Source organism: Nelumbo lutea, chromosome 6 (assembly GCF_056320005.1).
Source record: "Nelumbo lutea isolate HS-2025 chromosome 6, American lotus-T2T, whole genome shotgun sequence".
Classification (NCBI taxonomy): Eukaryota; Viridiplantae; Streptophyta; class Magnoliopsida; order Proteales; family Nelumbonaceae; genus Nelumbo; species Nelumbo lutea.
In genome coordinates this window covers 66,402,371-66,546,549 of record NC_142689.1, presented here as the reverse complement: position 1 = coordinate 66,546,549, position 144,179 = coordinate 66,402,371, and the positions used below count along the sequence as shown (strand labels likewise).

General features: G+C 39.3%; 4 protein-coding genes and 1 pseudogene across 4 annotated transcripts; 1 reads left to right on the top strand and 4 right to left on the bottom strand.

The window, feature by feature from the left end:
• LOC148849351 (pentatricopeptide repeat-containing protein At5g66520 pseudogene) overlaps nucleotides 1-1,324 on the bottom strand; it is a 1,392-nt pseudogene extending 68 nt beyond the window's left edge.
• A 23,334-nt stretch (nucleotides 1,325-24,658) lies between these two features.
• Nucleotides 24,659-26,789, top strand: LOC148849350 (NEP1-interacting protein 2-like). The gene is made up of 5 exons (XM_088951949.1): nucleotides 24,659-25,214; nucleotides 25,721-25,899; nucleotides 25,991-26,074; nucleotides 26,168-26,335; nucleotides 26,446-26,789. Exons 1-5 carry the CDS (start codon nucleotides 25,067-25,069, stop codon nucleotides 26,566-26,568), a joined length of 702 nt encoding a protein of 233 aa, XP_088808075.1. The 5' UTR covers nucleotides 24,659-25,066; the 3' UTR covers nucleotides 26,569-26,789.
• Nucleotides 26,790-28,841: 2,052 nt separating this feature from the next.
• On the bottom strand, nucleotides 28,842-53,635 carry LOC148849349 (V-type proton ATPase subunit B 1-like). The gene is made up of 15 exons (XM_088948060.1): nucleotides 53,244-53,635; nucleotides 52,439-52,503; nucleotides 51,560-51,615; nucleotides 51,327-51,425; nucleotides 49,018-49,077; nucleotides 33,479-33,590; nucleotides 33,168-33,376; nucleotides 32,315-32,440; nucleotides 32,042-32,179; nucleotides 31,120-31,270; nucleotides 30,927-31,009; nucleotides 29,975-30,022; nucleotides 29,770-29,823; nucleotides 29,488-29,571; nucleotides 28,842-29,384 (listed from the first exon to the last, which is right to left on the bottom strand). Exons 2-15 carry the CDS (start codon nucleotides 52,494-52,496, stop codon nucleotides 29,199-29,201), a joined length of 1,464 nt encoding a protein of 487 aa, XP_088804186.1. The 5' UTR covers nucleotides 52,497-52,503; nucleotides 53,244-53,635; the 3' UTR covers nucleotides 28,842-29,198.
• An 18,671-nt stretch (nucleotides 53,636-72,306) lies between these two features.
• Nucleotides 72,307-76,173, bottom strand: LOC148849348 (putative nucleoredoxin 2). Its single transcript, XM_088951692.1, has 2 exons — nucleotides 75,809-76,173; nucleotides 72,307-73,659 (listed from the first exon to the last, which is right to left on the bottom strand). The coding sequence occupies exons 1-2, from the start codon at nucleotides 75,944-75,946 to the stop codon at nucleotides 72,526-72,528; spliced, it is 1,272 nt and encodes a 423-aa protein (XP_088807818.1). The 5' UTR covers nucleotides 75,947-76,173; the 3' UTR covers nucleotides 72,307-72,525.
• Nucleotides 76,174-80,885: 4,712 nt separating this feature from the next.
• Nucleotides 80,886-132,649, bottom strand: LOC148849347 (beta-adaptin-like protein C). Its single transcript, XM_088948868.1, has 15 exons — nucleotides 132,365-132,649; nucleotides 101,183-101,380; nucleotides 87,834-87,947; nucleotides 87,407-87,657; nucleotides 85,074-85,209; nucleotides 84,718-84,897; nucleotides 84,495-84,587; nucleotides 84,107-84,318; nucleotides 83,943-84,006; nucleotides 83,676-83,855; nucleotides 82,694-82,786; nucleotides 82,185-82,585; nucleotides 81,884-82,073; nucleotides 81,609-81,812; nucleotides 80,886-81,423 (listed from the first exon to the last, which is right to left on the bottom strand). The coding sequence occupies exons 1-15, from the start codon at nucleotides 132,449-132,451 to the stop codon at nucleotides 81,124-81,126; spliced, it is 2,703 nt and encodes a 900-aa protein (XP_088804994.1). The 5' UTR covers nucleotides 132,452-132,649; the 3' UTR covers nucleotides 80,886-81,123.
• Nucleotides 132,650-144,179: the final 11,530 nt, after the last annotated feature.

The window sequence follows — 144,179 nt, the reverse complement described above, 5'->3', positions numbered from 1 at the left end:
GTGATCTGTCCCCAGCTAAAAACTCATGAACAATACCATCAACCTCAATTAAGCTACTCCCTGAGGACTTCTTGATCCCCATCTCCAACATCATCTTCCTCACATTGACTGCTTCTTCATGTTTTCCAGCCATGACATAAAGATTGGACAGTGCTATGTGGCGACTCTCTTCATAGGATTCCTGCTCCAGAAGGCGGGTGGCCGCAATTAAACCTAGTTCATAATTCTGATGAGTCAGGCAACCACCCAGTAGAGCCCCCCATACATTGCTATCAGGTTCAACAGGCATCTTCTCTATGATCATGTTTGCTTCTTTTAGAAGCCCTTTCCTGGAGAGAACATCCACCAGACAGCCATAGTGCTCGGTCCTGGGTTGAAGACCATACACTCGACTCATGCAAGCAAAACATCTATAAGCATGATCGACCAAACCACCATGACTGCATGCCATTAACACGGCCATAAAAGTAATCCTGTCAGGCATCAAACCCATCTTCATCATCTGGCAGAAGAGCGACAGAGCACTCATTCCACATCCATGGATGGCAAAACTAGTCAACATGGCATTCCACGATTCCAGGTTCCCAGAGCCTTTCTCAAGAAAAACTTCATAAGCAATATCCAATCTACCACATTTTCCATACATATGCACAAGGGAGTTAACTAATGTTGAAGTGAATCTAATATCATGGTACCTTTCGATGTAGGCATGAATCCATTCTCCAAGAGACAGACAACCCAACTGAGAACATGCCGAGAGGGCACTTACTAGTGTAACGTCAGTAGGTCTAAGCTTTGCAATTTGCATTTCTCGGAATAGTTGGATGGCATCCTTGGGCATTCCACTTTGAGAATAACCGCTTAACATAGCATTCCAAGCAACAACGTCTCTGTTAGGCATTTCATCGAACAAACGGCGGGCTGCGTCGATATCACCATTCTGGACATAACCCACCAACATGGCGGTCCACAGCGCTGTGTCTTTGTCATTGACCTTATCGAACACATGTTCTGCAGAGGTAACATGACCAAAGGCAGAATAGAAGCAAACGAGAGTACTGGCGAGGAAACGATCGGCATGGAAACCAGTTTTTATGATCTGGGCATGGATGGCTATGCCTTGTTGGAAGGCTGGGAGAAGAGTGCATGCTTTAATGGCGGAAATGAGGATGGATTTATTGGGGGAACGTCCTAGAGTTAAGGTTTGATGATAGAGAATAAGAGCATCGATTGAACTCGGAGGAGCCTTGGAGGGTGAGTCAGTAGGGACGCGTTGAGGTGGTTTTGTGCTTAGAATCGATGTGACACGGAGGCTAACTGTCATTTTGGTTTTTGCTGGAAACCAACTAACTTTGGAGTTAGAATTCTAGCCGTTGAGTATATCCACTCCAGGAAGTAGGAAGGATTTGCCCGTAATCATGGACTGGGCCCAGGCTGGGCTTAAGATAAGGGGCTTAACTTAGGACAACCATCGCCCTAAAACTTACATGGGCCCAACGGCCCAACCCTTCTAGGCGTATAATTTTGAGCAGGGTCAGGTAGGGGTGTCAATGGACCGGTTTGGGCTGGATTCCGTCCAAAATCAAAATCAATTTGGATGAATTGGACGGACCAATAAGACATAATGGTCCAAATTATTTATTGGATTGGACTGGATCTGGTTCATCCATAATGGATTGGGCCAGATTGAACCCAATATTCCATCCATTGGATAGAAGATAAGAATATAGGTGTTAATGGATCATGTTTGGATTGAAACAAATCTAAATTAAAACTAATTGAACAGATCGGATGGTCCAAACATTGAATTGGATCAATACAAAATGGTCCAAAGTATTCATCGAATTGGATTGGACCTGATTCATTTGTAATAGACTCATATTGGACCGGATGGATTAGACCAAATCCTGTCCAGTTGACACCAAAGGGCTAGGCTTAAGAGTACTGGGCCTATCTCCAACTCAAAAATTTTCAGGCCTGCTGTGGGCCCATCCCAGAATGGACTTGGACATAAAACCTAAGTCCAAACCTGAAAATTTTCAGGCCAGGCTAGAGGAATGGTCACATCTATTTAGCACTAGAATTTGGTAAACCCTAATTGGGTTGTTTTCGTGGGCATAATGGAAAGTTTAGGTGGGTTGGTGCCTGGTAGGTTGAGTTTCTATTTTTTGTACTTTGTAGTGCAAACCTGAAAATTTGCAGGCTAGACTAAGAATGATCACTTCTATTTAGCACTAGAATATGTTAAACCCTTGTTGGGTTGTTTTTTATGAGTATAATGGAAAGTTTAGGTGGGCTTGTAGGTTGAATTTCCATTTTTTGTACTTTGTAGTGCAAAGTGCACTTCTTACATATGTTTCTTTTATGGGGACTGCAAATTTGATTCCAAATCCGAACTTCTAATCAGGTTTGTTTGCAGTTTGGCCTTGAACAATCCAGACCCATCGGTAGAGGTAGGGGTGCTAGTTTGGTACCTGATTTGAAGTATTTACACTGCAATGGGTCTGGGCTTTTGGGCTGGGCCCATTTAAAATTTAACAAAATCCTAACCCGAATCCGCCCAATTTGCACCCCTACCCATAAAAGTAGGAAAGTTGTTTTGCCTTGATAAGAGAAGTGTAAGATTGTGATTCTGTTTCACTGGTTTTATAGATACAGAGCCAGGCACAACGGAACTTATTGGAACAAACTGAATGGTGGTACAGGGAAACCTAAACAAAGGAAGTAGTCACATGAATTCCTTGTAATCTTAGAGAATTTGGAGCCAGTAAGTTCTATTTTTTTTTCCTAAAATATAATTAGGCTTGTCCGTTTGTAACAATGCAGTTTATTTGGGTAACTGCACTAATCCGAATTGTAGCAAGAAGAAAGTGATCGATGCAAATTTTGCATCAGCATTTAAGATGCAAAATTTTCTCTACCAATGCAAATGAGGCAAGTAAAAAGTTTTTCATCAGATAAGAATGCAAATTATACTTGCAACAAACGGATGCAAAAACTGAACCAAGTGCAAAGTTTCTATCTGGTTTGGGTTTGCATTGCAAACAAATAGGGACATACAGACACATGAGAAAAGTTGATAACAGGACACAGCAAAGAAATTAGAAAATGCTTATTTAAGGGGGTGTTTGGCAACATGGTTTATTTTGTTTTTGAAAACAGAAAACCAATCATGTTGTATGTCAAACACCCCTTAAGTCTTTCAAGCAACGAAATTATGAAAAAATGTCAATTTAAAGGAATAAGAAAAAATAATAGAAAGAGAGACAAGAAATGGGGTTTTAATATTTTAATTCAAGACAAAATATGCATGGTTTCTAAGTAAGATATTATATAATTGTAAATAATGGGATGAAAGGAGACAGTTTAACTACTGAGAAAGAAAAGGAGTACCTAAATAGGAACCAATATTAGGCAATGCCTTTGTTAGCAATCTCTTGTTTCAATCTGGAAAATCAATATAACTAATAATCTCAAATATTCAGATACCCACTATAGATTGTCATCAAACAAAAAGAATGACGAAAATTATCATTAATTTTATGTTAAAATAAAACAAAGTCTAATAGAAAAAGAGAATGTCACATGATCGCATATATACATATTTTGGTAGTTTAATAGTTTGTTTTTTCATTAGTCAATGTTTGGCCATTCTCAAACTCAAACCAGCATTCCCATGCCTGTCAGCCCGATATTTTCCCTTATTTGTAGGTTAGATAAATGCATGGTTTTAAAAAATGATCTGGAAACGAAACTATTATAGCCACCGGTATTTGGGTTGATGGTTTGATCGTTCGGTTCAAATTGACAGTTCATTCTAACAAAAAAATTAAAAAAATAATTAAAAATAAAAACGGCAAAAAACTGTTGAATGAATCGACATGTCGATGGTTGTTCGATTGCCCAAGTCAACGGGTCGTTAATTAATTCAACGATTTTTGGTTAGAGACCAGATTTGGAGTAAAACAGAACCAGTTGCCTAAACAATTCCCAGGCTAAACGGTCCAATCATCTCAATCAACCGTGGTTCAAAAACCATGGATAAATGTATTACTAATTAAATTCAAATTCTTACTCGGAGTCTATGATTCGAATATATATGATGCTCTTAACCAGATCAAGATTTTGTTTAATTGATGATAATCTTGATAATTTTTTACTTATAATAGCCATCAGTCATCACTTGATGATACTCACCACCAAAGCCTTCATTTCACTAATTTTTAATATTTTTTTTAGTTCAGGCCTCTATTAATTATAGTAATGGTTATATGGCGAGCTATGTATAAAGCCTTAAATTCCATTTTAATTTCACACAAATTAAATTATTGTCGCTGGAAATTAATTAATCATGGGGCAATTGCATAGTAAAGTAATGTAACGAATCTACCCATGGAGGCATGCAACATGCATATCCCTGCAAATCATTCAGAACCAAAACAATTAAATAAATATTTTCTGGGATATACTAATAAAAAATTAGATTTAAGTAAAAAAATTAAAATAAAATAATATGACTTTGAAGCAAAGATAGGAAAGGGGTATATATCTATCTGCCTTAAACCTCGTCTAGTCATTTCTTCTGACCTATATCACAAAATTTTAAGGGTTCATTTGGTTTGTAAAAATAAGGGTCTGAAATCAGAATTGAAATGGTCTATTCAAGTTCCAACCATATGATTAAGTGGATTCAGAAATCCATTTCCGTTCAGGGTGGAATTGCATTCTCCCCATCGGAGGAAATGGTCATTTCCTCCCTCTCCATTGGGAATGAGAATTCATTCCAGTCAATCGATCAATTATAATTCCAATTCCTGTCTGAACTAAATCGAAGGAGGAATATTAGATTTTTTTCGATTCCAACTCGGATTCTGATGGGTTTCATTTCAATTCCGATTCCCACTGTGATTCTGTGAACCAAATGGATCTTTTCTTATTGTGCCAAAGATCTAAGACTTGATACAGAGTAGATACACAAGAGATAAGGGACAAGACATAAGGAATTTTGTAGACGTGGATTCAGTGAGGACCTTCATTAATCTATGATCAAAATGTTCCTGAAGGAACAAATAACCACCCTGTATTGGTATATAATAAATTAAGTTACGTTGTCGTTACTACTGGAGCAGGTAGGTCTCGTCTCGAGTGGTGAATTAGGTGGCTGAATGGGTAAACTGAAACGATGGACAAGATTAGGCTCAAAATATAATAAACCTACTCCATGAGACTATGACAAATTTGGGGTCAATTCACCACCGCCCCATCACTCATGCATGCTCTCTGCTCTCGCAAGAAAGAGAAAAGAAATGGAAATTAAGAAAAAAACGAAAATATAAGATGGTGCGTTGAAACTTGAAGTTAATTAACCTGATTTTTGTAAAATGGGGAAATTGAATAAATTAAATTTTTATGGGTTACTTGTCCAAACCCTATCAATATTAGAAGACTGGCTTAAATATTAATGGAAGTTGTCGAAATTAGATCAGGTTGAGTACAGGTTGGCTCGGTCTATTTTCATAGTCTGTTTGAATTAAACAGAAATGAGAATGAAAATTAGAATTATCAAAAAATGAGATTTCATTCCCAAGGGAGAGATAGGAAATGGTTGTTCCCTTAACTGAGAAAATATTATTCCAACAGGAATAGTTGAAATTGGAATAACTCATTTCATTCCAATTCCAGACCCCTATTCCCATGAACCAAACAGGACCTTAGCTTTTCTATGATCAATTTGGTCCTTGGTACCAGTTTGTTTGTTGTGCAATTTTATTTGTATTTGTATTCTTTCCAAACTAAGCTTAAATAAAATCCCAAACCAAGTTAAGTAAAACTTAAAGCAAAATAAAGCTAGAATTTGCAGTCCCATGCATTTATACTAAGCCAATGGCGCAAAACATGCATAAAGAAATGCAAATTTTATCATTATAATTTTTTTTTTCTTCTTCTTCTTGCACCTTTGCATCTCCTAGTTTCATTTTGCAGTTGTATCGAGTATAATGGGTGCAAAGTGCAATTATTAATCAAAACCAATGCCTTTTCCATTTGTCTTTTTAGTAAACAAAATATAATCATCTACTCATATGCTTTTTTATTATTATTATTAATGATGATATACTTAAATATTTGAGGGTACAGTGGTCATCACAAGTAGAGCTGTCAATTGAACAGATATTGGTCCAATATGATCCGGTCCAGTGTGAATCTATTACAGATGGATCAAGTCCAATCCAATCCGATGAATACTTTGGGTCATTATGGACTGGTCCAATTCAATGTTTGAACTGTTCAAACTGTTCAAATTGGTTTTAGTTTAGATTAGGCCCAATGCCCCAACTCAAATCTGGTCCACTGACACCCATACTTTTATCTTATTTCAATGAACTGGATATTGATTAAATCTGACCCAGTCCAATATAAATCCATTATAGATGAACCAGGTCCAATCCAACCCAATAAATACTTTGGACCATTAAATCTAGACTGGCCCAATTCAATATGTTTTATTGGTCCATCAATCCGTTCAAATTGATTTTGGTTCCAACTTAACTCTAGTCCTATGGACACCCCTAATTATCCCAAGATCCCATTAGTAAGGAGCTCATAGACTAGTTAGTGAGTATGCAATAAGAAATCACTCGTTCTGTTCAGCAGATTCAGCTGTTTTTGAATGGGGCCCGTGAATACACACGGGCTGAAAGTAAAAAAAGAAAAAGAAAAAAGAAATGTTCATTAAAAAAACATGTTTAATATATTGTAGAAATGCTCATTAAGAAATTAAACTTGAAAGGCTTGTCCAACCTCAACAAAAATTTTGATCAGAATCACATGATAAATTCACTTAATTAACGATTATTATATATAAGAAAAGCACACAAATTTTATATAAATTGAAGAATGGTCAATGGTCGTTTAAACTGTGCTATTTTGTTTTGATCAGAATGCTTTTTTCCTTTAAGTCCACAAGGATTAGTTCAGAGTTCAGACATATCTAGCTTGCATCAGGACCTAAAAAGTAACCAAGAACTCAACCAGAAAGAGATTTTGGTGGATGAATTAACCCAAGAAAAATCAGTACCTGTAAAAGCTAATAAGATTTTTCTTTTTTTCACTTCATTTGTTGGTAAAAGCTTTAAGTGGTTGGCTAGTATTTGGTTTTAGGAAGCTTCCTCTTCAGAACTTTCTCTCCACCTTCTGTTTCTCTCTTATTTTCTTCCATGGACCCAAATAACCGAAGAAGTCGTCACGCAATGCCTCAAATCAAATTCTAATGTATTATGAACGATTTAATTCTCGATGCATTAATGACTTAATTCGTAGAAAGTACACTTTATTCTTTTGGGGACCGTGTTGAAGCTTTAAAGCATCAGACCCAGAAGAACATGAGAATGGGCGACCAAAGCCTCACCACGCGTAGCCCAACTACGCAAATAATAATAATCTTATGACTCGATTTGTTGACTAATGAATCATTGATGTATCATCAAATCAAATGAAGATAAAACGGGGGTTGGGGAATTAATTTAGGTTTCGTTTGGACAAGTTTCTAGATTTATGCACAAAAATTCAGTTCGGTTTAGAGTTGAAATAAAAAATCGGAATGGCCCATTCCTATAACCTCTTTGATTCTGATAACAAAATTAGAATTGAAATCAGTTGGAATGGAATTTCATTATTCTCAAGGGAGGGGGAAGGGATGAGTATTCCCTTAATGTTCACTTTTTAGTAAGTAATTTATCCGAGTAAATGCATTTACTTAGGTAAGTGTTTTCCAAGAAAGTTTTACCCTGATAAGTGCATTTACCTATGTTCTTTTATTTCCCGTGTAAATAAGGCAATGACCATTTTAGCCATAAAATTTTCGTTATTAAAAGGGGCATTTTTGTCCCATCTAAGTATTGACAACTTTTCCTTATATGGAAATTTTAATTTATCTACCTAGTTCGGGTAAGTGATACCTAGAAAAATAAACTTTCATTGGCCCTCACATAAATCTGAAAAATGAACATGGGTTTCTCAGCCAATAGGATTTTACCAACTTTCCCCCCTCTCAAATCCAAAGAAAGAACGCCCCCTAAATGGGAGAATGAGAATGGGATGATGATTTCTCCCAAGTCCCAATTAAGTGGTTGGAATAAGAATAGACCATTTCGATTATGATTCTAGATCCCTATTCCCACAAACCAAATGGGCCCTTAGTCTTGGTAATTGAGGTTAAAAAGATACTTTAGCTTTAAATTATAAGGTTCCACAATGATACTAAAAAAAACGTGATATCTAAAAAACTTGTGACCAATCATTGTAAACATCTTAACCAATCAAGTAGTATTTATCAAAATTCACCGCATGGGTTTTGATTGGTCAAAGTTCTTATTTCTTATAGTACCATGTCTTGCCATTATCATAGATTTTCCCTAAATTATAATATTTTTACAAACAACTCCGAAAATGTTCAAAATATTTTTTGATGAACCTTATTTTCTATATCTGAAAACTTAAAAGCAAAATCTTATCCAAATATAACCTTTTAGACAAAATCTTATCCAAACTTAAAAGCAAAATATCTTACAGTACCTTATAAAAGTTTCCCTACCTTTCCCTTTCTTTTTCTATTTTTATCTTGAAACCAAACACAGCCTTAGAGTTTAGATGTACTACCACCAGATTCTCCCAACAGTCCACTATAACCGCACACTGGGAACATCAAGGGAAATGTAGCCGATGTACAGTTGCAATGGTTTGTTGGGACAATAGGGAGCATTTTGTTGTTAGCGGATCCCTACCCGAGCCTTTAATAAATTAGAGACCAGCTTTGTTGTTGGACTGAGAATTGTAGAGCTGGGCGTTTCTCAACCATAAGTTAATAAATGAAAGTATATTTTGCGGAGTTGTCGTGGATAAGAACAACCACGTCTCTCTGTGGCTGATTTCTAGAATCTCCATTCCATGTTCCAATAGGTTTCAAAGTCCTCGTCTAGTTCTGCAATTACAAAATCAATGATGTCGATGGGTATGATGCTGGAAGATTTGACCAATCAACTACCCCTCCGGTTGAACCACTTTTATGTTACTGATTGACTGCTTATCAGTAGAAAAGACATGACATCGGAAGAGTTTTTACCAATCAAAACCTCCAAAGTTTTTTCCGTATTATAGTTGAACCCTTTTAGATATCATTATCTAAAGATGTACTATTTCTAAATATATTGGCTTATATCTTTGACCTTTGAGGTTGAATATTTCTTTCTTTCTTTTTTTTCTTTTTTCTTAACCCCTTAAACCCTTAATCATAGTCGTAGCGAGATTTGATCCAATCACGTTTACAACAAATCAGAGATCCTACCAATTGAACCACCAATCAGTTGTTGGTGAAGCTGAATATTTCATTAATTTACTTAATAAATTTGGAATTATTTTTTATAAACACAACTTAATTTTTTAAGTATATTTCAGTGATTACAGGAAATAATAATTGAAAGAGATGGGCTGAATCTCACTGAATGATGTCATGGTGATGTTGGAAGAGGGGGATTGGGTAGAGAGAGAGAGAGAGCCAGGGGTGGGAGGGTGTAGGTACTGATCGGTATTGTTTTTGTTTGGTAAAGGAAAGATTAGTTATTTAGGGCATGATGTAAATATTTTGACGGTTGGGGCTCAAGAGCCTGAGCTGTTGATGAGGTTTTTCCACATCATACATCAATAATCCATTCAGACCTCTTTTTGTCTTTTTCATCAAAAGATTATTGAATACAAGTACTCTTTTGCCCTACACCCGTGGTACCAAAGTTTTGATGTGGAGAGACAAAATGGGCATTATCAATTCAGAGTTTCAGGCCATCCATCGCAATCACCCAGGGTTCATTTGCTCAGGATATCCTGTTGATGGGTTGTCTATTCGGGTCACATTTGGGGGTTTTAGGGTTGGTCTCTGATGGGCCTACTGTTTTCTTAATTTCCCAAAGTCATAGTTTTCCTTCTCAGCAGTTTTGTCTCTACAAACGGTGCCTACCAACCCTGGCTAGGCTAGTTTTATTAAGATTAATTATGGTGGTGGTTTAGCATCTTATTATAAGACAGGATCTGCTGCGAACATTAACATGTGAACCGGGCTACATAATCGATTACGAGAGAACGTGCCCGTATTTTATATGTATGTATCGAACATTGGCGTCACTATACATGTTTGTTAATGCAAAAGAAGTTACACCAACAAATTAAAATTTGCTTAAGGAGGTGGACGTAGGTTGTGTTTGGCCAGGGCAAGTCTGTGCTCACACCGTGTTAATGGTCTTTTGCAACCTTGTATTGGAAATATTTTTCTATAAAATAAAATATATAAGTACGAAAATATTACTTTGATATTATTATTGTCTCTCTCTCTCTCTCTAATATATTTTGGGTTGATCCATACACATTGTGGAGATATATGTGTCGATACATCACATGTGAGAATTATTTCACCTAAAATGATTTAACTTTACCCCCAAATCAAGAGATACCGATTTTGTTTATTTGAATCTATTCGAACCATAAATAGACTCAAATAACAATGGTATGTCAATTTTGAGTTTAACTTCGGTCAGGACAACACCTATTGGAACAGCCTTTACAGCTTTACACTAAAAATATCTTTATACTTATATGTTTTATTTCATAGAAAGATATTTTTGATGCAAGATTGCAAGAGACTGTTGGCACAGACTTGCCCTAACTGAAACCGATCTCTTAGAATTGGATTTCAGTTAGTTATTTTTACTTTTAACTAAAAATCGAATTTAGATCTGTTCCTTATAAAATGATCCCATCATCACATATTAGAAACATCTTCCATGAATAATAATAAATTAGTACAGAAAATGCTCCCAATGTATAACTAGTACTAGATTCGTAAAGCAGGATAAGCAAGCGAACTGTCAAAGAGAGGAAGCATGCATCATCGAACTCAGATGTATTCATTATCTGCACACACATTAAAAGAAGTACTACCTCAAAAATCAGAAATATAATGACGTGTGACATTCGTCACTCAAAACAAGACGTGAAGATAAAGAAGCAACAAAATAAATAAATATATATGGCCAATGCATGCATGGACAATGACATTCTATACCCTCTCCTTGTAATTTATTTATTTTGTCAGAAGGGAAGAGAGAGCAATTGACTTGCTAACTGCCGATGGTGATCCTATAAATTGTGTAAGGTTTCATCAGAAAGTTTGTGGGGCATTGGTCAATAGAACACGTGGCAAATTGAGGGTGGCACATCCAACACTCCCTTAATAGATTTTTTTTAGCACATCTAATAGTCCTTTTCTAAATATTTTCGGTATTTCAATAGTGAGGTAGTTGGCCAATTATATATAGTTAGTTAGCTAGTTTAAATGTTATATATTTGCTAAAACGGTCATAGGTTCTCTCAAGCGCGAAGCCATGGCATTTTCATGAGAAAGGCCAAAACTTGAATTGGATTAAAGGAGGAGGGATAAATATAAATGGGTGCATAGGGGGGCAACCATTGTATTGAGGAGTGGAAGAGGGGGGAAATTGTTCTCTTGGGAGTGCAGTAAGGAAATTTTATATGGCAAATTGTATTACTAGTGGGGGATTTCTGAACCATAGGGGGGCCATGGCACCTCCGAGTCCCTTTGGCTCCACCCCGAGACCAAAACAGCCTCCCATGAAACTGCCCCCCACAACGTCCCATAATACATCCGTGCCGTGTATTGAGAACATCTCCCAATGATAATACCTAAAATGATGATGTCAACATCAGGAGATGTTTTCAATACATGGCGAGAATGTGATGTCGGATGTTGTGGGGGGCTGATTTGAACTCCTCCGCCCCTAGGCTCTCTCTCTCCTTTAGTGTACTACATAAATACATAAGTAGATATTGCTTGCATGTGCTTGCATGTATGCGACTTTGAGCCCATGCTTCTTAATGGAGGAGGGGTGCATGTTTGTGCTATGCAACCATCTTGACTATTGATCCTCAACAATTCATTTTATTCATGTTATACAATATAAATGTCTTCTTTAATTTATTTTTATCAATAATAATATGTAATATTTGAATATTTTGTTTTGTTTTGGACCTAATATAAGTCCAATGAAAAAATTCAATTTTAATTTGAATATTATGAATCGTATTTGAAGCTAGCTAGTCATATCCAATTCAATGGAATCGGTTTGTAGTCCTATCCGCTATGGCCAAATGACTAAGGGTAAATTAAAGAGCATGTGAGGCCATTTAAGGCTGCAAATGCAACAAATTTCGTCCACCAATTCAAATTTGAATCTGATTCGTTTAAGTTGGATTTGGATATCCATTTAGCCATAATCAAATTTGAAAATATGATCAATTTATTAACCATACCAAATTCAAATATTGCTTGATAAAGTTTTTTAAAATCCCATTAGATTCATATGTAATATTAATTTAAGGGTTGAATGAAAAATTTATAATCAATCAACTGGCATCATAAAAGTGATAACTAATTAATTAAGTGGATTTTTGTCAAAGTCTTTCTGGCATCATAGATTTTTCTTTAATTTAAAGTTTTTTTTATTTTCATAATCAATTGAGCTTGTAACTTAGAAAAAAAAAAAGCCTATTTACAATGTTAATTTTACACTCAACTTTGTAGATTTATTACCAGAAAACGTTTCTGTAGATTTGCGCAGGTTTTATACACATCTGTTGAATCAATTTATTCGTAAGCCTAGTCCAAACTTAAGATTGAGATGATTAAATACCGAGTCTAGAAGTGATGCCAGATGACGATCTCAGCTATTTATTATTATTTTTTTCTTTTTAATTTTTAGGGTTTGGTATTCGGTAGTTGAAAAGTTAGTTATATTTTGATTTTCAAGTTGACTTTTTCTTGTCCCACTTCCAATGGGCCACACAACGGCCATAACCCACTCCAAACCCATGACCCTCTATGGGCTGTTCGGTACTGGGGCCCAAAAAAGCGTGGTGCCTTTCACTTCACTGGGCCCCATCATGGTCAATTTGAAATTGTGTATTTTAGGAACACACCACACCATACCATATTATTATCAAAATATTTCAAATCATTGTTTGATGAATATTTCAAGGTGTGGTGGGTTTCGAGATTTTGTTATAATAAAAATATCACGATATTTTTAATTTTAAAATATATTGTGACCCTAGAATGTATCACAGTGCAAAAGAATATTATTCTCCTAAATTAATATTTTACATTGTTTTGGGATCGGGATTCAGGTTAGGTCATTAAAATTTTGACAAATTTTAATCTTAATCTACAAAAGTTGCACACCTAACCATGCTTTTCAAAACTGGACTAGACTGGAAAATCGAGAACCGGTGAAGTCCATTTTACCTTAGAACAATTATTTCACTAAAAATTATTAATTTAGTCAACAAACTACTGATCTGAGCGAACCAATTATTCGAACCGTTTATAATTTTTTATATTTTTTCAAATTATTCAATTTAAATGATCAAATTATTCGACTCGAGAACTGAACCCCTAACCGATTCATTGTCCGATTCGATTTTAAAAACCTTACCCCTAACTACAACCAGTAAAACTGAGTCGGTGGTTGGTTTACTTTGCAAATATAACTAAGCCCAACGGTGAGGCTTCAATTTTGGTAGACAATTGTTTAAAAGTTTCTATTATTAAAAATGAAGACACCCGTGTCTTTCGTGGTTCATTTGTATCGCCAAGGCCGGAGGTAGCGAGAATTTGCAATAATAGATCAGGCAATTGAATCGTTGCTACCATTAACGTTGTACCTATTCACGTACTTTGTGGACCGTCCATTTAATAGCCCTACGTACAAGAGAAAACTTGTTGTATAAACCATTCAGCGCGAGGTGACGTGGTCCTTCATTGACCGTTCAGAATTAAATCAAGATGGATCAAACGGTGGAGGTCACCACCTCGTAACTAATGACATCTCGTAGATCGAACTCCTTGTAATTATTTGGTGTTACTTGAAATTGCGTGAAAATGTTCAACCAAACAAGAAAAAAAAATAAAAAAAGTAAGATGTCTGCATGGTGCCAATATGTCCAAAATGCCTTGAAAAAATGATCACTTCGTTACCAAACACCTTATAAAGGGATATTTGGGCCTCATTTGTTAAACATTAAGTCATATAGCTGGGTGAATATGCTTATTCATGCAAATGTTTCTTAGAAAACACTTGTTTGGATATGTGCACTAGCAACATTCTTTTGCTTTTCGTGTAAAATATGAAACAGAGTGTACTTTACATCCACCTTACGGTCCTACCCCAGTATGTATTAGGAACATCTCCCTATGAATAACAATACAAAATATCAAAGATGTTCCTGATCTGTGGTTTAGAAGTAGATCTGGACTTAATTATATAATGATCATTTTATCCATAAAAGTGTTATTATCGAAGAGACACTATCATCTTATCATGTGTTAGCAAATTTCTACACAAACATGAAAGTGATTTATCTAAGTCTTAAGAGTACTTACCTAGGTAAATGAATAGGGATGATAATTTGTCCCATAAAATTGGGGCCCCACCCCAAATGTGTGGATTTTCCTTGGTCTTAAATAGGGATGGGATAGGGATAGGGTATGCATATAATTTTCCGGATCTGTCTCCAAACTTGATGATAAATTATTAAAATATTTATAGGTTTAATATTAATTCTTAAAATATCTTTGAATTTCCTTCAAATTTCAAAAAAAAAACCCAAAATCTCATAATTCCATATCTAAAATACACTTGAAATTTAATGAATTTTACGTAATTTCTTTGATGTAGAGAAAATTTGAGGATTCCCCTACCCCCAATGGGGAAGGGTACCTTACCATGAACCCACTCAACAATCGGAGATGGGGTGGGGATGACACAAGGGATTTTGGCCACGGGGCATGAATGGGGAGGGCACCCTACCCCAGCCCAGGTGTATAAATGAACTGCTTGAGAATCATTATTTTTTGTAGGACCTGTTAATAACAAAACACAAATGAGAGTTTTTTTTTTTATCAAAAATACTGAAAAAAAGCCTCTTTAGGTTATGTTTGTTTGAAATGTAAATGTGAATTGATATAAAATTCAACTTTCCATCGGTATTTATCCCTGATGTGGCATAATTCGACTGCTCCCTATTGGATATGATCTAGCTACCAACAACGATGAGAACTGGGTTCCTAAAAGAAACGAGTCAGAGATCCCGGGGTGGCTCACCCGGCAAGGATACTCCGACGGCTAAGTTAGAGCACAGTGATGGTAGAGAGCTTGAAGATGATAATATTGAGAGAGCTAGAGAGTGAAGATTACACACACAACAATAATAATAGAACGCACCTCGCCCCTGGGGGGCAGAGTCTTTATATACTGGGGTCCATGCGGGTTGGCGGAATAGTTACCGGATCCCAGCTGTGATGGGACTTGCTTGCGTGTTAGGTGGGCGAAACGCCGTCCAACGGTAATACTATCATACGTTGTCAAACGGTAATACTGTCACACGTCGTCAAACAGTAATACTGTCCCTTCCCATCAGAACCGGGGAGTTGGTGAACTAATGTGATCGTTACGAGGTACGACCCTGTAGGATACAGAGTACTGTGGTGTGCTTCTCGAGGTTGCCATTCGGAGGTCTGAATGATAGGCGAGTCGCTTGTAGGATATCGAGATGTTCGATGGCGAGTTGACTAGTAGCGAGCTCCTCGAGCTCGTGCTCCTTAGGTCTGCCTTGATATGAATGCCAAAGTGCCCTTGGACCAAGGTGATCCGTCTATCCGAACACGATCTGTAACGAACTTGGTCCACGTGTCTCCCTGTCACGAGGGCCAAAATCTCCTTCATCAATCCCTATTTGTTTTTCTGTGTAAAATTAGACCAATGTAAAATTCTACACTCGATCCTAATTGTTTATTTTTCATATAAAAATTATATCAAAAATTAATATAATTTTTTTTGAATGATTTTTACACCTAAAAATATTACCAACTATCCAAACTGTTTTAATTTACATGGTGAATTTTTTCACCCCATTCAATGTAGATTTAATAAAACTATATTAGATTGAATTATCTGAAGTGACTCTCAATCAATGCAAAACCGTTGATCTAGGAACTGCCTACGGCCCACAAGCCACAGATGACACCACTGCTCAGCCGTTGAGGTCAGGGAGGTTAAACCTACTACTGCTACCCTAAGCTAAAACATGGGTGTATGCCGTACGGTACAAGCACAATCCAGTGGTTCTAAATCGATGGGAAGTTGGGTCCCTCCTTTGGCTCCTTGCACGTGACAAGGATCAGACAGCTTCATAAATGGTTCAATTACGATCAAAACTATAATAGACGTGGTGCACAGGTTACATAAATTATAGTGTTCTGCTCCCTGCACAGTACACATTACACAACCCTAGGCTCTCCTTGTCTCGCATTTCGACTTGCGAGACACGTAAAGCTGCCCTATTCCCATGTGCCAAAGATTTAGGATTCAATTTCGAATTAAATGACCCTAACCGTCATCTTTTATCCTTTTCCTCGACTCAATAAAAATCATACTAAACCGAAAAGGGATAATAGGATATAAACGCAACTTTTCGGGTTTAATATCAATAAAATAATATTAAAAATTTTAAAAACTAAGTTAACTTTTTAAAAGTAATATCAATAAGGGGCACTTCTTCCCATTTATTTACCGGTGCCACCGTTTGCTGCCATCCATTGTCGCCTCTGCCTCTAACAACGTTGTTGGAGATGGCCGAAGGCAGAAATGGCGGCGGTGGCGCTGGTGGTCATTTCTTTGCTCAGCGACACCGTCCGCTGTCGCCGTTGCCTCTGCCCATCTCTGCCTCTGCCTTCGGCAATGCTACCGGAGATGTTCGGAGGCAGAGGTGGCAGCGGCGCAGGTGGTCATTTCTCTGCCCAACGCGGCCACCTCCGCCCATCTCCGCCTCTGCCTCCAGCAACGTTGTCGGAGGTGGGTGGAGATAGAGGTGGCAGCGGCGGCGCTGGACAGAGGAATGACCACCAGTGGCGCCGCCGCCACCTCTACCTCCGGCCACCTCCAGCAACGTTGCCAGAGGCGGTGGGCGGAAGTGGATGGCGGCACTAGTGAACAATGGCAAGAAGATGATGAACAGTGCTTTTGCTTTTTATTGATATTATTTTTAAAAAGTTACTCTATTTTTTAATTTTTTTAAATATTACTTTTATTGATATTAAACCCCAAAAGTTGCCCTTATAAGCTATTACACAAAAAACAGAAATAAAAAGCATATTAAATGCATAAAATAAAAAAAGAACAGGCTAGTTTTATTGGGTCGGGTCAAAGATGCTCAATCCAAGCCTGACTATTATGTGATGAGATCGGCTCCACAAAGCGATACCGGATCTGCTCCCCACACAGGGTGCCTCACACCAACGTCACAGGTACATCTCACTAGGGGTTAAAATCGAATTATCTTTTGTTTCGGTTTTTTAGTTTGTTTTTTCGGTTTTTGGGTAATTATGTTTGGCTAATTCAGTTTCGGTTTTCAATTTCGATTTTCAGATTTAGAAATTTGATTAACTAAAAAAATTGAATTAACTAAAATTTATTATATAATATATAATATACAATATTTAATATTTAATATATAGTATGTTATATATTTATGTATTAATATTATATGTATATATATTAATAAATTTGGTTTTTAACCAAAAATTGAACCAAAATTTTTGGTTCGGTTATTTTGGTTTTATTGTAATTCGGTTTTTAATCGAATAAACAAAATGCTCACCCCTACATCCCACCGTGTATTGGGAACATCTCCCGTACTTATGTGTTGTTATTTACGAGAGATGTTCCTAATGCATGGTGGGATGTGCCTGTGAGGTGCCCTATGTGAGGAGCAGATCCTAATCCCCACAAAGCACGCCCCATAACCCATCCCATTCGTGCATTGGGTACATTTCTCGTGCTTGTCATTGGAATATACTCCCAATGCATAGATGGGATGAGATCGGCTTCAGCAGTGCAAGACCTGTTTAAACAACATTTATTATCTTACATCGAGAACATCTCCACACTTCTATACTTCATTTCATGGAAGATATTCCCAATACAAGGCTATAATGAGTGTTCAAACAGGCTTTGCACGGTTTCAGATGAGATGCACTATGTGAGCAGTTGATACCATCTTGATTAAAATGGGGTAGGCATTTGTTATTAATAAAACACTCCCAACACTAACCCAACAGTCAGCCGCCCGTGGATACATTTCTCTTATTATCCATATAGGAGTTAGGGTCACCTACCCAAGCTTCAAAATATTGTTACGTATTGGCCCATATCGATCGATACGTATTGTATCAAGGCCTCCCCGATATGCCCCTATAGGGGGTGTATCATGTCAAGCCATGGTTTAGAGGGTAGTCAGGACTTAAATCGATCTCTCTAAACTGGATTTGGAAAAAATAAATAAAACATAAAATGAAGCATTGATATAGGTCGATAGGGCATACAACCTATATCGATATTTAGAACCTTGCACCTACCAATAAATATGTTCCAACACTCTCCCAACATGATGAAACATCATATATCTCACCTAAGGTTGAGGTTGGGACCACCATAAAATGGAGCCCACTGTGTATAAGATGAGTAGTGTCAGATCATGTTGGGAGAGTATTGGAATGTATTTTGTTGGTAGGTGATCCAGACTCTGGATGGAGAGATTCTCCCAATAAATGGCTGGAATGGTTGGTTGGGAGATTGTTCTAACCATGTGTTGGTAATTGATTCAAAAGCAATGTCATACTCGGATCAGATGAAAAATTAAAAAATCTTTATAGATTAGTATACATGATATGACACTTCATATATCACCATGAAATTGAGACTCACCATCAAAGTGGAACCCACCATATATGAGATGGGTGGTGCCAGATGTTTTTGATAGGGTGTTGGAACAAATTTTGTTGGTATAAGATCTAACCCCTAGTTCAATCCATGTGAGAAAAAGAAGTGATGGGATATGCTCCTCAGAGTAACATCCACTGTGTGTATCAAGAATATATCCTATGTAAAACAATGTACAAGTATGGGACATGTTCCAAATTAGTAGCTAAAACATGATGTGAGATTAATGTGAAGAGCATATTTGAATTTGGAAAAAAAAAAACTTAAAAAGATTGTGACCTAGAATGCTTGTTTTTTTTTTTGAGTGAATTTTCTACTGTCAACTCTACCCACATAACATCGCAACCACACATAGAAACATACCTGATGTTATTTGATCCGAGGTAGTTCTTGAACCAAGGTCATAGTCAGATAATCCTGCCAACTGGGCAGAGCCAAAGTGGAAGGATGAAGTTGCACTTCAATATCTGAAACCAAGAAAGTGGTTAGAGGCTCGAGGAGTTATCTCCGGGTAGGTACTCCGATGCTCATGTTAGTCAAGGAAAGTGGGTGGTCGGGCTGAGCAGTTAAAGAACGGTGTTGGTTCGAGCAGAGTAATGGTATGGAAGTAGAAAGTTGGATTCCTTACTTTAAGCGGGAGGTACCTTTTTATAGCCAAAGATCAATGTCCTTCTTGGATGAGGCTTTTGGGATTGTCGGGATGAGGTTGCCCACCGAGGTCTTTGGAATATGATCCATTCCCTAGCGGAGTCTTCATTCATATGACGTTCTCCTGTTTTGGTCACGCTTATCCACATGACGTGATGCAGACGTGGCCAAGGCGATAAAGCGGGCCGCGGAGGTGATGTGATGCTAACGTAATTAAGTTGATAAGGCAGCCATTGTAGTAACACGTGACACTCAGGGCCAGCTGAACCATAACCCAAACAATACCCAATATCCCAATACACAAAGCCTTGAAAAAAACGTAATGCAGATTCACGAGTTGTCCCAATACACGAAAGTTGTGTTTTGTGAATAGGCTCGGGTAGTATTATTGTGGGCATGAGATTCGGAGTCTTTTTTATTAGATGATCTTGGAATGCTCGTTGCATCATTGATTTACCTGTCTAACCGTCGGATCCAATCGGAATGTGACAGACAACACAATGGTGAAGCATGTAAGTTTGTATGGTTAGGGACTCGTATGTATCTTTATATAAGCCAAGATTAGATCATGGCTGACAATTAAAGTACATAAGTATGTGTACCTTTGGTCAAAGATTATTGGTCGTCACTCACAAAACATGTCAGAGCTATATTGTCAGTGGACTCACAGTGCCTGCACTAATAATCAAGTCTTGGTTATTTTAAGGGTTTTTTTTTTTGAATTTAGGACCTGTTTAGTTCATCGGAGTAAGGGTCTAGAATCTGATTATTTTGATTTCAATTGTGTGGTTGGGCAGAATTTTAATTTCATTCTCATTCTTAATGGAATGGCATTCTTATATTTAAGGAAACTAGTAAGTATGCATGCGCTTTGCACGCAATAATTCTAGATGATGATAATAATATTAATAATGAATCTAAATTTTTTTATAAATACATATTTTTATTATTAATCGGATGCATATTAAAAAATTCAAATCTGATTACATAAACATCTCATTTAAATATGTGATAATCGGATCGACTTGTGAAGTTTCAAGTATTGTTGACAAATCTATTTGATTGGCTAGATTCTTCTTTTTATAATATTTTATCTTTTCGGTGTTTTTTGTTCATTTATCAAAAAATATAGGATTTAAATAGAGGGAATTGAATGGCGTGAAAACTAGTAGTTCAATTTACAATTTAAACCTCACAATTAAATAGAGACTACATTAAAAAATGAGTATTTTAGTCAAAAGAAAGTTTCACAATCTTATTTATATTTTTAATAGTAGTGTAAATATAGAATTATAGATGTGTTCAATTTTTTCTATATTTTCTTTTGTATTTTTGTGTAAAAATAATTCTGATATGTCACACTTACTTTTTGTTTAATATGATAATTAATTAATATTCTATACATGCGCCAAAATGTTTTTTGCAACATTTATATATTTTTATATTTTATTAAATTTTATTATTTATCAATGACATTAAATGTTAATACATTTGACCCAAAAGTTAAACTATTGATCTTTGCCAAATGGTAAAATAATTTCATTTTTGGTCAGTTCTAAAGTATGTATTTCATTTTCATTATCAATAAAATAATTCTTTTTATTACACTTACTTTTTTAATTTGATTAATAAAATTATCATAAACATGTCTAATTTTTTCTACATTTTTGTAATTTTCTATGTTTATTTCTGTTTTAAAAATTTTATTACCTAGCTATGACTTTATAGGTTTATCAATTTGATTCGAATGGTTGAATTGCTTAGCCATAACTTGGATAAAGATTTTTTTTGTTTTTTAGTCAATTTTAAAATATATGGATTTATATTGTTAAAATATTGATATAAATTTAATCAGTATCATTTATTGGTGAAAAATAACTTAAAATATATGATTTAATAAGAGAAAATGAGAGTTAATACCTTAAGTATAAAGCTTAAGGAAAGGGGATTAAATGAGGTGAAAAGTAATAACTGAAATTACATTTTCAACCCTTATAATTAGAGATGTAATAAATAGACAAATATAGGCATTTTAGGAGCTATCAAAAGTTGGCATTAAAGTTGTAAAAAGTGACTTTCATACCCTTTATCAAACAAATAAATAGAGGGTAATTTTAGTCCAAAAAAGCTTCCACTTTGCATCTACACTTTTATATATAGTATAGATCTTTGTTCTTTTGTTCATTTATCAGAAAAATGTAAGATTTAAATAAAGAGAATTGAATAAAGTGAAAAGTAGTAGTTCAATTTACATTTCAAACCTTATAATTAAATAGGGACTAAATTCAAAAATGAGTATTTTAGTCAATGTTTTAAAAATTGGACCAGACTGGACGGTCGAACCATTTTGGCCCGAGAACTAGTTGGCCTCTAGTCCCGTTTTGGCCTTGAATCGCTATTTTACAAAAAAAAAAAAAAAAAAAAAAAAAACTATTGAAATGGTGAGAGAACTACTGATCCACACAATTTAGCTGTTAAAGTGTTCGACCCAGTTAACTATTCTCGAGTTGCTTTCAAACTAATTCCAAATTTTTTATTTATTTTAAAAATAGAAATTAGAAAATAACACTGATCTTATATTAAAATATGAAATACAAAATGAATCAAATGATTTGGGATTTGAGAGAGATTTAGAGAGATGTAAGAAGAGGGCAAGCGGTGTTGTAGCGATGGTTGAAACATTGACTCGAAAACCAGAAGCTAAAGCGATTCCATTTTTGGGTTGGTTTTTAAAACATTGATTTTAGTCAAAAGAAAATTCTGCATTCTTATTTATATTTTTAATAGTAGTGTAAATATAGAATTATAAATGTGTTCATTTTTTTTTTATATTTGTTTTATATTTATGTGTAAAAATAATTTGGATATGTCACACTTACTTTTTGTTTAATATTATACATGTGCTTAAATGCCTTTTTGCAATATTAATGCATTTTTTTTCATTTTCGTATTTTTACTTTTTATCACTTTTTATTATTTATGCCATTAAATGTTAATACATTTAACCCAAAGGTTGAACTATTGATCTTTGCCAAATAGTAAAATAATTTCATTTTTTATCAGTTTTAAAGTATGTATTTTATTTTCATTATCAATAAAAATAGTTCTTTTTGTTACACTTATTTTTTTAATTTGATTAATAAAAGTATTATAAATGTGTCTAATTTTTTCTATGTTTTTGTAATTTTTTATATTTATTTCTATTTAAAAAATTTTATTACGTAACTATGACTTCATATGTTTATAAATTTGATCCAAATGGTTGAATTGCTTAACCATCACTTGGATAAAGAATGCTTTTGTTTTTTAGCTAGTTTTAAAATATATGATTTTATATGGTTAAAAATATTAAGATATATTTAATTAGTACCATTTATTAGTGAAAAATAACTTAAATATAGAATTTAATAAGAGAAAAATAGGAGTTAATACCAAGTATAAGACTTAATGAGAGTGAATTAAATAAGGTGGAAAGTAATAATTAAAATTACACTTTCAACCCTTACAATTAGAGATGGATTAAATACATAAATATGACTATTATAATCGCCATTAAAGCTTACATTAAAGATGTAATAAAATGACTTTTATACCCTTTTCTCAAACAAAGAAATAGAGAGTAATTTTTGTCAAAAAAAAAGTTTCACAGTACATTCATTCGTTTATATATAGTATATATAGATGATCATTCCTTTCCCTTCCATTGGGAATACAATTCCATTTCAACTTATTTCAATTTCCATTCTGATTCCTGTCTGAACTAAACAAATAATGGAGACTGATTCCTATTTTGATTCTAATTCCAACTATTAAGTGAATAGACCCTTAAAAATCTATGGTATAAGAAATAGATGATAATGAAAAACTTTAGCCAAACAAAGCACTCTCTTGAATTTTGATTAATACCACCAAATTGTCCTGTTCTATTCTCCATCTCTGGTGGAGGGAAACAAACTATTTCTAAGGAAAAAGCAAAACACTATTCTTATATCGTTTGGCTGCACGTGTTTTTTTATTATAAAACAAAAAGATTTTCATAGTAAAAAAATGGTGGTTATATTTTTCCCAAAAAAAAATTGGCCATACATTGATCTATTCAAGATTTTCCAAATCGGCAAGGAAAAAAAAAGTATTTTTCAAATTGAGGATAATTATATTTTCCTCAATTATGATACTAGATAGACATTATAATGGAAAAGTTTATAACCAATCAACCGTCATTATAAAAATATTAATAAATTGGGTTTGAATATGATATATGGAAAATATATGGTATGGTCAATAAATTGAAATCATAAATGTGATAACAAATAAAGTATTATTTATCAAAAACTCTAGGGCCAACAAGTCAGGTTTGGACTGGGCCTGGGTCGAATTGGAGTAGACCCAACAATTACTACTAAGGATCCAGAACAGAATCAAATCTGATAGGGGTCTGTACTTTTAGACCTAAAACTGAACCAATTGGTTCCAAGGATAATTGGATCTGACCCGATTATAGTAAAGCTATCAAAAATATTATATATGTATTATTAATTTAAAGTATATGGCAGATTGGGTGGAATTAGTTCCAACTTGATAAAAAATGGAGACGATATATCCAGAACCAAAACTTGGAACCAGAACTAACCCCAATTAGTTCAGGCCCAACCCCAACCCAAAACCTCTTGTATCATAGATTTTTCCTTTAGGCTGCGTTTGGAAGTGAGGTAAAATGTATGACGTAAAAACTTACGTCAGTTCAGTTTTATCGGTATTTGGATGGAATTAAAATCAAGATTAATGTAAAACTCTATTCTAATTTAGATTTATTGGCATTTCAATAAGTCGATGTAAAACTTCATCAAAAGTAAAAACGATGTAAAAACTATGCTTTTCGAAATTCAATGGTAACTTTTTTACATTGTGGTGTGAAACCTCGAAGATGAATTTTTACATAGACGATGTTTTACATCGCTTCCCACCATCGTTCTGTTTCCATGCCCACCAAAAAGACCCGACCCGTTTGAGACGGTAAAATAAATAATGATGAGGGTAAATTCGTAATTTGGATCTTTCAGGCTCTGACGGCACAAGAAAATATCTCCAACACTTGGAAAACGAGGGGTGGCCCTTGGTATTGGATGAGTTGCAGGCGATTTCGATTTCGGTTTCTACTTTCAACCCAACCGAAATCAAAAACAGAAACTTCTCGTCTTTTTCTTTCGACGGAAATAAAATAAACAATTAATTAATTAGGTACTTCAATTTTGTTTGGGTTTGACAATAAATAACATGTGGAGGATCTCATTTTTGAATGAAGAAAGCTATGAATGCGGTGGGATTCGTCTTTTCTTCCCCCCCTTTCTCTTTCCTGAGTCTCCTCTCCGAGCCTTAACGACTAAGGAACTAAGCATCCATTTTCGTTTGCTTCGGTTTTATATCTGGTTACGATCAACCACACCTCCTTTTATCCCATTTTATATATTTCATTGTTCTCTTCTCAACACAGAATAGGAACAGGAGGGAAAATAAGGAAAAAGATGGAGTTTTATGATTACCCATCTTCGTCTTCTTCTCATTTTTCGTTCGGAGTTTGGGTTGAAAGAGTAAGAGATATTTGTAGTTCCGCTGTGACAACAGTTCTTGGGAACCTCGTCTCTGCAATTTTCACCTTCTTTTTTGCAATGGGTTAGTCTCTTCTCGATCATCTCGATCCCCTTTATTAGTTTTTTTTTCCCAGAATTTGTTAGCTAAATATAATGACTAAAATGAGGTTTGCTTTCGATTTCTCCCTCAATCTTGTTCTTAAAAGAATTTCTTGAATTCGTTCAATCGGCTATGAACTATTAAGTGGGTCCAGGTTCTGCCTCTGTTTTTGTTTTATTATGTTTTCTGTTTGTTTGGTTCTGTTTTGGTGAATTAGAATTTGGCTTGATCTCTGGTTTGAAACTATGGGAGACAATTTTGCCCCACTTTCTCTGGAAGGGTGATTTTTCTAAAAATAAAAGTCTCATCTGGGTGTTATCTTGGCTGAATTTGAAATATAATTACGAAGAAGAAACATATTTTAATATCAACAGAGCATTTTCGATTTTTTTGCCCTCTTTGGCATATGAACAAAGGGTTTTCTCAAATTTGTTCCCAATGGAATAAGTCTCTTCTCCCCTCTTTATTATTATTATTTTTTTTTTCAGTGGGTTGTACATTAGGAGCTATGACAGGAGCCTTGATAGGCCAAGAAACAGAGAGTGGGTTCTTCCGTGGAGCCGCAGTTGGAGCAATCAGTGGGGCAGTTTTCTCAATCGACGTCTTCGAGTGTTCTCTTGATCTCTGGCATAATGACGAAACAGGAATTGGATGTCTCCTCTTCCTGGTAACTCATTTTTTTATTTAGAAACAAAAATCGGGATTGAATGGTGGAAAAACAGTGAATTTTATCTTGAAATTCGATTTATTCTGCACAGGTTGATGTCATTGGAAGCCTCATAAGTGGAAGACTGGTTCGGGAGCGGATTGGTCCAGTGATGCTGAAAGCAGTACAGAGTCAGGTACATAACCGAGCTGTTGGAGTGGAAACAGCAAGGAGGTGAGCGGTGACCTGTGAATGATAATTTGCTTACAGTTTGGTTGTGTTTGATCAGATACGTGCTAGAGAATCGAGCTTCGACGAGGTTTCCAACATCTTCGAGACCGGCGGGACCAGAGGGTTGTCCGGAGATTCAGTTGAGAAGATCCCAAAGATCAAAGTCACAACCAACAACAATGTGGACTCCTCCGGGGAGAAGATCTGTTGTTCTGTGTGCCTTCAGGTTTATCCTTCGTTCTCCCTTCACATCAACTCATCTCTGTTTTCCCTAATTATTCAACGAAAAACTAAAAGGCTTATTCAAACTTTTGTATCCATGTTTCTGATTTTCAGGACTTCCAGCTTGGAGAGTTTGTTCGAAGCTTGCCTCACTGTGGCCACATGTTTCATCTACCTTGCATTGACGAATGGCTCGTCAGGCATGGCTCTTGTCCATATTGCAGAAGAGATCTGTAATACTCCTGATGTGAATTACACGATAAAAATATAAAATAGAGTTTTATTTGTTTATTTTTTTCATTGATTATTGTCTGAATTTTTAGATTTTAGATTTTACTTCCAGTTTTCTCCCCTTGCCACCTTTATAACTAGTCCAGAGTTACCGTTTCATGACCACGATATTGACCGTTGTCAATAAAAGCGATTATGTATAAAATAAATTGAGCTTTTTTTTCCCCCTTTTTTTTGTAGTTGCTTCCATGCAAATATTCAGATTTTTTACCATAATTTTAATAATAAACAGCAACCACCATAATTTTCAATTGGAAGTGGTCTTAGATTTTTTACTTGTATAGATTACAAACAGCAACCACCATCTCCACTGTCAAGGTTCTCATGGATTTTGCTGATAACTCAAAGAAACCATATGAATAAAACATTGTTGTAAATTGCAAAACCCAGGAAGCAACCGAGTTATTAATTTAATATAGACCAAACCTGATCCTACCAACCGAGTTATCTTTCTGGGTCATCCCGTCGAAAGGTCGTCACCGACTTGACTCTCTAGCAGGTGTAATCTTTCGAGGGATTTTAGCCTTTTGGGGGCTTTTGCGCCGTTCTTCAACTTTATTGAGTTGTTGAACGAAACAGCAGACTTTATGGCAACAATATTTGAGTATTGATTGATATTCACAGCAAGAGGAAAACAAAACAATGGATGGTTGGATGAATACCAACAGGCAACAGTCCCCCAACAGTGTGAAATGCTAAAAATTTAAAAGAAATTAGGCCCCGTTTGCCTTGCAGGAAAAAGGGGTCTAGAACTGGAATTGGAATATTCTAACTGTTTGGTTTGATGGAATCGAGATCCCATTCCTGCTGGAATGGCATTAGGGAATGACCATTCCCTCCCTCTTGAGAATAAAATCTTATTTCAGCTGATTCTAAATCTCATTCTCATTCATGTCTAAACAATAGTGTAGGAATAGATTATTCCGATTCTGATTTCAACTGCAAACAGACCCTTAGATATTAAGAGTTGAGTAAATACACGAGACCGAACAAAGTGAGTGGCTGAGTATGAGTCAACTGACCATTTACAATGCGTGATGCACTAATGCCCGAAGGCTGCAACCCCATGGAAACCGCCGGTCACAGACGCCCAGTAAGCCATGATCCTATGTCGCCCAAATTGTTGTGACCAAGTAACAATTAACAATTAATTCCTAATTTCCAATTTCTACGGGCCCCTTTATTAAGTGATCAGGACAATCTTTTTCTCTTTGCCACCCTAGCGAGTTAATTACCAGTCTTAATGTCTTGTTGGGTGAATGAACAACTCCAACAGCTTAAAGCAAATAATAATATTTCATTTTTTCAAGTATTCCAGAATTGAATTACTCCAAAATTTAGACCTTGAAAGTAACTAAAACGCCAAAATGTGAAGTGCCCTGTAATTAAGCAAGTCTTGGTCTATTTGGTTTGCAGTTGGAATTGATATCGGAATTAAAATCCTTTGGAATCAGAATTAAAATTAAAATGGCCTATTCCCATAATCTGTTTGGTTGAAACAAGAATTGAAATAAAGCTGAAATGGGATTTCATTCGCAAGGATGTTTGGAATGGCCATTCCCTCTAAATGAGAATGCCATTGCACCAAGAATAAGAAAGATTCCAGTTCCACCCAACCCAACAGTTGAAATTGGACCAATTCCAGACCCCTATTCCCGCAAACCAAACAGGACTTTAGTTCTAGATGGCCAGTACATGGTGCAATGGAAAGATCTCAGGCTACCAGGCAGGAGAATGTGGGTTCCAGTTGAGTGGTTATGCAAAAAATGCCAAAGGTTAAAACCGTATCCAGTCCATCCCTATCAAAGGCCCCAGATAACTGGGACCTACATTGGGTAATGGCCTTTAGTTCTAAATGACGGGACGGGCCAATACAGATAAGGGTAATGGCCTGGTGTTTGGATGTCTCAATTTAAAACATTGCTTTTAAGCTGAACTTTCCAGATAAGGGTGACATGATAGATCTTACTAATCAAGATAGTAAAGAAGCGTGTCTACAGTAAGGGACAAATTAGATCATTGCTCTTAAGCCGAACTTTCCAGATAAATACCGAAGCATGTCTACACTCTCTACACTTCTACAGTGTTAGCAGGAATCTCTAGTAAAGGGCAAATTAAAGCAATTAAGATGCAGACTAAACCGAGTAGGTGCATATGCAAATTCCTGAGATGAAAACACAGGTATTGAGTAGGCGAAGTGCATGCTAACTGCCAAGAGATAGGGAACCAAACAAACATGGCATTCAGTAAACACTAGTTCCTGTCTTCCCGAGGCTTCAATTATTATGCCATGCCCATTCAATATATCTGGGTAGCAAAAATATATAAATACAAGTAGAAATATTACAGAAGCTAAATGGTTCTTCGTAAAAGAATATCGATGACTAGAAACCTAGATGAACAGCTTTAGTAGGTGGGCTTGAAAGAGCCCCCTCATTTATTCACCTGGTACTGACAAGCTATGCAACCTATATAGGAAAACAAGGGAGAAAAAAAAAAAAAAAAAAACTGGGGAGCTTATACTAAAGAAAAGAATTTCTCAGGGAAACTAGAGAAAAGGAGTTTGCTTGCTATTATCAGTTGGTTGCATCTCGACTGTAATATTGGTCTAGGGTCTTTGCTGGTATACGGTGGAGTAGTTCACGGGGGAAGATGCGAAGCAGTGTCCAAGCCAAATCAAGTGACTGGAAGATATTGCGGGTATCATAGGCTCCTTGAGTTACGAACTTCCTCTCGAATTTGTCTAGAAATTCCAGATAAAGCTGTTTTTGCCAGGACAACTAATTGTTAATATTTCCACAATACAAAAAGGAAACTGCATGTGTTGTTCGTGTGTGTGTGTCAGAGAGAGAGAGAGAGAGAGACCAGGTCCTCCGAAGAGAGTGCTTCCTCTCCAACCACAGCTTTCATTGCTTGTACATCCTTTCCAATAGCATAATTTGCATATAGCTGAACACCAAAACAAATAAACAAGTAAATAGACCAAAATATGAAATAAAACAAATATAAAATGAGCTCCCAAAGTTTCACCTAGATTTCCAAATAATTGAAACTTTGTACAGGATTTCCATTTTTTTCCCAAAATTGAACAGTCTTGAATTCTGAGTCCAAGATGTAGTACAGTACATATTAAGACTCAAATCTGACCTGGTTGGACACATCAGCGTGGTCTCGGCGAGTCATTCCCTCTCCAATAGCACTCTGCAATAATTATCAATAATAGAATAAAATAAGCAAATTTTAGCCTCTCCATTTTTTTATAAATGAGTTTACGTAAGAGTTGTATGGAACAGAGTCCTACATGCCAATTGAGACTAAAAAACAAACCAGAGCTTTGCTCACAACAGCTTACCTTCATTAACCGTGAAAGTGATGGAAGGACATTAATTGGGGGAAAAATCTGTTTAAAAGCAATAAAAAAAATTAAGTTCTAAAATTAATTGAATTCTTCATGCAGATTAATTTCAAATGGTTAATTAAACATCATAAGATTCAACTCAAAGCTGAGAAGTTGAGCAGTAGCTAATACAGAGAACTGTTTACAATTAGACCAAGCCAAGAGTCCAATTATTAACCCACCCACACCATACACTAATATATACACAAACCATGACTTTCTGGCAAATCACAACATATTCAAGGTTATAGTTTGCTAAGACTTTTAACTCAGTTCACTAGCCACCGCCCCACCCCCTCCCCCCAACATACACACCCACACCATACACTGATATTATACACAAACCATGACTTTCTGGCCAAATCACACTATAAACAAGGTTTTACTTTGCTAAAACTTTGATTGTTTCCAAAATCCAAAATATTCTAGGAGACAGTTGCAACAACTCCTTGTTATTCAAATGGCCCAGATCCAGGATTTTATGTTGTTAAGACATTACTATGTAATGTGTGCCTTATCTAATGACCTCATAACAGGTAACTGCCGATTCATTGCAGTCTCAAGGAGGTGAAAAAGGATAAAGCTGGTCCAGGAACACTGGATTCCAACAATAAAGAGGGGAAGATTGCCCTAAAGAATTGTCTTCATTGGGATTTAGTTCAGCAAAACTTGCCACAGTAGGCTGACTTTTGGATAATCAAGTTTGAATCAAGCAAATTCACAACATATATCATGCCAACATAAACTGAAAGAATGAGTTATATCAGTGGGTCAGGTAAAGATTTGCTGTCCCTAGCCTTGAGGTTCCCATGCTGGTTGTGGATAACTCTTGGTTGCATTAATGATGTACTTTTCATTCACTATCCCAATTATATTAAATGAAGAACCTTTAGTTGCATAGCCTTACCTGCCTATTGTAAAGCTGTCTATCAATGTATATCTGCCCCTCAGTAATGTAGCCTGTAAGATCTGGTGTTGGATGTGTTATGTCTGTCCATCCACAAGAGAATGAGATGTATCAGTGTTTGCACACATGAAAACAAGGATGCATAGCAGCATTTTGTGCATGTGCATAGGGATCCTGAGAATGACAGCAATACCATCATTAGGCATGGTTAGAATAGGTATTTGTGTGATGGAGCCTTTTCGTCCTTCAATACGTCCAGCACGTTCATAGATTGTTGCCAGATCAGTATACATATACCCAGGGTAGCCACGCCTTCCTGGCACTTCCTCTCGGGCAGCAGATACCTGTGTGCAAAATTGATGGTTTGTTTAACACATATTTAATACATTGACAGTACTCAGAAAACATAGTGGCAGTTATGAAACACTTGATGAATTAAGTCCATGAAGTATTAGGTATTATGAGCTTGTGATTTGGTTGCTGGTAAGCTGGATTTACATTGCAGGCTCCAAGGTGAACAAAATTCACATAAAAAGTTGCATATGATGAGAGGATTGAAGTTCCACATGGATAATATATGGCATATAAATACATGTAACCATCCATCAAGGTTGAACACATTTTTGTGATCTGTCATTAGGCAGAATATTCCCAATTGCATATGTAGATCATCCAAGGCATCAGGGTTCATATCTCACAACACAGATGTGAGAGCTAGGGTCCCACCAAATACCTCAAGCCAAAAAGGTGGATAAGAAACATGCAGATTGAAGCCAATCCACCTTAGCTTAAGCTTGATATCTATGCACCATGAAGATGTTGACCATTTGCAAATAGTAGAGACAAAAACCACTACGAATTAAGGAACAATGACTTTGATCAACAGCCATATAAAACAAGGACAAAATAGGTAATATTACATGAAAATTTATTCGGCCATGCTTTTTTTTTTTTTTGTAATTAGCATTCTGTGACCATAATTCAACAAATTATTTGGTTATTGATAAGGCAACTACTAAGTTATAACACAAATTAGTGGGATTACTTAAGTCACTGCCATTACTTTCAGAAGGACACTCTACTAAGTGACAAAATAAAATAAAACATATATTAACCTCACGGAGTGCATCTGCATAGGAGCTCATATCTGTTAATATGACTAGAACATGCTTCCCACATTCATACGCCAAATATTCTGCAGTGGTTAAAGCAATTCGAGGAGTAATAATACGTTCAATGGTGGGGTCATTGGCCTGTTCAATGAGCATATCAAAATAGTAACACAAGGAAGAATACTTCATCAGTTTCAAATATCAAATTAATAATCATAAAAAAGAGTTGAAAAGAAATAACATCACAACAAAAGGTCAGAAACATGACGACAATACCAAGTTTAAGAAAAGGGTCACTCTCTCCATTGATCCATTTTCCTCAAAATCACGTTTAAAAAACTGTGCCGTCTCCATGTTTACTCCCATAGCTGCAAAAACAATGGCAAAATTGTCCTCTCCATCCTGTAAATTCATGAAGTTGGATAAATATGATTGACTTTCATCCTCCAGGAAAACAAAGCTAGCTGTGGAACATGGTGTACCCAGAAGGGGGGGGTGGGGGGGATAGTTGCCGCACAAATAACTACATATAGCATTTCAACTTTTCCAATTAAACATGTTCACAAATCCTGGATCATTAGAACCGGTAAAACTATTTCGGGTTTGACACAGGATAACCAAATTCTGGCAGAAACTACAATAAAAGAAGACAGGGAACAACAATTGCTTCTTAAATAACAATATGCAATACCGTTTAACTTTTTTGCCAGTTGGAATTAATAATCTATGGGTGCAAATTAGGTACCTGGTTTGAAGAACTTCCTCAGGTCCAGCCCCCTTTCAAGTTTTAAAAAATGCTCAACCCAGCCCAATTTGTGCCTACTTCCCTTACAATAATCATGCTACTACTTTTAACTTAAATTGACACGGCCCACGGGTAACCAACTTTTGACAGAAAATACTAACAAACCTTTCCCATAACCAGAAGATTTGAAATGAAACTTTTGTATTTACACACAACATCTTCAATAGAAACGAGTTCTTAACAAACTGCTCTTAAAAATCTAACTTACAATGCAAAACTAAACCATTTGCAAAATCAAATAAGTTACACTTTCCTAGCTCTTAGTCATTAAATGATTTACTTGATTGTAATCAAATCTTATAAATGTTAATGCACCAAGCATACCTCCATGAGATTCCCAGACTTCTCCAACCGCTTCACAAGACCAGCCTGACGACATATCTGAGCAGCTATTTCATTATGTGGAAGACCAGCAGCAGAAAATAGAGGGATTTTCTGTCCTCGAGCAATGGAATTCATGACATCAATCGTAGAAATCCCTGTTTGAATCATCTCTTCTGGATATGTTCTCTCACTGGGATTGATAGAACTCCCTAAAAAACACAACATATTACAGGATATGTGGCAATAGCAGAAATTTCAAGGCATAATAGCTAGAAATTGACAATACAAAAAAATTCCCTGAAATAACATACCAGAAATATCCAAATAAGCCTCAGGCAAGATGGGAGGCCCATTATCAATTGGTTTTCCTGATCCATTAAAGATACGACCAAGCATATCCAGAGAGACAGGAGTCTTCAAAACCTGCAAAATGAAATTTTGAAGTATATCAGAACCAAGGAAAACTAGTCCTGTCTTTATCCTTAAGTCTCCAAAAATGCTAGCTTTGAGGTCAATCCAAAATACAAACCTATTCTGTTAATCATAGAAATGTTTTAAAAACCAGATCAGTTGGATTGTTGGATCAAACTGGTGCAGGATACATTTTCAGTTTGGTCCATAACTTGGCCCAAAATGGTATAAGCACAAAAGAGTCCCAACCATAAAAGATCAATATTTCCAACGGTTACAAACCAAAGCTGCAAGATGGAGGAGGAAAGGTTGGTAGAAGCTGCAAAATGGAGGAAAGGGATGAAGATTGAAGCAAAATATTTAATTTTCGAAGAGATAAAGGATCAGAGTTTTGCAGAGCTTGAAGATTAGGGAGGCAAAGAAAGCCACAGTACTGCTGGAAGGTCTTGAAATGATCGATTGGATGCAGAAGTTTGTTTTGGGAGCAAGTTCTAAAGGTAAACAAATGAACTTTATGGAGTTCAACTCAGATGGAAGAAAGAGATATGAGTTGGATTGTAAAAAGAATGCAAAAGGATGCTACATAACTCTGCAAGAATTCTTTGGAGGAAGAAAGAAGCAGTCAGTTTGCTTCCCAGAAGGTAGAAGGGGTCATCGATGGAAGCTAGTGGCAGAGTTACTGAGTGATTTTGCTCAACAGCTGAAAACAGAACAAATAGAAGCTGTAGCAAAGGAAAAGAAAGTTGGTAAACAAAATAGAGAGGAAGAATCCAATGACAAGAAATGGGTGATTGCAGAAAAAGGAAGAAGAAACTGTAAATTGGTAGCAACAGGAGGAAAGGAGGACTGGGGGAAGAAATTTGTGGTGGAAACTTCAAGCCCACCAAAGGATTGGAGGGGTATTGCGCAGGTGATACTCAAAGAATTGAACCTGCCAAAGCTGATGTGATTACACCTTATGAATCTTGTAAAGCTCTGATTGATCTGGGTGAAGTTGAAGTAGAGATATCAGCTTTAAATATTCACTCAGAGGCTGGTGCTGTCACAGTCTCGGAATGGTGTCCTCTCTCTAACACCAAAAGTTTTGAGATTCAGGATAATGTAACAGTTTGACTGCTTGGGTTGCCATTCAATCTCTGGGAGGAGGAAGTATTACAGTCAATAGCTATCATCTGTGATGCAAGACTAGATGGTGTCTGGTTATGATATTCATTCAGTTGCATTGAATCTAGGCAGAGTTAAACCCAGTGATATTCCAAGGAAGATAGAGGTTGTTTCAGATGGTTTAGCATACCCTGTTTGGCTTGCTACTTCCATTGAAGCTCAGCTATGGAAGGAGGAACGAAGGAAGGAAGATGAAGGGACAGAACAAGCCTGTTTATGTGGGTTGCAAGGCGGAGTTGTTACTACAAAAGAGGCTAAGTCAATTGAGGAAACCAAGAAAGAAGAGAAAAAAAGAGAATAACATTAAGACTTGAGGAAAGTTTGCATGGAAGGATACGCAGAGGGATGGCAGATCCTACGTTCAGACGGTGACAGGAGGCTTAAATGAAAACAGGCACGCGCAAGAGGTTCAAAATTCAAAAGGAGCTGTGCGAAGGTCGGTCAGAGATCAGGTTTCAAACCATTTTTATGAGCTGGTTCAGTCTGGTCCAGTGAACCGAGGCCAATCACGTGAATATTTAAGTGAACAGATGACTTTTAAAGAGGTTGGGGGACTGGGCCCAGGCCCATCTGAAAACAACCGGCCTTTAGTACTGGGCCAGCTTTATTAAAAGGGGTGGACCCAAGCCTTAACAAGCTGTGCACCTCTTTAAGAGGGCACGTGACCAAGGGAAGAGAAGAGATGATCTATGCAAAAGATGGTCCACCATCGTCCCTTTTGAGCAAGACAAACCTTCCACTGCTTGCAAGAAAAAATTTCAGCCTCAGTGGAACGGCAAATCCGAACTGGGTATGGGTTCCAAGCACTAAGAAAAAGGTTAACTCTCTAGAACGACGCAATCCGAGGTTTAAGAAGCACCCGACAACAGTGGAGACAGGGTGTTCATCATTCTGGAGATGATAAATCAGAATGTTATGGACCCTTTTGAAGGCTGTGCGACGGAGAAAGAAAGTAGTTCGGAATCAGATTTTGAAGATTCCTCAAGTATTGGAAGTGTGGAACTTACAAAAACCAAATCACTTAGTGTCGATGAGAGCTTCCACATTGAGCTCTTATTTTTGGAAAATGATGACATGGAACATACAGATTTAGCCCAGAAGAAGCCCTCTCAAGCTCTTTCTTTACCTAAGGAAGCAGAGAATACCACAATTCTTATAGAGGAGAGGCAGGGGATACCAGTTCCCAAATCTGCTCCCAATTCGCTAGAGCCACCCGGCATTGATAGAAGTTTAGAGGAATAGGACATATCTTGGTCACTGATCATAGAATCATCAATCAGGGGACAGAAAAAGGAACTAAAGAGGATTTGGGGACAGATTTGTGCTCTCCTTAAGGAGTATAGGCAAACAGAGGAATATTTGTAGGAAAACCAAGGAATATTGGAGAGGCGAAACATAACAAAAGCAGCCTCAAGCAAATTTGGAATAGTTAACAACTGGAGGAAGAAGAAAAGATCAGAGATGGAGAGGTTGATCAGACATAGGAGATTTGGAATTTAGCGGAAGAGGGGAGAGAAGGAATGCCTCCAAGCAGGGGTCTGATCTCAAAGGGAGATGCCAAATCTTGTCTCCATGAAAATCGTCAGTTGGAATGTGAGAGGGCTAGGGAGTGCTAGGAAAAGAAGGCTAATTAAGGACCTCCTTAGAAGGGAAAGGCTGGATATTATGATGTTATAGGAGACCAAATTAGCTGAAATTGATAGAAGATGGGAAAGAAGCATCTAGAAATCTAGAGGAATAAGTCGGGTTTCTGCACCTTCTTGGGATGGTAGCTGAAATTTGATAGGTAACTTCTCATTGTCGTTAAAATTCAGGATGGTAGATGATGGATTTATTTGGGCACTAACTAATGTGTATGGACCAAGCAATTATAGAGAAAGGAATGAATTTTGGGAGGAACTTTATGGGATTCAAGGGCTTTGGGATGGCTTGTGGTGTTTGGGGGGATTTCAATGTAATTCGGTTTATGAATGAATCAAATAATTCCCAACAGGTCATTACAACCAGCATACGGAAATTCAATGAATTCATTAATAGTTGTGAGTTGAAGGAACTCCCATTGTTGCAAGCCCTCTATACTTAGTCCAACTTTTAGGAGGTACGAACCTGCTTCAAATTAGATAGGTTCCTATTCAATGAAAGTTGGGAAAACAAGTGGGTGGATTTGATAACTAGAGCTCTACCTAAAGTCACTTCTGACCATTGCCCCATTGGCCTAGGATAGGAGCCTTTTAGGGAAGGACCCCGGCCCTTTAGGTTTGAAAACATGTGGTTGACTCACCCAGATTTCGTGAAAAAGGTTGAGGAATGGTAGAGAGAAGAATTAAAGGGGGTGAAGTGGAAAGGGGTAAGATTTCACAAAAAACTAAAAAGAATGAGAGCATACGTGAAGGATTGGAATAGGGAGCATTTTGGGAGAATAGAAGAAATGAAATCCTCTTTGGTAACCCAAATAAAGGAATTGGATGCGAGAGAATCCCAAAGAATCATAAACTCGCAGAAAAGAGACCGGGGATGGAAACTAAAAAGCGATCTAGATGAGGTCCTTTTGAGAGAAGAAATTTCTTGGAGGCAGAAGTCTAGATGTAAGTGGCTCAAGGAAGGAGATGTGAACACTAAATTTTTCCATGAACTATCCAATGGAAGGAGAAGGAAAAACCTAGTATCCAAACTGAAAGTGGATGGGCTAGTCCTTGATTCCCAAGAGAGGATAGCCAATTGTTTTGTTGACCATTTCAAATCCATCTTGAGGAGACCCCTAGGACCTAGAGTGGAATTGGAAGGTGCGAATGGTAGAGGCTTCCAAAAGAGAGTAGAAGCTGATTGGAACGGAACTTTGAGGAGGAAATTAGACTAGTTTTCTCCATGAACAGATCTAAAGCATCAGGGCCTGATGGATTTACTATGGCTTTATTTCAAGATTATTGGGACATAGTCAAAGAAGATTTGATTGAGGTCTTCAAGGAATTTGAGGATAATTCAGTGACTAGTCGTGGAATTAATGCTTCTATTTTAGCCTTGATTTCTAAGAAGAAAGAGGCCAAACATCCAAAGGACTTTAAACCTATTAGTTTGGTAACTCGTGTGTATAAGATTGTGGCTAAGGTCTTATCTTTGAGGATTAAAAAGGTGGCCTACAATCTAGTGGGAGACAAATAGTAGATCAAATTCTAATAGCAAACAAATGTGTGGAGGAGATGAAGAGATTGGGTCATCAAGGTTGTGTTTGTAAACTAGACCTGGAGAAGGGCTACAATCTAGTGGAATGGGGTTTCTTGTGACTTGTGCTAAGTGTGGGTTCGGGGATAGATGGTGCAAATGGATAAATGATTGCCTATCCTCCCACCATTACTCCATCTTGGTCAATAGGGTAGTTAATGGTTTTTTTCCAGCTAGTAGGGGTCTGAGACAAGGCAATCCCATGCCACTTTTCCTATTCACTCTAGCTATCGATGCTTTCCATAGACTCCTCTCATAAGCAGATAGGGCTAGGTCTTTAAGAGGGTGGAGAATAGATAGAGACAGAGTTTCAGTTACCCATCTTCAATTTGCAGATGATATAATAATCTTTTGTGAAGGTTGTGATTTGATGGAGGTAAGAAATCTGAAGGGTTTAATAATTTACTTTGAGAGGGCCTCAAATTTGAAATTGAAGATAAATTTTGAGAATAGCTATGCTGTTGGAATTAATTTGAATAGAGAGGAGATGGAGCCTAAAGTAGCCTGTTTAGAATGCACTTGGCCACAATGGCCTTTATCCTACCTAGGACTTCCCTTGGGTGCTAATCCAAAGGAAAGTAGATTCTACAACCCGGTGGTAGAAAATTTTGAAAAAAGATTGGCTATTTGGAAGAGAAACTATATTTCCTTTGGGGGGGGGGTAGAGTTACTTTGATTAAGGCAACTCTAGCCAACTTGCCAATATAATTCCTGTCAGTCTTTAGAATTCCTAAAAGGGAGGCAAAGATGTTGGAAAAATTGATGAGGGACTTCTTATGGGAACCTAGGGAAGAGAAAAAAGACCACTTGTTTAGGTGGGAGGTGGTGAGTCGAAGCAAAAAAGGAGGAGGCCTAGGATTAGGGAATGTAGTGAGTAAGAATGAATATCTTTTAGGTAAGTGGATTTGGAGGTGGCCCTTGGAGAGAGAGAGAGAGAGAGAGAGAGAGAGGTTGTGGCATGAAATAGTGAAGAGTATCCATGATTGTTCTGAATCAAGTTGGAATGCGAGGGTATCACAAAGGGCTTTGCTCACAACACCCTAGAAGGCAATTTTTTGCATTCTCCCCAAATTTCTCAAGTTTGTAAGGTATGATGTTTGTTTTGTAAACTCTGTTCTTTTCTGGGAAGATATTTGGGTGAGCACTCAACCCCTAAAAGATTGTTTACCTTCTCTCCATTCCATCTCCTGCTTTAAAAAGAAATCTATTTCGAGGTTCCTTCCCCCCCCCCCCAATTCTCCCTTTGGATTTAAACTAGGATTTTGGGTTCCGAAGAGGGTTAAGGAATAATGAATCTTCTTGTGTTTCAAAGCTATTGTTGCTTCTAGACTCTGTGTGTTTGGACCCCCCCAACCCGGATAAAAGGGCTTGGTCTCTAACCCTGGTTAGCTCCTTCACTTGTGCATCTTTCTTTAAATCCCTTTGTTCCGCCCCCTCTTCTCAGGTTTTCCCTATTAAAGAAGTCTAGTCAAGGCCAATACCTCCTAAAATAGTTGTGTTCTGTTGGGAAGCCTATTATGGTAAGATCAATACTATGGAAAACTTGCAAAAGAAGAAACCTTATGTGTTTGTCCCCAAATTAGTGCTTTATGTGTAAAGTGAAGGGTGAGGGCTGTAACCATTTGCTGATATCTTGCTCTTTTGCTGCTAATATTTGGGAAGACCTATGGGTAGGGGATTTTCCCTTTAGTGTTAAATTTGACCTCTACTCTATCAAACCTTAAAATGAACTTGTTGCTAGGGTTGGCATGCTTTAAGACTCGAGTCTCTCTTGAGACTTTGGCTTTAGAAGGGGTTTGAGGGAAAATGAATGTGCTTCACTATTTCTCTTGATCTCAACCTTAGAGAAGGTCCACTTAGACCAAAATACAACTGACAGTAGAATCTTGTCCCCAACCTCCAACGGCTTATTCTCTTGTGCCTCTTTCTTCAGTCTGCTCACTCATTTTGAAAATTTGGGGGTGAAATTCCTAGTGAGAGAAATTTGGTGCAAACTGATCCCTCCTAAAGTACAAGCTTTCTGTTGGGAAGTGTTCCTAGGGAAGGTAAACACTTGTGATGTGTTACAGAAAATAAGGCCAAACAAATGTCTCTTTCCTCGTGTGTGCCCTTTGTAAGGCTTGTGGTGAAACCTTACCCCATTTACTCTTATCCTGCTCTTTTGTTTCTTGTATTTGGGAAATTGTTTGTTCTCTTTTTGGATGCAGATGGGCTCCCCCATAGGATGTAGTAAGTCTCTTCAACCCCTCTTTCCTGAGGCAATAGAAGAAAAGAGGAAATTGTTTATGGAAGTAGCAAGAGATGGTGTGGCATAGACTATATGGGAGGAAAGAAACTGTAGAGAAGATGGGCCAAATGGCCCATACGCTGTTTATCCTTTTTTATCTTTTATGTTCTTTGCTGTAATGGGCCTTAATCTAGGCTTTATTCTTTCTTATGTTATGTCATTTAATTTTCTGCCCAACTAGGGGCTTCTCTGTAAATTACTAAAGTTTAACTTAATGAAATAGAATTAAGGGAGTAAGAGAAGAGATTATGTTCGAAAAATCTCTCTCTGAACCCAAGTTGTTGCCACCTTCTTCTTCTTCTCTCCTCTTGAACTCTGATTTCTGGTACTTTCTTTCGAATTTTTGCAACTTTCTAAACAATCATTTCTTCTCAAAAGGTTGTTTTTCTTCTTGGTATCAGAGCAGGCTCGTTTTTCCCTTTTTTTCACCTTTTTTTCCCATACACGGTGTGTATGGTGAACTGTATCGTATGAATAGTTAAAAAAACCTATTTCAGCCCAGTTGTTAGTGGTTTCAGGAGAGAAGGGGACTGGTTTTGTCGTCCTCTAGGAAGATTCAAGCGTGTTGCCCAAAACCCTAATTTTTTGGAGAAATCTGATTGCGGGCCCATAGGGAGTTTGACCTGGGCGCTCAGTGATTGAAGGCCTTCTCATTCTTCTTCTTGAAGATCGAATTAAGTGGATTGGTGTTCTGTGAAGTCTACAAGGAGCGGCTGAGTTTTCTCTGTTTCTCCCAGCTTCCAGGGACGCAGGTTACTGATATAGCTGCATAGAGGTTGGCTCACAACACAGTTTTTGTTGTTATTCGAAGTTGTTTGAAGTCATTTTTTGAAGTATTTAAGAAGATGAACTCCTCAGACTTTGAAAACAAACATGTTGCTGAATCCAAACAGGTTACGGGAGTTTCTGTAGATTCTCTACTGGCTGTGACCACAGTCAAGCTGGATGGAACTAATTATCTGGCTTGGTCACAATCAGTAAAAATTCATATTTGTAGTAGAGGCAAATGGGGTTTTTTCTCCGGAAGCAAAAAGGCTCCTCCAGAAGATGATCCATCATATGAAAAGTGGATGCAAAAAAATTATACTGCTATTGGATGGCTTGTGAACTCAATGCAACCACAGATTAGTTAGCACTATTTGTGGATGAATTCAGCAAAGGAAATTTGGGATAGTGTTGTTAAAACTTATTCCCAAAAATTAAATGTGGCCAAGGTTTACAAGTTGAGAAGTGATGTGAAGAATTTGAGACGGGGGGAGAAACCATTAGCTATATACTTCTCAACACTGAAGTCTTTATGGCAAGAAATAGATTTGATAGAAGTTGTAGCCTAGGACACCACTAATGATGCTAAGACCTACAGAAAACTGGTTGAGAGAAACAAGGTGTTTGAGTTCTTGATAGGGCTAAATCCAGAGTACGACATTACAAAGCAAAATATTTTATCCATGGATAGTGTCTCACTGTCTCAAGCATATGCCTTGGTAAATAGTGAAGAAAGCAAAAAACTTGTCCAGGTCCAAGGGGCTGGTCTAAATGATCACTTTGCTAATATGGTAGTGAAACCCAAGGAGGTTGCAGGGACTCCAAGTAGCTCAAGGAAGAAAGAGATTATCTGTGAGTATTGTAAAAAGCCAAAACACACTAAAGACAAGTGCTAAAAATTGCATCATGAGCTCCTACCACTTCGGTTTCAGAAGAAGTCTGATAATATAAAGGCAGGGAGTGCTGATGTTGCTGCTGGTCCAGATAGTGATAGATACCAAACTGAAGAGATGATGGCCAGTGAGCAATTAGTAGCTATGAAGGCAGAATATAAGAAGTTTGGGAGGATAATCAGTCACCTAGAGGGTGTGACCTCTTCTTCCAACACTCCAGGAAATTCAACATCTTCTGCATTTGCTCATTCAGGTATACGGGCTTCTGCCAATCATGCAACCATTTCAGGTAATCGCAGGATCCCTTGGATTATTGATTTTGGTGCTTCTGATCATATGATCAGTCTTTCTATTTTGTTTGTTTCATATGATTTACTTCCTGGATGTGACAAAATCACCCTAACCGATGGCTCTCTTGCCCCTATCTCCGGCAAGGAAACCATCAAAGCTACAGACTCCTTGGTTCTTCCTTCTGCTCTTCATGTACTTAGACTAAATACAAACTTGTTATCTGTAAGCAGCCTAACTAAGTCATTAAACTGTTGTGTAACATTCTTCCCTTCCTACTGTGTTTTTCAGGATTTGGAGTCTCGGAAGGTGATTGGGAGTGGTCGTGAGGCGAATGGAATATATCTACTGAATACTCCTAGATAGTGCCATGAACCTGGAAAAGCTACTTTTGGGTCTACATCTACAGAGTCCATCAGTCAAGTCATGTTATGTCATTTTCATTTGGGTCATCTTTATTTTTCTGCATTAAGTCATTTATTCCCAGAACTGTTTGAGGGAATTAGTTTGTTTAGTCTTCATTGTGAGTCTTGTGAACTGTCAAAACATTGTAGAAACAATTATCCTCTGAGTAATAAAAGATCTTCTCCTTTTAATATTGTGCACTCTGATGTGTGGGGGACTTACCACTTACCTTCTATGGATGGCTACAAATATTTTATCTTGTTCATTGATGACTTTTCTCGGTTCACTTGGATATTTTTGATAAAGTCCCGTGATGAAGTTCTCAATCCATGAATTTGTCCTAACCCAGTTTGATAACAGAATTAAAATTTTCAGATCCGACAAATGCAAAAGAATGTTTTGAGAAAAACCTTACCTACAATCTCATTGATTTAGGGGTTATTCATCAAAGCTCATGTGTTAGGACCCTAGAACAGAATGAAGTTGCTGAAAGAAAAAATAGACATATTGTTAAAGTTGCAAGAAATATTCTATTTGCCTCACATGTCCCTACAAAATTTTGGGGTGATGTTGTTCTCACTGCTACCTACCTTATAAACCGTATGCCATCAAGGGTTTTAGGATTTAAGTCTCCCTTCAATCTTCTTCATCCAGGCAATGATCTTTTTCCTATTCCTCTTCATGTCTTTGGCAGCACTTGTTATATACATATCCCAAGTGTCCAGAGACATAAATTTGAACCAAAAGCCCACAAGTGTATCTTCCTTGGTTATTCCCCCACACAGAAGGTTTACTGTTGTTTTGATCCGAAGACTAGCACTCGGTATGTCTCAATGGATGTCACCTTTGATGAACTTTCTTCCTTTTATGGTTCTTCTTTGGAGAGACATTGTCCAAAGGGGGAGGATTTATCACAGGTGTTTGCTCTTCCTCTTCTTGTCCCAGTTGAGTCTTTTGTTGAGTCTCTTCCTCCTTCAAGTGAGTCAAGGGAGAATCAGTCACTTCACTTTCATTCCAGTGTTCCTATTCCTCCTCCTTTACCTCTTCGCCCTCTTTTTAATCCCAGATTGTACCAACGGCAGAGAACCAGAAATGAGCATATTGTTTCCCCTACAACACATGAGCCTCATGCACTTCCAGTTACAGATGAGACAACAGGTTCTGTTACAGCCCCTTTGGAGCCATCATTCCTAGACCTTGATATCCCCATTGCTATTAGGAAAGGAAAAAGGAAGTGTACTGAACATTGCATTTCCAAACACCTTTCATATAGTTTGCTCTCTCCTTCATATTTTGCCTACCTTTCTTCTATTGCTTCTAACACAATTCCTAGGTCTATGTCAGAATCTCTTAATATTCCAGAATGGAGGGATGCTATGAGAATAGAAATTGATGCCCTGCACAAGAATGACACTTGGGAAGTGGTTGATTTGCTTGAAGGGAAGGATCTAGTAGGTTGCAAGTGGGTTTTTACTATCAAATATCATGCTAATGGCACCATTGAAAAGTACAAGGCTAGGCTGGTTGCAAAAGGCTATACATAAACATATGAGATTGATTATTTGGAGACCTTTACCCCTATTGCCAAGATGAATCCTGTGAGAGTTCTGCTATCTTTGGCTGCACACTTAGACTGGCCACTTTATCAACTGGATGTAAAGAATGCATTTCTGAATGGAGAGTTACATGGGGAGGTCTATGTCTCTTCCTCCAGGGATGTATGAAACAGATATAAAAGGAAAGGTCTGTAGGCTGAAGAAATCTCTTTATGGACTCAAACAATCCCCTAGAGCATGGTTTGAAAGGTTTAGGGCTGCCCTTGTTAGCTTTGGCTATGTACAGACACAGTCTGATCATACCCTCTTTGTGAAGAGGAGAGGATCCTTGGTCGTTTGCTTGATTGTGTATGTTGATGATATTGCTGTGACTGGTAATGATGTCTCAGGGATTAATGATGTTAAATATTTCCTTCATACAGAGTTTGAGATCAAAGACCTGGGGGAATTGAAATACTTTCTTGGCATAGAAGTTGCTAGATCCAAGGATGGGATCCTGATCTCTCAGAGAAAGTATGTTATTGATTTGCTCTCTGAAACAAGGAAGATGGGTGCTAGATCAGTTGCTACTCCTATCAATATGAGCCATAAACTCTCTGCTTCAGATGGAATATTGTTAGAAGATAAGGAAGCCTTCCAGAGACTACTTGGAAAACTTCTTTATCTATGCATGACTCGGCCAAACATTGCATATGCTGGCAGTTGCATCAGTCAGTTCATGCATGCTCCCAGGGATACTCACATGGTAGCAGCAGAGCAGATTTTGTGTTATTTGAAGGGATCCCCTAGAAAGGGAATTCTATTTGCTAAGCATGGCCATATGAAAGTTGAAGCCTACACAGATGTTGACTGGGCCGGAAACATTGATGATAGAAGATCTACCTCTGGGTACTATAGCTTGGTGGTAGGTAATATTGTCTCTTGGAGAAGCAAGAAACAATCAGTTGTTGCTCGATCTTCAGCCGAAGCAGAATACAGAGCCATGGCTCATGGAGTTTCTGAACTATTGTGGCTTAGATCTTTGATGGAGGAATTGGATATTGAGCATGATAAGCCAATGATGTTATACTGTGATAATCAGGCCACCATCAACATTGCCCACAACCCAATGCAACATGACAGAACTAAGCATATTGAAGTTGACAGACACTTCATTTGAGAAAGAGTGGCTTCTAGAGAAGTGTGTCTACCTTTCATCACCTCTAAAGGACAATTAGCTGATTTCCTCACCAAGGGCATTCCCAAGGCTAAACTTCAGCATGATTGACATCTATGCTTAGCTTGAGAGGGAGTGTAGAGAAGATGGGCCGAATGGCCCATAGGCTATTTATCCTTTTTTATCTTTTATGTTCTTTGCTGTAATGGGCCTTAATCTAGGCTTTATTCTTTCTTATGTTATGTCTTTTAATTTTCTACCCAACTAGGGGCTTCTCTGTAAACTATTAAAGTTTAACCTAATGAAATAGAATTAAGGGAGTAAGAGAAGAGATTATGTTCGAAAAATCTCTCTCTGAACCCAAGTTGCTACCCCCTTCTTCTTCTTCTCTCCTCTTGAACTCTGATTTCTGCTACTTTCTTTTGAATTTTTGCAACTTTCTAAACAGTCATTTCTTCTCAAAATGTTGTTTTTCTTCTGAAACCAAAGAATTTTCTTTGAAAAAAGTAAATCAAAGGAGGAAGTCATTGAAGCCATAAAAATCAGAATTGCACATTGGGTGACAACCATGGAACTATTCAAAAACTTCTCCATGAATGACATTCTAAGGAACTGGACTGAAGTGGCACAAACAAATGTACCCAAAGAAATTGTGAGTGGAGTGGAAGCCACCTGTACTAAATAAACTAAAACTAAACTTTAATGGGAGTTCCTTTGGCAATCCATGAAATGCAAGAATAGGGGGTGTGCCTAGAAATCATCAAGGAGAAGTTGTGGCACTTTTCTTAGGACCAATAGGTATTGGTGACTCAATTCAGGCTGAAACTCTGGCTCTCCTACAAGGATTAAAGTTGGCTGAGCAGATTGGAGCAAAAGATTTAGAAATTGAAGGAGACACACTACTGGTCATTTCTTGGGCTAAACAAATCACATCAGCACCTTGGAAGCTCAAATTTATCCATAGGGAAATTGACATACTTGCAAAGAGGTTCAACTTTCAGTTTGATTGGGTAAAAAGAACTGCAAATGGTTTGGTGGATACCCTAGCAAAACAGGGGGCAAATAGATCTACCTTGTTCTGGGCAGAACTGTAATTGTTTGTATATGTTTGTAGCTTGGGTCAATGCAGTGCTGAAACCTAACTCTTGTAATTCAATATTCCTCTGATCTAATAAAAGTTTTATTTGCTGATAAAAAAAATGGTACTGGGTTGTATCATTATTTGGGTGCAGGTGGAACTTGCCCTCCAAAGTAAAGCTGCTACTCACCCCATCTGCCTTTGGGAGAATGACAAAAAGAGGGAAGCTAATATGGAAATGTATCAGAGCCACTACCTTGTGGATGTTATGAGAGGAGAGATGCTAAAATATTTCAAGAAAAGGAAAAAAGCCTTGCTGAAGTCAAGGAGTGCATAATGACAAGGACAGCCTTGTGGCTGAAATCTTCACACTTGTTGGCAGATTATTCCTTTGATACTTAAGGAGAATTTGGGCAGCAGTGGCTTCTACAGTCTCCACAAAGAACAAACCACAAGTAGAATGGAAACCCCCACTGGAATGAATGGAAAAATTAAATTGTGATGGTAGCTGCCAAGGTAACCCAGGGCCATTCGGAATAGGAGGGATTCTAAGAGATAAAGACAACATGATGTCTTCATTTTCAGGACCAGGGGGTGTTGGTGATTCTGTAAGGGCCAAGATACTAGCAGTGATACAAGGTATACTAGCTAGCCAATCAACTTGTAGTGGACAATTTGATAGTTGAGGGGGATTCCAAGGTAGTAATGGGCTGGCTGAAAAGTCCAAAAACAACTTGTTGGGGTTACAGGGATCTGTTAAAGAAAGTTAATTGGCTAACAAGAAATAATGACAATCAGGGTTCAGTGGGTTAGCAGATCAGCAAATGCAATGGCTGGTTCTCTAGCCAAGCAAGGGGTATCAAGGGGAGATCTGTTTTGGGCTAACTTGTAATTGTGTTTCAGACTTGTGTGTGTTTAGTGCTTATGGTTCAGTGCTTGGGGGAGATAGCACCTCATGCCTCCTCCTAGGCTGACTGTACTCTCTTTATTTGAATTAATAAAATCACTTTCATTTATCAAAAATAAAACAAAATAAAGAGTCCCAACCATTATAGAATGAAGGGGAAAATCAATATAAAGATTGATCAATGTTTTACACCAAAATGGACCACCATGGCTTTGATGAATGTGAAGTGAAGGAAAAACAAATTATAAGTTTGTGGTGGTTTTAGCTAGCACAGTTGGCGGAGTTCCAGGGAGTTGACCTTTCTCAAAAAAAAAAAAGCCCCAGACTGAGATGAAATCGTGCTTCCATCATTACTATCTACTAACTAATAAACCACCAAGCTATCCTATCCTTTGAAAAAAGAAGTTATTAAGGAACATGATAGGTTTTAGCACATGAGGAATTATATAGCATAGTGATGATGTCAGTAACAATACAGGTCTAGGCCTCATTTGAACCAGTGAGAACTGAACCATCCTCCAAATCAGTTCAATGCCCAGTCTGGTTTTCAGAACAATACCCTATCGCAATGAAAAGCATGGTTTTGATAAAAAAAAAAAAAAAGCATGGTTTTGAAAACCAGACCGGACCGGACAGTCAAACCAGTTGGCACCGGGAACCAGTCAGGCAACTGGTTCTGTTCACCCTAAACCGCTCCTGGGCCAAAAACGTTGATTTGGTCTATGACCCACTGACCTGGGTGGTCAAACCGTCAACCCAAACAATGGTTTTTGGCCGTTTTTTATTTTAATTATTTTATTAATTTTTAACTTTTTTAAATCAGAACAGGCCATCCATTCGAACCAGATGGTTGGACCGTTTGACCCGGTAACCGGTCCCCAAAACGGTTGCGTGTCTGATCCAATTTTTAAAATCTTGATCAAAAGAAGTTTTGCCATGCTTTCAATTACACAGATGGCAAGACAACAGCTAGAAGAAGACCTGGCTTTCTCTGTGTAACCTTATATCAGAAAATGTTGTGTGTATGGCTGCAAGTGCCAATGCATGTGTTTCTTGGTACAGCACAGGCTGCTTGAAAGCCTGTGAATAACATTGAATTATAAGAAAAAAAATTATATCTGGTTGGCTGGTCCCACATTGCTGTATTTGTGTACCAGGTTTGCCATAACATGATGCCACCACCATGAGAATGAAATCATTGTATATATGTTCAATACCCACTATTTGCTGTTTGCATTTTATGGGATCAGAACTGCCACTCAGTTCCCAGTGAAAGCTTATTGAAGAACTTGCTGAGAATATCCTTGGAAAATTTAAAAAAATGTTGACAACCTTTTCTTTCCATCTTTCATGTTCGATAACCTTTATTATATATATTTTAACTAGTTGTGTGGCTGTGGCACGAGCATTGCACGTGCAAGAAGAGGCAAAAGAGAGAGAAAACATTGCTAAAAAGGATAAATAAAGATAAGATGGGAACCGAATTAAAGTTGGGCATGAAATTCTCCCTCCCTCTCTCTCTCTCATATAGGCTGTAGATTATTATTATATAGGTTATAGCGTATAGGTTATTAAAGTCCATAAGTATAAGATGGAAAATTGAATAAATAAAAGGGGTATTTTTAAGTATATAAAAGTTACAACATCAACCAAAATGGGTGTCGCACTCTCTCTTTTATATATATAGATAATTAGAACAAAATAAGGTAAGGGTACTGTACCTCTCCAGTGAATTGCACGGTTGTATATTTGTTGTCAATTCCAGATGTGCCTTCAAAAACCTGGCAGTAATAATAGCAGATGAACAAATTAAAAAGTATGTACTTGGAGAACTGGATATTCCATTTTGATAATATACAAGGTTCCGATATCAATATGCTGGATAGGGCGTAATGGACTTTTGAATATCATGCTTTTATTTATTTTTTTTAGATTTTTTTTTTCAAACATGTTCAGGGGGGTTGGTATAAGGCCTGGCTACCCCCCGAACCTGGTCATCCCCTGAAACTCCCTGTATTTCACATATCAGTGGATCACCTGTACAATACGCAATGGCCGATATGGGCCAATACATTGCGAAATTTTGATCCTTGATAATATACATTACGGAATAAGAGAAAAATCTGAAGCATGTAGCAGGCTAGCAGCAATGTATGCTTTTCATGGTATGCACTGACCCAGGTTTAGAGGCTAAGTGTCCACCAATGCCAAAAAAGAAGAAAAGTAAATTTCTTTTCGTTTATTTTTCTCTTAATCTTTATGCACTTACAGTTTCTACAAACCAAACCATAAGTTAGCATTAGCACATTTTACCACTAGATAGTTGTGGTTAATACCTCATAAGAAAGTTCATGTAATTCGAAGGTGTATAAATAGTCTGCTGCCTATTAATTTTCATGGCATCAAACATCATATTTCTAGGCAGCCAAAACAGCATCAAGACCAATAAGGCCAATTGAGGTGAATATTTCATTGATTAGCACTGGTGATAGCATGTCACACATGCCAAACCATACCATAAGTTAGCATTAGCACATTTTACCACTAGATAGTCGTGGCTAATACCTCATAAGAAAGTTCAAGTAATTTGAAGGTGTATAAATAGTCCGCTGCTTATTAATTTTCATGGCATAAAAAATCATATTGCTAGGCAGCCAAAACAGCATCAAGACCAATAGGGCCAATTGAGGTGAATATTTCATTGATTAGCACTGGTGACAGCATGTCACACATGCCAAGTCCAACTAAATGATGTAGATGTAAGGCAAACATATGCACATGTTAATTATGAAAATACTTATCACAAAAAATGGGGATAGTTCAGGCAAATTCACAGTTAAACCTTTTTATCACACCCTGGCTGGAGATGATGGTTCCCCAATTCCTTGAAGTTGGATTTGGAAAGTTAGAATCCCATTAAAAGTTCTTCATCTGGACAGTCATTAAGGGGAAAATACTCATGATTGACAATCTCAGGGCTAAAGGTTTGATCATTACAGATTGATGTTTTCTATGTAGTTTGGCAGCAGAATCTGTTCAGCATCTGGTCATTCACTGTAGCTACACACAGAGGATATGGTCACACTTTCTGAAGCCTTTTGGTGTTTATGGGTATTACAGATTGATGTTTATGGGGAAATACTCATGATTGACAATCTCAGGGCTAAAGGTTTGATCATTACAGATTGATGTTTTCTATGTAGTTTGGCAGCAGAATCTGTTCAGCATCTGGTCATTCACTGTAGCTACACAGAGGATATGGTCACACTTTCTGAAGCCTTTTGGTGTTTATGGGTATTCCACCCCCCCCCAACCTGTGCTTCCTCTTCTCTGCCTGGAAATCAAAGAATTTTAGCTCACATGGAAAAATTTTATGGAATGTCACTCCAGTTGCTATGTGCTGGTTAATGTGGGGAGAAAGGAACGACAGGGCGTTCCTAACAACAGCTGTCCACTTGAGAAAGTATGTGAAAAGGTAGAAAGGAGCATTGCAAGATGGGTATCCATATCCAAGGAATTTGCTGGTTTTAATTTTTCTCGCTTTGTGGTTAACTGGGATAAAATTATCTGGTATGTTTCCTTCAGTTAGTAATTGCCTATCTTTGTATCTTTGATGATGCTCTGGGCTTTACTAGAACTGTACTGAGGGAATCTCTCCCTTGCATTTCTGCTATTTCATTAATGCATTTTATAATGACCTTTACCTTTCAAAAGAATACTTACTAAAAAAACGTGAATAAAAAAAAAACTGAAGATAAACTTAGTTCTGCAGGACTTTATGGCTAACATGCATGCAATGATACTATGGAATTTAAGGAAAAAATCATAATGGAATTTAAGATGAACAATAAAAAGCATCCTTGTAGATAACAGGAATTAGACTTTTCTTATCAACAACAGAAATTAGACAAATTTGGCAACAATTTAAGTCTGCAGATCCTGTGGACACATGAATGCATGTAGGACTGTTCATTGTGATAGAATTCTATGATACAGGCCGATAAAGAACAGCACAAGACAGCATAATTACCTGCACGACAGCTTTCTCTCCATCAACTTCTAGGACTTGCCCACGCCTAGTTGTTCCATCTCCCAAACGTATATTGACAATCTCCTGATATTTTGGACCCTAAAGCAGTTGAGAAATAGCAATTTAAAATCAGTTGATGCATGTATCATAGCATCCTGTGGAAAAATATCATATGACCCAGAAAAGAGCATAAACAAAAATACTAGTTGAACAAGGACGTCAAAGAAACCTACCTTAACTTTGTCTAAGATAACTAGTGGTCCTGCAACTCCGGAGACAGTTCTATACTCTGCAAAGAGCAAATAATGAAGTAAATCTCCAGTTCAATGTTGAATGCAACCTCAGCCATTAAGGCAATAACTGGCTAAGTTCTGTATGAAGCTAAATCTTTTCTTACCACAACAAGTCAATTATACTTATACAATATCAATCATGCAATATACTCTATCCATGCCCAAAATTATACAGGAAAATTCATACCCACCTTCTACTAAGCTTTCTTTCAATTTAAAAGAACTTGGACACTTTGACATTTGATGAAAAAGATAATTTCTATGTTAACAATCAAGACACTCTTTAATGCAAACTTGCTTTAATTTGCAATATAGCTTCTTTATTGTTGAAAGATACATTTAAACTTCAATTTGGCATGTAGAAAAGAAAATGGATGCTAGGGTTTTGCACAATTTAGTGAAAGAATATAAAGAGTTACTATTGGGTTGGCATATTCTATCTAACTACCAAGTACCACCTGGAAAGCATTCTTAAAAATCCAACATACTAGTTCCCACTTGCCAGTTTTCCTCCTCTCACTGGGAAATGGATGAGTATAATTTAATAAATGCAAGCTCAGTATTGAATTTGAGATTATCAATAATCACAAACAAGGCCATCAACAAAATGTAAAATAACAAAGAAAAAACACCCACTCTGGATGCAAAAGACAGTAGTAAGTTCAAAATTTCTTACGTTAATATATGCAATTAAATCTATAGGAAAATAACACTCTATGAACCTTATGAATTTAAAATAAGAGAAACAATTGAATAGCATGAGGATGAACTCTATGAATCTAAAACAAGAGAAATAATTGAATAGCACGATCAACTTACCCATGCCAATCTCTAGGGTTCCTTCTTCCATGTTGAAATTTTTCTGTTCCATACCCATCTTCAACCTGATGAAATAAGAGCACTCACTTATTGGACAATATTGCCAGAGAGAGACACAACATAATTTAACATAGACCGTTCTAGTATACTAACAAACAGTGCTAACCAAAAAATAATCTAATAGTAAAAGTGGCTTCTTCATCAATAAAGTAACCTTACAAAGCTAACAGAAACTATAATGCAAGCTACAGTATAAGAGTTAAAACTGTATAGTTGTTCGAATGTTTGATCAAAGGTCATTTCCCAACATATATGAATTTAAATCAGAAAAAAAGAAAAAAAAAAAAACTCAGTAAGAAGAAGTTTTCTAACTGGCCTCAGACCCCTCTGATGATTTAGAGGTGGGGGTTTTACTTTGGATCCGGATCGTTAGCCAAGTAATCACAAGTTCCGGGAATCAATACAAGAATATGGTGCTAATTAAAGTGAAACATCAAGTTCAAGACAATTTAGCCCTAGAAAACTCAAACAATTTCGACTTTTCTCGAGTGTGGAAAGAGCTACGAAGAGATTAACACTAAATTTTATTCAAAACATCGTTTAGAATCATATATCATTACTCATCATTAGATCGAATGAACAGAAACCCTCCAATTGATCCGAACGATCATTCGGATAGGAACAAAAGTTATCAGACACGAATCCAATTGAAAAAAAAATGCTTTGTCAATTGAATGGTTCAGTGACGAATAAGAATAATCAAATTTGAAACAATATCAAGAAGAGATCTGGGGAAGGAAGTTACCTTTGATCTCTGAGGGAGAGATGTACAGCGAGAGACGACGTATAGAGGGAGATCTGACAGAGAGGGGAAAAGATGAACAATAATAGGCACGCAAGTGACTTCTCTGCGCAAAGAAAAAAATAATAGTAATAATAATAACAATGATAATAATAATAAAAGTTCAGGTGACTTCACTATTTTACGCCCTTTCTCAATTCTATTTTACTAATTTTTCCCCAATTAATAGGTGGACGGGGATTTGCTAAAATGCGCCGAAACATTGCTAGTTTGTGGTTAGATTTTTGGGAGAATGACGGTTCAGGGTCAGAATTTTTAGGCTCAAATTACATTTTTGATAGGTGTCAACTTGGAATAGATGCCAATTCACGGGTAGGTATAGATGAATAGAACATGGGTTTTTGACCTTGAATGTTTATAGTTTTATAGTGGAAATCAGAAATCTGCATTGAGCCCGTACTTTTTCGTAGATTTTTTGAATTTTAAATTTTAACTTGGGCCTAAGCTCAGGTTGGGTTTGCATTGGGTAAATCGGTAACCCAAGCATACCCTGAGCCCAGTTGATCCAATTTGAATTCAATTTAATTTGATTAGCCCAATTCAATATTTTAAAAACTGTTTGATTCCAATAGATGGTCCATTCTAACAAAAAAATAAATATAATTAAAATGATATGTGATTAGATTTGGCTTTTAGTGTTTGCACCCATAATTTAAAGATAAATATAACACTGAATAAAATGGAGTGGCGAAGTGGAGGATTAGACCCAAGGTCAGTAAAACTATCTATATGTATCAATTTTTTTGTCTTCAATGTATATGTATCATCTAATGATGTTTGTATATAGTTATCTTTTACCTTATCGATTTCTAAGTTGGGATGCAAACTGAGTTGTGTTGAATTTAGCTCAGATTGGGCTCGGGATGATGAATTCAAGCTTTAACTTGGTTCAATAAGGCCCAGCTGCCCAAGGCCTAAGACTTCAGTAATAAAATGGGCAGAGAGATTATCCAAAAATAAAATAAAATAAAATGCCAGGGACAGTTTGTTCATCATCATCATCACTTAGGTCTTGTCACAACGATATGGAATCAACTACATAAATCTGGTTTCGCCATTCTTTTCTCTTTAGTGTTATATTCATTGTTAAATTATGCCCATTGACTGTTTGTTAATAGTTTTAATCAAGGTTCAAAGTATCGATACAGGTAAGGCATATTGGCCTGTATCAGTGTTTTTTTTTTTTTTTTGTTTTTAAATCTGGTTCAGAGGGGTCAGTTTAAGGCTCGGCTACCCTTTAAACCATGGTCTGAGGGTGTATTGAGAAGACCATGATACGATACATCATAATGATATTTTGAACCTTGATTTTAATTGAGGTTGGTTTGAATTTGATTCCTACGGACCCTATAGGGGTGTAATGATAAAAGCTGAAGCTATAGCAACTATTCTATACTAAAGAGTATAACCCACACCCCTCACATCCGAACGACCATCTCAAAACTTTTTAGTCAATTTATTTTCTTTCTCTCCACTCTTTCCTATTGTATGTGCATTCTAGTATTAAAAATGTTAGAGGTTAAGGCTGCATTTAACATTCCTTATTTTAAGGACTTATCCCTATGAATAGGGAGGCACAACATAGTAAACACATTCAATAAGTACTTACTAAATATTCTAACAACTGTCAAAAGTTGTTTTTGATCTTTTTCAATTATAGGTTGGGTGTATTTTAAGGGATTAGTAAAGGTGTACATGCTTTGCACGTGGTATTTTTAGATGATGATAATTATAGTAATAATATATCCAAAATTTTTTATAAACTTTATTTATTTTTGTTTGTTTTTTTTTATTATTAACTACATGCAGATTACAAAATTCAAATCTAGTTAAATAAACACATCATCCAAATATGTGATAATCAGATCAAGTTGTGAAGTTTCAAGTATCATTGACAGGCCATTCTACTTAACTAAAAAATGGGTATTTTAGTCAATGTTTTAAAAATTGGACCAAACCATACAATCAAACCATTTGGCCTAGGAACCAATCAGGTCACTAGTTTCATTTTGGTCCAAACTATCATTTTACAAAAAAAAAAAATGTTGAAATGGTTAGAGAACCACTAACTTGGATGGTTTAACCGTTAAAATGTTCACCCAATTAACGGTTCTCAAGTTGCCTTCAAACTAATTCCAAATTATTTATTTATTTTAAAATAAAAGGTAGAAAGTAAAAATTTGAAAAAAGAAACTTTCATATGTCATAATCTTGTTCAATTATTCCCAATTGCCAAAATTAGTTAGGTTTTTTAGTTTTTCCATTTTAATATTAAATTTTCTTATTTATATGATTCTTTGTAAGCTGTAACAACAAAAAAAGTTGCAACTCTAATGAAGAAGTCGAAAAATTAATGCAAGAGATGAGATATTAAACATTTATTTTATATTAAAAACTAAGATGCACCAATGAACCAAGCAATCTGGGATTTGAAAGAGATGAGAGAGATGTAAGAAAAGCGAAAACAATGCTATAGTGGTGGTAATGATGAATATGGAGATAGCCATCGCCGATGGTTCCTTCTTCTTATGTCTTTCTTTTTTGCAAAATTTATGTATTTTTATAATTTATTTATGACATTAAAGCTTAACACATTTAACCCAAAAGTTAAACTATTTATTATTAATTTTTATATTTCATTTTTTGTTAGTTCTAAATTATATATTTCATTTTCTTTATTAATAAAAATAATTTTTGTTTATTACACTTATTTTATAATTTGATTAATAAAAATATCATAAATGTGTGTTTTTTTACATTTTTTGTAAATTTTTATATTTATTTATATTTTAAAAATTTTATTATCTAAGTATAACTTCATAGGCTGATCAAATTGAACCAGATAGTTGAATTGTTTAGCCACCAATTGGATAAATAATGGTTTTTTTTAGTCATTTTTAAATATATGGGTTTATATTGTTAAAAAATATTAACATAGATATAATCAGTATCATTTTAGTGAGAAAATTTTGAAAATATAGGATTTAATAAGAGAAAATGAGATTTAATACCTTAAGTATAAGACTTAATGAGAGGAGATTAAATAAGATAGAAAGTAATAATTGAAATTACATTTTCATCCCTTACAATTAAAGATTGATTAAATACACAAATATGACCATCATATATAGTAATCATTAAAGGTGGCACTAAAACTATAATAAAGTAAATTTTATATCATTTTTCAAATAAAAAAATAAAGGATAACTTTAGTCCAAAAAAAGTTTCACACTGCATTCACACTTTTAGATATAGTATAGATAGATGCTAAAAAATTTTTCAAGTACTCATTTAATGTGCTAACAATATTGTGCTTATATGATCCATACTACAATGAGCACTCAATTTTTAACCCCAAAAAAGAGATAAATCCTTAAAACAAGAAATGGCAAATGCAACCTAAATAAATTCTATGACTAGAATAAAAAAAAACACTATTCAAAACGCTTAAAGAAGTTACAGTGGTGCAGATGCCATTCTTCTCGATTACAAATGAAACCTGATTTAGTCCTGCAAATAAAAAAAAAAAAGAAAAAAGAAAAAAGAAAAAAAAAATCTTCGAGACTTGCCACATGGATAATGAGTCCAAATAAAATACGTAGAGTAAGGACGAGGTGTGAACTCGACTTATTTGTTTGCTAACTACAATTGTCAGACTTACTGAAGCTTCCTGGGAGGACGCTTCCCTAGTCGTTTCCTCCTTCAATCCATACACTATCTGTCGAAGGCTCACAAATACTGATGCAATCCAAACTGAACCAAAACTTAGATTGGGCCACCTAAATTCTTATAACATTTGTTTGGGCTGAGAATCTCAACGATCAAAATTCAAAACCCTAGTTGAGCAATCTGATAATGCTTATGGCTTGGGCCACTCGAATTTCCATTGTCGGTATGTATACGACACTACGACTGCATGGAGTCATTAATATCTTAGCAGCACCCATAATTTAATTTGTTAAATTCAATTTCAGTTAATTGGTGATAAAAGCTTTGTTTTAACCCACAACCTTCCAATAGCACAGAAATAGAATGATACAACGTGTTGCGCATAAGTTGTTAGGTAAGATTATGAATAAATTTTTATTCTTTAATAAGCTCTTTCATGTGATAGTTTATTTAACTTGAAGAATGAATACGTTCACTTATGATGTAGTACGATCCGAGCACTCTTAGTTGACAGCTGATTGGCTCCTTGTTGGCAATGAACGACACCTAAGATGATGAAAGGAAGGATTCTCAAGGATTTACCCGGTGGGAATACTCTGATGCTTAAGTTAATATTGTATACGGAAAGTAAAGAGAAAACGAAGGCTAAGAGTGGAGGTCGCACTTTATCACTATGTTCGAGCAATTAGAGGTTCTTTTCTTAGAAGAAATTTCTCCTCTACCCTGAGGGCTTTTATAGGGGCGCTTTTGTGAGATTGGGCATAACCGCCACTAGGCCCCTGCCACAGCCGTTACCTGCCAGGGCTGCGCAGGTGGCTGTTGTGACGTACTCCTTGCCCGAGTAGATGACACATCTCCAAACTAACAGGCATGCCTCCATCTGTTGAGAGACGTGGGTGCAGACTGTCGAAAGGACAGGGACTGTGCCGTCAGTAAGGGACGCGGCTCGTGTGGCCCATTTGCGAGCTACTTTGCAGCGAGCTCAGAATACTTTAGGAGTGCTCTTAGTAGAATTGGTCCTCGGGATGACTTGTCTGCTTGGGAGCTCAGGCGAACTGGTTTTCTTAGCTTGCGAGCTAAAGTTGCCTCGGAATATCCCTTTAGAGGTAGCTCGGGGAACCCGGAGCTCGTGTCGTGGTGAGCTTCTCCTTTTGCGCGCTATGATGTAGTGAGCTGCTTTGTAAGCCCATTACTTAGTTGTACTGGACCACAATGCTGAGATGTCGCTTACCTCGAGTCAGTGTCCATGTGTCGCCGTTTCATAGGTCGGGTCAAATCATCCTTCATCAATTGCCCCCACTCCTCAAGCTAAGAGTATCGCCTTAGCGTGGGGAGTTTATGAAGTGCGATGGATGGATTTGACCGGAATTCAAACTTGATTGACTATTTCCATTAAATGCATTTGCGGGAATCAAGAGATCTTCTAACTTCCCTGACTTTTCAGATTCCGAAAACGTGTTGAGGTGGCCTTTAATTCCAAATGTCGTGCGGCTGCGACTACCTTAATCATGGAAGATGTGCCGCCAATCGCCTTCAGTTTTCAGAAGGCGTGCGGTCAGGGCGCCCGCGGATCGTTGGATCTGCTTTGATCTGGGCCGTTGGTTTGAAAGAATGGGGGCTATAAATAGGGGGCCCCCTCGGGCCCTATCTCCTTCCATGCCATCTTGCTGTCTTTGGACTTTGAGGTCACGTACTTCGCCTAGTCTACTCGAGTTCCTTAGTCTGCTTCGTTTTGTCTACTCTGGTGAGTCCCAATCGTCGCCAGCCATGTCTGGGTACCCACGCCATACCTATCACAGGGGGGATAGTTAGGATGATGATGCTCCCTCGAGCTCGGGAGGAGTCGGGGAGCAAATCCCGGAGGCTCAGGAGGCCTCCGGCAACATGGAGTCAACTTCTAGGGGGTGGGTGCCTAATACCTTTGGTCCTTCCTTAATGATAGCAGAGAAACTCAGGTCTCTGATCTACTACTTTCGCCTCCCTAGGGACCTGGTTTACAACCTCCCTACTAGCAACTTTCCTTGGGAGCATGGTCCCAATGATATAGTAATCTTTCAAGAACAGCTCGAGGCTGGCTTGCGTCTCCCCCTGCACCCCTTAATAGTGGAGGTGCTAAATCACTTCAACATCACTATTGACCAGCTTCATCCCAACGCCGTTCGAAACATGGTTGGGACTATATCCATGTGTCACAAGTACTGCCTCCCTTTGGACCTTGACATTTTTGTCTCTATCCTTTGTATAAAGAACGCTGCTCCTGTGGTTCCTCCAGAGAGGCGTTTTTATTACCTCTCTCCCCGTCGCAGCTATAAGCTCTTGTACAAGCTGCCAAATAAGATTCTCGCCTAGAAGCGGGACTACTTTGTGGTCCGTGACCCAGAGGGGTGGCCCTTTCCCAATGCTTGGAGGGGTGTCATCTAGGACCCCGGGGCCAAGATGGACCCTGAGATTCGGAAAATGATGTTGTCCTGGGCGTCGGTAGGCTTCCTTTGCTCGAACTACTTGGCCGAGGAGAAGCTCGTGCAGGCAGGCTTGAGCCCGGGTAGGTCGGCCTTTTAGGTCGCGTAGTGTCTTATGACTTGTGTAATGTATTTTGTCTCTTGTTGGACTAATATCTTGTGGTCTTTTGGCAGCCATCATGTCTAGTGCCGATTCACGCCGCCTTCTCTCGGGCAGCCAGAGACGCCAGGTGAAGAGGATGCTCCCCGACTGGACCCCTCCTTTGGGAAGCACTGAGTTTGGGTCTGCCGAGCTGGTCCTGCCCTCTCCTCCGCCCGAGGTTCCGATACCCCCTCCTGAGGGGACTAGTGGAATTAACCCTGGGGGAAATGAGTTCCCTTAGCCAGGGGAGGTCCCCTTTAACCCCCTTTAGCCCCGTTCTTACCCTCGGTTCTCAGTGGGAAACTGGGAAGGGGTAAATGATTATCTGGTAGCTCGTTGGAGGAGTCGGAAGGCAATCAATAATGATGAGATCGCTTAGTGGGGAAACATAGAGCCCGGGGATCTCTCCGCATTGGCCTTTGCCCATTGCATGGTGGTAAGTGACATTTTTCCCTCTCTCTCTTGTTTTGCCCTTTTCTGCTATCTTCTTATCTTCTTTTTCGTCGATATGTAAATTCCGCCATCCATGCCATGACTCTCCAGACGAGCATCCATCGTGTCGATGCCCTCAACCAGCGGGCTGCCAACTAGAAGCTCCAGGTTGAGCTCGATCGGATCCGGGGCGAGCTTCATCACACCCGCAAGGAGAGTGAGTCTCAGGAGCTGCTCATCCACGACCAGGAGGCTCTAATAGCTTGGCTTACTGAAGAGAGTGCACGTTATAGGGAGGAATCGTCGAGGATGGTGGGGGAGAGGGAGCTCCTCAAGCAGCAGGTGCGGGATTTGGAGTCCACTCTTCTGAATCAGACTGAAAACTATGATCAGATGGTGGAGGCTGAGTGAGAGAAAGCGGTGTGGGATTTCAAAGACTCCCAGGAATTTCATGACCTCCAGGCGGAGTATGGTTCGGGTTCGTACCGCTCAGGGTTTAAGCTCTACCGGTGGCTAGTTCGGAAGAAGTTCTCCGGGCTCAACCTCGACGGCATTACTATGAAAGGTCTGTCCCCTAAGACAGTAGACCAAGCGGATGAAGAGGAGCTTGACTCCCCAGAGGATGAGGAGGCGGATCCTTGAGGTGGCATTTCTTTGGGCTTCTGTGGCTTCCGGGTGCCATAAACCCAGTCTTTCACAAGTTTTCGGTTGGGCGGTTGTGCTCTATAATGATCAAACCTTTCTCGAGCTATTTAGCTCAGTTACTGCACTTGTTATTTTCCTTTTCTGCTCTTGCTTCCTTTTTTTTTTTCTTTTGACAATGAAAGTTTCTTCCTTCTTGAGTATGATGAACTCCCTTTATTCTTGTTAAAGCGATCTCATCATTTGAGATATTAAAGTTACATACCCGAAGTAGGGCTCTTCGGTAGGCGTTATCCCAATTTATCACGTTTAAGGCCTCTGTGGTATACCGCGAAGTGATTACTACGCATGTCCAAGCTAAGCATTGGTTGGTTATTCCTCAGTCTGACCAACGTATCGAGACAAGCTATGCTTCGCAAGGTTTGAACCCGAGCTGCTTACGCCTTTGATATTTCATACCTTGCCTTCGCCACTGAAGTGGTTGTCTTTCTTCACGCCGATGTCTTTGTTAGCTCGGTGTTTTGGCCCTTGGGCTAAAGGAGTGGCTCATGGCCCACTCGCAGAGTTTGCCCATGCCATAGGGGCGGTTGGGTCCTGTTGTGTCGAGGTCATATTAGCTCGGTATTCTGGCCCTTAGGCTTAGGGAGGGACCCGTAGTCCGCTCCTAGATTTTTCCCAGGCCGAAGTGGCAACTGGGGTCTTCTTGTGCCGAGGTCATGTTAGCTCGGTATTCTGGCCGTTAGGCTTTAGGAGTGGCTTGTGGCCTACTCGATTCTTACAGATAATATTGCCTCAAGTTGACAATATTCCATGCTCGAGGTACCTGTTTCCCTTCGAAGGTCTCAAGTCCGTATGTTCATTCCCCGAGCACTCGTTTCACTTGGTAAGGACCTTCCTAGTTGGACTCGAGCTTGCTAGCGCCGGGCTCAGGCACCATAACTTTAGGAAGGGCCAGGTCGCCAACGCGGAGGTTTCGATTCTTGACCCTGGCATTGTAGTACCAAGCTACTCTTTGCTGGTGCGGTCCTAATGTATGCGAGGCCCTTTACTTTGTCAAGTAGGTCGAGGTTGGTACATAGCTCATCTTCGTTTATTTGATCACTGTATACTTCTAGACCCAATGTAGGTACTTCAATCTCTGCGGGGATCACTACTTCGGTGTCGTAGGTGAGATTGAAGGATGTTTCTCCCGTGGCGGTCTTCTCCGTGGTCCGGTAGGCCCATAGGACACTGGGTAGTTCATCTGCCTACAATCCTTTAGCTCGGTTCAGCCATGCCTTTAGTCCGTGGAAGATGGCTCTGTTCATGACTTCTGCCTAACCGTTTGCTTAAGGGTGCGTGACTGAAGTGAAGTTCTGTTGGATCCCCATGTTTCAACACCAGTCTTGAAATTTGATGTCCTCGAACTGTTTGCCATTATCGGAAATCAATACCCAAGGTAATTCAAAGCGGCATACGATGTTCTTCTAAAAGAAGTTTTGGACATTTCAGACTATTATCATTATGAGGGGTTCAACTTCTACCCACTTGATAAAATAGTCCACTGCTACCACTAAGAACTTCCTTCCACCCATTGCTGGCGGGAATGGGCTGAGTAGAGCGATGCCCCATTATGCAAAGGGCTACAGACTGGTGAGATATTTGAGGTCGACAACGGGTCGGTGGTGAATATTGGCATGTCTTTGGCATTTGTCACATTTTCTAACGAGTTCAATGGCGTCTGCCTTCATTGTTGGCCAATAATACCCTTGTCGAAGCGCTTTCTAGGCAAGGGCCCTGCCCCCCAAGTGTCCGCCGCACAGACCCTCATGAGTGTCGCGGAGTACGAGCTCAGCTTCAGTAGGTCACAAGCAACGCAGGTAGGGGAGCATGTAGGATCTCCTGTATAGTCGTTCGTCTACCATGACGTATTTAGCTGCCTGGCACTGCACACTTCTGGCCGCATTGCGATATGCAGGGAGGGTTCCGTGTAATAAGAAGCTCATGAGTGGGTCAATCCATCTCGGCTCTACTTGGACGACGGGAGCGACCTCCTCTGCTCCCCCCCCCCTCCGAGAATGCTAGGCTGAGACATGTCCTCCATGTACACGGTTCTCATGGTGACATCACTAGTACTGGCTAACTTGGACAGGGCATCTGCCTCAGCGTTCTCCGACCTAGGGATATGCCTGATGAAGTGTGATTGGATGTTTAGCAAGGCCTCTCTGACTTTGGCTAAGTAGGCGACCATGGTCAGTTCGCGAGCTTTATATTCGTCCATGACCTGGTTGACCACGAGCTGGAAGTCGCTGCAAATAACAATGTGCTTGGCTTTTACTTCTCTGGCTAAGGCTAGTCCGACTATCAACACCTTGTATTCTGCTTCATTGTTAGATGCCTTGAACTCGAAGCGCAGCGCGTACTCCAGTTTCATGCCGTTTGGGCCGTGCAAAACTATTCCGTCACCGCTGCCATGTTGGTTCGTGGAGCCATCTACGTGAAGGATCCAGGGCTCCTCATCCTAGCTCGTGGTTAGCCGAGCTAGGAAAGGTGCCACACTGGCTGCTACTTCACGAGGTTCGGACTCGATCGACCCGAGAGCTTCGGGCCCACCTGAGGTGGGAGCCTCACGCTCAACCGGCCTGGGAACTTCGGAGCTGAATGTGCATTCGTCTATAAAATCTGCTAAGGCTTGGGCCTTAATGGCGGTTTGCGGCTTGTACTGAAAGTCGTACTCGCTGAGCTCAATGGCCCACTTCGTCAATTGACCGAAGACCTCGGGCTTAAGCAATACTTGCCTTAGAGGTTTGTCGGTAAGGATGATAACAATATGAGCTTGGAAGTACGGGCGGAGCTTCTGAGCTGCAATTATCAATGCGTATGCTAGCTTTTCCACATTCGGGTATCTCGTTTCTGCTCCCTACAATATTTTACTACATAATAGATGGGTCGTTGGACCCGATCTACTTCCTTTATTAGCACCGAACCGACAACCTCGTCGCTTGCCGAGAGGTAGAGTTCTAAAATATCGCCCTTATCGGGCCAGGTTAATGCCGGTACACTAGTAAGGTATTCCTTGAGCTTGTCGAATGCGAGCTGGCAATCTTGGGTCCATTCAAACCCTTTGCTCTTTATTGCCTTAAATAACGGCAGACAATGGTCCACCGATTTGGACGTGAAACGGCTTAGTGTAGCTATGCGGCCGTTCAACCTCTGAACCTCCTTCAGCTTCTGAGGTGGTCTCATGTCTAAGATGGCCTTAACCTTGTCCGGGTTGGCTTTAATGCCGCATCGATTAACGATGTATCCGAGGAACTTACCCGAGGTTACACCGAACACACACTTGTTTGGATTCAATCTCATATTAAACTTACGCAAAATTTCAAAAAACAAAATGCAAGTCTTGTATTAATTCATGTGGGAATTGAGTTTTGATGACAATGTCATCTACATAACATTCTACTTTTTTGCTGATTAATGGCGCAAACAACTTATTTACAAGCCTTTGAAAGGTTGCCCCTGCGTTTTTCAACCCAAAGGGCATAACCTTGTAACAGTATAGGCCGAACTCCGTGGCGAAGACAGTCTTTTCTTCATCTGCCGGGTCCATCTTGATATGGTTATAGCCCGAATAGGTGTCCAAGAAACTTAGCAACTTATGCCTTGAGGTCGCGTCCACCAAATGGTCGATTCGGGGGAGCGGGAAGCAGTCTTTCGGGCACGCCCGGTTCAGGTCAGTGTAGTCGACGCACATGCGCCACTTGCCGTTGGCTTTCTTTACCAGGATGGGGTTGGCTACCCAGCTCGGGTATTGGACTTCTCTTATGAAGTCCACTGCGAAGAGCTTCTCGACTTCCTCGTCAATCGCTTTCCACCGTTCTGGGGCTAGGCTGCATTTCTTCTGTCTAATGGGCCTAATTATAGGATCAGTGTTCAGCTTATGAGTTATGAGTTTGGGGTCTATACAGGGCATTTCTGCCATGGACCATGTAAAAATATCTAAATTTTGAAGTAAAAAACTTACCAGTTTGGATCGTAGGGGCTCATGGACGGAAGCGCCGATCTGAAGCGTTTGAGCTGGGTCTGCTGTCGAGGTCAGGACCGCGGTTGTTTCTTCCGTGGGTGCGACCCATTCTTCGCCTTGCTCCGTGGGTCGTTCTAGTTCAAGGTCATCGGCCACCTTGGTTTTCCCCTTTAGGGCAGCAACGTAGCACTTGCGGGACTCAAGCTGGTCACCCCGTGCTACCCCCACACCGAAGTCTGTTGGGAACTTCATAGCCAAGTGGTAAGTGGAGACCACCGCCCGTAGGACATGGGTGATCGGTCGACCTACTATGACATTGTAGGGAGAGGGGGTCGCTACCACCAGGAAGTTATGTTCGAATCTGACCACACAAGGCCATGTGCCAATCTCTATAGGTACTGTTATTTTCCTAAGGGGCCGAACTTCTTCTCCGCTAAAGCTTACCAACGGTGTGCCTACGGGCTTCAAGTTGCTTCTCTGCAATTGGAACTGGTCAAACGCAGCTTTGAAGAGTATGTTGGTTGAGCTGCCTAAGTCGACGAATATGCACCTAACCTCGAAGTCATTGATTCTTAGCATTATTACAAGCGCGTCGTCGTGGGGGTAATGGAATCCTCGCGCATCATCTTCTGTGAAGAAAATTGGCTCTTCCGTTCTCGACTGCTTTGGGGGGTTCTGCTCCTCCCAGGTGACCTCACGAACCAACGTCCGAGCTGCCGCCGAAGTGCAACCCACAACGATTGAACCTTCCACTATCATGTGGATGGTCCCCCGAACTGGCCTCTCCTCTGGAGGCTGCCTCTGCGGTTGTTCGGCCGGCTTGCTGTTGGACTCGGGAGTATCTTTATTGTGCTCCCCTTGCCGACCTATTCTATTATTATTATTATTATTATTATTATTATTATTATTATTATTATTATTATTATTATTATTATTTTTTGTACAAAGTGTCACAGATATCCACGACAAATGTGCTCCTCTATCTCGTCGCAGAGGTTTTTACAACTCTCGGTACTATGACCGTGGTCTTTGTGAAAACTACAATATAGACTTATTTATTTCATTGGGATTCCCTCTCATATGGGGTGGCCACTTCACGTTCGGGGCATCCTTGATCGCCATCAGGATTTCGGCCCACTTTGCGTTCAGTGGGGTGTAATCAGCTCGGTCCAGTGCGGGAGCTCGAAACAATTGACCCGGCTTTGCACCCTGAGCTGTTTCCTTTTTTCTTCGGGTGTCCTCTTGATTGGAAGGCTCTCCTTCTCTCTTTCTTTTTTTGGGTGCACCCTCGCCTTTCTGGTTGATCTCCTCTTTAGTGGCTATGAACTTATCTGCAAGTTTTAGAAACTCGGTTATGGTCGCGGGTTGGTTGACGACCATGTGCCACTTGAACTCTTTGTGCTTCACACCCTTCTTGGCTGTTGCAAGGCGTACATTGGGGTCCAGGCATGGTATCTACTTACAAGCGTCATTGAACCGCTTGATATAGCTTCAGATGGACTCTCTCTCTCTTTGTGCTACGTTGAAGATGCTTTCTTCAGTTCGCGAGCACCGTTTGCTGGTGACAAAGTGGGACGTGAAGGCTTGCGCGAACTGCGCCCAACTTCTTATCGACCCGGGTGCCAAGTTCTGGTACCACGTGCGAGCTGCTCCCCTGAAAGTAGTGGAGAAGGCCACGCACATGCACGATTCACTGGCTCGCGCCAGGTGCATCTGTGACTGAAAGGCGTCTACATGATCATTTGGGTCGAACGGCCCGTCATACTGGTCAAGAGGGGGGAGCTTGAAATCCTTGGGCATTGGGACTACCAAGAGTTCAAAAGACAGGGAGACGGAACCGAGAGGAGGGGAGCCTTGGCTTCGACCGAGCCTACCTCTTCTTTGCCCATGAGCTCGGGCAAATCATGAGTAACAAATCGGTGAGCTCAGCGGTGGCGTCTCTGCTTCTTGATGGGCTCGGCGTTCGTGCTGCTCACCTCCGTGCTGTCCAGAATGGTTTGCGCTGGGAGTAGCCTGGCCTGCTGGTGATGGCTACGAACAGAAGGGGCCTGCTTGGAGTCTATTGCCAGGATCTCAAACCGGTTTTCAAGGATCGGGGTTCCAAAATTCATATGCTGAGGCGACGTAGACTTGCCGAGCCAGGGTCCTCCAGACTTGTCCGCCCGCGACGAGATCAGGGTAGCCGGTCCCTCCTGCCTGCCATGGGGGGAGGCCTGGTTTTTTGGGAGATTTTGGGGGGCCTCTCCTCGGCCGGAGTGCTGGCTCAGACGGTGAGATTTGGCTTGCTGCGAGGCTAGGCGCTAAGGCGGGAGCTGAGGCTGCTGAAGTTGAGGTTGGGGCAGCTGGGGGAACTGCTACTGATACTAGTACTGGGAGACCTGGTGCAGTACGTGTTGTTGATAGAGCTGGAGTTGTTGGAACTGTTGCATTTGATCCTGCATGGCCCTCATGCACTGCATCAGGTCCTCTAGTTGGTTTGGGCTGGCCACTAGGATATGACCAAAGGTTCAGTGAATGTCGTTCCGACTGTAGCAGGGAGTGGGGCAATGACGGGTGCCATTGTGGGGGGCACGTTCAAGCTGGGGAATCCATCCACTGAGAGGGGGACGGTGAACTGTCTGATACAAACAATAGGAAGTTGGGGTTGTTCCCTGGAGTTATCCATTTCCGTGCTTTGTCCGACGTTGCTAGAGGAAGCCATGAGTGTTGGATTGTTTCAAGGAAGAAGAAGGGACTGAAAGAGTTAAGAGAGAAAGGCCTTTTGAGGCATTTCCCACAGACGGCGCCAAATGATGTAGCGTGATCCGGGCACTCCTAGTTGACTGCTGACTAGCTCCTTGTTGCCAATGAACGACACCTGAGACGATGAAAGGAAGGATTCCCGGGGATTTACCCAGTGGGAATACTCCGATTCTTAACTTAGTATTGTATACGGAAAGTAAAGAGAAAACGAAGGCTAAGAGTGGAGGTCACGCTTTATCACTATGTTCGAGCGATTAGAGGTTCTTTTCTTAGAAGAAATTTCTCCTCTACCTTGAGGGCTTTTATAGGGACGCTTTTGTGAGATCGGGCATAACCGCCATTGGGCCCCTACCATAGCCGTTACCTGCCAGAGCTACGCAGGTGGCTGTTGTGACGTACTCCTTGCCCGAGTAGGTGACACGTCTCCAAAGTGACAGGCACGCCTCCGCCTGCTGAGAGACGTGGGTGCAGACTGTCGAAAGGACAGGGACTGCGCCGCCAGTAAGGGACGCAACGCAGTCTGATTGGCACTGCCTGTTGGATAGAAGCTTCCTGAGGAATGCTCATACGGCCCATTCGCGAGCTACTTTGCAACGAGTTTGGAATACTTCAGGAGTGCTCTTAGTAGAATTGGTCCTTGGGATGACTTGTCTGCTTGGGAGCTCGGGCGAGCTGGTTTTCTTAGCTTGCAAGCTAAAGTTGCCTCGGAATATCCCTTTAGAGGTAGCTCAGGGAACCCGGAGCTCATGTCATGGTGAGCTCCTCCTTTTGCGCGCTATGATGTAGCGAGCTGCTTTATGGGCCCGTTACTTAGTTGTACTGGACCACAATGTTGAGCTGTTGCTTACCTTGAGTCAGTGTCCACGTGTCGCCGTTTCATAGGTCGGGTCAAATCATCCTTCATCAACTTATATCTTGTGTTTAAGTTTAATTAATTATAATAGCAGGATGAGTATCAAATAGTGATGTTAATTGGATTGGATTTGTTCCAATTCGACCCAGTCTAATGTGAGTCCATTATAAATGGACCAGGTCTAATCCAATCCAATGAATATTTTGGACAATTTTGGATCGGTCCAATTCAATATTTGGATTGTTCAATATGTTCAAATTTGTTTTCATTTAGATTGGTTTCAATTCAAACTTGGACCATTGACACCTATATTTTTATCTTATATCAACGGACTAGATATTGGCTTAATCCAACCCAATCCAATATAAATTTATTATGGACGTACTAGGTTTAGTCCAATTTAATAAATATTTTGGATTGGATTGGCCCAATCCAAATATGTCTTGTCGGTCCGTCCAAATTGATTTCGGACTGGATGGGGTGCAATCCAAAATAGATCCATTGACACCCTTCGTATCAAGCACTAAACCACTTGGTCAAACAAACCGTTCAACTAGAGATGTAAATCGGGCTAGGTGCGGGCCGTGCCAGGTCCAACACGATGGTCCAGGTCTTGCTGGGCCTGGGGTTCTAGGTCAACGGGTCGACATTATTGGGTTTTTTTACAGAAATACCCCCAATAGCTATAAACAACTATATAGGAGGTATTTATGTATTTTGATTTTGGGGAGAGAAAGAATGAGACAAATGCTCCCCAACAGTTATATAATAGTTAGTTTAGGGGCATTTTGGGTAAAGCGATAAATAACTTTGTAATAACTAAAATACCCCTTCAACAATTAAAAATGACTTGTTTTTAGGGTATTTTGGGTAATTGAATTATTTTCAATTCCTATAAATAGCCTTATCCTCCACCATTCTCATCACACCAATTCAACAATTCTCTTAATCTCTTCTCTAGTTCTCGTACTCTCTCAAGTCTCAATCTTTCTCATACATTCTCTGATTCTCCAATTCTCAATTTTATTAAAGTTTTAACAAGAATAAAACTTGCTCAACAACTCAAGTATCTCAAGTTAGCAATTTAGGAGGCTTGTCCTTAGAGTTGAAAGGCTTCAATCATTGAAATCAATTTGGGATTCTGAATCGAAAATCCAGATAAGTGCAATTAAATTAATTTTTTTTTTAAATAAAAAAAATTGTTAGCTCCTCCCGAAACCAATTCCCCAACATGTTCAATGTTAACGATATTCAATCGTAGCATGGTAGTTTTAGCACCGATATAGATGCTCTTGATATTGATAGAACTTCCACCCCTAGTACTAATATTGGGAGAAAAAAAAATCCCAATTTGGAAAATATTTAAAGTAGAAGAGGTTTAGGGAAATGGAAAAATAGTTGTTTGCTAAAAATGTAGGAAATACTTTAGCTATTGTAGCAAGGGTGGTACTAGACATTTGGGCAAACATTTGCTCACCCATGAGAAATAAGAAGAAGAAGAAGAAGAAGAATGGAGAGAAACAACACAAATACAAATTGGGTGAGAGGGGTTAGTATTTTTAAATATTCTCAAGAAAAAATGAGGCAAGAATTAGCAAAATACATTGTATATGATGAACAACAATTTTTGTTAGATGAAGATACTAAGCTTGAAAAATGGTTACATAATTCTGTAAACCCACAATGTAAAAAAGTTTCTAGGAATACTATTATATCATATGCTTTAAAATTTTTTTATTCATATAAATAAAATTTAATTTATATGTTGTCAAATCTTAATTCTAAAGTTGCAATTACATATGATATTTGGAATTCTAAATTTAACATAAGTTATATTTGTGTTACCAGTCATTTTATTGACGAAAATTAGCTTTTAAGTAAAAGAGTTTTAAGTTTTACTAGGCTTGAATGGCCGCATACTGGCCCAGTTATTGTTGCAAGTATTTTAAATACTTTACATGCTTATGGAATTGATAACAAATTATTTTCTATTAGTTTTGATAATGCTAGTAATAATGATTTAGTAATAAATATTTTAAAATCTCAATTAAATCATGTTTAAATGGTAAATTATTTTCTATCAAATGTGCATATCACATCTTAAATTTATGTATTCAAGATGCTTTAAATGTTATTTCTACTCATATTTATAAAATTAAAAATTGTAGTATATATATTATAAGTTCTAGAGCAAGAAAACAATAATTTAAATATTTATGTCAAAATTAGGGTTAAAAATATAAACATTCTATATTAGATGTTAAACATAGGTGGAATTCTTCCTATGGTGTGTCAAAAAGTTGTATTTCTCACAAACAAGTTCTTAGTGATTTTTATAATTCAACTAATGAATTATCAAGTATTTATTATCCAACTAGTTGTAATTTAGCTTACCAATTTATGTTGATTAGTGATTGTTTTGTAAAATATAAAAAGAATCCACAATTTAAAAGTAGTGTTGAAATAATAGAAAATAAATTTAAAAAATATTGGGAGAATATTTCTCCTCTTTATTGTTTAGTTACAATATTAGATCCTAGGATTAGGAAATATGCTGTAGATATGTTACTTGAAACATATTGTGAAAATATGAATATTGAAAGTAGAAATAAAAAATAAGAAATTAATAGTTTATTATTTTAAATGTATAGTTTATATGAATTTGAAGTAATAGGGAATAATAAAAATTGTACAACTTGTACAGCTGCATCTTCCGCTTTTGAACTTAAATCCACTAGTGGAAGAAAAAACTTTTTTATTTAATAAGAAGTAGAAATCCACTATCTTGACAACAAATTCATGTACTGAACTTAATTTTTATTTACAAGCAAACTTTTCTACTTTAGGTGATTCTTCCTTAACCTCGAAAGGAACAAATAATTTTGATACTTTAGCCTGGTGGAGTGAATATACAAAAATTATCCAATTCTTTCCTCCATGGCACATGATCTACTAACACCTTTAGTGTCTACAATTCTATTGGAGTCAATGCAAGAATTAGGGTGTTAGATGACAAGAGAAGCTGTATGAATGATAAAAGTCTAGAGATGTGCATATGCTTTAAAGGTTGGATGGATGTTGAAGATAGATTACAAGATAAAGAAGGGCATGACACCACACATGATGTTTCACTTGAAATGATCAAAGTCAAGAACAATAGGAGAAAATGGTGAAGTCAATATTTTTTGTATATTCAATAGTTGTATAGCAATTTTTTCAAATTATTGCAAATTTTGTTTTAATTTTATTTAAATTATTTGATATTTTTTAATAACATAATTTTTTATTTTCAATTTGTAACTATATTGTATTTTTTATATTTTATTAATCTATTCCATTTTCCAATTTTCATATTTCATTCATCCAACCATTGTGTGCTTTGTATCATTCAAATTTAAATGAAATAGAATTCCTATTTTTTCTTCCAATTTATTATTCACTTTGAGTCTTTGTATTTTGACTTTTTATTTGGTTAAGTATTTTTTTTTCATTTCTTTGTTAGATTTCTTCTTTTTTTTTTTCAAATAGTTCCCAAAGGACAAAGGAAAGTTAAATATTTTAGTTTTACTTAGCAAAGAAATAAAAAAAATATAAAATATAAAAAAAAAGTCAGGCCCGGTTCGGTTCACACCTGAGGCCCGACCTATGACCTAGCCCGACATGGCCCAAGCCCACAACACAACACAAACCCGCATGGGCTTGGGCTGTGGGTTATGCCGGGCCGACCCCCAAAATTATCCCTCGGGAGAGTTGCATAGCCCAGAATGGCCCATGAGTCAACACAGCACAGTTTGCACTTTGCACGAACCATAAATGGCCCGACAGCCCGTTTCACACCTCTACATTCAACCTAAAATATTAAACTGTTAGGTGAGGTCCCTGAATATGTTTTTATTTTTTAACAACCCCCTTCTCTGAAAGCCTTGGCTTGAAGCGTGGATAAGCACATGCCCATCTATACCTTTCTTAAATTAAATTAATTATAAGAGGAGCGATGAGGATTTAACACTAAATCAATCACTTGATTTCTTGAATCTCCAAAGTCTAAAGTGAAACAATCCCCATGTCAAATCTCACATCAGATTTATTATTTGATAAAAAGGGAGGCACAACACACAACACTATGGCATATTAACAATATTATCACTAACAGAGTACCAAATCCAAATACCCAACACTGTGACATATCCAAGTACCAAAAAACTTACATGCATCCAACAACTTGTTAAATTAGCAACATTATTTGATAACTGAAGACGATGGGTAGGCAGAATCAGAAGTGCTCAACCAGTGGAGCCACGCTTCACTGCCTTGACACACTTGGTGTGCACCTCATACCCACACTCGATGCACTGGTAAGCCCAGCCCGACCCCTGCTCGTCACATTCGCAACATATAAAGGGTCCTCCCCCACTGCCCTCAGACACCAAGGTCAGCTCATGGCGGTGTCCGGCGTGGTGCTCCCTCACAGGGAGGCCCTTGGCTTCCTCATCCCTCTGTTTCTCAAGGATCTCCAGTTGGGCCTTGGTGAAGGGATAGGCCTTCTCCTGGTATAGGTTTATCAGGTTTCTCCCATGTTTGGTGAGTGTCTTACCGTCGGGACCCAGGATCACCAGACAAGGTATCCCCTGCACGTCGAAGTACCTGGTGAGGTTCTTGATTGTTGGGTCTCCAAACGGCAAAGCTAGCCACGGCATGGTCCCGAAGTAGGAGTCGAACGCAGCTCGGTCACGATCGCTCGACACAAACACTATCTCGAAGCCCTCCTCCTTGCTGTCTGCAGCTCTCTTCTTTTCCACTATCACTTGCTTTATCTTATGGTAGATGGAGATCAAATTGGGCGTGAACCTGAGACAAGGGAGACACCACTGAGCTGAGAAGTAGAGTCCAATGGTTCTCCCTACCAAGGACTCAACCTCAACCTGTTTGAGTATGGACTGGCTCAACAAGAAGCTTCTGTTGTGGTTTATCAGTAACTTGGTTATCGTCTGATTCTCGTGCTTCTCCTTCTCTTCCTTCTCCAGCTCCTCCAATCTCTGTTTAGTGAACGGAAAAGCTCGGACCCCATACCGGTAAATGAGCTCAACACCTTCACGTAATGCTGATTCGTCTTCGTTATCGTCAGGTTGGAGAATAATTAAGCATGGAATTCCTTCAACTTGGAACCTTCGGTTCAGAGCTTTCTTCGATTCCAGGTCAGAGAAGGGAATGGCGAGCCATGGCATGCACGCACGATAACTGGCAAAGGCATCGGAGTCTTCGTCCGATGACACGAAGACGACTTCGAAACCGCAGCCTCGATCTTTTAGTTGTTCGTATACACCCGCTAGAACAGGCGTGAAATTTCGACATGGTTGGTACCAGTTGGCCGAGAAGTAGATGCCGACGACCTTGCCTTCGAGGTCCGATACTTTAACCTGCGATGAGACGACGAGAAAGATCATCAATTTATTCAAGAGCTGGGAACCAAACCGTTGTAAACAAAATAAGGTTGAAGTATATCGGCATGGTATCGTGTATCGTATCAATAACTTGATTGGATATCAATACTTCAATAATAATTAAATATAAAGTTGAAATGAATATGTAAACATAAATACGTACATTAATAAATGCAAACTTATAATGAAGAAATACGTTCACAATTAACAATATTCGGAATTTAAAAGGGATTTGACATATTTCAGGAGTAGAGGGGACTGAGACCTAATGCAACCTTTGAACCGTATTAGGGTTAGAACTGTTAATGGGCCGGACTTCAGGCCTGATTTTACACTATATCGGATTCGGGCTTCGGGTCGGACCTATTCAAATTTTGGTAAAATTCAAATCCAAACCCAGCCCATGAATACGTCTTTAAACTTTGTTTAAAATATATACATATTATATAATAATTTTATTAATAATGCACCAAACAATGTTTGAACTTCCAAGTTTCAACCTACTTAAAATTTATTACAAGACACATTTATTGTTATTGAATAAATGAATTTAATAGATCAACGGTAGGTCCATCTTTCTATTTTATATAGTTCTTATCATGAAAACCATTTATAATATATAAAATAAATGACTTTTTAATTTTTTATTTTTTCTAAAATTTAAGAAAAAAACTCATTTTTGGCATAAATTATTGTTAGATCAATGAATTTATAGTTCTTTCCTACAATGACAAATCATTATGTAGTTCTTTCCTACAATGAAAATCACTTAAAATATATAAAAAATGATTTATAAAATTGTAAAAATTCGGAATAATCAGCATTTCTGACCAGTGCCATCATCAGTAGTGGTGCTGTCACTGGCGGGTTGTACCATTTTCTACCAATCCAACAAATTAAATTACCAGCAAACAAAATGAAAATTAACCATTTTGGGATCTGATTACAGTTTCTAATTAACCTCATAAGACCGTGCGACACTGTACTCACATCCACTTGCAACCGTGTATTAAGAATATCTCCATATATACATATATGTTTTTATTGAGATATTCCCAATAACAGTCTTGTGAGGATACAAAAGAAATATATGTTGAGGTGTAAAACCTTATATTTTGTATCATTTTGTATGTATTTACGTATATGTGTTATATTTGTACTCTTTAAAAACTTAGCCCAAAAGAAATAAACAAATAAGTACAAAACAGGAAACTACTTTTTGAATTCGGGACAGCAAATGACTAATCTAGTTGGCAAGAGCTTTGAATTAGTGACTTGTATGTCCTCAATTCAAAACCCGTTTTCCACCTTTTTAACTCGTTGATCTAGCACCAGCTGGATTATTGTTGCGGGTGGGGGAGGCCGATCGAGGCTTCCTCCACATGCTGAAACAATAGCGCCTGAGTGTCTTATCAGAGGTTTAGAGCTAGCTGGCATCTCTATAATGAGTCATCGATCAAATAATATATTCAATTCGATTACAGGCATTAATTAGATCTCTATCATGGACAATGGCTCCAGATCTAGTAGGCTGCTGGAATACTGCTTGCTAGTTCAAATAGGTAATTAGAGCCTCCATTAATATTGATTAAGAGATCACTATGTTATCTTATCAGAAGATTCATGGCACTGGTTACGTAAAAAATGGTCGATAACCAAAGTATAACCAGAAGTGAGAGGTGCATATGTTAATCCTTATAGCTTAATTGCTCTCTCTTAACCAGATAAAGCTTAAAAGCTTTATCATCATTTGATAAAAAAAGCAAGGTTACAAGAGCAATAATCAGTTACAGCAACTCCCAATCCAACGATGATCCTGGAGGAATAAAGACTACAGCTTCCGAAAACTAAAGAATAACAGTACTATGCGATATGATTTCTCTACGCGCTCATAAATTGATCGCGTCGGATCTCAGCTTTTGTGTTTATTTCCATGGTTTTGAACCCGAAAAGGAAAAAACAACACAAAATATCATAGCTTATATATGTTTTGTTGATCTGTGAACTCTAACAGAACTCAGAGCTAGAGTTTGGTGAAGATGAACTTATATATTCTCGATCTATTGTATGTACACAGTATGTACAGAGAAGATTTCTGTGCAGAGAGAGAGAGAGAGAGAGAGACCTGGTTTCCGGTTGAAGAAAGCAGAAAATCACGGTCTTTGGAGGCCAGGAGGGACAAAAATCTAGAGCAGAAAATCACGGCATCTTCTTCCTTCAACCCTTTCTTGTTTTTCTCCAGATTCAGTACTTCTTGCTTCATCTCCTCTTCCTTCCTGATTTCTCTCTCTGTCTCTCTCTAAAGCATTTGTTTTTACATCCTTGATCCTTGCAGGTTTTTATAATTTATATTATACTCCTTATCAAGTATTCCTACATTTGCATACATACAATCTCCATACTCACATTCCCCAGCAGTCAGCACGGAAGAGATTAATTCACCCATCTAACCATCCAATGTACCACGTGTTTTATTTTCCAAATTTTGTTGTATGAGGACACACCAGATCATTCTTTTATAAGGTGTGAAATTGCAAGAGAATTTCCCATGTTAACAGAGATTAGGGTAGCGTTTGGTTTCGTTGCCTTTTATTTGAAAATTGGCACTAGTTCAGATGCTGTTTGATCAATTATTTATTAAATAAATTCTCTCTCTATATATTTGGTCCCATTTGCTTTTCCGTAAGTTATTTACCGAGGTAAATGCAAATATTTGGATAAGTTTTTCTTGAAAAACAATTACCCAAATAAATGTATTTATCTATATTCTTTTATTTCTTATATAAATAAAATAATGATCATTTTAGTCATAAAAATCCATTATTAAAAGGACACTTTTATCTTATCAAGTATTGACAGCTTTCCTCCTGGGAAAGTTATTTACCCACCTAGAAGATGGGCATCAATACCCAAGTTAATACTCAAGAAAATAAACTTCTCCTCATTCCCACATAAATTAAAAAAAATATATGAAATTCTTGATTAATGGAAATCAAATTCATTCCCATTGACCAATTTTCCCCCTCCCAAAATCCGAAAAAAAAAACGCCCCCTTGTGTAAAATTCATATGTTATAAAAAACTTTATTTTAATATATATTTTTTTTCAATAAATAGGTTTTTTGAAATAAATAACAATAGAACCAAACAGCCTCTAGATAAGGGGAAATGGATATATCTCGACTGTATAAGAACACCGTAGAACTGCAACAATGCTCGAGAGAAATCCGATTTCCATGCAGAAAGGGCGGGGGGGACACGTATAAAGGCGTCACGTGCGATCTGATGTCCCTTTGAGGTTGTTGGGTTGAGCTGCCTCAACTCAATTATTCCTAATCCTCTGGGGCCCACCACCAACCCAGTACTCACACCTGGATACCACGTTAGCCTATCAGATCTTCCCTTCCTTTAATAGCGTGGACACGTGTCTAACCAAGACCGTGCCAAGTGGGGAAAAAGCCAAACCGGTGACGCACTTGATAACGTCTCTGGACTCACACTCTCTCAACGTCGGGTGACCGGCGACCCAACCAAGGAAGCAAGCAGTTCAGGATCTTCCCACGTGGCTATTATCGTATCAGATTCCGACACGGGTGTCGGTTGGAGCCTGAACGAAGTTGTGTAAAGTACTAAAGCAGCTTCTTTGGTAACAAAACGTCCCTTTCTGAACTCCATCTCCATGAAATGGAAACAGCCAGAATTGGTATTGGGTTTGTGGATCGTGGTGACAAACTCTTGATGGGTGGGTGGTCCTGGTCCTGGTCCATTTTAATTCTTCCGGTAGGCTGGGCCCAGAAATGTTTCCCTTCTTTGTGTATAGAGAAAACTGGAAAGCTTCTCAGCCTCTCTATACGTATTTAGAAAGCTTTGGTATCATGCTGAACCACCACATTGAATGGTCCCGTCCCTTGGGCTTGATTACGTGTCTCGCTCTTAAGTTTTTCTAGAATGGAGAAATCTCGTAAAAATGCTATCCAGTTGAAGTGGTGGTGCTGATGAGTAAAGTGTGTAATCACCCTACGGGCCTGCCTATTTAAGACCTATTCGGGGTTGGCTTTATAAATATTCAATTAAGGTCTGTTGGTTTCTTTTTAACTCTTATATTTTAAGAGATAAAGGTTATTCGTTTCTTCTTATTGCTTATCTCTTAAAGTGTAATCATACAATTTCTTATTTTTCAATAAAAAACTCTCATATATCAAGTCAAAATGGATATTTGATAATTTTTTATATTCATTCAAAATTCCGAGAAAGAAAAGTTCACTAATACCAATACACATTTTAATGTAATTATTGCACTTTTAGATATCAGACTTTAAAATAAATGAATAGACCCTTAATTTGTAGTAATTAAGTTTGAGCTTTGCAATAATCAGCTCAAGTGGCTTGTGATCCTAATTGAGCTTGTAATAAAATACTATTTTTTTTAATATATTTGTATTTATTATATAAATATGTATTAATTTTTTATTTATAATATAAATAAATACATTTGTAATTGAACATTTGAATATCATAATATATTTTTATGGGAAAATTCCCAATTAGTACCTTGTACTTTGGGCCTGTCACTTTGGTCTCTGAACTTTAAAATGTGACAATTCAGTACCCAAACTTTTAAAACGTGATAGTCTAGTGCCTATCGTTAACTAGCTGTTAATTAGTCGTTAAGTGGCATTTGAAAAAGACACAAATGCCCTTTGAGTGTCGTCTAATTTCTTTATCAACCACCCAAACATCAACAAAAAATTAATAGTCCCAAATCATTGCCTCTTCTATTCAAATGTGACATCAACTTTCTTGAATGGAAGAGGCAAAGACTTGGGACTATTAATTTTTTTGCCATCATTTAGATGGTTGATAAAGAAAACTAAATGACACTTAAAGGGCATTTGTATTTTTTTCAAATGTCATTTAACCGCAAGTTAACATCTGATTAACAACAGGTACTAGATTGTCACATTTTGAAAGTTTGGGTACTGAATTGTCGCATTTTAAAATTTGAGGACTAAAGCGACACTAGGCCCAAAGTACAGGGTATTAATAATTTTTTTTTTCTATTTTTATTTATAATATTTATAATATTAATTTTATTATAATCAGTTCAAATCGAATTGAGCTCAAATAACATGCAAGTATCGACTCGAATTGAGTTTGAGCCACATACATGAACCTAGATCAAGCTCAAATCAAGTTCGAGCTCTGTGTTTTTTAGTCAAATTCGAGCTCAAACAGCCTGATATTCATCTCGATTCTACTCAATTACAACCCTAAATAGATTTTTGCTCGATGAATAAGCAATGAACGAAAGCCACATTAGATTAGAAATTTAGAATAGGTAAGGCCTAAAGCCTTGTTGATTGGTGGATAGCCTTGTTTCTATCTTTCTAACAATTTAGTTTACAAACAGCCAGCTAGCTAGGTAAAGTGCAAATGAGCCAAGCTTTTGACAAAGCTGCAGGGCTCCAGAGTGGCAGAGTGGACACAACCAAAAGGCAAAAGCACTTTGATCGACCATCATCATTTAGTTGAGGAGGCTCTTTTAAATGCCCATGTCCCAGAAAAGTAACAAACAGGCTATATGAGTATATTTCAGCTCAGCAATCAACCAATCCTCGTGTGTCATTATAATCAATTTCATGCACCAAAAACAACTTGAGCCATGCTGTTACCATACTTTATTTTCATTAAGCAGGGTAAGGTTTTTAAAACGGGTCTGGATAGGGAATTGTTCTGGGACCGGTTTTTGGGTCAAACGGTTCAATTGTCCGATTTGAACAAACGATTTATTTTGATTTAAACAAATAAAAATGGCCAAAAAATGTTTGTCTGGGTTAGGTTAATGATTTGACTGCTCGAATTAATGGGTCACTGACCAAATCGATAGTTATTTGTCAAAAAACAATGTCCGATCCAGTCTAATCTTGACAACCATGGAGCAGGGAAATCTCATGAGAGGACCTGGAACTGGAATGTTAAAATTGAGGGTAATGATCATGGCTTCACGAGGAAGCAGTCAAATAGTTTGAGACTTTGAGCCCTACTACTGTAATTAAAATTTGCCACGTCAAAAGTACCAGTAGCACAGGGCGTTCCGTGTCCTTCAAGGGCTACCACAAATAAATTCCCTCTGCTGTTCCTGAAGAAAATCATTGGGGAAACAATAAATCAAGGCAGTCTAGATCTATTACCTACAAATTGTTCCCACATCTTTACCCACATAACATCACCTTCGTGTATTGGGAGGGATCTCCCCATGAATGACAAGGGAAATATTTCCAATTTGCAGTTATAATGTCTTCCTATGTGAGAACAACTCATGGGCAGCAAACCCCACCCTGCACTCTTATGGAAGTCGGATTAGATCCTCACAAGACCATACACCATTTGCACCAAGGTTTTCAAAACCAACCCGGAGACCGAATTGGTCAGGGGTCCGGTTCCCAGGTCAAACGAACGATGAGCCCATTCTGACAAAAAAATAAATAAATTAAAATAATAAAAAACAATCAAAACCGTTAAATAATTCGAATGGTTCAACTGCCCAAATCAACAATTTGCTGACCAAATCAACAGTTTTTTTGCAAAAATCCGGTTTTATGAAAAATGGAACCGATCACCTGAGCGGTTCCCAATTTTCCAGTCCAACCATCCAGTCCGATTCAGTTTTGAAAACCATGGTTCGCACAGTCCCTTACAAACTAGTATTAAGAATATCTCCCCATAAAAAAAAGGCATACAAGGACGGAAACATTCCTAATGCACGGCTGTAAAAGGCTGTGAGGACCGAGTGAGTACTGAATCCGATCTCATTTTTATGAGATGCCCTCCTTATTTACACAATCGGAGCAGCGCTGAAATTCTATCTAAGCAAATCCAAATGGCATCGAATGGTGGACAGATCATCAAGTTTTACCCCTAGCGTATAAGAGAGAACTTTGAGGCCAAAGCGCTCAAAGCCAGTTGACTGCTTTGGTTGCATCATTTGCCTTAACCATGCTTTGATCCTTTATCTTATTTTGAGCAAGTTCCACTGTAATACCATTCCATTCATTTTCGTAGTTCCTAAAAACTTGGTTAAGGTCATCCATATGCCCAACCGATTAAGGTGATAGGGTCTCGATAAATAAGCATGTTAAAGGAAAACGTATAGCATTTGTACTCCTTCCAAACTAAACCTTAACAATCAATAACTAAGACAAATGAAAGTATAAAGTTCTGGAAAACTCTTGAGAAGCTGTAAATAAATTAGAGACCACATTAACAATCATCCCAAAAACCCTTGGGCAGAGTACACTCTTCACTCTCTCAAATCACCTGTAACCGCTAAGAGACACAGAAAGGAAAAGAGAAACTAAAGAAGTAGAATCAAAATCTTCAGTAGCCAACGTCATAAATTTTACAGAAAAGAAAAATAAATACAAAATCGCAAGCAACACAATCAACCTCTGAGAAGCGTCTCCATGGCTTCAAAGAAGAGTGGTGCCATATCGGGACTAGGAGTCTTGATTGCACACTTGACGCCAGGGATACCAACAACTGCTGTAAGTTCAATTAGGAATGGGGTTCCCCTGAGGATTTTGGCTGAGAGATATAGTACCTCCTGGTTTGCATGCCTCCTCTTTGCAATGAAGAAAATGTTGGATGCAGCAAGGCGGTCAAGGGTGGCTTCAATGCTGTTCACCACGGCGCCTGATATGTCCTTAGTGACCTCATTTGAGTCAGGTAGGGACTTCCATGTCTGCAAAGCAACAGAAAATCTGAAATGATCAGAATGAGCAACAGAAATAAAACAAACTTCAATCCATATGCTCGCCCAGAGGAATAAAACATTATCTGACCAAGGTGAAAGCAGGGAAGAAATTCGCTTGTTATATAACAATCTGGCATAAAAGCAACAGGATCTGCTAAACTTTAAGAATTTACCTCAAGAAAGGTTGTACGCTCCATTTTACCATCCTCGGAGAAGAAGACCAACAACGAAATTTTATCATTGAAGTACCACACAGGCTGTTGATTATTTTTTACCGCAACCTGCAGAAGGGTACTTGGAGGACCAGGAGAGACATTCTGGAACAACGCCATAGGTAGAAGGGTCCTGGCCGATGTGCCTGGTTGCAATTGTGGGACCTAAGGAACAGAAGAAAAATTATAATTTTGACAGACACAGAAAACGAACTAATCAAAGGCCAGGTATCTACCTGCAGGGGTGCAGCAGCTGCAAGACCAAGTGTATTCTTGTTGAACTGAATCATGAAACCATCAAGAGTGATCTGTGTGTTGTTCTCAAACAACATACTGTAAAATATCTGTCCATCATGTTGTGTAAGCTGAGCACTTATCTGTAGGCCCTGACCGTTGGCAGACGGTAGCAAAACAGGTAAAGGAGGGCTGCAGAGAGCGTTTGCAATAATAATAAGTGTCTTTAGCATAATATGCATTTATAACCCCAAAACTGTTGGTTATACCGGTAGACAGGCGGTAAAATTCAACAATACTCACACACTAGGTTTTGGAGGCTCATCAGCAGGGACAAGTGTATTATCCAGGCCAATCAAGTCACCCAGTAGGTCTGGCACTGGAGCAGGAGGTGCAGGTACTGGTGCTGGCTGCCTTGCTGCAGCATTGGGAACATTACTTGAAGCAGTTGGTGCTGAAGTACTACCATCAGCCGCATGAGAAGGAGTTTCAGAATAACCTGTCTCACCCCCATCAGGATATTCATCATCTTCTGGTCTTTGGACTGCAGTTTTCACACGACTTACAAATGCATCTGGTGGCTTATGATATACAGAAGATAGAGTAGCAATGTTTGCTAGAAGCTCATCAAGAAGTGAAGGATCAAGTTGGTTCGAATCATCGCTGATCACAGGCTTCTCTGCTAACACGACATCTTTAGCTGCCTGAGATAATGGGGGTCAAATGTCATGGGTTAATGGTAAATATTACAATTATCTTAAGATATTATAAACATGCACAACCATAGAAGTGCTTATATACACTAGATCTACCTCAGGATCAGTTGAAAGAAGGCGCCAGTAAATGTAGGCACGATCCCGGAGATCTGGATTGTCTGTCTCTACAGTGGCATTATTCAGAACAACCTGTAGAAGCACAGTTAAAGCATATACCAAGATGGCACGAAATCATATAGAACAACAATCAAGAACTGTGAACTTCAAAGCATTTTCCAATACACAGAAGAAGAGTAAAATCAACTTTCTAGATTGTAGTCCGATTTGTAATTATCACATGCAGTTTGATGGCATGACCAGGGCATGCAGAAATACACAACAGAATCTAAAATACAAGCTATTTTCACAGTGTAACATATCTGAACTACTACTATAGGCCAATAAATTCATCAAACATGGATTCAACACCTTTATAATTGGGAAGAGAAATGCATAACCAGACCCAGTCTATGTATCATGTTAGGGTTACCCAACCTAAACCCTCAAAAAGGGAGGAGGAGGAAGGAGAAAGAAAAAAATAAGTAGCTAACTGGCCTGCAAAGAATAGAAAAAAAAAAAAAACTAAAGGAAAAAAAAATCTATAAAGATCAAAGGAAATTTACATATTAAATAGTCAAAGCATCATGTCTTCTTGTTGATTATTGGTCTTGACAATGTCTTAAGTGAGACCCTTCCAGTGTTGGGCCCCAAGTCTCCCAGACCTATGCACATGGCATATGTTTAGATATTGAGTGGTAGCAAACAGGAAGAAAAAAATGGTTGTGGTGGAAATAAACAAAACCTACAGTCATGTCAAGGATAAAGGATCTTCAAGTGGTATGGAAAGACTGACTAAAACAACCCCAACAGGAAGGTATAACCAGAACAAGTGACTGATTTACAATGGGGAGAAAAATTACTGACTACAGGAAACAGCACAGGAACCATTTGTATTAAGAACAAGACAGCTTGATAAAATGTCTCAAATCAACCACGAAATAAAAACAGAATCACGCTAATAGTAGCCATAAAGGCACACCTGAATCATCTGTTGCGGGCCTTCAGTTGGCTTCTTTAAAAATAGTTTGACGGTTGCAGTTAGTAATTGCAACTGGACTTGAGCAGGCTCTTCTGGAAAACTCTCTAAGAAACTTTCAAGGAGCTCATCAGCATTGTCAATTCTTTCCGCATATTCACCAATTATCCAGATCATTGATGCCTGTGGAAACCAAAAGAAATGTTGCAAATTATATGAATATGAAGGACAATACAATAAAATTCAATGGGTCCACATAAACTAGACAACCTTTGCTTCGGGCTCATCTAAAGTGTCCAAGCTCTCACACAGTGTTGCAATAATAGACTCATAGCTGCATGGAAATATAGAATTCAAGAATAAGCTTCCAAACAAAAACTATCAATTAGCAGGAAACTCAACGACCAAATACACCAAAAAGATCTGAAACTTACGTGTTAGGGTATCTTCTAAAAATATCCTTGATTACTATAATAGCCTCCTGAACGACATAATTAACCTTTATTTTTATCAGCTCAAGCAAAACACTTATGCATCGCTCAGCTGCTCTCTCTAACTTGATAGCACAGCGACCAATAGCACGGACAGCCTTTCTAACAAAATCCACATCTACTTCTGTGGCATATTCCTTGAACTCCAACAGAACCTGGAAGAACACACTAATAGAGTAAATGTATGCCAAGAATGTAAAGAAACCCACAAGTTTCAATACAGATTTGTAATTTAGGTACTGGATTTGATCATATCAGCTAAGGTGCCATTATTTTTCCTTTTTCTTTCTTTTCTTTTTTCTCTAAAAAGCTAACTTGAAGAATTATGTACCTGGTCTATGTTCCGATCAGAGGCAAGCTTTATCATGATTTCTAATTTTTCCATCTTCACATAAATTGGATCATTGTACTTGCAGAAGAAAACCTATCAACAGACATCATAGCTACATATTCAGATTTCAGAACCACCTTTTATTTGTGGGTGTGTGTTGTGGGAAGGGGGGCGGGGGGACAGATAACATGACTTTAGACAAGGACTTTATATCTCAAATCACCTTAATTTCATGGGCAAGGATAGTAGGCCGCTTTTGTACAATAAGGTTGATGTTTCTAAGTGCAACATACTGTATCTCAGGTTCTGCAGAAAGTAATGTTACAAGAGGAGGAGCCATTTTCTTGCAAAGATTTCTGACCACATCAGTGCTAGTGATGAGTTCCATTTGTAGAAGGATCATCTGCAACACCCACTTCATGATGTGATTTAATGCATGGATGCCATAAAGAAAGGAACATGAAAGAAAAAGTGAAAATCATCAAAGTTTTGAATCAGCATACAGATGAGCATTTGGTATTTGACAGTTCTACCAACAATGATGACAATACAGTTTAAACCAAAGAAAATAAATGCCACCTTAACAGCTGATAGTACAACTGCACAATTTGCATGTTGAAGTCGTGGAGTAACTCGCTCCACTATATTTTCAGCTTCACGAGCATCAGCTGCCTTGTATTTGGAAAGAGCATCCAATATAAAAACTTGACCCCATCTGCACAGCATATAAATCACCTCAGGAGTTAGATACAACCCAGTCCACCAACATATAAATCACCTCAGCATATAAATCACCCCAGATAACCAACATTGGATATTGGCCTTCTTTTATAACAAATGAATTACCAACTTACTAAGGCAACTCACTCAGACAACTGGCTGTGACAAATATATGAAGAACTAAATTTCTCAAGAAATTTATGTTGAGATTGATGTACAGTTAAGGACTTGAATGCTAAACCACCTCATGCATAGAGAGGCTAATAAAAGAACAGGCTCTATCTAAAGGCGAGGTTTAGAGAGTAATAGTGGCAAGTGATAGTTTCATTTCTGGTCTAATTCTGTATCAAAATTTCTCTTTTTTGTGTGATACCCTTCAGCCTCTTCCATGTAATATCTTTTTTTTTTTTTTTTGAACAGGTAAAGTAATTTATTGATGAGAAAAATAGTCACACAAAGGTGGAGGAGACAAGTAAATCAGCTCCACCTCATAGGGAGATCAGAGATCCCATACACTGACGGACTTAAGCATCAGCAATACATTTTGATTACAAAATTCTGGAAGGACTGACAACCAGGATGCTAATCTAGCCACTATACACTGGATCAACACCTTTGGGCTCTTCTTCTCTTTTCTAAAGATTCTGTTATTCCTCTCCGACCATATAGTGCTGATAACTACCGCAGGGATAGATCTCCAAATGAGCTTGCCCTTCTTTGATAACCTCGGAAGATTCCGGCCTTCTAGCGTCTCCTTTACAGTGTTCGGCATAACCCAGCAAACATCCACTGCAGAGAAGAAATGAGACCAAATCCTCCAGGACAGATCGCAATGAATGCAGAGATGGTTCATAGTTTCCTCGACCTGACCACAATTTCCACAACTTATGTCCTCTAAGCTAAAACCCCTCTTATCCAGGTTGCTTCTTGTTAAGCTTTTTCCTAGTGCAGAGGTCCAGACCAGGAAATTGATTTTTGAAGGGGAAGAGGGGATCCAGATTTGCCTCCAGGGGAAGTCTGCATTCCTACAACCAGTTAGACTATCAGCAAAGGACCTCACCGAGAAATTTCCATTCGCAATTCAGGCCCAAGTCCATTGGTCTCTTGATTGAGGTTGAAGAGAGAAACTGTTTAGGTTCTTTAGCAAGTTCACCACCTCTGCCACTTCCCAGTCTTGAAAATCCCTTCGGAGGTTGGGATTCCACACCACTTCACCCCAGACTAACTCAAAGGAATCAGCCACAGTTGCCTCTTTGTCCTCAGCCACTGAAAACATAAGGGGAAAAGCCTCTTTCAAAGAGATCTAATTTAGCCATTTATCCTTCCAGAAACGAACTCTTCCATGTAATATCTTCATCATTATCTGTCACTATAAAGCAGATGTTGGTGAAACATAGCAAGTTCTTCAGCAAGGAATCATGTGAATTTAAAATAGTCCCTGCCTATGACTGGAGATATTAAGTTGAATTTTGGTGGATGCAGTTTATACAACTCTTGTAGCTCAGTCACAGCATTATACTTACTATTTATTCTAGGCCCATAGACTATGGCGAAGGGTTCAGCTGCTAGAAGTATTACAAGGATTAAGAAATGCAAATCCCTAAATTATAGCAATCTAGTGGTGGAAGGAGATTCCAAGATGGCAGTGCAGTGGATAAAAAACAAGAATCCAAGATGTGTAGCCACATCATGAGGAAGGTACAACACTTGGCTACGAAAATAGGAACATCTTTCAACTGGGTAAAGCAATCAGCCAATGATGTAGATATATAGAAAAGGGGTTCAAAGAAACCATTAGTGTTGGCAATTTGTCTTCTACCTTGAAATATAATGGATGTTTAGTAGGGTAGATAGATAGGGCTAGTCTACCAAAGACGGGTACTTTGCACAGTTTGCAACACTGTAATTCATTAATAAATCAATGAAATGCCAGCTGCTGATTGTAATGATTATGTCAATATAATAATGAGGTGAAATGGATTTCATTTACTTGAAATGATATATAAGTTGAAACCAACCTGCTTGAATAATCACAAGTGCTATTTTCAGCCATAAGACAAGTATCAAAAAGTCAATAGCATTTATATGCATATGTTTACTCAGCTCATTAAAGAGAGGGGGGGATAGATATGTAAGGCATATGTAATAAAAAAAGAAGTTGGATCTTTTCCTCTTTCAAAAAACTAACTTACTCGGTACACTCATTTAAAGCAGTTAAGAGCTTCGAAAGTGTGTGACTTGTGATCTCAAATATTGGTCTAGTACTGGTTTCTTGAATTTCAGCAAGAGCTGCAACAGCGTTTGCAACAACCATAGGATTGTTGTCAGAAAGCAAATCCTTGAGAGTCTCCAAAAATCCTCTATCTTCCACTAGCTCAGCATTTATATCATAAAGTTTGGCAACACAAATAGCGGCTGTCTTTCGAACATAAGGATCATCATCCTGTCAAAGAATAGATCATAAGAAAAACATAAACTTAGATGTTAAACACTGAAGTTCCTTGTCTACACTGCAAAAGCACCATAATCACAAAAAGGAGTAAAGAAATTTTAACAACGAATAAAGTTATATGAGGTTCTACAATACTGAAGAAACAATTCTATTCAAGATGAATCAACCTTGAGGCATCTCTGAAGAGGATCACACAGATATTCTGTAATTTTATCAACCCGAATGCATCCCATTGTCCTTACAGCTAAAGCGCGGATTAAAGGATTTGGATCCTGTGAATCCTGAAAAGATGATCGGAAGTTAAACATTCAATAGGAATTTGCAAAAGCATATTTCATGAGCATTAATGTAAATAAATACTTACATATTCAAAAAATAAAATTAAAATAGATATGCACATGTCATACTGAAGTACTTAAGATTACTGAATCAAATATAGAATCTCTAATTTGCTTTCAATCTCTAAATTTTACAACTAATTTACTACTATTTATTTATAAACTTTGCTTTCAATCTCTAAACTTACCTAGACCTTGGATTGTATTGTAACTTTTTTCCTACACATTGTGCCTTCTAGGACCGGCTGATGAGGCAAACACTTGGGAGTGGTCTTGAGGCTGGCAGTCTCTACCATCTCAATGAAGACATCAATTCAGTTCTTAAAGCTTCAACAAGTCATAGTGGTGAATGCAAGGAGTCTAGTGCAACAAGTCACCAAAGAGAGGAAGAATAATGTGAAAAGCAATGAGAGCGGCACTTGTCTAGACCACATGGGAAGAAAGGGATGGGAGGATCTTCAATGAAAAGAGTAGGTCTAAGTGGGAGATCATTAATACCATAAAAATAAAAGTTGCACATTGGGTGAAGACTTTGGATACCTTCCGAGCATTTTCATTTAATGGTATTTTTTAAAACATGGAAGGAAATGGCACAATCAGCACAAGAAAAGGAAAGAATAGTCATGGATTGGAGACCACAAACAACCAACATTCTAAAACTAAAACTTTTTTTTATCAATAACTGTGAATTGTATTAATATTATGAAAAGTTACAGAACAAGGGAGCTAAACAATCTTAGCTCCCGAGAACAACCATCGAACACCAAAAAAACGATTACAGTACAGCCCAAAATATAGAATTTCTGTTCACCCCTTGTCTAGCTAGACCATCTGCCAATGAGTTCGCACTTCCTTTTACCCATTTGTATTGAATTTTCATGTCCTTAGTCAACCATTTATTCCTCTTTTCATTGCTGTAATTCCAAAGTCTAGAGTTATCCTCTTTTAGCCAGTTTGCCACCACTTCAGAATCTCCTTCTATGATCAGCTTGTTAATTTGCATTACCTTGACCCTTTGTACCCCTTCAAGAGCTGCAAGTATCTCAGCCCTCAAGGAATCTCCCACCCCGATTGGTCCAGAAAACATAGCTAACAGATTACCCTATTCATCTCTTATTACTCCCCCTATTCCGGATGGCCCTAGATTACCCATGCTGCTGCCATCAAAGTTCAGTTTAGTAAAGCCATGAGGTGGAGGGAGCCAACAAGAGTTTGAGGCCTTCTTTATTGGAGCAAGTTCTGCTATCTCCTTCCATTTTCTTTGCAACTCATCAAATGAGAATTCTGCAAACAAAGCCAAGGTTTTGATGGAAGCTTTCTGGGAAATGAAGGAAAGATAGGATTAGGAGGTGTTTTTTGAGATTCAGAAGGTAAGGTACTAGCATTGTACTCGGGCCCCTTAAAGCATGGTGACTGATTGACAGCAGAATCCTTGGCTTTATTTCATGGTTTAAAGTTTGCAAAGCAGTTTGTATTCCAACTGTTGGAAGTGTATGGGGTCTCCTAGGTGGTTATCTCTTGGACAAAATTCCATTGTCAAAACCCATGGATTTACAGACACGCTATTAGGGAAATTGAATGATTAACAAGGGAGTTAAGTGTTACTTATAAGTAGGTGAGAAGAACAGCAAATGGGATGGCAGGCACATTAGCTAAACAAGGGGCAAATAGGTAGCAAATGTTTTGGGCTAAAATGTAATCTTTTGTACCTTGGGAATGGGTAATATCTACACATTGATGTACTCTTGGGGGTAGGTAATATTAGGGAAATTGAATGCTTAACAAGGGAGTTAAATGTTACTTTTAAGTAGATGAGAAGAACAGCAAATAGGATGGCAGACACATTAACTAAACAAGGGGCAAATAGGCAGCAAATGTTTTGGGCTAAAATGTATTTATTTGTACCTTGGGAATGGGTAATATCTACACATTGATGTACTCTTGGGGGTGGGTAATATTCCCACAGTGTTGTAACTTTTGATCTGAAATATAATAATAAATTCTACCTTTGCGAATCAAAAAAAAAAAAAAACGAAAGAAAGAAAGAGAGAGAGAGAGAGAGAGAGAGAGTACCTAGAATCACCATGGTCTTTTGCAAGATGGTCGAGACTCAGTTTGGAAAGAAGATTAAACAATGAGGGCGAATATTTCAAGAACTCTCTGAATGTATGCTTTGAAGATGAGAGAACACTACATCAGTCTTCTTCAGTTACACTCCATAGCAGAATGTAGTTGCAGAGAGGAAAAATAGGCATCTACTAGAAACTGTTCGTGCTCTCTTGTTTCAAAGAAAGATGCCAAAGAAGTTCTAGCCTCATATTGTTCTCATTGCATCTTATTTGATCTATAGGATGCCATCCAAAGTATTGGGTATGAAGACCCCCTTCTTTATTATGTGTCCAGATCAACTTGTTTTTCCTTACCACCAAAGGTTTACGGTTGTGTGTGCTTCATTCATGTCAAGGATCCTAAGAGAACCAAGTTGGATCCTAAGGCTACCCGTAGGGTGTTTTTGGGCTATTCTCCTACATAGAAGGGATACCAGTGCCTTGATTTAGTTACTAAGAGGAAGTTCATTACAAAAGATGTCACATTTCATGAGTCTCAATCATTTTTTGACCCTCCTCAAGATCCTCTTTAGGGGAGACTAGTGAGATGGAAGAGTCTTCCTTAGGGGCTAATCCTTTTGTCTCTACTCCTACTCTTCCAACTACTCCTCTTGATCCAGTTCCTACCAAGCCCACTGAGTCTACTTATCCAATTAAGCCTCCAATTGATGGGCCCATGTTGATGATGCAATGCTCCTTGCACAAAAGCCATTACTCCTAACTGTTGTGATGTAAGTGTTTATCAAAGAAAAAGAATGTGAAACTTTCCAGTTCATGATTGCAACCAATTGGGTCCTCTGAGGCTGGCCAAGGTATGATTTCTCCTACTTCCACTAGTTTTGATTCGGATCTCCCTATTACTTCGTGAAAACCAGTTCAGTCCTGCACTCTTCATCCTATAAATGGATTTGTCTCATATTCTCACTTGTCTCCTGCCTATCACTCATTTGCTTGTGCTTTGTCCTCTGTCTATAATCCTTCCAGGTTCTCAGACGTTGTTGTTGATCCCAAATGAAGGAAACTATGAATGAAGAAATGAGAGCATTATTGAAATAAAAAATTTGAGAGCTAGTGGATCTACTACATGGGAAGAACACCATAGGATGTAAGTAGGTGTACATGATCAAACACAAGGTTGATGGCTAGATTGAAAGATAAAAATCTAGTTTGGTTGCAAAGGGGTTCCCCTAAAAGGAAGGTATTGACTACAAGGAAACTTTTGCTATGGTTGCTGACCTAAATACTACCAAGGTGTTACTATCTCTAGCAGCCAACTTTTTCTGGGAACTACATCAATTGGATGCTGAGAATGTCCTTCTAATTGGTAACATGCAAGAAGTTTACATGAATCCTCTTCCAGTGTATGATATGAGAGGAAAGGTGTGTAAAACCAAAAGGGCCTCGTATGGACTCAAACAATCCCCAAGAGCATGGTTTGAGAGATTATGCAAAGCAATGAAGGCTATAGGATACCAACATAGTAGTGCAGATAGCACCTTATTTTACAAAACAAATGGTGACAAACTAAAAACACTAATTGTTTATGTTGATGATATGGTTATTATTGTAAATGATGCAAAGAAGATTATGGAGTTGAAAGGTTTCTTAGCCTCAGAATTTGAAATCAAGGATTTGGAACCCATGAGATGATTTCTGGGAATAGAAGTGGCTAGATCCAAAGAAGAAAATCTACATTTGTCAGAGGAAGTATGCCTTGGATTTGCTGAAGCAAACAAGGAAATTTAGGACCAAACCAATTGACGCTCCTATAGAACAAAACCACGGATTGCAAGGTGATGAGAAGCCTTATCATGATTCCTGGCAGAGAGAGATATCAGTTATTGGTTGCAAAATTACTCTATCTACCCCTTACCAGAAAGGACATTGCATATTTTGTCCATGTGGTTAGCCAGTTTATGCATGCTCCACAAGTCTCACATATGAAAGCAGTAGAAAGAATCTTGAGATATTCTAAGACATGTCAAAGGAAGGATTAGTGTTTAAGAAGCATGACAAAGTAGAGGTTAAAGCATACACTGGGCAAGTTCCTAAGGAGATAGGAGGTCTACATCTAGATATTGTACCTTTGTGGGTGGTAATCTAATCACTTGGACAAGCAAGAAACAAGCTGTTGTAGCAAGGTCAAGTGCTAAAGCTAAAAATAGGGCTATGGCTCATGAAGTTGTTGAACTACTTTGGCTCAGGATTCTTTTGAAAGAGTCGGGGATAGATGTAACCAGACACCTAAAGCTTTAATGTGACAATCAAGCTGCACTCAACACTGCAAATGGTAAAGGAGATCGGCTAATGGATTAGCTAGCTTTCTAGCCAAGTAGGGGGTGAATCGGGATCAGCTTTTCTAGGCTCAGTTATAACTTTTTTTCCTCTTTCTTCTTTGCTGCTGGTTGAGGTGAATCTCTCACCTCTCCCCCGGATTATTGAACCGGTGTCTTTCTGGTTTTAATAAAATTCACTTATTAAAGAAAAATCATTGCAAATAACCCAGTCCTGCATGATAGTAAAAAACATATCGAGATCGATAGACACTTTGTATGTGAAAGGATTGTCTTAGGAGACCTTTGTATACCTTATATGCCATCAACTAGACAGCTAGCTGATGTATTCACCAATGGGCTTACACAATCAAGATGATTTATGGACTTGTTGTGCAAGATGGGCATGATAGTTATTTATGCTCAACTTGAAGGGGGAGTGTTGTGGAGCCTAACATTATAGACTTGGGGCCTCTTATGTATGTTAGTTATCATTATTTCTTCCTTATTGGGCCTAATGGGCCTAGGTTTATATTGTATTTCTCATGTTTCTTACTGTCTACTAAAAAGGGCAGATTTGTCATTGTATTTTTTTTTTTTTGTGAATAAAGAACATTGTATTACTTCAAAAGATACTGGAGAACTTTGAACTCATACAACAGCCCTTGGAGAGGCGCGAGCTGCAGCCTCTCTTAACTAATTACAAGGAAACTAAAGAGAAAAAACAAGCATTACAGCTGAGCCCAAAACAAGACTTCCATATTTGCCCCTTGCATAGCTAAACCATCAGCCAAAGCATTTGCTGATCTCCCCACCGATTGTGTAATAATAGACTTTTTCCTTGTCAGCCATTAAATTTTTTGACTTCATTCCTGTAGCACCATATAGTATCCTCAAGGTTCTTCAACCACCCCACCACCACCTTATTACCTTCATTAATAAGCTGTCCTACACCCAATTGTGTTGCCAATTGCACTCCTTGTAGGGCTGCTAGTAGTTCTGCTCTGACTGAATCCCCAAATCCCAAGAGGCCTAAGTAAGAGAAGTACAATCTCTCCAACCTCGTTTCTCAAGACCCCCCCCCTCTCTTCCAGAGCACTCTGGATTACCCTGACTACTCCCATCAAAATTCAGCTCCACTGAGCCTTCAGGTGGGGGAGTCCATCTTGTAAATGCCTTGGTCTTCCTAGATGAGCACCTTGCTATTGCTGACCAATTTCTCCAAAAATATGGCTGGAGAAATGATGGAATAGTTCTAAGGTCTTTAATCAATAGTCGTCCTACTTAACACATAATCCTTTACATCTTGGCTACTCTCCTTTTATTGGAAAATTCTAACATTCCTTTCTTCTTAGATTGTCCATAGAAGGCTACTCTAGCACATTTTCACATAATTCTCCCTCTTTTTTGGGGTCAATTGAAGGTAGAAGGGTTAAAGATCATGCACATTTCTGTTGGCATGTTCCACCTGCACCCAAACAACAAAAAAGACAACCCCATAATCCTGCAAAAAAAAGGACAAGACATCAGTAGATGGTAATAGTCCTCCCCATGAGCTCTACAAAGAGTACACCAATTGGGTGAAATACAAAGGAAAGGTTTTCTCTTTTGTGGGTTATCTAAAGTGATCACTTTCCCTTGATATACTTCCCAACAAAAAGCCATTGTCTTAGGGGGAACCAGCCTGCATCAAATTTCCTTTGAAGGGAAGACATGTAGAAAGGAAGACTGACAAAGGGACTTAAAAAAAAGAAGCACAAGAGAAAGTCCCTTTGGACCTGGAAGTGTATTTTCTTTCTTAATGCCCTAATATAAAAGATAGTTGAGGGATGGTTAGAGTGTACCACCCATTTCTTTCAAAACTTTCTTCTCTTCTCTTCTTTTTCTCTTCTTCTTCTCTTCTGTTCTTTTTCTCCTCTTCTTCTTTTCTTTTCAAGGCTGAATGTAAACAAAAAATAGTTGTTGTTGTTGTTGTTGTAAGTGTTTGTTATGGTGTATTTGGTCCCCCTCCCCTAATGGTAGAATTTGGCCTCCCTCCCCTTATGGCCTTTTCTCTTGTGCCACCTTTTTCAACCTTCTTGTTCTTTCAAGACCTTTGGGGGTGAACTTCCTGGTGAAAGAAATTTGGTGTAAACCTATCCCTCCTAGGTGGTGTTCTTTTTTTGGATTTTGAGAGGGGGGAAAGTTGGTCAATGGGATTTTCGTTCCCATTGACCAAGAATCCCATGTTCATTTTTCAGATTTATGTGGGGAGCAGGGAAAGTTTACTTTCCAGGGTATCACTTACCCGGGTAAGTGATACCCATCTCCTAGGTGGGTAAATAACTTTCCCACCTAGGAGGAAAGTTGCTAACACTTGAATGGGACAAAAATGCCCCTTTTAATAATGGATTTTTATGGCTAAAATGGTCATTACCTTATTTACCTAGGAAATAAAAGAACATGGTTAAATGCACTTACCCGAGTAAGTGTTTTCCAGGAAAAACTTACCCAGGTAATTGCATTTACCTGGGTAAGTAACTTACTGAAAAACGAATGGGGCCCTAACGTACAAGCTTTGTGTTGGGAAGTGTTCCTTGGAAAGATTAACACCTATGATGTGCTACAAAAAAGAAGGCCTAACAAATGCATCTCTTCTAACATGTGTATCCTTTGCAAGGCTAGTGGTGAGACCCTTGCTCATTTATTAATCTCCTGCTCTTTTGTATCTTGCATTTGGGAATATTTCTGTTCTTTGGTTGCAAATGGATCCCCCCAACAGGACTTGATAAGTTTGTTCAACCCCAACTTCTTGAGGCAACAGAAAAAAGTGGAAGAGTTATGTGGAGGGCAATAAGAGCAGCAACAGTGTGGATTGTTTGTGAAGAAAGAAACCAAAGGATCTTTAATGAGAAAAGTAACTCAAAGGAGGAAATGGTTGAAGCTATAACAGTTAGGACTGCGCATTGGGTAAAAACATTGGAGCTCTTCTGCGATGTCCCAACCAATGACATAATAAGGAAATGGATTGAAGTGTCGTAAATAGACAAACATAAGGCAAGTGTAAGAATGGAATGGAAACCTCCAGAGGTAAATAAACTGAAACTAAACTTTGATGGCAACTCTTTTCAGAATCCGGGGAGGGCAGGTATAGAGGGAGTATTTAGAAACCACCAAGGAGTAGTAGTGGCTTTGTTCTTAGGACCAGTTGGCATTGGAGACTTGGTTCAAGCTTAAATAATGACTCTTTTACAAGGAATTTGAATAGCAGTACAGCTAGGATCTAGGGAGTTGGAAGTTGAAGGAGGAGACTCACAATTAGTCATCTCATGGACCAACCTTGGAAATATAGATATGCTTTCAGGGAAATTGATCTTCTAGAAAAGAGGTTTAATTCTAAATTCATCTAGGTAAGATGAACTGCAAATGGGATGGCAGATGTTCTAGAAAAACAACGAGCTGATAGACCTAAAGTTGTAATTTGATTTAACATGGGCTGGTGAATTGCTATAACAATTGTACTAATTCTGAATTAAATAAGCAATAAAATTCTTTTTCTGATAAAAAACAAAGTGCTTGTTATGGTGTATGACTCCATAAATTCAGTGTAATGATATCATCTCTTCATTCAAGTTGTTGCCACTTCTAGTTTAATAAAACAGAGAAGTGATTCCTCTTGCAGCAACATCTCTTTCTATCTTTTCCTATTGGATCTAAATTAACCATCAGTCTATCCACATGCACCTCCTATTTTTATTTTATTCTAAAGGGCCGTTTGGTAATGGCTGAAGTGAATGAATTGACTGCCTTATTGCTTTGTCTTTTTAGTGGATAAAATAATACAAAGAAGTAAACCATTCAGTTCAGCTGTTTTCAAACAGCTCCTTAGGCTAAGACATTATTAGTTGTAGTAAATGGACATACACTATTTAGCCCATCAGGAAAAAAATTATGTTTATGTTGCCTATAGAAAAAATCTGGATTTTTTTATCAGCAAAAAGAAAATAATTCATTAAATTAGAAAGGAGAGATACAACAAGAAGTTGTGATAAGAAACAACAAACCCAAGGAAATAAACCATCCCAGTTACAAATAAGCACAGAAAATGGATTGTCTATGAATCCCTTGTTTAGCTAATTGAAAAAAAAAATCCGATTTTTTTTTTGGAGAAGGTAAGGTAATTTTATTCAAACAAAAAGAACATACAAACAGAGCTCAGGCCAATGAAAACAGCCTGGGGACAACACAAGTTACAAGCTCCAACAGGACTGACACTGAAATAAAAGAGGCAAATTCAGGTGTCTAAACTCCTCAGTAACAGACACCCAAGAAATCAGCTTGCCCACTGCTCTCTGCACGATCTCTTCAGAACTTTTAACTCCATTACAGAAAATTCGGTTGCTCCTTTCAGTCCAGATGGACCACAAGACTGCTGCAGGGATGGTCCTCCACACTAATTTTCATTTTTTACTTAGGCCTTTAACTTTCCAGCAGCACAGGAGTTCCTTGACCGACCTAGGCATAACCCAGATGATGTCCATGGAATTCAGAAAGTGCTCCCACACCTGAGAGGAGACCGAGCAATGAAGACACAGATGATCTGTAGATTCTGGGAGGACGCCACAAAGACCACAAGAAGGATCCGAGATTTGAATGCCACGCCTCTCAAGATTAGATCTGGACAGGCATTTGTCTAGGGCCATAGTCCACACCAGAAAGTTGGATCTAAATGGACTTGTTGGATTCCAAATCTGAGTAGCAGGAAAGTCTGTGGGTCCTGAGTTGCACAATTTGGAAGATAGAGACTTGACAGAAAAACAACCATCAGGGTTCCATTTCCAGCACCATTTATCTTCCAAGGAAAGGTCTATCTTCTGCTTCTGTAGAAGGTCCATCAGTTCCATAATCTCTTCCAACTCCCAATCAAACAAGTTTCTCCTAAAGAAGGGGGTCCAAGTAAAAGAGTCTCCAGATGAAAAATAACTCTCAGCCACTGAGGAATCTTGATTAGAAGCACATTGGAAAAGGAGAGGAAAGAAATCAGCCAGTGGGCCATCCAGACACCAAGGGTCCTAAAATTTAGTTCTATCCCCTTTGCCGATCTTGATTGAAATTCCTTCCAAAAAAATAGAGAAATTCTTCATGATGCCTTTCCAAAGGGAGTTACCCCAGATTGGAAGAGGGTCCCTAGATCTCCAGTTACCCCACTCCACTATTTTCCAGCTATAAGAGATCTCCACCAAGCATTCCTTCCAGAAGAGAACCTCCAAATCCACTTACTTACAAGGGCTGAATTAAAACTCTTCAATTTCCTTATTCCTAAGCCACCTTCTGCCTTAGGAAGACACACTTGGTCCCACTTGACTAGGCGAATTTTTTTTTCCTCTTCCCAACCCCTCCAAAGAAAATTCCTCTGAAGCTGCTCCAATCTTTTCGCTACTTTGTTTGGGATAGGGAAAAGAGACAGGAAATATGTGGGCAGATTAGAAAGGGTACATTTTATCAGAGTAACCCTGCCCCCAAAAGAAGAGATATCTTGCCTTCCAAGAAGCTAATTTTTTCTCCAATCTTTCAATGACTGGGTCCCAAACCGAGGAGGAAGACCAATTTGCCTCCAAGGGCAGGCCCAAATATTTCATAGGGAGGAAATCAATCTGACAAGCCAGCACCTCAGCACAGTCTTCTAAATTGGCAACTTGGCCCACTAGAACAATTTGACTTTTGTTCAAATTAACTTCGAGCCCAGAAACTGCCTCAAACCAGGTTAAGATCCCAAGGACTAGATCCAACTGAGTAGGAGAAGCATCCACAAAGCATAATGTATCATCTACAAATTGGAGGATACTGACCTTTCCCCCTCAGGGGACATCGCAAAACCATCCCAACAACCAGAATCAGCTGCCTTCTTGCAAAAAAGAGCAAGAATTTCCATAACACAAACAAAGAGTATGGGGGAGAGGGAATCACCCTGTCTCAAACCCCTTGAACTGTCAAAAAATCCCGCTGACTAACCATTAATCAAGACTAGGAATTTAGGAGAGGTTATACATATTTTGATCCAATTCCTCCATTTCTGCCCAAAATTCATGTGCTGCAACACAGAATCAATACATCTCCAATTGACATGGTCGTAGGCCATTTCAATATCTAATTTACAAATCAAGCCGGGATTCCCTCTCTTCTTCTTGAATGAATGAACTCATTAACAATAAGTACAGAATCAAGCATCTGCCTTCCCGGGACAAAAGCACTTTGATTGTTTGAAATTACACTACCTAACACCCCTTCCATTCTCTCAGCTAGTACTTTAGCCAAGATCTTGTAAAAACTGTGCAGGAGATTGATTGGTCTGAAATCTTTGATATTTACAGCCCCTTCAATTTTTGGAATGAGAGTGATAAAGGTAGTATTTAAGCTTCTTTGCAGAGAAGCATTTGCATAAAATGCCTGGAAGACATTCATCAAATCTTGTTTCATTATATCCCAGCATTTTACATAAAAGAGATTGGTGAGACCATCCGGCCCTGGGGATTTATCATCCTTCAACTTGATAATGGCACCCTTGGTTTCCTCCGTAAAGGGTCTCTCAAGGAAAGATTTCTGATCATCACTCAACTGCTTGAAAGGAAGGTTTTTGGGAAAAAGATTTAAGAGTCCAAAATTCTTTATAAAGGCTTTTATAGAAAGTAGTTGCCACCACCTTCATTTCTACATCTGATTCCCCTGTTTGGCCTTCCCACTCAAACTTGCTCATTGAGGAAACTTTAGCTCTGGTGTTTGCCATTTTATGCAAAAAGTGAGTGTTTTTGTCCCCCTCCTTCAACCAAACAACCTTAGCTCTTTGCCTCCACTTGATTTCTTCCTTGGCAGTCAATTTATCAAAATTAATTTTTGCCTGGGATCTCTTCAACCTCAATTCTTCTGATAAGGGGCCTACCTCTTCTGCCAAATTAATTTCCTCAATGATGCTCAATAAAGCTCTCTTTTCTGTTTCTGAACTCAAGTTATTCTCCAATTTCCATATTTTTAATCTCTTTAATTGCACCTAGTTTTTTTCCAAAATAAAGGAGCTAGTGCCCACCACCTGAAGGCCTCTCCATACAGTCTTCAACAAGGGAATAAGCTTCTCATCTTCGAACCAGGCATTCTCGAGCTTGAACGGAGATTTGATTTTACCTCTATAGCCACCGACAAGCTGAATTGGAATATGATCTGAGACTGGCCTAGGGAGGGCAATCAGGCTAAAGTCAGGAAACACCTCCTCCCAACTTGAAGAGACCAAGAACCTATCTAGTCTCACCAGAGTGGGGTTGTCTTGATTATCGGTCCATGTAAATCAACTACCCTGAAGAGGGAAGTCCATCAACTGAAACCTGTTAATAAAACCAGCAAACTGAACATTCGCTCTTGATCTCCTACCTCTGGTATTCTTTTCTTCAACAGACAGGATAACATTGAAATCACCTCCAATGACCCAGGGATAAGTCAGTGTGCCCCTTGCCTCTACCAATTCCTCCCAAAAGTCAACCCGAAGATTCCGATCTGTAGGACCATAAACATTTGTGACTTGGCAGATATTACCATCTGATAATTTCAGCACTAAAGAAATTGAGAAATTCCCAGTGTGGTAGGAGATTAAGCCGGAAAAAGAAGGATCCCAAAGGCTCAACAAACCCCCTGCACTACCCACTGCAGATTTTGATTTCCATCTAACCTGCCCCTCTTCAGAGACTCATACACCACTAATCTTCTTCTACTTGAGCCCAAACCTCTTACATTCCAAGATAAAATTTTCAAATCCATGAGAACACTGCAAGAACAGATCAAAAGCAACCCTCAAACTTAGACTTTCTTTACTCCCTCGACGTCCCCTCACTACTACCTGCCTTATCATTTAGGCTCCAAGTAAGCCTCATCATCTCTCTGCTCCTCTTCGAATTTGTTCCTCCTTTAATTGTTTCATCCTCCATCCCCTCCATCAAAACTCCTAAGAATTTTCCCAAACCCATAAGTTTAGAAGAGACCCAAGAAGAGGAGGCGGAAATATTGGAGGATTTATCTCCCTGGATTGTCGAGCTAGGTGCCTTACCTTTGTTGTTTCCCGAATGAGCTGGATCTCCAATTGGCTCTTGCAGGTCAAATTTTCTTCCCCCTCCTTCCTGTGAATTAGACTGATAAAGCTCTTCTCCCATCTTCGAACTGCTCATCAGTACCCACCACAGCAATAGGAGTAGCTTCTATCAGATTCTCTTCCACCCGCACCAAAGAAAGGTGTTGCACCTCCAACCTTGTAGCCTCCATGGTTGGTGACAGTGTCGAACAAGAAGGATTAGGAGACTGAAGAGGTATTGTCTGTGTGCAGATACGACCACCCGAATCTACCGGCGGAGTGGCCTGTCTATGAACATGCTCATCGCCAACAGTCCTGGCTTTCTTTGAAGGCTGGCTGGACCAAACTGCCCCCCTATGGACCAGACTATTGGGTTCATTTCTGCAGAGGACCCTGGGTTTTAGTATTTAACTACTTGTAAAAAATCCTAAAATTACTATTTATGATATATTTCAAACTAATTACCAAAAATATCAATTTTACTTTTCAAAATCAAAATTATTTATAACTTCTAATTACCTTTTTTTACTTTTTCTGGTAGAATGACTTCTAATTACCTGATCACAGCCTTTTTCAAGCCACACTTCCTTAACCTCAAGGATTATGGAATGAATAGAACTGACACACTAGCTACTATACATCATTTAACAAGGATTTCTATGAAGATAGCAACAACTACAACAGCTAATAAGAAAACTGAAGCATTACCTTCACAAATGTATTTACAGCAAGTATTGCTAGGTCAGGTTGGCTTTTAGCATAGTTTATAAGATACAAATAAACAAGCTTCTTCAGCTCCAAATTTTCTGTTTGCATGCAGTTCACAACATCTGTGAACAGTGATGAAACATCCTTCCCAACAGTCATTGCAGCAATCACCTTCTTTACTGCATCTTTTTTCTTATCCTGTAACACAAATTAAAAGTTTCAAATAGCTGATCATTCATTATGAAGAAAACACATGTAGGGGCACCAGTAAATACAGAAAGCAGTGCAACATAATAATAAAAAGATTTCTGTTGATACATAACTATGTTAAGACTGAACAGAATGGTGAAACAGGATTCATGTAGCCAACCCCATAAAGTTGGGATAAGGCTTGGACATAACTATGTTAAGATGCAGACCAAAAAGTGAATTAATTATGAAATATTCAGTTAAATAGCAAAGAAAATTTTGAATTAATTACATATTCAAAAACAAATGTTAGGAACCCAGAACCAGCAGCCAAGCCAATAATACAACAAGTATATCAAGTATATTCTAGAAGGAAAAAGAAAGGAGACACATCAGCAAATTCAGTTGCAATAGAGATGCAACTATTGAGTCTTGATTTTGATGTAATACTCTCTACAGTATAAAAGGTCAAGAGGAAATAAGAAGGGAGGAAATCATTCGAAGTGGTGCCTAACAACTGGTATCAGAGCCTACACCATGCCTCCCAATTGCAATTGTGCGGCACAGGTGGTGACGTCGGTATTGCAGTGTTTGGTTGGGACTTAGTGGACTAGTGCAAAGTAAGCCTGCGTGGGCACTGGGATTGCAGAGCATGGTGGAATGTTACAATCCCTTTGTCCCACGATGGTAGTATGGGATGCTAATGTGAGATATCCCACATCGGTAGTATGGGATACTGTTGCATGGTATATATGTGCTTGGGTTCCCTCCCTTTAACAGCTAGCTTTTAGGGGTGAGTTCTCCTAAGACACATATCAACTGGTATCAGAGTTGGCAAGCCAAGATGCCAAGCACTAGATTGGAAAATGTGGGAGATCGTATGGATCGAGTGGAGGTTGGAATGCAAAAAATGTCCAGCAACCTCTAGGAGCTGAAAACGACCCTGGCAGCAGTGGTTCCCCAACTGGAAAAGGGAGCCTCTGCGAGCAACAGCGAAGAGGAAGAAGGAACCGGCAGAGACAGTGGCAGAGGCGACATGTTCGGAACAGGAAGAGGAAGACCAGTCATCTCTCAACAGCATTTTCCCATCTTCAGAGGCGATGACCCTACGCCATGGATCTTCAGGGCTGAGAAGTACTTCAAATTCCACGAGACACCTAGTCATCAGAGAGTCCTGATCACATCCTTCCACATGGAAGGAGAAGCCATTTTATGGTTTCAATGGTTCTGTAGATCTCATTCCCAAGTATCCTGGGCAGATTTTACAGAAGCTCTTTGTATACGCTTCGGGCCAGTAGGAATCTGCTGAATTAAAAAAATATGAAAGAAAGTAGTTTCTTGAAGAGAGAAGGAAGAGAGAAGGAGAAGAAGAGAAGAAGAGAAGTTGAAAAGAAAAGAGAGCTATATTCTGGTCGCCCCCTTCACTTATTATTTATACTAAAATAATAAAACAGTACAAAGACAACTATGCCCTTATAGGGTGGCAAAACATAAAACAGCATATATAACACTCAAAAAAGATAATAAAATTTGGACTAACATAACTACTGTGGTCCCCACCTCCTATCTAACAACTAACATAAAACATCTACTCAGAAAAACATCATAAAACTAATTAATCTTCAACACTCCCCCTCAAGTTAGGAGAAATGTAACACATCCCCAACTTGTGTAGATCATGTTCAAGCTTGTTCCTTGCCACCCCTTTAGTGAGAACACCGGCTAGTTGCAACTAACATAAAACATCTACTCAGAAAAACATCATAAAACTAATTAATCTTCAACACTCCCCCTCAAGTTGGGAGAAATGTAACACATTCCCAACTTGTGCAGATCATGTTCAAGCTTGTTCCTTGCCACCCCTTTAGTGAGAACATCGGCTAGTTGCAACTAACATAAAACATCTACTCAGAAAAACATCGTAAAACTAATTAACCTTCAACACTCCCCCTCAAGTTGGGAGAAATGTAACACATTCCCAACTTGCATAGATCATGTTCAAGCTTGTTCCTTGCCACCCCTTTAGTGAGAACATCGGCTAGTTGCAACTCTGGAGAGACACAAGGCAAACAAACTTCTCCGGTTGCTACCCTTTCTCTTATAAAGTGTCTATCAACTTCAATGTGTTTTGTCCTATCATGCTGAATTGGATTGTGGGCAATATTGATTGTAGCCTGATTGTCACAGTATAACATCATAGGTTCCTCTGCTTTCACCCCAATCTCACTCAAAAGAGATATAACCCAAAGAAGTTCTGAGATACCATGAGCCATGGATCTATACTCAGCCTCTACACTTGACCTTGCCACAACCGCTTGCTTCTTACTCTTCCAGGAGATCAAGTTTCCACCTACAAAGGTACACACTCCTGATGTAGACCTCCTGTCATCTAAGCATCCTGCCCAGTCTGCATCTGCATAGGATTCTAGCTTCAGATTCTCATGATTTGAGAAAAGAATGCCTCTGCCAGGGTGCTTTTTCAGATATGCAAGTATTCTCTCAATAGCATCCCAGTGCTGAACCCGAGGTGCATGCATGTACTGACTCACAACACTAACAACATAAGAAATATCTATCCATGTCATACACAAATACAGCAATCGGCCCACCATTCTTTGATATCTCCCCACATCCTTTACCAATTCACCATCCACACCATTAATTCTGTGATTTGGATCAATAGGAGTGTTTGCTGGTTTGGTCCCCAGCTTCCCAGTCTCTCGCAATAGGTCAAGTACATACTTTCTCTGTGAAATGAAGATCCCATGCTTGGATCTTGCAACTTCAATCCCTAAGAAGTATTTGAGTTCACCAAGATCTTTGATCTCAAATTCTTGCTGCAATGATTTTTTGAGATCATCAATCTCCTCCAGATCATTTCCTGTCACCACTATATCATCCACATACACAATCAAAATTGACACCAAAGCATCTCTCCTCTTCACAAAGAGGGTGTGATCCGACTATGTCTGTGTGTATCCAAAACGGGTGCCCCTCTGAACCTGTCAAACCAAGCCCTAGGTGACTGTTTCAGTCCATACAGAGATTTTCTGAGTCTGCATACATTTCCTTTACCAACATTTTCATAAAAGCCTGTTGGAATGTCTATATATACCTCCTCCTGTAAGTCACCATTGAGGAAAGCATTTTTGACATCAAACTGGAACAAGGGCCATGAATAGGTGGCTGCTAGAGATAAAAGGATACGAAATGAACTCATCTTAGCTACTGGTGGAAAGGTTTCCAGATAATCAACACCATAGGTTTGAGTATACCCTTTTGCTACCAACCTTGTCTTGTACCTCTCTATCTTGCCATCGGCCTTATACTTCACTATGAATACCCATCGACATCCGACTGTCTCGTTGTCTGGGGAGAGATCAACTATTTCCCAAGTTTGGTTTTTGACCAAAGCATCCATCTCATCTTGCATGGCTGTTTTCCACTCAGGTTTGGAGAGAGCCTCAGTAACATTCCTGGGTATAGACACAAAATCCAGGGAAGAATGAAAAGCACGGTAGGAAGGTGATAAGGCACTATAGGAAAGATGGTGTGAAATGCAGTGGGTTGTACACTTTCTCTTCTCCTTACGAAGTGCAATGGGAAGATCAAGGTCAGTGGGATCAGCTACAACAATGGTGTTAGGGACATAAACATTATAATCAGAAAACTTAATAGGATCTGGAGTCAAAGAAGATGATTGGGATTGGTCGTGAGGTAAATGGAGTCTACCTTCTGGATGAGATTCCAAGACATCAGAGCTATCATGTTAGCAGTAGCAGTAGTAGTGGGTCAGAGTCAGTGAACTAGATTATGCTTTGGCAGAATCACTTGGGACATCTTTCTTTCAGTTCTTTGAAATGTCTTTTCCCAAAGTTGTTTTGAGTCTGTTCAATTATCCACTTTGGAGTGTGAGAGTTGTCAATTAGGAAAGCATTGTAGACAGTCTTTTAAACCAAGTAATAACAGAAGTACTTCTGCTTTTAAACAAAGTAATAAAGGATTCACCCAGTATCAATCTTTTAAACCAGAGCACAACTGATAGGAACTGAAAATGGTAGGGGCATTAGTCATATGCTCAGATGCTCCTGAGTCTATAATTCAGGGAGGTCCCTCCTTACCTGAAGTGGATGCAAGATTTGTAGTTGCATATGAACTACCTGTATGTGCAAAGGAAGTGGTGTAGTTGGCTCCTACATTCTGTTGTCCATCTGGAAGGCTAGAGTTAGGTGAATTTTTCTTACTCATAAGCTGTCCAAACCTCTCCAATTTTGTTCTCACTGTTGCTACTACAATGGATTCCCAATCGGTTTGGGAAAGAGGGGCTGAAGAGTCTCCTGTAGTGGCTACATTTGCATTTCCCTTCTTGTTTCTTATCCAAGCAGGCATAAGATTTGGATGAAGCTTCCAACAAGTGTCCCTAGTATGCTTAGGCTTCTTGCAATAATCACACACCAAGTCCTTATCTTCCCTTCTAGTCTCACTACTCCCGTTGTCTCCATTCGGCTTAGGTTTTGTTGTACCAACCATAGCCGACTGGTCAATCCCAGGCTGTCTCAGCATTACATTCCTCCTACTCTCCTCTCCAGAAACAAAAGCATAGGCCTGAGAGAGTGTCACACCCTCCCTAGAAAGAATATGTTGCCTAGCAATGTCAAATTCAGGGTTCAGCCCTACCAAGAACTCAAAAACCCTATTCCTCTCTACTAGTTTGTGATAAGTTGTTGCATCATTTACACTTCCCCATACCACAGTTTCTAAGTGATCTATTTCCTGCCATAGGGTTTTCAGCATGGAGAAATACACAGCAAGATGTTTTCCTCCCTGTTTCATACTTATCACCTGATTTCTTAACTGATAGGCTCTGGCTTCATTTTGCTTCTGAGAATAGGTTTTAGTCACTCCATCCCAAATCTCCTTAGTAGTATTAGCCCATAGGAAATTTTTTGCAATGCGAGGTAACATAGAATTATACAGCCAAGACATTACCATGTAATTCTCTTGCACCCATCGAGAAGAGTCTGTATCAGGTTTCTTCTCCTCCCTAGTGAGATACCCTAATTTTCCACCGGCACCAATAGCCATCTTAACTAATTGTGCCCACTCCAAATAATTTGTACCATCAAGTTTTACTGTAGTAATGATCCCAGACCCAAAAATATCACTACTACCTCCAACACCCAGCCCCACAGTACCGGTAGATTTCATCTCGATATTCCAACTCTCCATTTTACTTCAAACAGTTCAACAGTAAGAAAAAAATAGATTGGAGACCTTCAAAAAATAATTTAATTGCACACACAGAAACCAACCTTTCCGAAAGAAGAAAACCCTAGCTAGAGGGAAATCTCTCTCCTCTTCACGCCTCCCAATAGAGAGAAAAGTGAACCGATCGCTCTAAGAGGCCTAGAAAATTTCAAAAACCAAACCGCCCTCTTCAAAAAATCAAAAGAAAACTAAAAATACCTGGGTGCCCAAGATCAGATAAAAAACAAAGAGTCCAACTTTTCTGGGACTCTTCCCCGTACTCCAGTTCTTCCTGATTTTGATGTCGAACAGTAGATCACCTTCCTGATGTCTAGATCCCACCAAAAACTCCAAGAACTGGGCAATCTATAGCAGATCAATCAGCTCTTTACTACTTCATGCAGTCGGTTGATCTAGGGCTGCATGAGAATGCTTCAAGAAACCCTAGCCGATGCTCTGATACCAAGTAGGAATCTGTTGAATTAAAAAAATATGAAAGAAAGTAGTTTCTTGAAGAGAGAAGGAAGAGAGACTTGAAAAGAAAAGAGAGTTATATTCTGGCCGCCCCCTTCACTTATTATTTGTACTAAAATAATAGAACAGTACAAAGACAACTATGCCCTTATAGGGCGGCAAAACATAAAACAACATATATAACACTCAAAAAACATAATAAAATTTGGACTCACATAACTATTGTGGTCCCCACCTCCTATCTAACAACTAACATAAAACGTCTACTCAGAAAAACATCATAAAACTAATTAATCTTCAACAGGGCCAACATAGTTCCAAAACTATTATGAGCCCCTATCCAAGTTGAGGTAGATAGGCTCGGTGCGAGAGTATCAACTAGAATTTAAGAAATTAGCTACGAGGGTACACAGGTGACCAGGAATGGCTCTCTTGGGCTGTTTTATCAAAGGACTTAAGGAAGAAATACGGGTCGAAGTTAAAGACATGCAACCGGCATCCATGCTAGCTGCGGTTGGTCTGGCTCAACCGCAAGAGGAGAAATTAAACCAACTGAAAAGAAAGGGAAGATTCCTAAGAATCGAACCCATGCAGTTCAAGACGGACCTAGCTTCAGGCCCATTGCTCAAGAACCCGCCCTGGACCAAGTTCAAACAAGGTAAGAACACCAGCCAGGCCCTAACCCCATATAAGAGGTTGACATGGGCTGAGATGCAAGCTCGTAGGGGCCGAGGTCTGAGTTGCAATTGTGATGAGAAGTTCAAAACTGGCCACCGCTAAAAAACCCAACAGAGCTACTTGCTGCAAGTTGACGAAGGTGAGGAGAAGCAAGACAAACCCAATAACCCAAGACCTAAAGGGGAGGAATGGGGGAACCCCATGAGCCCAACAAATCCCGAAATATCATTACAAGCCTTGCACGGGCATTCCACACCCCAAACCATGAGAGTCGAAGGGGTATTAATGGGCCGACCTGTCTCCGTGTGTTATGGACGCATTCCTCGGGAAGACATATCGTCGCCACCGGCAGCAGTAGGAACCTGACCCACCACCAACAGCAGTAATGATTCAATGATTCTCCGTTTGTTATGGACGCATTCCTCAGGAAGACATACCGTCGCCACCGGCAGCAGTAGGAACCTGACCCACCACCAGCAGCAGTAATGATTCAATGATTCTCAGTCTACCCAGTTCGGCAGCAGCAGTCTCATCCAGATTAGATTAGCTTATCTTGCTTGTTGTTATCTTCTTGTTCTTATCTTATTCTATTGCTCTTATCTTATCTTGTTAGTAAGTTATCAGATTAGGATTAGCTTATCTTATCCTTAGCAAGATAGAACTGAAGGTCTCCCTATTCAACAAGGAGACTCCCTCAGATTAGGACTCTTGTAATCTCCTATTTAAGGAGACACCCTTATTGAATGAAATCATCAAATTATTCAGTCGACGAGTGAGTTAGGAGAGTTGGTGATCTCTTGGACAAATCACCAAAGGCACCAAGATAGGTTCATCACAAATAGGAAGGAACAAGGGAAAACCTTTCCCTGTGGACCGACCCGTGACGAGATCCTATTCTCGGGCCCTCAACAACTTGGTATCAGAGCAAGGCGTCATGGGAGATCTGGAATAGCTACCATACAGGGCCCACGACCTCGAGCACCAACTCGTGGAGACCAGCTCCGAAGTTCGTGAGATCAAAGGCGAAGTGAGGAAACTGCGACGTCTGATGGAGATGTTCCTTTCCAGCAGGGAAGGGAACTCTGAAAGAGGGACAGCCGCTAACGACAGCCGACCAGATCTACCGGAGTCTTCCGGCGAACAGTAGTTCGTTAGCCATCGAGCAGCTGCCGTCCCCAAGTACAGCAGGCTGGAGTTCCCATCGTACAACGGCAACGGAGACCCCCTAGGCTGGTTGTATCGCTGCAAGCAATTCTTCCGGAATCAACGGACAGATGATCGGGATAAGGTAAGCCTAGCCGCCTTTCATTTAATAGAAGAAGCACAACTTTGGTTTTATCGGTTAGAGCAAGAAGAACCCGAGCTCAGTTGGCCCCAGTTTAAATCCTATTGCCTTCTTCGGTTCGGGCCCCCACTGACCAGCAACCCACTGGGCGAGCTAATTAACCTTAAACAGACTAGAACAGTTGCTGAATACCAACAACAGTTCCAAACCCTCCTCGCGAGGGCATCCTCCGTGCGACCCGACCAGCAAGTGGATATGTTCATAGCAGGGCTAGCAGAACCCCTACGAGTAGATGTCGAGATGCAGAATCCCCCAAATTTGGTCACAGCCATGAACTTAGCCCGCGCATTTGAGCGCAAGCTGCAGCTCAGCCGCGGAATTTTTAATGTGGGTCGTCCACCGAACTCGTGGGTGCCCCCAAGATCAGCAGCGGCGACCCCCTCTTCTGCTACCAACTGGGAACTGAAACCTCACACGACCACCACCTCTGGAGCAGTGACAAGTACAGGCAGTAACATGGCCACTCCTCCCATCAAGCGTTTGACCAGAGCAGAAATGGCAGAACGTCGAGCGAGAGGTCAATGTTTCAACTGTGATGACCTCTACTCGGCAGGACATAGATGCAAGAGGCTTTTTTGCCTTCTCATCGATGAGCAAGAGGAAGAGGAAGGGGATCCCACCACATTCAAGCCAGAGATCTCTCTCCATGCGATCACCGGTATTAAAACCTCTCAGACCATGTAGTTACAGGCACAGATCGCATTTCAGCCAATGCGCATTCTTGTCGATTCAGGGAGCACATACAACTTTATAAGTGAACATGCCGCCCTGCAGTTAAAACTACCAATGGAACTCCGGCCACGACTATAGGTAGCTGTTGCAAATGGTGAGAAAGTTCACAGTCCAGGGATTTGTAAGGAAGTCCCGATACAGGTCAATTCTGAACTAATTCTTGTTGATTTATTTGTACTCTCATTGAATGGGTTCGATATTGTTCTTGGGGTCAAGTGGTTAATCACCCTAGAGCCGATTTTATGGGACTTCAGTGCACTCACAATGACATTTCACCTAAATGGGAAACAAGTTTCATGGCACGGTTCCAGGGTTAAAGAAAAGAGACCACAGGTCCATACTCTTCAGACAGAACCGGCAGCTATGGAAAAACTCCTCGCCGAGTTTTCAGATTTATTCCAGGAACCCAAGGGACTCCCTCCTCCCTGAGCTTGCGACCATCGCATCCCTTTAGTGGCAGGGTCAGTACCAGTCGTTGTTCGGCCTTATCGCTACCCTCACCTACAGAAGGATGAGATAGAAAGACAGTGTACAGCGATGCTACAATAAGGAATCATACGCAAAAGTCACTCCCCCTTCTCTTCGTTAGTTCTATTGGTGACAAAGCAAGATGGAACGTGGAGGTTCTATGTTGACTATAGAGAACTCAATGACCGGACTATCAAGGATAGGTTCTCTATTCCCGTTGTGGACGAACTGCTGGACGAATTGCATGGTGCGCAGTATTTCTCTAAGTTGGACCTCAGATTAGGGTATTTTTAGGTTCACATGGCTCCCGGTGACGTGAAGAAGACTGCCTTCCGCACCCACCATGGCCACTTCGAATTTTTGGTCATGCCATTCGGTTTCTCCAATGCCCCATCCACATTCCAGTCATTAATGAACGAGGTATTTCAGCCCCATCTACGCAAATTTGTTTTAGTTTTCTTTGACGATATCCTCGTTTACAGCAAATCATGGGTAGAGCATGTGCATCATCTGCGATCAATTTTCGAGCTCCTGCGCCAACACAAATTATTCCTCAAAAGGTAGTGTTCCTTCGGGGAGCGATAGGTTCTTTATCTCAGCCACGTCATCCATGGGCAGGGTGTGACAGTTGATGGTTCCAAGATTCAGGCTATCAAAGAATGGCCCAAACCTCAATCAGCCAAGGCCATGCGCGGATTCCTCGGATTAACGGGTTACTACAGCAAATTTGTTCAGAACTATGGATTGTTTGCAGCACCGTTAACCAACCTGTTCAAGAAAAATTCCTTCCGTTGGGACGACACAGCAAATGAAGCTTTTCTGGCGCTAAGGACTGCCCTATCCTCCACCCCGGTCCTACAATTACCTATTTTCGCCCTCGAGTTTACTATCGAGTGCGATGCTTCCAGAGTAGGTATCGGCGCCGTATTACAGCAGCAAGGGCACCCAGGTGCTTTCTTCAGCCACCGACTGGCTGATCGGCATCTAAAGCTTCCAGCCTATGAGCGCGAACTGATCAGCCTCGCTCGAGCCATACAGCACTGGAGACCATATTTGTGGGGGCGGTCGTTCGTCATCAAAACTAATCATTACAGCCTCAAATACCTGTTAGAGCAACGTCTCACCACTGCCCCTCAGTAGCATTGGGTTAGCAAACTGCTCGGGTTCGACTTCCGGGTGGAGTACAAGGTGGGGTCCTCCAATCGTGCAGCTGATGCCTTGTCTAGGCGAGACGACGACGCGATGACTCTATATGGCATTTCCCAACCCCAGATCTCTCTGTTTGACGATATTAAGAAGGCAGCACCACAATCTCCGGAATGGTCACCCTTGGTCCAGAAGATCCAGCCAGGCACTGCCGACGCCAATTGGTCGCTTCAAGACGGGTTGGTACTATATAAGGGATGGGTCCATCTTCCGTCCGACTCCCCGTTGATTTCCACCATCATCACCAGCATCCATAACTCCACCCATGAAGGCGTTCAGAAAACGCTACACCGTATCCAGACTAATTTCCATTAGCGAGGTATAAAAACTTCTATTCGAGATTTTGTCCAGAAATGCTCCACATGTCAACAACATAAATGGGAAACCTACACCCAGTAGGCCTCCTTCAGCCCCTTTCCATTCCGTCACAAATCTGGGTCGACATCTCCATGAACTTCATTGAAGGGCTACCCAAGGTAGGTGGCAAATCAGTTCTCTTCGTGGTAGTCGATCATTTCTCTAAATACGCCCACTTCATTCCTCTATCACACCCGTACAGTGCCACTTCAGTTGCCCTCGCCTTCTTTACACATATTTTTCGCTTACATGGGTTACCAGAATCCATTGTTAACGATAGGGACCCGGTTTTCACCAGTGCCTTCTGGAAGGAGTTATTCCGGCTGCACGGCACCACCCTGGCCTACTCTCCAGCTTATCGGCTGCAAACCGACGATCAAACAGAGGTGGTCAACCGCACCATCGAAATCTACCTCCGTTGTTTCATCGGCGATCAACCACGACGGTGGGTGGATTGGCTCCCTTGGGCCGAGTACTGTTACAACACAGCCATTCTTCCCACGGCATGACTCCCTTTCGCGTCGTTTATGGCTGGGACCCTCCCCGCTTGCTGTCCTACTAGCCTGGTTCTACTTGTTTGGACGCAATTGATCACTCCTTACAAGAACGCGATGCCCTCCTAGCCGACGTCCACCTTCGCTTATAGCAGGCCCAACTCCGCATGAAGCTCACCTATGACATGCACCACCTGGAACTATCGTTCGATCCAAGACAATTTGTTTGGTTAAAGCTCCAGTCCTACCGACAACGCTCCTTGCGCCACAGGGCTGCCCCGAAGCTGTCCCATAAGTTCTATGGGCCCTTCAAGGTTCTAAAGATGGATTGGCAGTGTGGCCTACCAGCTGGAACTACCAGCGACCAGCCGGATTCATGATGTCTTCCACATCTCCTTACTAAAGCCATTTACAAGTGTTCCTCCGGACCAAGTTCCCCCCCCCCCACCCCTAAAAGATGGCAAACTGGTCCCCCAACCTAAAGCTCTCCTCCGCTCTCGTTTCAATCGAGGAGTTCTTGAAGTCTTGGTGGAATGGTGTAACTTACCATCGGCTGAAGCCACATGGATCCCATTGACAGAGTTCCAGGCCACGTACCTGGAATTCGAGCTTAAGGACAAGCTCTTAGTCCAGGAGGGGAGTAATGTTATCGACGCATTCCACGGGAAGACATACCGTCGCCGCTAGCAGCAGTAGGAACCGGACCCATCGCCAGTAGCAGTAATGATTCAGTGATTCTCAGTCTACCCAGTTCGGCAGCAGCAGTCTCATCTAGATTAGATTAGCTTATCTTGCTTGTTCTTATCTTATTCTATTGCTCTTATCTTATCTTGTTAGTAAGTTATCAGATTAGAATTAGCTTATCTTATCCTTAGCAATATAGAATTGGAAGTCTCCCTATTCAACAAGGAGACTCCCTCAAATTAGGACTCTTGTAATCTCCTATTTAAGGAGACACCCTTATTGAATGAAATCATCAAATTATTCAGTCAACGAGTGAATTAGGAGAGATGGTGATCTCTTGGACAAATCACCAAAGGCGCCAAGATAGGTTCATCACGAACAGGAAGGAACAAGGGAAAACAGGAGGTTTTCCCTGTGGACCAACCCGTGATGAGATCCTATTCTCGGGCCCTCAACACCGTGCTAGTAGATAGTGGCAGTACCCTGAGCATCATCACCATAAGCGTCACCAAACAGTTGGGCCTGCAAGCCCATTACGTCTCCTCTTTTGACGTGTATGTGGCAGATGGGAACCGCATCAAATGCGAAGGAATTTGCAAGGAAGTAGCAATCCAAATTCAAGATTATATCAAGGATCAAAATTTCGTCACCAATCGGCCCGTATTGGCTGATACGTATTGTATCAAAGCCTTCCCGATACGCCCCTACAAGGGGTGTTTCGGGTCGACAAGTGGTTCAGAGGGTAGACCGGCCTTAAACCGGCCCCTCTGAACCAGTTTCATAAAAAATAAAAAAAAGGCATAAAAACAATACCGATACGCCCTACCAGCATATCAGCTTTTGAACCTTGGATTATATAATAAGAGTTGATTTGCACCCATTAGAATTCAGCGGGGCAGACATTGTGTTGGGAGGACAGTGGCTGAAATAGCTAGAACCAGTTATATGTGACTAGCAACGCATGACAATGGATTTCGCCCTAGAGGATAAAATTTATCATTTACAAGGGGTTGAACCAACACCCCTCCAACAGCAGAGCCTGAGAACAATCACAAAGGGGTGTAGTCCAGGCCAGAATCACATCATTCTACGAATGGGCTTAGAGCCCACCGGGTTGGTGTTACAATCACCCCAAACCGAAAGCTTACCTGAGGAGAAGCAAACACAACTCCAGAAAATAATAGCAGAATTCAAAGATCTTTTCCAGGAACCACAGACCTTACCACCTCATCGCCTACATGATCATCACATTCCGCTGGTACCTGGGGCAGCCCCAACAAACATAAGTCCCTATTGCTACTCCCCATCTCGAAAAACTGAGATTGAGAAGCAAATTCAGGAGCTGATTCAAAAGAAATTTATCAAGCTGAGTTCCAACCCGTTTTCAGCCAGTTCTTCTCGTAAAAAAAAAAAAAGGGACGGAGCATGGAGATTTTGTATTGATTACGGGCCCTCAACAAAATAGTGGTAAGGGATTGTTTTCCCATACCAATCATTGAAGAACTGCTAGATGAACTACAATCCGCGACTATCTTCTCCAAATTGTATCTTCAAGCAGGGTATCATCAAGTGAGAATGAATGCACATGACATTCACAAAACGGCTTTTTGTACACACGATGGCTGTTATGAATTTCTAGCAATGCCATTTGGACTCACAAACGCCCCCTCGACATTCCAAGCTCTCATGAGTGAGGTATTTCGCCCGTACCTCCACCACTTTATATTAGTTTTTTTATGATATCTTAATATACAGTTCAGATTGGAAATCACATATGGAACATCTTACAACCACTCTAGCTATCCTGAGACATCAACAGCTCTATGAGAAAATGTGTAAGTGTGAATTTGGTAAAACCCAAATCCAATACCTGGGCCATATAGTCAGTCGTGGAACTGTCAGGGCAGACCCAACCAAGGTTGAATGCATCCAACAGTGGCCTCAACCCACTTCAATCAAGGGGCTGAGAGGTTTTCTAGGCCTCATAGGATATTACCAGCAATATATAAGATTATGGGCCTCTTGCTGCTCCGCTAACCCAACTATTAAAAAAAGACTCATTTCATTGGTCCATGGAGGCCCAGCAAGCTTTTGAAAAATTGAAGGCAGCAGTTACAGCACCACCTATCTTAGCCCTCCTGGATTTTTCCAAAACATTTGTAGTGGAATGTGATGCTTCTAGAGGAGGTTTAGGGGCAGTTCTCATGCAAGAAGGTCGTCCCATTGCGTATTTCAGCAAGGCACTATCAGGACAGGCCCTAGAAAAATCCACATACAAGAAGGACAAGAAATTAAAAGAACATAACATAGAAGAATAGGCCTAGAATAAGGCCCATTACAGCAAAGAACATAAAAGATAAAAAAGGATAAACAGCCTATGGGCCATTCGGCCCATCTCCTCTACACTCCCCCTCAAGCTGAGCATAGATGTCAATCATGCCAAGCTTGCCAGTATCATGCTGAAGTTTAGCCTTGGGAATGCCCTTGGTGAGGAAATCTGCTAACTGTCCTTCAGAGGTGATGAAAGGTAGACATACTTCACCAAAAGCCACTCTTTCTCGAATGAAGTGTCTGTCAACTTCAATATGCTTAGTTCTGTCATGTTGTACTGGGTTGTGAGCAATGTTGATGGTGGCCTGATTATCACAGTATAACATCATTGGCTTATCATGCTCAATCCCCAGTTCCTCCATCAATGATCTTAGCCATAATAGTTCAGAAACTCCATGTGCCATGGCTCTGTATTCTGCTTCTGCTGAAGATCGAGCAACAATATGTTGTTTCTTGCTTCTCCAAGAGACAATATTACCTGCCACCAATCTGAAGTACCCAGAAGTAGATCTTCTGTCATCAATGTTTCCAACCCAATCAGTCTGTATAGGCTTCAAGTTTTATATGGCCATGCTTGGCAAACAGAATTCCCTTTCCAGGGGAGCCCTTCAAATAACACAGAATTTGCTTTGTTGTTGCCATACGAGTATCCCGGGGAGCATGCATGAATTGACTGATGCAACTGACAGCATATGAATGTCTGGCCGACTCATGCATAGATAAAGAAGTTTTCCAATGAGTCTCTAGAAGACTCCTTTGTCTTCTAACAATATTCCATCTGAAGCAAAGAGCTTATAACTCATATCAATAGGAGTAGCAACTGGTCTAACACCCATCTTCCCTGTTTCAGAGAGTAAATCAAGAACATACTTCCTCTGAGAGATAAGAATTCCATCATTGGATCTAGCAACTTCTATGCCAAGAAAGTATTTCAACTCCCCCCGATCTTTGATTTCAAAATCTGTATGAAGAAAAGATTTGAGATCATTAATTCCTGAGACATCATTACCAGTCACAACAATATCATCAGCATGCACAATTAGGTAAACTGCCAGGAATCATCTCCTCTTCACAAAGAGAGTATGATCAGACTGTGTCTGTACATAGTCAAAGTTAACAAGGGCAGCCCTAAACCTCTCAAACCATGCTCTAGGGGACTGTTTTATTCCATAAAGAGATCTCTTCAGCTTGCATACCTTTCCTTTCATATTTGTTTCATACATCCCTGGAGGAAGAGATATATAAACCTCCTCATGTAATTCTCCATTCAGAAATGCATTCTTTACATCCAGTTGATAAAGTGGCCAGTCTGAGTGAGCAGCCAAAGATAGAACTCTCACAAAAGTCATCTTGGCAATAGGGGCAAAGGTCTCCAGATAATCAATCACATATGTTTGTGTATAACCTTTTGCAACCAGCCTAGCCTTGTACCTCTCAATGGTGCCATCAGCATGATATTTGATAGTAAAGACCCACTTACAGCCAACTGGATCCTTCCCTTCAGGCAAATCAACAACTTCCCAAGTGTCATTCTTGTGCAGGGCATCAATTTCTGATCTCATAGCATCCCTCCATTATAGAATATTAAGAGCTTCTGACACAGACTTGGGAATTGGGTTAGAGGCAATAGAAGAAAGGTAGGCAAAATATGAAGGAGAAAGCAAACTATAAGAAAGGTGTTTGGAAATGCAATGTGCAGTTCACTTCCTTTTTCCTTTCCTAATAGCAATGGGGATATCAAGGTCTGGGAATGATGGCTCCAAAGGGGCTGAAACAGTACCTATTGTCTCATCTGTAACTGGAAGTGCATGAGGCTCATGTGTTGTAGGGGAAACAACCTACTCATTTCTGGATCTTTGCCTTTGATACATCCTGGGATTAAAAAGATGACGAGGAGGTAAAGGGGGAGGAACACAGGGACAGGAAGAGTGGAATGATCGATCCTCCCTTGATTCATTTGAAGGAGGAAGAGACTCAGTAAAAGACTCAACTGGGACAAGAAGAGGAAGAGCAAAGACCTGTGACAAATCCTCCCCCTTTGGACAATGTCCCTCCAGAGAGGAACCATAAAAAGAAGAAAGCTCATCAAAGGTGACATCCATTGTGACATATCAAGTACTAGTCTTTGGATCAAAGCAACAATAACCCTTCTGTGTGGGGGAATGACCAAGGAACATACACTTGTGGGCTTTTGATTCAAATTTATGTCTTTGGACACTAAGAATATGTACATAACAAGTGCAGCCAAAGACATGAAGAGGAATAGAAAAAAACTCCTCGTCCGGATGAAGGAGACTGAAAGGATACTTAAACCCCAAAACCCTGGATGGCATACGGTTTATAAGGTAGGTAGCAGTGAGAACAGCATCGGCCCAAAACTTTGTAGGGACATGTGAGGCAAACAGGATACTTCTTGCAACTTCAACGATATGTCTATTTTTTCTTTCAGCAATTCCATTCTATTCTGGGGTCCTAACACAAGAGCTTTAATGAATAACCCCTAAATCAGTGAGATAACAGGACAAGTTCTTCTCAAAATATTCTTTTGCATTGTCAAATCTGAAAATTTTAATCCTGGTATCAAATTGGGTTAGGACAAATTCATGGAATTGCCTCACAAGTCTGGGAACTTCATCACGGGATTTCATCAGGAATATCCAAGTAAACCAAGAAAATTCATCAATGAACAAGATAAAATATTTGTAGCCACCCATTGAGGGTAAGTGGTAAGGCCCCCACACATCAGAGTGCACAATATTAAAAAGAGATCTTTTATTACTCAAGGGACAACTATTTCTACAATGCTTTGACAGTTCACAAGACTCACAATGAAGACTGGACAAACTAATTCCCTTAAACAGTTCAGGGAATAAATGACTCAATGCAGAAAAAGAAAGATGGCCCAAACGAAAATGACATAACATGACTCGACTGATAGACTTTGTAGATATAGACCCAAAAGCAGCTTTTCCAGGTTGTTCAGGGCACTATCCCGGAGTGTCAAGTAGGTATATTCCATTCGCCTCACGGCCACTCCCAATCACCTTCTAAGACTCTAGATCCTGAAAAACACAGTAGGAAGGGAAGAAAGTTACACAACAATTTAATGACTTAGTTAGACTACTTACAGATAACAAGTTTGTATTTAGTCTAGGTACATGAAGAGCATAAGGAAGAACCAAGGAGTCTGTAGCCTTGATGGTTCCCTTGCCGGAGATAGGGGCAAGAGAGCTATCGGCTATGGTGATTTTGTCACGTCCAAGAAGTAAACCATATGAAATAAACAAGGTAGAAAGGTTGGTCATATGATCAGAAGCACCTGAATCAATAATCCAAGAGATCCTACGATTACCTGAAATGGTTGCATGATTGGCAGAAGCTCGTATACCTGAATGAGCAAATGCAGAAAAGGTTGAATTTTCTGAAGGGTTGGAAGAAGAAGTCACACCCTCTAGGTGACTGATCATCCTCCCAAACTTCTCATATTCTGCTTTCATGGCTGCTAACTACGCACTAGTTGTCATCTCTTCAGTTTGGTATTTGTCACTATCTGGACCAGCAGCAACATTAGCACTCCCTGCCCTTTTATTATCATGCTTCTTCTGAAACCGAAGAGGTAGAAGCTCAGGATGTAATTTCCAGCACTTGTCTTTAGTGTGTTTTGGCCTTTTACAGTACTCACAGACAACCTCTTTCTTCCCTGAGCCACTTGGAGTCCCTGCAACCCCTTTGGGTTTCACTCCCATATTAGCAAAGTGATCATTTAAACCAGCCCCTTGAACCTGGACAAGCCTTCTACTTTCTTCACTACTTACCAAGGCATATGCTTGTGATAGTGAGACACTATCCTTGGATAAAATATTTTGTTTTGTAATATCATACTCTGGGTTTAGTCCAGTTAAGAACTCAAACACCCTGTTTCTCTCAACCAGTTTTCTGTAGGTCTCAGCATCATTAGTGGTGTCCCAGGTTACAACTTCTATCAAATCTATTTCTTGCCACAGACTTCAGTATTGAGAAATATACAGCTAAAGGTTTCTCCCCCTGTCTTAAATTCTTCACATCACTTCTCAACTTGTAAGCTCTGGCCATATTTACTTTTTGGGAATAGGTTTCAGCAACACTATCCCAGATTTCCTTTGCTGAATTCATCCACAAATAGTGCTGACTAATCTGTGTCTGCATTGAGTTCACAAGCTACCCAATAACAGTATAATCCACTTCTCATAAGATGGATCATCTTTTGAGGGAGCATTTTTGCTCCCGGAGATAAAACCCCACTTTCCTCTATTACAGATATGAATCTTTACCGATTGTGACCATACCAGATAATTAGTTCCATCCAACTTGACTGTGGTCATAGTTAGTAGAGAGTCAACAGAGGCAACCGGAACCTGCCCGGATTCAGCAACATTCTTGTTTTCAATCTCTGAGGAGTTCATCTCTTTAAACACTTCAAAAAGATTTCAACCAACTTCAAAAGACACCAAATGAAGATAGAACAAGGACTGTGTTGTGAGCCTACCTCTATGCAACAGTACCAAAAATCTGAGTCACACCTGGAAGTTGGGAGAAACAGAAAAAAGGAACCGCACCTTGTAGACTACACGAAACACCAAACAACTTGGTTCGATCTTCAAGAAGGAAAATCAGAAAGCCTCCAAACACTGAGCGCCCAGTCCAAACACCCTACGGGGCCCGCAAACAGATTTCTCCAAAAAATTAGGGTTTCGACCAATACACTTGAATCAGCCAAGGAGGCGACAAAGTCAGTCCTCTTCTTCTCCAGAAACCACTAACAACTGGGCTGAACAAAATCTCTTTAACAGTCCGTACGATTCAGTTCTCCATACACACTGTGTATGGGAAAAGAGGGTGAAAAAAAAGGGAAAAGAGAGCCTACTCTGATACCAAGAAGAAAAACAGTCTTTTGAGAATAAAGGACTGTTTAGAACAGATGCAGAAATCAAAATAAAATAACAGAAATCATTCTTCTAAGGAAGAAAAGATGAAGAAGAAGATGGCGGCAATAGGGGTTCAGAGTAAGAGAGTTCTGAACCTTAATCTTTACTCTTACACCCCTAACACTATTTTATTAAGTTAAACTTCGATAATTTACAAAGAGGCCCTTAGTTGGGCAAGAAATTAAAAGAACATAACATAGAAAGAATAGGCCGATTACAGCAAAGAACATAAAAGATAAAAAAGGATAAATAGCCTATGGGCCATTCGGCCCATCTCCTCTACAGGCTACAAGGTGGTGGGCTCTGATATCTTCTACAAAGGAAGGTCGGTGATTTCAGCCCAATCAAAGCATCTACAAGGTGGTGGCCACTTATCGTAGAGTTGCAACTCACTACTTTTGTGTGGGTATGAAACAAGCAATTCGGAACTATGTGGCAGCCTGTCCCACATGTCAACAGCAGAAATATGAGGCTCAAAACCCGGGGGGCCTACTACAACCACTTAAGATCCCCAACATGGCATGGGAAGAAGTTACGATGGACTTCATTTCTGGCTTACCCAAGTCTAAGGGGTATATGGTCATCCTAGTGGTCATCGATGACTATCTAAGTATGGGCATTTTGTGCCTCTAGCACACCCATATCCAGCCACTACAGTAGCAACAGCATTTGCCAAGGAGATCACCTGATTGCACGGCACACCCATGGCTATTATTACAGACCGGGATCCAACCTTTCTCAGCAATTTTTGGGAAGAATATTTTCGGCTACAAGGTACCTTGCTCCACAGATCAACTAGCTACCATCCACAGACAGACAGAGGTACTTAATCGTTGCGTCGAGACCTATCTATGATGCTTTGCCAGAGAAAACCCAAAGACATGAACTTAGTGGCTGCCATGGGCAGAATTTTGGTACAACTCCATGTTCTATAGTGCAGCAGGCATAACTCCTTTTAAAGCCCTATATGGGCGTGAACCACCATCAATATTACCCTATGAACTTGGCTCAACAGTAGTGGAGGTGGTAGATCAACAACAATCTGAAAGAGATGTCGTCAAAAATCTCAAGTCCAACCTCATGCGAGCACAATCATGGATGAAGGCCACTTGTGATAAAAAACATAGAGAGGTGGAATTCCAAGTGAGGGAGCACGTCTATCTCAAATTACACCCATATAGATAAACCTCTCTGGCCCAGAAGGGGTGGCACAAACTATCTCCTAAGTTTTATGGGCTGTTTGCAATTACTGAACGAGTTGGGCCGGTAGCATACAGACTAGATCTCCCCCCAGCCTCCTCGCAGATACACCTAGTTTTCCACGTCTCTATCCTTAAACGATGCATAGGAAACAACATATCAAGCTCAGCCGTTTTGCCAGCATTTGATGACACCGCCGTATTACAACTACACCTCGGAACATCCTGGACTATCATTGGATCAAGGTGGGGAAGCAAATCCAACAACAGGCCTTAGTAGAATGGACCGGACTACCAGTTCATGATGCCACTTGGGAATCTTGTGCAGTTCTCAAACAGAGGTATCCCCAACTGCACCTCAAGGACGAGGTGGTTCCCACCGGAGGAGGAATTATTAGGAGCCCAGAACCAGCAGCCAAGCCAATAATACAAGTATATTCTAGAAGGAAAAAGAAAGGAGCCACGTCAGCAAATTCAGTTGCAACAAAGATGTAACTACCAAGTCTTGATCTTGATATAATACTCTGTACAGTATAAAAAGTTAAAAGGAAATAAGAAGGGAGGAAATCATTCGAACAAATCTATCTCTCGTCTTTCTCAGGAGGCAGCACCCCCTCGAAGTGGTGCCTAACACAAAAGCAAAGGAAAATTCATGAAAGTCTCAAACATTACTATACTTTTAAATGGCCATCCTAATCGAGACAAACATTTTTCCCGAGTGTTAGTGCAAACTGCAATAACCCCAAGTTGACAAATATGACAAAAATCATATTTGTCAACAAGCAGAAACCAATATTATAAATCAGGACCTATCAATTTAAATTCAGTAGTCCGGTATATGCAACAAATGGGAGGAAATTACCAAATTTTGTCTTCATAAATTATTAGTTTTTCTGCACTCAAATTTATGTTAACCTAGAAAACAGTGTGTTGTCTTCCTTTCCTGTTTTCTATTTATCTTTGTTCCCGATTCCGGCCAGATGGGCAGCAGAGTTAGAAAAGAAGATGAGAGACTTCCTCTAGAGGAGTTTGAAGGAAGAACCAGCTGGAAAAAAGGTCTGCAACTCCAGAAAGACTGGGGTCTAGGGATCAGATTAGTGAAAAATATCAGCACAGACCTGCAAGGGAAGTGGTTATGGAGATTTAATGAGCAGCCGGATAGTCTGTGGAGAAGATAAATTGTGGATAAATACAGTTCAATTAGCAGAGAGTGGGAGACTGAAGAAGTCAGAATTCTATTTTGAAAGGAATAAAATATGAAGTTGGTAGTGGCCTCAGAATTCTATTTTGGAAGGGCTTCTGGTGTGGGGATGGCCCTTTAATGACTCTTTTCCCTGATCTATTTGAGATCTCAGTAAACAAGGATGCAACAGTGGCTGATTATTTGGAGAGGCAGAAAGGACAGTGTATCTGCAACCCCAAATTCGGGAGAATTTTGAATGATTGGAAGGTGGCTTCTTTGGTCAGGTTGCTTCAAATATTGTATGACCCAAAGGTAACCGGAGTAGGGGAAGACAAGGGGAAATGGCTTTTCAAGAAACCGGGCACCTTCTCTGTGAAATCCTTTTTCACTTTTTCCATAGCTTGTCAAGGGAGGAGCCTTCTTCTTCTCCAAGTATCAGAATTTGGATTAGATCTGTTCCATCTAAGCTGGCTTTCTTTGTCTGGTCAGCAGTGCTGGATAAGATTCTAACAAAGGAAAAATTAGTTAAAAGAGGTCTAGAGGTGAAGGATATGGCCTGTATTCTACGTGAGGGAAATGTGGAATCTTCTGGTCATTTGCTGATCCATTGTAACTTTTCTCACTGGGTTTGGATGAGAATGCTGAATTTGTTTGGGGTTAAGTTGTGCTTCTTGGCTGACGTGAAGGGATTTATAGGGGCATGGGCACTTGGAGGTTTATCCAGGGCTGGAAAGGTCGCTTGGAGCATCCTACCTGCAGCAGTTTTCTGGGCGATTTGGTGTGAAAGAAATAGTAGATTATCCGAAGGAAGACATTCTTCAAAAGAAGAAGTCCTTAACAAGATCATGGGGATGGTGCATTCTTGGTTGGCAATTCACTCTTTATTCAAAAATAGGCATATTTCTTCCTTTTTTTACTCAGATTTCCTGTTTGTAAGGAATTTATAGTTTTTTTGTTTTGAGGGGTTGCTGGTTTTTGGCAAGTTGTTTCCCTCTGTACAGCTTCTCATTGTACAGAGGCTTCATTGTAATTTTGGCTCTTTGATCCTAATGAAATACTTTACCTTATACTTGCAAAAAAAAAAAAAAAAACAGTTATTTGTGAAAAAAAATAAAGAAAATAAAGAGCTATCTGGATCCAGGATGGTTCATCATACAAAGCTTCAATCATATGAGTAGACTGTTGTTGTATAAATGGTAAAAGGAAATAGATCAGCCTGATGACTTATGAGATGAGTATTAGCATGGGACCAAAAGTTCAACACCTAAAAGTTGTAACTGACTCAGTCAAGATGCAAAAGGGCCTGATTTTCTTTTTCCTTTTTTATGGATGACAAAAAAATATAACTTAATTTGAAGAGGCAAAAGAAGTTACAAGTGACGAAACAAGGAAACAAGGCCCAAAAGTGAAATACAGAGAGACCTCAATTGAAGCAACAAAAAAGTGAAAGAATGGCAGAGTAAGTGTACAACAATCAAAACCCTCTACTACAGGTGACCAGATTCCCAAGCCAATTATCTTCTCTCAGCCCTTCTTCCAAACCAAAGCAGCAGCATGAAAATTATCTGGTATTCAAATCTATAGGAGCAAGAAGTTCAATCCGGATGCCAAGGATCTGGTTTCCCTAACAAAATAATGCACAGACCAAGAATCCTCCAAGGTCACAGGCATCCATCTCATAATAACTTGAGAATGGCCTTCCAAATCTACCCTATCATAACCCAAGGCAAACATTAGGGATGTGAGTTAGGTACACAATTTGAAGAATTTCAACTGGATTGGACCAAGGCCAAGGTTGAGGCCCATTCAAAATTCAACAAATATTCAAACTTCAACCCAGGTCTGCCCAATTTGCACCCTATTGAGAGAATAGGCCAGCTGGTGTCTTATTATTTTTCCTTTTTTTCTTTTTTATTTATGGAAGATAACTGAAACTTTATTAATAAAAAACACAGAGAATTTAGAGAGCTATGAATTACCCAATAATAGGCTAGAAGATTTACCTATCACCCAAGAGAAAAAGAAAAATAACAATACAGGCCAGAAGTGATCCTTGTTAAACCCTTGAGAAAACAAGGGAGGTTACCATGAATAGCATTTCATAGGGAAACCAAAGTGGTGTGGCAAGATAAGCCAACACCCCAGCCATTTTCCTATGTGCCATGAATGCTAGTCATCACTTGATGCCACAATTTCTTGTGTTCAATTGGGAGTCTCCAAACAGTGCAATGTTCTTTACACATTCCCTATACTCAACCCTCCTTGATCCTTTCTCTTCCTAACTACCTCCCATTCTCTTACTAACTAACTCCCATTTGGCCATTTCACCAAATGACCCTCGCTTGTTTTCCCTGTATCCCATGGGAAATCTCTCACAATCAATTCTATCTTCCATGCAATACTCCTAGGAATCATAAACACGGACGAGTAGTACACCAGGAGATTATTATGTTTCCTTTTATACAGGGGTATTACTGCATGTTTAGTTTTATAATTTAAGTGAGAGTAGATTGGCCTCTGTCCTTCTATTATTTGAAGATCAACATTGTAATTTTCATTTATTTCATTGACTCACATATATAAAAAAAATCTGGCCAATTAGGAGACTATTTTTCTCTCATTCGGCAGTCCCTTCTTTCCCTTCTAGCATGACTGCGTTCTCTCTTCTAGGTTTCTTATCTGCTTCTAACACCTGTAACTAAAACTTTACAGGAACATTGCCGTGGACTTTTGGGTAGGATCTGCCTAGAATTACCTCGGACCAATGGCCCGTTTGCATTTTCCGACGGAGTGCTTAAGGAGGTCCTTCCCCATTTAGATTTGAAAATATGTGGCTTTCTCATCTGGAGTTCAAGGATGAGATAAGAGAGTGGTGGGAAATACAACTTCAATACCCGAAGTGGGAAGGGCAAAAATTCTTGAAGAAGTTACAGAGGCTGAAAGAAGAAATTAAAGAATGGAATAGAGTAAAGTTTCAGAGCTTGGAGGAAAAGAAAACTAATCTGATTTTGCAACTTGAGAATATTCATGGAAAAGTAGAGGATGAGTCATTAGTAGTAGAAGGGGACAGAGAATTGAGATGGAATCTGAAAAAAATAAAATAAGAGTTAGATGAAACCCTCTTGAGGGAGGAAACAGTTGGAAACAGAAATCTAGAGAAAAGTGGATCAAATAGGGGGATTGTAACACTAGGTTCTTTCATTCTATTGCTAACGGGAGAAGAAGAAAGAACCTAATTTCATCTTTAGTGACAGGGGGTAGAGAGATTACAGATCAAAGAGGGATAGCCAATGCCTTTGCTGCACATTTCAGGTCTATATATAGAAGGCACTTTGGGAGCTCATCAAGTAGAATTTTTAAAGAGAGAATTTGAGAAGGAAGAAATTAAGGAAGCAATATTTTCTATGGACAGGACCAAAGGCTTCAGGGCCTGATGGGTTTATAATGGCCTTCTATCAGGATTGTTGGAACACAATAAAATTGGACTTGACTATTGTGTTTTGAGAGTTTTACAGAAGGGGAAGAATCGATAGAGGAATGTGGCAAGAGCAGAACTATTAGCTGCAGTATATGGGACCGAGAAGGCAAAAGAGCTGAGCATTGATAGACTAATCATTGAGGATGACTTGAGAACTGTTGTAAAATGGCTGAAGGAGGGGGATGGATGACATGGCACTTGAGGAATAAATTCAGGCGATTTAAATGGTTATCAAAGCACATGACAATCAGAGTTCAGTGGGTAAGAAGAACTACCAACAGTTTGGCAGATGATCTAGTTAAGCAAGGGGTACAAAGAATTCAATTGTTTTGGGCTCAATTGTAATATTTGGGTTGGGTCAATTTTTCTACAGCTGTGTTTTTCTTTTTTCACAACCTCTTGTTGTATTCATCCCTGATTTTTATCAATGAAATCAATTGTGTTGCTGATAAAAAAAAAAGGAATAGAGGAATGAATTCTACCTTTATAGCTTGGTGGAAAAAAAGAATGACGCTTGTCACCCAAGAGATTTCAAGCCAATTAGTTTGGTTACTAGCATTTACAAGTTGATTGCTAAGGTGCTCTCATTAAGAATCAAGAAGGTGCTCCCCTCACTTATCTCCCAATCTCAAGGGGCCTTTATTAAGAAGAGAATTTTTTTTTGATAAATGAGAGTAGTTTTATTTATTCCAATAAAGCAAGTACAGTCAGCCTAGGAGGAAGCACGAGGTGTTACCTCCCCCGAGGACTGAACCATAAACACTAAGCATACACAAGCCTGAAACACAATTACAAAGTAGCACAAAACAGATCTCCCCTTGACACCCCTTGCTTGGCCAGAGAATCAGACATTGCATTTGCTGATCTGCTGACCCACTGAATCCTGACTGTCATATTTCTTGTCAGCCATTTAACTTTCTTTAACAGATCCCTGTAGCCCCAACAAGCTGTTTCTGTACTTGTCAGCCAGCCCACTACTACCTTGGAATCCCCTTCTACTATCAAATTGTTCACTCCAAGTTGACTGGCCAGCTGTATACCTTGTACCGCTGCTAGTATCTCGACCCTTACAGAATCACCAACACCCATTGGTCCTGAAAATAAAGACAACGTGTTGCTGTCTTTGTCTCTCAGAATCCCTCCTATTCCGGATGGCCCTGGGTTACCTTGGCAGCTACCATCAAAATTCAATTTTGCCACTCCATCCGGTGGGGGCTTCCATTCAACTTGTGGTTTGTTTTTTGTGGAGACTGTAGAAGCCACTGCTGCCCAATTTCTCCTTAAGTCGTCAAAGGAGTAATCTGCCAACAAGTGTGAAAATTTCAGCCACGAGGCTGTCCTTGTCATTATGCACTCCTTGATTTCAGCAAAACTTCTTTCCTTTTCTTGAAATACTCTAGCATTTCTCTCCTCCCATAACGTGTTCAGGCTCAAAAGAGATCAAGGAAAAAGGTGGTTGCAATCAGGTTGGATTTGGAGAAAGAATATGATTTAGTGGATTTGGAGTTCCTTATTAACATTTTGAGGAGTTGTGGATTTGGGGACTTATGGTGTAAGTGGATTAAGGGATCCTTGCAAACAAGTCATTCCCCCTTCCTTCTTACACTGGTGGCTGAGGTCCTAAGTAAGTTGTTGTTCAGGGCTAACTGTTTGCAGTTATTCAAGGGGTGGTTGGTGGGAAGGGACAATGTTCTAGTTACTCACCTTGAATTTGTAGATGATATTTTGATTTTTTGTGATGGGGAAAATAGAGGTGTGGCAAATTTGAAACTGGTGATCAATCTTTTTGAGAGAATGTCTAACTTGACTGTAAATTTGAACAAAAACCTACTGGCAGGGAAATCTAGGAAGTGAAGAGCTTAGATCATTGCTAAAACCTTGGGGTGTGAGAGTGGGGAATGGCCTTTAAGGTATTTAGGTTTACCTTTAGGAGAAAACCCTAGATTGGCTAGCTTTTGGAATCCAGTGGTAGAGAGAATTGAGAAAAGACTAACTAGTTGGAAGAGGAACCATATTTCTCTGGGAGGGAAACTTACATTGATCAAATCCACTCTAGTAATCTCCTAGTCTACTTCATGTCAGTGTTTAGGATCCCTCAAGTAATAGTGAAAAGAATAGAAAAGCTTATGATGGGCTTCCTTTGGGAACCGGCGGAGGGGAAGAAAGATCATTTGGTGAGGTGGTAAAAGGTGATTAAGAAAAAGGAAGGAGGGTTGAGGATTGGCAATGTGAGCATGAAAAATCAGGCACAACTAAGCAAATGGCCTTGGTGTTTCCCTGTGGAAAGTGAGAGATTATGGCATAGAATGGTGGTTAGTATTCATGCACTGTCAAGAAATGGTTGGGATGTGGAATGTCTGCAAAAAGCTACTCTAGCTATACCTTGGAAAGCAATTCATGGCATTCTTCACATTCTTTCCTCAACCATGTAAGGTATGACTTGGCTTCTGGTAGTAAAATAAGATTCTGGGAAGATGTGTGGGTAGGTGATTCCCCTTTGAAAGATGTCTTTCCCTCCCTCTATGTTCTTTGCAGTTTCAAAGGTAAACCTATGGCTGACTTTATAAACCTCACCCTTCCTCTTTTGGGTTGAATTGGAGTTTGGGGCTCACCGGAAATCTAAGAGAGTCAGAAATCCCCTTGGTGTCTAACTTGTCGAGTGTTCTAGAGTCAATGACCCTTGCTAATGATGGGAGGGATGCTCGGTGGTGGTACTTTCCCCTTATGGGAAGTCTTCTTGTAAATCTCTATTTAGCTCCCTCATTTCTACTTCATCTCTCCCCATTTTCCCTGTGAAAGAAATCTGGTGTATTCCTATTCCTCCAAAGGTCAGTGCATTTTGCTAGGAAGTGTCCCATGGGTGCATAAATACTTGTGACTTATTTGTTGCAAAGGAAAAGACCAAATTGGGCCTTATTCCCTAACTGTTGCTTTCCATGTAAATTGAGTGGTGAAACTGCTTACCACCTCTTAATCTCCTGTCCCTCTGTTTGTTGTATTTAAGAATGGTTTTCTTCTCTTTCTAGTTGTAAGTTGAACCCTCCTGCCAGTTTGGACAGATTGTTTAGCGCCCCCCCCCCCTTTTTTTGAGTAGCAGTTTGTTGGACATTGTGGGAAGAAAGAAACGCAAGAATCTTTGAGGAGAGGAGAGCATCTTGGAGGTGCTAATTGATTATATTACTCTTAAAGTTGTTCATTGGGTGAGAACCTTGAAACTTTTTTTCAGACTTCAGAGTGGAGGATATTTTCCTGAATTGGATCTTCCTCGAGGAAACAAAAACCTCTAGAGGTCTGGTCTCCCCCAATGGTTGGTTGGAAGATGCTGAACTTCGATGGTAGTAGTATAGGTAACAGGGTCTTTCAGGTATTGGAGGGGTTATTAGGGATAAGGGAGGCAAAATTGGTGCCTTATTTTCAGGCCCAATTGAGCAAGGTAATTCAGTGAAAGCAGAACTCTTGGTAGCAGTTTATGGGGTAGAGGAAGCTAAAGAACTAGGATTATCAAAGGGGATTCAAAGGTTGTTGTGGGATGGCTGAAAAAAAAAAAAGGAGAGAGGGCAACTTGGCAGCTAAGAAATGATTTCCGTAATTTTTGTGGCTGTCAAAAGACATGAACATCCAAGTTCATTGGGTTTGAAGGTCTGTAAACAGCTTGGCAGACAACTTAGCCAAGCAAGGCATTCAAAGACAGCTTATGTATTGGGATCAATTGTAATATGGGTTGGGGGGTGTGCCTAGTATTGGGCATGCTTATTGTCACAACTCCTTGTTGTATCCTCTTCCTTTAATTTAATAAATCTATTCTTTGTGGTTACTGATCAAAAAAAGAAAAAAAATATAAAAACTTTACAGAGTATCAAAGCAAGTTCTGTGGTCTGGTTAGTACTTCTTTTTTGTAAAAGGTAATGTAAATTTATTCAAACCAAACTCAATTACAGACTGAAATCAGACCCACGAAGGCAGTCTGAAAACAGCCAGAATTACAACCTCCACCAGGAGCAAGACTGAAAAAAATAAGACAAGTTTAGATTTCTGAACTCCTCAGAAGTAGAAATCCAAGAAATCAACTTGCCCACTGCTCTCTGAATTACATCATCAGGACTTTTACCTCTATTACAAAAAATCCTACTATTCCTTTCTGCACAAATGGACCACAAGACAGCATACTTTCTGTCCCTCTTTTCGTATTTTCCATCCCTTTCTCTTTTCTAATTGGTAAATATCAAAGAAGATTGAGATTCAGTCACCTTTCCCTCTTTGTGAGCAACCTAGAGATGCGATGAGATTCCCTCTATTTGTTTAAATATGAAGACAAATCAAGAAGACTATGGTGGCAAACAGTTTGCAGAACCAAAAGTAAGAATTTTTATGCAGCTCATGAGCTATAAGGCACACTACTGCTGGTTAATTCAGCCTTCTTTGAGAATTATGATTTATCCTGGCTTCTCTCCTCTGATCATTTCAAAGGTTTCAGATATGCTGACCTTGAAAGGAATTTAATAGAGAACTAGAGATTATTCATTCTTCCCTTATTAACAGTCAGCCAAGGCACCTCCTCACTCCCAGGCCAGAGCTAGATTATTTAATGATGTTTGATGGCAGCTGTAGATCAATTTCCAGTCAGATTCCGGCGGCTGGCATTGGAGGAGTTATTCTAAACAGAGAGGGTTCAGTGGTTTGGGCTTATAGTGGTCCTGCCGGTGCAGTAGATGCTTCTGTGATGATGGGGTTATGTGAAGAACTTAACATATACCAGCCTGTTATCTCTGATATCACCATGATGCAACAATAAAAGAACACTTTTTATGTCACCAAAAAGTGAGTTTATTCTCCAAACCACAAATTTTCACTTCACACTCAGTGATAGATTGCACTGAGTGTAAAGTGTCCCAGCCCATGCATGAAGCTCCCGCCACTGCGGGGTCCGGGGAGGGACAGATGTATGCAACCTTACCCCTACAGATGCATAGAGAGGCTGTTTCCAAATTGAGTGTAAAGTGTCCCAATTCAATAAACACTATAGAGTTTCTTCTCCATCTAAAGTTATGAGTTAAGTGTCACATCCTTTATAGTTACTTCATTCAGATGTTTGGGGACCATGTCCTGTTTTGTATTATTTGGGATTCAGAAATCTTGCCACTTTTGCTTTCAATTTTAAATTTTTTTATGGAAATAAAGATGTAGTTTGATTATACTAAAATAAAGATGTAGTTTGATCATACTAAAATAAAGATGTAGTTTGATTATACTATGTATGCACTTTAGTCTATAATGCAAAAGAATATTTATCATTCCCTTTTGATTATATATAAAAGAATACTTGAAACTATAAACTAGGTGACCTGTTTAGATAAATTATGTGCAAACAGGTAAAACAAGAAAATAATGATAATCCACACAAGTAGGAATTATGACTGAAATTGTCAAATGGTTCAGTTTTGAATTTCAAATTTCATGCCAATTTTAAGCTTGAGATTTTGGTCTCTTCAAATCTTATTTCCAAATTCCATGTTTTGTTTCAACATATTGTATGTGGAGCAAATAAATTTACAATAGTTCCAAAGTGTAGGATTTGTGTTCCGTTTTTTGTTAACTTGTCCAGAAAAATAAGTGAGCAAAAGACTTCTAACTGAATGTCAACTTGATTTTAAATCCTGATAAAACATATAGCCATGGAGACAAGTTTAGTGCTGCCAAATGTTAAACAGAAACTCCAATGAATTTAATCACAACCAATAAGTATTAAACCACAATCCTAATTCCAAGGGGAAGGCAAAAGGAGATACACTAAAAAGGATAAGCGGAAAGGATTCAATTCAAGCTCGAGTTCCAAATACGGTATATATGTCGTCAATTTCAGAATAAGAAGAACGCGGAAAGATTAATATGAAAAGAAAGAAAATAAATCCGATACAGGATAAGCCATTCTAGTGAGATCAAAAAGAGCTTAAATCAAAGAGAGGACCTATGGATCTGATAAGATCTTCGTTAATTGATTAATTAAAAACTAAGATCCATAAAAACGAAAGGCCAATAAAACCAGATCAGAGGTGAAACTTCGCAAATGAGGTCAGTTCAGAAGTAGAGATATACAGATACGCATGAATATCAGAGAGAAAGAAGGCGGGAGCAAGGGAGATGAGATGATATTACCTTGTACTGAGAATTGAGCTCGTCTTTGAGTTCAGGGATTTCTCCCTTTTTGGTGGTGGAAAAATACTTAGAGTCGTGTCCACTCATCGCCTCTCTCTCTCTCTCTCTCTCTCTCTCTCTCTCTCTCTCTCTCTCTCTCTGCTCAGTCGTCCGGCGATAGAGCAGCCAGAGAAGAAGAAAATGGCCCAAAAGACCGGTGGTTCACCGAGCGAATAAATGAGTACGTTTTACAGTCGGACCATTTCCACGAACCAGTTATTCTGACCATTTGCACCATTCAACAGTAGACCCTAATAATGGTATGCCTTCTCGGATATACTCATAATGAGTCAATTGGAATTTACTCCTCACAAGCGCGCCTCACAACCACATCCCACCCTGCGAAATGTTCCTGATGTGCAGTCTGGACATGCTGTGAGGTCGGTGTGAGGCTTGAACTCTGTAAGTAGCAGATCCAGACTCATAATGAGTTTACACGCCTTTTAGTTTTTTATTTTATTTATCTGGAATCTGGACTACCTTCTCAGACTCAGAGTCTCACACACATCCACGTCATAGAGCACACCTCATGCCAACCTGACAACATCTCCCATATTTTTATTTAGGGAAAATTTCTTAAAGTATCCCTATAGTTTAGGAAATTGATTAACTCTACCCTTACCCCCCAAGTTTTTTAACAATTGACATCACGGTTAAGCATTAATGGGAAAATAAAATGTCAAATTTGTCATTCACTATTCCTTAAATTTTCAAAATAAAACCCAATTGATGAAAATTTTCAAGAACCGTAAGATAATTTGGGTCCATTGGAAGGATGAAGAGGAATGAGATTATTCTTGTTTTTATTATTAATAAATTCTACAATTTCTTTGGTTTCACAAGTCTGGGTTTGATGGAAATCCATATAGAACTTTACTCTGATGCTCCTTAAAAAACTAGATTTGATCCGTGTGACAGTCACTTGAAGCATATAAGGGTGCAAACTGGGTTGATGATTTAATACATGGTTGTGCGATCCATGTCTTCACTAAAATAGGTTGAACTACCAAACGAGCTAATTGATTAATGGGTTTTAAGATTATGAATTCTCTGACTACAAAACCACATGGAAGTTATAAAAAGAAGAGTTAGAGATTTAAACAAAAAAAATAGAATTTAAAACCGATACATCAATCACTCTTGAGAAAATCACGGTGTTAGTAAAAGTTCCGGTCATAGCAGAATCATAAAAATGAAGAGCAATGAGTTGGTTTATTTTTGAGGACACACCCTACATTAGAGTTTATCCGCATGGCTATATAAACCTCATTTTCTTAAGGGAAAATTCTTAATTAGTACCATGTACTTTGGGCATAGTGCCACTTTGGTTCCAAAACTTTAAAATGCATCAATTTAGTACCCAAACTTTCAAAATGTGCCAATTTAGTATCTACATTAACCAGTCATTAAGTGGCATTTGAAAATACACAAATGCCCTTCGAGTGTCATCTAACTTTTTTTATCAACCATCCAAACGATGATAAAATATGATCAGTCCCAAATCCTCGCCTATTCTATTCAAGAAAGTTGGGGTCACCATAATGCCCACTGAAACATGACCTTAACTTTCTTGAATAGAAGAGGCAAGGATTTGGAACTGTTCATTTTTTGTCAACACTTGGATGGTTGATAAAGGGAGTTAAATGACATTCAAAGGGCATTTATGTCTTTTCAAATGTCACTTAACGGCTGGTTAATAGTAGGTACTTGATTGGCACGTTTTGAAAGTTCAGGTGTTGAATTGTGACATTTTAAAGTCCGGGGACCAAAGTGGCACTAGGCCCAAAAACAAAATAGTTTTTTCACCCTCTCTATTTTTCCGAGAATTCTTTAAATGTTCCTCATTTTACACCAGTGCATAAAGCTCTTATTCCTTGTATTGTGTTGGTTACCAGTGTTAAAATGATTTCTTTGATTATATTTGTAGTTGTCTGAAAACACGAAGTTTTGTGGCAACATTAAGAAAGAGAGTTCTAATGCATTGTACCAATCTGTAAGCTCCGACTGAGCATTATATATGCTGAGATTCGAGATACTTGAGAGTGGACATGGCGGAAACACACTCATCTCAATCATCAGTTCATCAATTTGAACCATATCCATTAGTAAAGAGAGGATGATTAATCCTTCCTTCAAATCCTTATCACAACAGAGATTTTGGTTTCTTCTCAAGAAAAGGGTACTTTAGGAATTAAAAAAAATATCAATCATTTGATGTCATGTGTGAACGGAGTGTGATGAAAAGTTAATGGCAAGGGAGGTTTTAGACAATTGTTAGAAAACTTAAGGGTACTTTAAGACAATATGTAAACAGTAAGAGTAGAGTTGGTCAATTTCCTAAATCATAGGAGTACTTTAAGAAATTTGCCCTTTTTATATATTCATGGGGGATGTTCCCAATACACGGTGGGATGTGACTGTGAGGCCTGTGTGAGGAGCAGATCCCATCACCACATCTGCAGCATATGCTATGACCATGGTAGCAACAATACATTTTCGACCTAGTGAAACATGGACACACATCACCAATCATGGAAAAAAAAAAAAGAAACAATTAAGTGGATGTTTTAAACTTATTTCCATTGCTGGCATGGTCATGTTTTATTAGGTCCAACATGGGGCTGTAACTTGGGTGGATGTAGCTAAAAGCCCAACCAGTCTAAGCCGGTTAAACTCTTGGACTTTGGATTGGACTCGGAAGTGAAATCGAGCATAGTTTATACCCCTGGGTGTTCCAAGCTAGGGGTGAGCATTATTTGGTCAAAACCAACAAATCAAATAAAAAATTTCGGTTTGGTTTTTGAGAATTTTGATTAATTGGAAAAAAAACTAAATTAACTGAATTTCATTATATAACATGTAATATATAATATATAATATGATAAATATTTATATATATTATATATTATAATGAATTTCAGTTTCATAATAGACATACACATATATATATATATATATATATATATATATATATATGTATGTATGTATGTATGCGTGAATTATAATATAATATATATGTCCGAATATATAATATTTCATGTATGTTAGTGAAATTTGATTTTAACCAAAATAACCAAAAACTGAGTTGAAAATTTCAGTTTTGGTTATTTCGATTTTCTTGTAATTTAGTTTTGGTTTGGTTTTTATTTTTTATTTTAGTTTTGAAAATTTTGGTTTATTCGGTTCAAAGTCAAACCTAATAAACCAAATGCTCACCCTTAATCCAAGCCCGAAAAAATCCCACTGCCTGAGTCTGATATCTAATATAGCTTGAATTTTAGCATTATATTAAAATTATTGTTAGACCTCATTGTAGCATGGGTCTGTGACAAATACCCCATTGAACTTTCATTGCAATAAATACCCCTTAAGTTTAACTTCACGACAAGTACTTGTGACTATTAAGTCAAATGACAAAATGTGATAAATTACCAAAATGCCTACTTGAACTTTCCATATTTTCTTTTTTTTGCCCTTCTCTCTTAAACCCTAATTGACCAAAAATGCCTCCATTTTCTTCAAATGAAACTTGCTAAAATAACAAGAAACATTTCATTAACATAGAAAAAAATGTTTTCTTACATTCTTGATTTATTTCATTGACATGAATGTCTCTCTTCATCTTCAAAAAAAAAAAAAAAGCCTACTCCTTTCTCCAATACATCAAGAAAAAAAAAACAAACAAAATCGTAAATTTATATCTATCAAAAAGAAACCTCTACCATTTCATTTGAATACTAAATCCAACAAGAAATCTACAAATATTTATTGGAGCAATCAAGAGGACTTCGATGTTATATTTAGAAAATTAATGGAATTATAAAACATTCATATAAATAAGAAAATGGTAGTTTGGATATTTAAAAATTTTTAAACAGCTGAATGATAGTATTTTTTAAATTAACTAGCGGAACTCTAATGAAGGGGGTATTTGTCACAAAGTGAAAGTTTAAGGGGGTCTTTTATCACAAATGAAAGTTCAGGAGGGGTATTTGTCACTAACCCTATAGTACGGGGGTCTTTGTAATTTATCCTTATTATTATGATGTAAATTACAAATATAATTTAGGTATTTATGTAAAACAGTTTGAACCCTAAGGCTCTGTTTGGGAAGAGTGTAAATAAAAATTCAGTGCAAAACCTTGTATATATGTATTTTTAAACCTTGTATTTGCGCTGCACATATTTATATTTGTGGTATTCCCAAACTCAAACTATCTTTTAGAAGGCCTCTCAGGGAAAATTCATCCATTAACAAACTCAGTTTACATCTCTTCTACAATAGTGAAGGAAAGAAAATTAGGTAATCAAGTTTTTACTCTTGTACAAGAAGTAGCATGTTTGGCTACTTTGTGGGCAACCATGTTCACTTTTCTAGAAATATGACAAACCAAGAAATTTGAGAAGTGACGCAACAGTTGTTTTCACTCAGCGACCAAAGCATCTGACTAAAACGAGTGCATCACTCTCAACTGAGATATTAGAAGTACCCACCTCCAACACCAAGTTCAGACCCTTCAGTAGTGCCAACGCTTCAGTGATCAAAGGGCTTTCTTTCTTACAGGGAATCGCTCTCTGGCAAAGAGGAATTCATTGGCACTATTTCGAAGTACCATACCGCCACCAGACATGTTTATTCCAACCATGGTTTTAAAAAGTGACCCGAAAATAGAACCATTTTAGCCACCGGTTTCTGAATTAACGATTTAACCGTCTAATTCAAACAGATGGTCCATTCTAACAACAAAAAATTTAAAAATTAAAATAAAAATAAAAAATGATCAAAATCATTGAACGGGTCAATGGGTCAATGATTAGACCACCCGGGTGAATGAATTGTAAATCAATTCAACGGTTTTTGGACAAAGACTGAATTTGGGGTAAAACAAAATCGATTGCCTAACGATTCCCAGGCCAAACGATCTGACCATCCAGGTCAACAGCGGTTCAAAAACCATGTTTTTACTACTCCCCGTGGTGTTTTTGACCACCTAATTGTGCTTGGAATCTAGTGAGAAAGGTAGTATTACATTGTGGGCCATGGCATCAGAGATAGAAGTTTGGATTATTGTTTTTGCAAGAATCTAGGCCCGATTGATGATGGAGGGTGAGGGTGGATGAAAAGTTGAGCCCTTGAAAACCAGGTCATTTCGGTCTGTCCATATGAACTACATCGTAATTGCACCTCTTAGAAAAAATGTGGTTTTCATTATTTTGTTCCTTGTCCAATTTCATCGCAACCAAAAAATAGATATTGTATTGATTCTTCTTCCGAACTGCAAATGGGGCACAGCCTTTCTAGTATGTAGTGGAGTCTGAAAAAGGTGATCTTTGGTGGGCAGGAGATTTGAAACACTCTTTCAAATAAATAGGATGATATTGCATTGATTCTTCTTCTCCGTTAGATGAAGAAGGAAGTTCACTTAGCAAAAGTTTCATGCCAAAGAGGAATAATTATCATTGGGAGCAGGAATCCAAACCAATTTTTCATCAAAATGAGCTTCTCTGATGGAATCCAAATAGATAGGATTGATTGGATGCCACAGAGCATTGTTTTCCTTCATAAATCTCCAACATAATTTAGTAAATAAGGCCTTATTCTTCATTTCAGCATCATGAATGCCAATACCACCTTGATCTTTTGGCTTCAAAAAAGGCTTTCATTCCTTCAAATGAACTTTGCTTTTTTCCTTCAGTTGTGCCCCACCAGAAATCTCTGCATAAATTATTGATTGAAGAACAAATTATCTTTAGCATCAAGTGGGTTTGCATGTGGTAATTTGGGATGGCTTCAATGGACTTTATAAGTACTATGAATATTGCTAGAGAGAGGAATTTGCTTTTCCAACCACTAGCTTCTTTTGAATTTTTTCTACAATTAGGTTCTAGTCTTTTACTTTAGAGTTGTTGAAGAAAATAGGTCCACCCAAATAACTCTAAGCTATGTTCATCTGTTCATCTGCCTAACCCCAAGGAAAGAGGCTAATCTCAACTGTAGTCTTTGATGGGTATTATTACCGTAGTAAATAGCTGATTTATGGAAATTAATCATCTACCCTGACCAATTACAAAAAAGCTCGAGAATATTTTTAAGTTGAGAAACTTCTGCCCAAGAGGCCTTACCAAACAAAAGCAAATCATCAACAAAGCAAAAGGTGGTTAATCTTGATACCATGGAGAGCACGAAAGTCTAGGTGGATAGAGGAGGGATGACAGAGCTTCTATTCACAAGATGAATAAGTATGGGCCACAGCGGACAACCCTGCCATAGTTCTCTCATTCGTCTAAAAGCTTGACCCGAAATGGTTGTAGAATCTTTATGAGGAAGGACCATTCAATTCTATCGTACGTAGGTCATGGAATTAAAGGTCCACCTTCAACATGAAAAAACCTGTTTTACCCTTTTGTTTTTTCATCATATGGACCACCTCATGTGCAATGATTGTGTTATCGAAACTTTGTATCGTAGGAGTGAAGGCACTTTGAAAAGGCGATATGATACAGGGTAGAACATTCTTAATGCTTTGTTTGGAAAGTACATTGATGACATTTTACACTGAACCATATATATAGGTGACTGCTACATTTTGAAAATCATGATAAAAATAGTGTAAAGTTTTAAATTAGTAAAATCGATGTTGTATTTACATCGATTGTCGATGTAAAACTTTATGCTTGATGTGTGGCTCATTATGACACTAGCAAGTGCACTAACTGCTAAAGTAATAGAATAGTGAGTAGAGTATCGTTCCTACAAGAATTTAGGTAACAAGTATTAATACTAAATTAAGTACTTCTTATCTGATTAACAAATAAATCAAAATTTTAATGAAAATTAAAAATCCTAAACTAAAATCTATCTAAATCATTGACCCAATTGCCTTCAACTCAGGTTAGAAGAGTAAGCAGTAAATGTCAATCTCAGAATTCAACAATCTATCAATTTGGATCATTTGAATAAATCATGATTGAGCATTGATTTGGTGAAACCCCAAGGTCATGAACAGCCTCTCTCAAGCGCATGTTCATCTTATGCATGAGTGACGGTTATTCTATCTCTAGCAAGAATCTAGTCCCAATGCATGCATTTCTTCAAACACTTCTAAGACATCAATTCAAATCTGAATTGATCACCAACTGAATTGTGCAAGTTATCTCTAACATTGCACACAATTCAGTTCTTGAATAGTAGATCTGAATTCCTAGAGTCTCTCTTAAGCACTTTAGGAATTTCAAGCTTTAAATCCATTTGGCCAATCTAAAATTTGCAGATCTGAATTCTCTTTCAAGCAATTCAGATCTTGCAATCTCAGATCTGAGAATTCAGATCTGACTTTTGAAAGTTAATTGGCCAAATTAATCTACAATTTAACCCCTATTCAAAAAACTTCAAGTACAATTCACAATCATTCGGATGAATAAAAAAGAATTTGATTGCTAATTTAAAATTTTACAAACTGAAATACATCAAGAAAGAAGGGAAGAGGGAGAAAGAAAAATTTACAACAAGGAAGCTGAATTCAAATAAAAGGAAAATGAAACAAGAGTAGAATGATTATAATGAATTTCTGAATCAAAAACCCCCAATTTCGAACTCAACTTCTCTTCTTACTTAGCTTGACTTGAACTCCTTCAGCCCTTCTTCTTCTCCTTCCTTGCGCCTAGCCTTCTTCTCTTTTCTTCTCTCAAGGTGGCTGAACCTCTAAGAGTGAGAGAGCCTTCCTCTCAAGCAATTGAACACCTATCCCCCCTCCTAGAGGCCTCCTTATATAGTTTTTCAAGAGGGCTCTTGCCCCTTCTTGAAACCTCTAGAATGGGGTGTATTACACCCCTTGAACTTTCTAGAGCTCTCTTGAAAGCCTCCTAAGGGCTGCTATTTGGGGTGCACTTAGGCTCTCTCTTAGCACATGATAGTTATACTTTGAGCTACTCTTTTGGGCTGAGAATGGGCCTTCTTTGCTAGGCCGAATTCTACTCTTAGCTAGGCTTTCTTTTCTTGGGTTTTTTTAAGGAATCCACTTGCTCTTCTTGGGGCGAAATGCTCTCTCTTGCTTCCATAACTGGGCTGGGATGAAATTGGTCTTTTTGAACCTTCTTTTCTTGCATTTTTCTTTCATTTTCTTGGATTAATTATCCTTGAAACTTATTCTTAGCATTAAGCTAAATTAAGGCAAAAATTAATAAAACCGGCATAAAAATCCATGCTAAAGTCCTCAAAAATTATAGATAAATTGTAGGTTCATCAATGCTTGATGAGGTTTTACATTGATTCACGATGTAAAACTCCACTTCATCTAAACGCCAACAAATCTAAACCGAAGTGGAGTTTTTTGTCGATCATGATTACACGCTTCTTCCAAATGCCTACTGATGATGTGCAATCTGGTTGCTCCCTCGTGCCCTGTGACTGGGCTTGAACAAAGTTTTGATCTAGCAGTGTTGAGCTGCACGTCTGAGCCGGTATCTATGCATCTGAGCTGAGAGGGCTGTAAAGAGAGAAAGATGAGAGTGCTTGGGTAGGTTTTACCTAGGAGAACACTCTAATGCTTAAGTCAGTATGATGGATCTTGTGAAAATGTGTGAGAGAGCTCAAGTATTTTAGTGTGCATACCTTTTTGGTTGGATTTGGGGTCCTTTTATAGTTATCTAAGGTTCAGGTGCTCTGGGCAACGTCTATGAGCCTTTGGCGGAGTTGTTTCCGCAATACATGGTGTGCTGGGATGTTAGTTGCTAGATTCACGCGGCGGTTACAGGTCGCCTACTGGTCTTGTGGCGTATGACACAGCGAGCTGCCCTCATAGTCATGGTAGTGGCGCTCTCAGAGGTGAGGCGAACACGTAACGGTTTGGGCGAGGTTGCATTGCTGGTTGCTCAAGCTCGCCCTAGCTCGGCCATCTTTCTGATGTTGGATGACACATGCTAAATTGTCGAGTTGGCTTACTGACTTGGCGTTGAGCTGTCGACAGTGTCCATGTGTCGTTGCTTGAGTGGAGGGACCAAAATGCCCCTCATCACTTGCCCCCCACTCTCAAGTTGCTATTCAACTAGCGAAGAGAGTAGGACCTTCTGAGGTGTTTTGGTCTACTCGCCTTCGTCGATGGTTCAACTTGTCCGGTTTGGGCTTGTGGTCCGAACCACTTCTTCTAGAATCTTCTAGAGTTTGGGGAGAGGGGCACAATTTTATTTTCGCATGCACGACACTCGTGGCGGGCGTTTCAAATTTAAATGCACACTCATATTCGAATTTGAGCACGCGTGCACACAAATTTTGAATTTTTGAATTTGCACGCTCAAGAATTGAGCCCGTGCGCTAGATTCCTACTATTGCCAGCTATTGCACCATTTGGATTCCTGGCAGCGTGCCTTTTCAAACTGCTATTTTCATCTGGGCTGTTGGTTTCATCTCCCATGAGCTATAAATACGGGGCCTTTTGTGAGGTCCCCACTTATTCACTATTTTTGGGTTTTCTAGAAAAAGAGGGGGCTTTGTGAGTTGGTGTCCAGTGTCAATCTGCTGTGGCGAGCTCCATTTTCTTATTGACGAGCTCTAGTTTCCCTTTGTCTCGATTCCTGTCACTATCGTTTCTGGTTCTTCCTTATTTCTCTGGTAAGTACTTTTGATTCTTCATCATGTCTCATTGTTTTACTGAGGATAGGACGTCTGGTGGTAGGTTGGACGACGAGTCAAGTTCCTTTGGGGAGGGCTCGTATGGAGTATATTTTGATGGTGCCCTAGTGGGCAAGAGAGAGGAGGTAGAAGTTGTAGTAAGTTGTTTGAGCCGACCCAACTGTTTGGGGAGGAAACAATTGAGATATGTCAGAGGTATGGGACCCCTGACGATTATCGTTGGACTAAGCCTGTTGCTAATCACTATCCTTGGGACCATGGCCAGGAGGGGATGTACGTCTATGAGGAGTCATTGGCGGTTGGTCTCCACTTCCCTCTTCATCCATTTATCATTGCGGTTTTGAGGCGCTACAGAGTGTCACTGGGTCGACTCGCCCCAAACGGGGTACGAACATTAGTTGGACTGATTAATTTATGCCACCACCGAGGCTTCCCCTTGAGTCTTGAGGCCTTCTTAGCTTTAGTACAAATGAAAAGAAGAAAGAGGTTCTTTTTTATTGAAAAGGATGGGGGTTGGGATGTCGAGGCAGCCTGGTATAGTAGTTGCCAGAAAGTTGCTAAGTGCAGGGACGCCGAGCTGCAAGCTGTGGTTCAACAACTCGTCTAGGAATGAGTTAGGATTGAAGAGTTTTTTGCCGAGCCGATGCTTGTTTAGGCAGGACTGAGCTGTATAGGTGGGTCAGTTGTCAGGTCGCACACTGCATATTTTCTCTAGGTCATACATCTACTTATTTCCTTTTCTTATTAGCTCGGCTGATGATTCTATCTTTGCCCACAGGTATGGCGAGCTTGTATTTAATGATGTCAGCTGATGAGGAGTTGAGGTCTTCTCATAAAAATCACTGACCTGAACATCAGTCTTCCAAGGGGAAGGTTTCTTCATCTGGGACCCTTCCTGTCATTCATCTAGAGGGGGAGGAGAACCCGATGTGTACAGACCAACAGCCGCTTGAGCCCTAGGTCGTCCAGGAGCGAGAGGCTGGCCCTTACATGTTTGACATCCCCCCCCTTTATCCCCAACATTCCTGATGTGTCTGTGATTGACCGGTTGAGCAATGCGCATGTGGCTATCTGGTTGGCCAAGGGGATTCTTCTTCCTGAGGATGTGCGACACTTCGGCGAGTTGGATCTCGTCGAGACAGGAGCTCGACTGACCCAATGCATCAACTAGGTTTGCTACTCTCTTTAAATTCCTTGATCTTTTTCTGCAAGACTTCTCATTCTGATTTCGGCTCTCGCAGGCGAACACCTATGGCCAGCTTCTACTGAACCGGGCTCACTCAAGGTAGAAGGCACAGAACAACATGTAAGCGAACATCGGCCTGCTTAACGCTGAAGTGTAGAAATTCTGGCTTGATTCAGAGGGAGAGTGCCAAAAGAGCCAGCATTTGTATCATGCGAACTAGAGTTTGCAGTGCGAGCTGAGTGAGGCACGTCGCGAGTTGGAGGAGAGGCAGTCGAAGTGCACCTAGGACTTGCTCTGAGCTAAGGAGGAGGTTGTTGCTTCTTATCTGCAGTCTCCTTAGTACGAGAAGCAAAGGGCAATGGAAAGTATCCCTTCCATGAAGAGGGAATTCAAGTCGTGTCGTTGTTATCTAAAGTCCTTGTATCCTGATCTCGATGTCAGCTCTGGTACTGCGCCCAAGGTCCCAGGCGAGCTCGTCACATAGGTGAATAAAGAGCCTTTGACCCCAGAGGAGGAGGAGGAGGATGATGACGAGGAGGGGGTCAAGGAGGGAGGCGACAAGGAGGTCCAGGGTGATGATGGTGGTGATGAGTAGCTCGGTTTTTAGCTCAACTGGAGGTCTGGTGGTGGTGATGGTGGTTTCTCTTACTATTCCAGGGATTTGTGCTCCTATAAGCTTTTAGGGGCCTGTGTGCCTTGTATTTGTCCGAACTTGTTGAACTTCTTCATTCTTCTTTCTTCTTCTTCTTTTTTTGCAGCCGCTTGGCCCGCTCACTTGTACAGTCATTTGGCCTTTTTTGGTTAATAAAAGCATTTGTTTCTTGTAGCATCCTTTGTTTGCTTGACTATTTCCATGTTGATTAGCTCGACTCTGTCGTGGAGTATATCTTTGTTGTTCTTTTACCTTTAGCACTGTTGATATACCTTTCGCAATATCGGGTCGAGCTGTTAGTTGATTATGG

What these genes read in the sequence shown, in the direction of transcription:
- LOC148849350 (XM_088951949.1), top strand. Translation starts at nt 25,067, where the DNA reads ATGGAGTTTTATGATTACCCATCTTCGTCTTCTTCTCATTTTTCGTTC. An exon ending in TGAAAGCAGTACAGAGTCAG is followed by an intron (nt 26,075 to 26,167) that starts GTACATAACCGA and finishes GTGTTTGATCAG; the next exon opens with ATACGTGCTAGAGAATCGAG. An exon ending in GTTGTTCTGTGTGCCTTCAG is followed by an intron (nt 26,336 to 26,445) that starts GTTTATCCTTCG and finishes TCTGATTTTCAG; the next exon opens with GACTTCCAGCTTGGAGAGTT.
- LOC148849349 (XM_088948060.1), bottom strand. Translation starts at nt 52,496, where the DNA reads ATGGGTATGGAACAGAAAAATTTCAACATGGAAGAAGGAACCCTAGAG. An exon ending in AACCCTAGAGATTGGCATGG is followed by an intron (nt 51,616 to 52,438) that starts GTAAGTTGATCG and finishes TGCTCTTTGCAG; the next exon opens with AGTATAGAACTGTCTCCGGA. An exon ending in AGTCTGGGAATCTCATGGAG is followed by an intron (nt 32,441 to 33,167) that starts GTATGCTTGGTG and finishes ATGAATTTACAG; the next exon opens with GATGGAGAGGACAATTTTGC.
- LOC148849348 (XM_088951692.1), bottom strand. Translation starts at nt 75,946, where the DNA reads ATGAAGCAAGAAGTACTGAATCTGGAGAAAAACAAGAAAGGGTTGAAG. An exon ending in TTTCTTCAACCGGAAACCAG is followed by an intron (nt 73,660 to 75,808) that starts GTCTCTCTCTCT and finishes GTCTCATCGCAG; the next exon opens with GTTAAAGTATCGGACCTCGA.
- LOC148849347 (XM_088948868.1), bottom strand. Translation starts at nt 132,451, where the DNA reads ATGAGTGGACACGACTCTAAGTATTTTTCCACCACCAAAAAGGGAGAA. An exon ending in TTGTACTATCAGCTGTTAAG is followed by an intron (nt 84,898 to 85,073) that starts GTGGCATTTATT and finishes TGGGTGTTGCAG; the next exon opens with ATGATCCTTCTACAAATGGA. An exon ending in TTCTTTCAACTGATCCTGAG is followed by an intron (nt 82,586 to 82,693) that starts GTAGATCTAGTG and finishes CCATTATCTCAG; the next exon opens with GCAGCTAAAGATGTCGTGTT.